The sequence below is a fragment of the Juglans microcarpa x Juglans regia genome, chromosome 2D (assembly GCF_004785595.1).
Source record: "Juglans microcarpa x Juglans regia isolate MS1-56 chromosome 2D, Jm3101_v1.0, whole genome shotgun sequence".
In the NCBI taxonomy this organism is placed as follows: Eukaryota; Viridiplantae; Streptophyta; class Magnoliopsida; order Fagales; family Juglandaceae; genus Juglans; species Juglans microcarpa x Juglans regia.
Window position 1 is genome coordinate 19993417 of NC_054596.1, and position 143688 is coordinate 20137104.

Here is a 143688-nt window from a genome sequence, read left to right on the forward strand (position 1 = left end):
AATGATGACCACCTGCACGTTTGGAGGATTATTGGTTTTGGCTAAGGGTGCGTAAGATTGGTGTATAGTAGTGGTGAGTGGTTATGGATTTCGGAGAGTATAGGTCCTAGTCTCATTTGGTTTGGAAGAAGTGGTTTTGGTTGGTGTGGAAGAGGAGTCAACACAATAGTAGTAATTCGAGAGACCTTGGCTTGGAGTTTTTGGTGAGTCGATCGAAGTGTGCAATTGAAGTGGGTTACTCAATGAATCATGGTTGGGAATAGTTATTGTGATTATCTTCAGGAATTAATTGTGACTTGAGATTACCTAGGAATTTAAATTTTTGAGGCTATACTTTCTTTTGGAGTTTGAGCATCTAGTTGGTTGAATGAAGGACATTGTTATTTAACTTGAAGTGATATTGATGGGATGTCACGTATGGTATATGAAAAGATATTTGAAGTTGAAGCTTAGGCATCAACAGTGGATAATATGATCAAGTATGTGGGGGTAATAAAGCATTAGGATCCTTGGGTGCTTTGCAATGGCTTTTGGTAGATTGAAGATTTGATCAGTATGGTTGCCCTGAGGTTTAATAGTGATGTGCTATTGAAGGAACTAGTTGAGTTAATACTAGCTTATTGGAGTAGAAATAGGTGAGCAAGTTACCAAGGAGGTTTTGTTAATGTTTTGGTGAAGTCAATGGTGGTTCGTTGTGAGTTTAGTCACCGTTAGATTAGATGATGTTCAGAATGTAGATGGTGAGCTTTCGGGTTTAGGTTGTTAGGTAGAAGTCTCTAGGCACTCTTTTTGATTCGCTAGGTTGGAATTGAGTCTTTTAAAGTATGTTTCTTATCTTAGAGGAGATGAGTGTATTTTGGGTTGAGGTTGTTTATTTTCAATTTGGGATGCTGAAGTTGTTTGATATTGGGTTCTGTCTTTGATCATGGTTGTATTTCATAGAATTTGATTTTGATCAAGGTAGCAGAAGTTAATTGAGGAATTTGAGTTATAACTCGTGGTTTTGGGAGAGAGAGTGTTTTTCTACCAAATTGTGATAAGGGTTTTGGTTAGTAGGAATGGAGCCACCTTGTACTCTTGGTGTTAGTTTCATGAGGACGTAAGTTTTATGCATGTGGCGAATATCAGAGTGCGCAGCAGAAGCGTGGTATTTTTGTTGTAGTCAGGAGTTCAAATTGTGCTGATTTGAAGAATTAATGGTGACTTGAATTTTGAGAAGATACTTGTAATTGGAGATTAATCATTTGGTTGTGCAATTTGTTATTGATGGTTAACATTGGAAGTGGCTATTAGGTTTCCAATAGTAGAATTCCATGAAGGTTTAGAAGTTGGAGCATAGGAATTGATTGAGGTTGGCACATATTATTGTATGGATCTATTGATCATTGGAATTTATTGGATGTTGTATTAAGGTTCTCGAGGAAATGAGATTTTTGGATAGCAGTCACTCTAGGAATATTGGTCGTGATGTGTCATTGGGGGACTAAAACGAGTATATTGGATATTGCCATGTTCATTGAGAAATGTACCACGTGCCGTCTAGTTAAGGTTGAGCATCAAGGTAGACTTCAACCTCTCCCTATTCCAGAGTGGAAGTGGGATGATATTTCTATGGATTTTGTGGTAGGGTTGCCGAGGACTCCTAGTGGGAAGAACTCAATTTGGGTGATTGTGGATCGGTTGACCCAGAGTGCCCATTTCTTGCCTGTTAATAATACTGACTCGTTGGGTAAGTTGACTCGGTTATATGTCAAGGAGATAGTTCAAGGAATGAAGGATCAAGTTCAGTTTATAAGGACTAAAATGGCGGAAGCGCAAAATCGCCAGAAGAGTTATGCAGATACAAGAAGAAGAGACTTATCCTTTGAAGTAGGTGATTGAGTTTATCTTAAAGTCTCTCCTATGAAAGGCGTTAAGCGCTTTAGTAAGAAAGGAAAGCTTAGTCCAAGATATGTTGGCCATTTTCAGATCGCAGAGAAGGTTGCGCTTGTTGCTTATAGAGTGGTCTTGCCGGACTATTTTGGCGGTATGTTCTTAGTCTGCTCTTAGTTGAATCTTATTCCTGTCTTAGTCTTAATGTTGACCTTGCCAATTTCGAGGACGAAATTTTATTTAAGGGGGGGAGGATGTAACACCCCGCATTTTAGTGTATTTTTACTAAAGGATTATTTTTATTTATTTAAATTTTATTCTCGTATTTTAAAATTGGTTGGATTTTTAATGAGTTTATTTCTATGATTTTAATTGGTGGAAATTAATTTTTATGTGCTTTCTTAATATTTATTTATTGTTGTGCATTTAAATTGTTTTTCATATTTAATTAATTACCGTGGGATTTAATTATTTCAATTTGACTTTACCATTACATTTAAATTATTTTATTTAACTTGTGGTTTTAAAATCGTTTCCATCGGATCATTTTCGTGACCCAAGTTATGAGGATTGGACCTCATTTCTTTTCCCTCTATTTTTCTTTTCCTTTTCTTTTTCTTTTCTTCTTTTCTTTTTTTTTTCTTTCTTTTTCTCCTGCTGGCTTTCCTTCTCGCGCGCGACTCTTCCTCTCCTTCTCTTTCTTTCTCCGTCCGTTCTTCCTCACCGCCCAGCCTGCCGCCGTCGCGCCGCCGTGCGCGACACCGCCCGTCCGACCAGCTCCCCTCCCTCCGGCGACCTCACTCCCCAAATTTCAGCCCCTACCTCGCCGTCGGTAGCCCACACGCACCCCACGAAGCCGCGGGCCACCTTCACGCCAGCGCCGCCGTGAGCCGGCGGTGGCCTTCACCGCCCAGCCCGCTAGCTTCCCTAGCCGCCGGCGACCTCACCCCACCAACCTCACCTCCATCAGTGCCGCCGTTAACCACCAGTAGCCCTTCGAAGCCGCGGCACTCTTTCCGTCGTTGCGCCGCCGTCGCACCGCCATTGGCCACCATTTTCCTACCACATCATCCTCGACCTCTTAGCAACTCATTGGACCCAACCCCAGCTCCGATCCGTCACCGGTGAAACCCCACCAAGCCCATTTCCGATTTGTGCATTTTGGCCAAAAACCACCCCTTGCGCCGCCACCCACGGCAAACCACCACCACCACTAGCTTCACCGACCTCCATAGGCCCCACCCTATCATTTTTGGGTCTTCGTTTGTCCTCGTTGAAAAGTGGGTATCTGTGACCCACGGCCACAGTGTATTTTACACTGTGGTGTTGCTCAGACATCACCACTTGCAGCTTCGTGATCCTCCGGAAATTATTATATTGCACTGTAAGTATTTCTCTAAAGAACTTTCGTAATTTAAATGTATTTTTGCACTAACCCATTTCATTGTATTTTTGGCATGCCGGACTGAGTCCGAGGAGTTCGGGGGTCGGATGGATTTGCGATTGGAGTTGTTTGGTTGATTTGGTTGAATTGGATATTGGTTGTTGATGGGTTGGTTGGATTTGTTGGTATTGTTCATTGATGGATGTTAGATATTGTGTTGGTACATGTGCATTTCATTATTTCATGCATGATCATGTTTGTAAAAGAAAACTGGATTTTCGTGTATTGCATTCATGTTCATGTGATTTGAAAAGCTATGATTTTATGTGATAATATTTTTGGTGCGTGTGTATCACGACCCCAAGCCGAGATGGGGCATTAACTCGGTGGAGCTCCTCTGGTTACTCGGGAGCGGAATATACTGAGTAACGTCCCCTGGATTGTCGCCGGGCGACAATGGGATCGGACGAGATGGTCTCGTGCCGACTCCGTGGTCCTTCTGCTGGCGGGGACTAGAGGATGTCTGGCCACGTACGCGCTGGGCGCGGAACTGGGCATCGCTCGTTGCGTAGTGTGAGTGCTTGGCCATGTACGCGCTGGGCGCGGAACTGAGCACCGCTGCGAAGCCAGGACGTGCGGATGGTCCGTAGGGGAGACCATGGTGCATATGGAAATAATGCATGGTGCATTTGGGATTAATGCACTATTTTCTGGGAAAATAGTGCGAGTTGATTTTTGGGTAAATCATTTTCTGGGAAAATATTTTACGGATAATTTGGACCAAAATGGGATTTTGGTGTGTGTTGGAAATTTATCATTTTCAGGGAAAATGATGTTTTGTGGAAAAATGCATGTTTTCATGTGCATGCATGTTAGTTGCATTTAATGCATTTTATATTACGTTGTTGTTTGGGTTATACTTACCTGCGAGACCATTTTGTGGTATCGCAGATTTTGATGCTGATGAGGAGGAGGAGGGCGAGCCTGAGGAGACGGCTCCGCCTGAGGAGTGATCTGGGATCACTCGTTTGTATATCTAAAACTATTGTAAATTATTTTATGGATGACTGTATAACTGCTATTTAAATCTTTACTGATGTTTTATTGTAAATAAATTCTGGTACTTAGTCGACTATCCGCTGCGTTATTTTATTTGAACACTGTTGCATGTACACACACTGGCACTTCGTTGGGATGTGTGACCGTGTTGTCACCATCCTGGGGTCTCGATCCCTGTGTATTTATATAAGGGGGATTGGGGGCGCCACAAAAATGATTTACACATAACATTTTTTACAATACTTTACACAATTATATTTTAAATAAGGGATATTTTGTAAAATATCTTATAAAAATAATATCATTTTATAAAAATATCTTCATTTTATAACATTATTGTACAATATGTTATAAAATGTGTTGTGTGTATATCATTACTCTTATCGGAATCCCAAACATTTCTCTTATTATCCTTTTGTTTTGTCCATTCCAACACTGACAACAAAGAAAATCTATACTTTCTACCGTCAAATAATATTTACGATATGTTAGAAAATTGAAAATTTTTCAAATTTATAAATTTATCATAATTTTATTTTTAAACAACACTTAAATATAAAATATTTTTTAATTTTTTAATTTTTTTTATTTAATCATTATCTAATCATTATTCAAACATAAAAATCAATATAATTTTTATAAACTTCAAAACAAAACACAAAACTCAATATAACTTTTACAAACTTCAAAATAAAAATAATATTCAAACAATTTTTAACTTTATAATATTTTTATTTAACTTTTTCTCCCATTTTCTAAAATTCAATAAAACATCTTCACTCACACTATTTTATTAATATTCACAAAATTATAACATACTCCAAATATCTAAACATATCCTTATACTATAAATTATCAGATTTTGATAATTTATAACACAAGTTTGGGGGTGGGATGAGGCACAAAATTTTCATTTCATTTCATCTCATCATTACACATTTTTCAAACCCTTATATAAAATATAATAAACAATTAAACTTTTTCAAATCCCAACACAATAATAATATTAAAACATAATATTTTAAACTTTCAAACAAAATACAAAATTCTCATCTCATCTCCCAAATCTGACTATTGCTTGTTTGGATACATAAATCATTTCATCTCATTTCATCATTATAATTTTTTCAAATTTCCACACAAAACACAATAAATAATTAAACTTTTTTAAATCTCAAAACAATAATAATATTAAAAAATAATATTCTAATAATATTTTATTCAACTTATCTAAAATAATCTCATCTCATCTCATCGTTCAAACTTTTAATAGTAAAAGAGCTTCATAGTGTAAAGTGAAATTTCTTAAAAATAAATAAAACAAAATCACATTAGATCTCACATATTGATAAAGTCACAAAATTATTTTTGTCAAATTCTTTGTACTAATATCCGGCGTAATTTTTGTCCAATGAAGTCTTACCATCTCATGAGTCATGATCGTGATTTTTTTTTCTTTTTTTTCTTTTTTTTTTTTTAATGTAAACGTCTGTATATCATATATGAACTCAACCAATACAATGTTTAAACGTCTGTATATCATATATGAACTCAACCAATACAATGTTTGTCTTTTTCCAGACTATTTAAAATGAAGTCCGAAACTTCTTCTATCAAAACCCTTTCTTCATCTATACACAATGCAACCTTAGCTAATGTATGAGCTACTGTATTTTTTATCTCTATAAGCAAATTGTATCCTCCACTCACTTTTATTTTTTAACACATTTTTAATATCTTCAATTAGATGACCATAATAAGTAATAACTTCATCTTCACTCTTCATTACCATTATGATAACTTTTGCATCCCCTTCCAGTATTACCTTTTGGAAATTAAGGTCCTTGCAGATCGCCATAGCTTTCCACAGTGCATAGCATTCTGCTACTTCAGGTTGCTAAACGTTGCTTCTTTGATCACATACAGCTACCTAGGCCTCTCCCTTCTCATCTCTAATTATTATCCTCATCCCCATCCTTTTCTTGTTAACATTTAGGGAAACATCCCAATTCACCTTCACAAAGTTCAAATCTAGTTTCTCTCACACCAGCTTGTTGGTTTCAGCTACTAGTGACAACATTTCATTCTTCTGAGTTTTTTGTGCTTGCTAGAATTCCTCCAGTCCTTCCCTTGCTATCTTTAACACTCTTTTTGGACAGTTAAGCCTTTTTTTTCAAAAACAAATTTGTTTCTTCTTAACCACACTCTCAACTAAACTGCACACTCCTCCAGCTGCGCCTTGTTCAATTTTTCCATCAGCTTCTCCCATAGATGTAGAAAATCATTTTCTGCACCATTCCACTTCTATACATAGCTTTGATCATCTGCCTATATATCATTGGCTGCTGAACATTCCTATAGAGCATGCATTATTGACTCTATTTCTCTTTGACAAATTGGGCAGCAAGGGTCTTCAACAATCTTCCTGTGAAACAAATTCTTTTTTTTTTTTTTTGTAATAGGTCATTTCTAGCACTCCATAAAAAAACCTTCACCAATCCTGGTACCTCTAAGTCCTAAATGCTCCTATATCTACTATCTATTAGCTTTTCCTTTGAAAATTATCCTTTAATCCTTCTTTTTCTTTCCAACTGTAGAAAGTAAGCACTCCTTACTGTGAATGCTCCTTTCTTAAAAAGGGACCCATATAATCTTATCCTCAGGACTGCCTCTGCTAAGTGATAGACTAAGGATTTGTTCCACCTCTTTACTTGCAAATATAGCTATGGCCATCTCATCATTCCGCTCACCTTTTTGCTTTAGAATAAGCTCTTTTACCTTTCAGTCTTTTCTTAGAATTGTAACTGGTGACTGGACAGAATAAGAGGATGGTGTAGGAAGCCATTTATGACCCCAAATCTGAATCTTGCTCCCATTTCCCACTCTCCATCTCAACCCCTCCTTTAACAAATCTCTTGTTGTCCATATGCTTCTCCATATCAAAGAAGGTTTTGTGCTTAGTTTTGCCTCCAATAGAGTCGAGTTCCTATAATACTTCTCTTTAAACACCACTGCAGCCAATGAGTTTGGGTTTTGAGTAAATCTCCACCCTTGTTTTGCTAATAGGGCTAAGTTGAAACTTTCCAGGTCCCTAAGACCCAATCCTCCCTTTCCTTTCCGTAGACCTGTCTTTTCCCATCTTCTTCATTGTATCCCACCCTTTTTTTGTTGCTTTCCCCCACCTAAACTTTGAGAACATAACATTTATGTCATTGCACAATTTTTTTGGACGCTTAAAGACACTCATGGTGTAAGTGGGAATAGCCTGTAGTATTGTTTTTATCAACACCTATTTCCCTGTCTGTGAGAGGAAATTGTTTTTCTAATTAGTAATCTTCTGACATACCCTCTCTTTGAGATTTCTATAAGTGTTATACTTAGATCTCCCTACCATAGCAAGAAGACCTAAATACCTCTCATAACTTCCACATACTATTGCATCTCCTGCTTCTAGAATTGTTCTTTTTTCCTTAGCTTGGGTATTGCTACTAGAAAAAGAAATGGAGGTCTTTTCTTTGTTGAGAAATTGTCCTGAGGCCTTTTCATACCTCTTCAGCACCCCGTACAAGCTGTTCCATTCTTCTAGCATTGTTCTTCCAAATAAAATGCAATCATCTGCAAATAGGAGATGGTTAATGCTAGTTCCCCCTCTTGCCACTTCTAATCCTCTTGTAATTATCTTCTTCTCAGAGTTGTTAAGTAAGGATCTAGCCCTTCAACACATAAGGAAAAGATAGGGTGACAAAGGATCACCCTGTCTTAGACCCCTCAAAGGTGTAAAATTTACCCCTTGCTTGCCATTTATCAAAATTGAGTAAGACACAGATGTTACACAGTTCATAATGAGAGTTACCCATTTATCACAGAAACCCAACATTTTCATCACAGCTTCCAAGTATACCCACTCAATTCGATCATATGCCTTTGACATATAAAGTTTAATGGCCATACTCCCAGTTTTGCCTCTCTTCCTAGTTTTTATAGAATGCAACACCTCATAGGCAATCATTACATTGTTGGTAATCAACCCCCCAGGTAAGAAGGCACTTTGTGTGGGGGAAATTATTAGTGATAGCACCTTTTTGAATATGTTAGTAATTGTTTTTTATATTATCTTATACAAGACATTACACAAGTTTATACGTCTGCAATCACTAACCAGCTTATGGTCTTTTATTTTTGGTATGAGAGCAAGATAAGTGTAATTGACAAAGGGGTACATAGAATTACCATTTAGAATTGCCAAGACAACATGACACACTTCATTTGCAATTATGCTCCAATGATTTTGATAAAAGTATGCTCCAAATCCATTTGGTTCAGGGAACTTTAGAGGAGTCATCTGCTTTATTGCATCTTCCACCTCCATTCTAGTGAAACACTTTGAGTTACTTTCATTCATCTCTGTTGTGACCCTTGGCTCTATGCACTTTAAGCATTCCTCTATGTCTTTACGGGTTGGGTAAGTTGTGGTGAATAAATTCTCAAAGTACCTACTGAAAGTCCTTTCAATCTCAGTACTTCCTTTATAATATTGCTCCTTCTTCTTTGATTGGCACAAGCATGAAAATACTTCGTGTTTCTATCTCCAAGCTTGTTCCAATTCCTTTAGTTCTTTGTCTCCACCTCATATCTTCTTTCTCAATCAACAATCTTAACTCTTCTTTCACCCCTTATCTCTTCTACATTGTGCCTACCTTCATCAGCTTGCAATTGCTGCATAATTGCTATTTTTCCTCTCTTTCTCCCCCACCCTACTTGTCAGTCGGCTCTACCTTTCAAAAGCCTCTTTACTTATGTTCAGTAGTGCTTCTACACTCAAACTATTTCACCACTATTCACAAACTATCTCACTATTATTCATAGATTTCTCATCTCATCATATCTCATCTTTGTAACCAAATGAAACCTTAATAATTAAGAATTGGAGAAATTGTAAAAAAGATTCTAAATTTAATAGATTTTTACAACTAACAAGTAGATCTTTTATTAAATTTGAAAATTGTAAAAATTTATAAATAATTAATACGTAACTAGTTTATATTCATCCATTATAACCATAAATTATATGTCTACATAAGTTATTAATATCTAGACATAATATAATAGTATGTATTAACATTCCATATATGGTTCCTACTACTTATATATGAAATTATTAAATCTTATTGACTAAGTATTGTATAAATTATAAAAGTTATGAAATAAATTCAATATATAAACAAAAGTGACTAAGCATAAGTAATTAGGTTATATACTATATATTTAATTATAAAAAGTGTGATGCTTATATTATTAACTAATACACACACACACACACTAATTGATATATGAATGAGTGTTAATCGAGTTGAGCATAAATGAGCGAGGTTTGATGAGCCTTACCCAGTTGAGTTTAGTTGAGTATGTGTTATTTACTAATCGAGCGAGTATCTGCTTTCACGGGTGATTTTTTTTTTTTCTCACAAGTTGATTTTGATTTCAATTAAATTGAGTGAGTATTAAGAGTGGGTTATCGAATCGTTCATTTAAAGCCCTACCATATTGCTTCATATTTCAACCATTTTTTCCTAACCCAACTCCTTTCCCTTTCCTTTATTACATGGACCAGTAGTGGTTTGTGATCATATGTTTTGGCAGCAAACACTTCCACCCACACCTCATTGTACACTTCAAACCATGCTGGTTGCCACAACCCTGTCTAATCTTTCATTTGTGAAAGTCTCATCCCCATGCATGTTACTCTATGTAAACTTATCACCCTTCCAACCTAGATCATGAAGGTTCCCCTCATTTAAAGCATCCTTGAACATTTCCATTTGACTATCAGGCCTTGGTCTTCCCCCATATTTCTCATCACTATTAAGATCTCATTAAAATCTCCCACAATACACCACCCCTTAGAATCCTAGGGTTTAAGAGAAGTTAGCAGGTTCCATGCTTCAATTCTTTTAATTATTTCATGCTGCCCATAAAACCCAATAAGCAACCATCGAGACTTCACTTCTTCATCAGTTACTCATGCACTTAGGTGTCTTTGGGAATAGTTCACAACCTCCACATCCACCACTGAATTCCAGAATAAGACCATACCACCCCCTTTACCTACTAAATCCACAGTAAAACACCCATCACATTTCAACCTTCTCTCCAACCTATCATACCTTCCATTTTTTTATTTTGGTCTCCATAATGAAGACGCTATTAGGTTTCTTATCCTCTGCCAAATTTCAAAGGTTTCGAATTGTCTGAGGGTTCTTAAGCCCTTGATAGTTCTAGTTTAAGATTTTCATGATGATTGGCGGGGCTGAAACTTAGCCTCCGCCATCTGACTAATACAACCTTTGTCTCCATGAACAATTCAACCTCAGGAGAAGCATATATGAGGCAGCTTCTCATAACTGAAGGGTATCCATAAGCTTTTCCCTTTCACCATCATCATTCTTCCTCTTGTCATGAGCTGTATTAAATCCAGGTTGATCTGGACTCGGAGAAAACTTCCTCAGCCACTTCCATCATCCTGTGTATCCACATCCTCCACCATTCCCACAGTTCCACCAATTTGCTCACCTCAATCTTTTGTCATACACGCTAGAGGTAGGTTGTGCATCCTCACCCAGAAGCTCTCCGAATCAAAATTCAGCCATTAAGGAGGGTGTGTATCCATAGAACATCTTGAGCACCAATAGTTAATTATCGAACAGCCAAGGCCTCCCTGCCCATACTTTCATTTTATAGGGCTTGAGTCTCGAAGGTGATTACAAATACGTTTGTACTGACTTCCAAAAACTATGCATCCTTGCTAATCCTCCATATTTTGGCCATTGTTGATCTCATGACTTCCTTGCTTATTGTTCTTGTCGAGCATACCTCCCCCACAAAACTTCTGTCTTCTTTATATTTCAATTCTTCAGTAGAATTGTCTTCTTTAACTATGTTTATGGTTTCCTCTTTCGAGAGTTTGAGTTTCTTCCAATTTCTTCCAGGTCATTCATCTCCTCCGTCTTGTTCCTCCATGGCCCGCCACCTTATGCTACTGCTACGTCGTTAGAATTATGTGTGGGTCCCACTGCAGAATCTTCTTTGCACTTGACGTTTGCCTTTCTATTATAACTAAAACCACGTGTCTAGTGCACACTTCCACTTCACCTCAACCTTTCCCAAAGAGAAAGAAAGAGAGAAGACACTATTTGTACCTTTCTGAGTCATGATCATGATAGTTTTGGGAAGTGGAGACTAAAATTCTTCAAAAGAAATCTTTTTCTTTTCAAAAATAAAAAACAATACCCTGAATTCAAATATCTTTTACATGCCAAAACACGTTTTTATTTCTCAAAAACAATTTTTATGTTAAAACAATACGATAATCATAATGATTTTAGAAAAAAAAAATATAAAAATTTTTCTCTTTAAACATCATTTTAATGAAACTCACCATTTTTTTAAAACCTCAATAAATATACATATATAAAAAAAAATTCAATTTTAATATATTTTTTGTAGACCCCATGCACTATTCTCGCAAAACTTCAAAAAAATATATCTTTAAAAGTTTTTACTAGGAATGGCATTTTGTGTTTGTGCATCGTGTTCTTGTCGTATCACCCATTTTGACCCGTTTAATAACTAATTAGAAATTAGTCAACACGATATGACTTATTTCAACTTGTTTAATGTAAATGGGTTGAACTAACTCATAAAACTCATTTGACCTAATTAACACATTTCCAAATAAAAGTTTAAATATATATTTATTAATAGCCACAATATCTAAAAATAAATAAAACCACATATTAACAAAAAATATCAATATTGTCCAGATTAGACCTATAAAACAACCAATATTACAAACCCAATAATAACAAATATGAGCATATGTCTAGAATTATAATATCAATAATAAAAACATAAGTATATTGAGAAATACCAATATTAAATTCCAACAATAATAAAATTCTAACTTTGAAATAAAATTTAAATAAGTTATTACGGGTTGGCCTGTTATTGACCCATTTATGAATTGTGTCTTAACGGGTCAACCCATTTTGACCCAAACCCATTTATATCAAATTCAAATTTGCTAATTTCGTATCGTATTCGTGTTGGGTTTACGAGTTGTGTCACATATTACCACTCCTAGGTTTTACAAAACTTTCAAGAAACTCTTTAACCTAAACAAATTCTAAGATTCCATTATTCCACATAAATTAGTTTGCTCATACAAATTAATAGTGCTACATGTACTTATATTTTTATGCACAACATTATACGTATTGAGTAAAAGACCCATTTTATCATTTTTTTTAATTTTTTAATTTGGATTTTAAATTTTAAATTTCATAATTTTCATCATATCAATCGCCAACACATTATAACGTATTTTTATGTGAGTAAAAATTGTAAATATAAATAATATTTTCCCAAATAAAGATAAGGATAGTGCTATATACACATACTCAAACACTTAAATATTGCACGGAAGGTGCAAATGAGGTTACTGTTCAATACTATTAATGTAAGCAATAACTTCATTTACACTATGACACTTCCTCAATCGACACCCCCATGGGAAATCGTCACCATGGGGAAGATGCATACTATTTTGTGTAGTCCCCCTATGCATCTACATCTCTCACTTGGACACACAACAACGATGACAAATATAGTTGAACATGTTTGCCTTGGTACCAATATTAAATTTCTCACAACTCAACTCTCATATGCAAATTTGGTAGATTAGCGTCAGATCATGACTAAGTCTTATGTGTGCACTCTTTTGTGATTACCTTATATGATTGCACCATTTACCATAGTTCTCCCACTGATCACATATTATGAGTTATTTCATTTCACTATATCTTTAGTGAATGGCTATGTAGATGCTACTACACCATTGAAGAAGTTTGTTGGGGACTGTGAGAATGCTTTAATCAGGATCGTCGAGAATGAAAAGATAGCTGATTTTGGTTCATTCCAACGAAAGATCCCTTGCATTACAGTCCATGCAATTTAGAAAAACTTTAAGAGGTACATACGAATGCTAAGTTCAAAAAGGATCAAATAGAATTTAGGTGGACTATGAATTGCTTGTCTTCCCTAAAAAAATTGAAGGCGCAATATCGACGTACAGAGTTTTTGACTACTTGAGCATTTATGATGATATTGTAAAGTTGTCAAATACTGTGTATACTTCAATAACGATGAATGTAAGGTGATGTGTACCTGTAGACTATTCGAGTTTAGGAGAACTTTATGTAGACATGCACTCATTGTTCTCACCATGTGGAAGAAAGTCATGCAGTTGCCATCGATGTATGTTCTTGATCGTTGGAGAAATGATTTGAAAAGTATACTATCATACAGAGTAGTTATGATGACCTCAGTGACAATCATGAAGCATAAAGGTTTAATGATTTGTGTAACAGTCATTGTGATATAGCTTTACTTGCTTCAAATGATCATGAGACCTACATAGAGGGGAAGAATCATATACACAAGTTTAAGGATGAATAGTTAAGTCAGAGCAGTACAAGGAGTGATTATGTTGTGTGTCATGATAGTCCAAGTGAAACAAAGCAACAAAATGATAAGTTGTGCAATCATGTTGGTGGTAAAAGTAAGGGTATGCCTCCATAAAAAAGGTGAGTCTTTACAATGGAGACAATGGTAAAAAGGATAAGAAAGAGTAAAAAGATAAGTAAGCTAGATGGGGTATCGTAAAATTATGCAGCTAGCTAATGTTTTATACATTGTCATGTTTTATGCTTCTAACACTCCACTAACTTTGTAATTTTTTTTGTGATCCACAAGTGATGGAAATACATTCTATAGTTGGGAGTCAAGATAGTATACATACCCAGCCATGATAACATTTGCTGAAACATACTTGACTATAATTTTAGGGTTTGAATGTAATTTTTGGAGTTGGTATTGGGTCTTCGATGTTAGTATGGATATACATGAGGCTACCATTCTTTTGAGATACAGAGTAGTGAATGTAATGTAATATTGTATTTAAATATTATTTTTATGTTGTTCACAAAACCAAGGAAATATATTTAGCAATAAGTAATTGAATGTGTACAACTTCCATAGTACAAAATTCCATTTCTATTTAAGCATTAAGAATTCTTGTGCAACTTGCACAACTACATTTATATGTCAACTACAAATCGACAACCTAATTGTAGAAAAGTTATAATGTCAACAACTTCATTAATTACAACTCAAAGTACAAGGTGTAAACTAATACACCAAAGAAATATCCACAGCAGAAAAATGTCTATCATATACTTCATAATCTCTAACTTCTGCCTAATTGCCTTGATTTCCATTTCAACTTTGTGTTTCATCAACTTTTGCTCAACTAGTATATCGATATGGTTGGCTGCAGAAGCTAACTGCTCATTCTTTTCTTAAAGGCACTTAATCAACATTCTTGCATTATCAGGCATCTCGAGATCAACCCCATCTGAAAAACTAGTAAGAAATATCGAACTAAAACATAATATCACAATAAATTTTCAAATTGCAAGAAATTTAATGAATTAAGGAAATACATGTCTCTTACTACAATATTCATGGTGGATACTTGCCAATTTTTACAGCCCAAGAAACGAGGACCATGGTTGTAATCCTTTCTCGACGTCTTTAACTGTACTTCAATCCCACAATGACAATAGTCTCTAGCCATGACCTTGCTTTGAAGGAGTTATGCTACTGCTTGACCCTGGCATTGTGCAGCAAGTTGTCTAGTTGGTGGGGTGGTTGGAGTTTACCTAAGAATCACCAAATAGCTAGGTTGGAGTTTGTCCAAGAATTACCAAACAACAAACAAATAATACAATAGCTGCAGTCCAATTAGTAAAAGATTGAAAGAAATGAAGAAAGGTTGAAGTTTGCCCAAGAATCACCAAACAACTAAGGGGTCATTGGAGTTTGCCCAAGAATCACCAAACAACAGACAAATAATACAATAGCTTTAGTCCAGTATACAAATATTACAATAGTTTCAGGGTATTGGAGAGCTTTATTCCAGTTAGTAACTTGAACTTCACAGCTCTACTGAAGCTACATTCTCCAATAGCACGGAAATAGCCTGTGATCGGATGTTGTGCAAGAGCCAACTAGCTTTGTTCATTTTGAGCATGATGATGAAGGGATAAAAGAAAGAAAAAAAGATAAGAGAAGAGGTTCTGCCCCAGTTTCTACACTATATGAAACCTCAAGTTTTGCACAAGCAGAGGTGAAATGAATCCAAGCACATAAACATTGAAAATAAATAACGCACCGTGAAGTAAGTAGAAAAAACTATGCTAATAAGGTGTCAAAGATGAACTTATACCGAGTTAAGTAAAAGGGAATTTAAGTGAAACTATGATGAAGAGTATTAACACAAGGTAATAGAATTTTGGGACAAACTAGCACCATAAAACTTTATTTTTTGAAAAGTAACTAGCACCATAAAACTATGAATAAAGACTCACATTTTCACAAGTGAAACTATGATGGACAACATTAGCACAATGGAATAGACCTTTAGGACATACTAGCACCATAAAACTATGAATAAAGACTAGCACAAGAGAATGAAGAGCATTAGCACAAGTGAAACTCTGAATAAAGACTCACCTCTTCATAAGTTGAGAGAATATAACTTTAGGACAAACTAGCACTGTTAACATCATATTTCACACACTTTTGGACAAAATTTTGACAACTCAGGTCTTCAAAAAGGGGCTTGCAAAAGGTAGAAAAGACTAGGGCTTTGAAAGGGCTGCCTAAAGGCCGGGTAACCTTCGATGCCAAAGTTAGTGAATATTCTCGGAGGGTAGCAAATAAATAAGAGAGTCTAGCGATCAGAGAACTTTTCGGTACCTGGAGCTGGCTATTTATACTGTGGTCTAGGGGAAGGTGCAAATAGTCTTTTTCTCCACAAAGTCTGTGCCTTCCTTTTTGTATCTACTGTCAGACCTCCTTTAATACGGCGTGGCTCTGAGTTGACTTCATAAATGTGGTGTGTAACTTAGCAGCAGTGCCATTAATGTGGCGTGGTTCTCTGACCCCTGATCTGGTTCATATGAGCCATAGATGACCTGATGCAGAAGAATTGATGGCCATCCGTGTTTCCCGTTGCGTTCTGTGCAGATCCTTGGGTTTTGAAGGTGGTTGCAGGATGTCAGGCTAATCTGTCTTGTCGACTATTTGTCACCCCTCCCTGGTAGACGTTCTGTCCCTTGCACGGATAGGGGAGCCTTTGGGTCGGGTTCTGGGCCGAAGCTCGATGGGCATTTCCTGGGAAAAAATCTCCTTATAATTACCCTGCCAATTCTTTTCGGATGGGTCCGGGAGGAATTCCTTTTATTTCTTTTGACCCTTTATCCCGTCAAATTCCCGGCCCGCCTTGCCTCACGCTGAGCGACCGCTTGCATTTCACATACGTGGCAACATGACGTTAGTTACACTTTGGCATAATAGTGCTCCTTTGATTTCTACGTCATGGCTCCGTGTTTCACAACCATTAATTTTGCACATCGTATTAGCAGATACGCTTTGCAGCGGTTGCCTTAATAAAAGGATTCTGGTACTTGAGAGGGATACGTGGAGATATGCAGAGTTAAGACACCTTGGAAGGGCGAACGTCAACCCCGCCTATATAAGGATTTCCTTTCACATTGAGAAGCCCATTATATTCATTATGTCTTTCTCCTGTTATTCCGTTATTTTTGTCTTCCTTTTCGAAATTTCTTACCATTTCTTCCTGTCCTTCATGGCTCCAAAGAAATATTCGCACTCTACTAATCGAGCGAGGCTTTCTGGCGTTGCTCATGTTGCCACAGGTCGTGGCGGCTTTCTCCCAGACGACTTTGCTGGATACTCATGGCAGTCGGTGGTTACCTCCGTCGAATTGGAGGAGTTGAGAGTGACTTACAGGAACCCCTCGAAAGTGGAGCTTGTAGTGCCTTGCCCCATTGACGGAGCGGTGGATTCTAAGGGCTATGATACTAAAGTGGCAGTGTACTCCGCCATGTTCTCATGTGGCCTTAGGTTGCCATTTTGTCGACCAGTGCTTGAAGTGCTGAGTTTCTTTGATCTGGAGCCCGCTTAGATCCCTCCTTTTGCACGGAGGATTCTGGTCTCATGCTGTGTCATCTGGCACCGTGCTCTAGGGAGGCCGGAGAGGATTTCCCTGACCTCACGGCCCGCAAGTTCTTCATTACTCATAACCTAGTGTGGAAGAGCCGACACATCTATAGTTTTCAGCCAGTTCAGGAACTAGCTCGGGTAGAGGAGCGACATATGGTGGTGAAGGTGTACACCCGCATATTTTTTTCTTGTGGGATGAAGATGGGAGTACCCGACCGGATAGACAATCACACGCATGTTTCATGTACGTGCCAACTGGGGTATGGTAGATGGCGATTCGATTAGCCGCCCTGAACCCCGCTCTGATGAGAAGTTGAGCCTTGAGATTGTTCGAGCCTGGGAGAGGGCGCATCCAGGTGATGTTTCTTCTAAGGCTCTGTCAACGGAGGGCAATCTTCGCCGATATTTGGCTCCCCCTGCTAACCTGCGCTTTGATAGGGGTATTCCAATGAACCCAGTTGTTCCATCAGCTTGTAGCTGTTCCCCGAGTCCGCCGGTCGAGGGAAGGGGGAAGAGACCCCGTAAGGCCTCTCCTGCTTCTGTCGACTCTGAGAATGTCCCCATTTCTCCTGGGGGGCCATCCGTCCTTGTGCTTGTGCCTCCAAGAGTGCCTAAAAAAGACGGTGCCGATAGCCAATCCTCCTCGTGCCATGTTGCTAGCTTAGAAGGTTGTAGTCACGTTGCCCCTGCGACCGAAGCTATTCTCCTGGGTAACGCCGAAGTGGAGGAGGCCAACGTTTCAGGCAAAGGGATCACGGCACCTGGTGTGCCTAACGATGGAATGGGTGCGGAGGCCATTGAAGAAGTTCTAGCAGACCTTCAGATGACCGCGTTGCTTGGTCGCACTGACCGTCTTCACAAGGAAGAGGGGAGAATTCGGAGGCTATTTGCAGGGGTAAAATTTGCTTGCCAATTCCTCAGACTTTCTCTCCTCTTTTTTCTTTCCTTCTTTTTTTTTTTTTTCCTCAACCTAGCTTTCTGCGGTAGGTGTTGGAGCGTTTGGCGGCCTTCATTGGGGACAGCCAAGTGAATTTGAGGAATGAGAACCAGGACCTTTGTTCTCTGATTTAAGTGGCCTTGGACCGTGTGCCCTCCAAGCTAAAGTAGAAGGAGGCAGCCAGAGAAACCCTAGCCGACCTAGTCAAGTCCCAAGGGGAGGTTGGCCAGCTCCGCATTAAGGCCTCTCTCACTTGCGAGGCTAGGGACACACTGCAGCAATCTCTTGACTAGTATCAATCGAAGTTAGAGCGGTCGCAAGCTGATATCCGGGAACTACACCGGCAGTGGGATACATATGGTCAGTCAATCAAATGGCTTGAGGCCCAAGTTCAAAATCTTAACGAGTTAGTGACGAGGAAGAGGAAGACCCTGGAGGAGGAGAGGCAGTGAAGAATAGATGCGGAGGCCGCCCTATAAGTGAATAAGCTGGTCCTCGAAGCTTGCAGGATGAGCTATCTTATGTCCGTGGGGTCTGCGACGATGCATGGAAATTTGACTATACGTGGGGGACTTTCCTCCTCACGAAAAGTCCCTGCGGCGGGGTGACATTCTCGGGAATGGTCTGATTCAGAGCGACCTTGGTGATGGTCCTATGGGGGGACGAACCCGCATGTTGAAGGTCGATTTTTAGGGCAAATCTCCTTTCCAGTCCTCTACTGTTGGGGTCCTGGACCCCTTGTTCTCGTTCTCTCCCTTTTGCTTATTGTGTCTCACTCGTTCTCACCCATTTGCTTACGGGGCTCGACTTCGAAGCCATTCTCAACAGCCGTCGGGCTATCTTGGGGGCTACTCGGATGATGCGATCACCGTACGACTCAATGAGTTGCCTCATTACATCCCTGTCGATGTTTTGAGGTAACCTTGGGCGTTATTGGCACGTCGTAATGGTGGAGACCTTTGCCCGCTGCTTCGCATGGAGGAGTGATTCGATCAGGCTTGGTTGCAATGGTGAACGGATTTCGTCTGGTAAGCGGTTCTCAATGTAGAAATCAACTCCGAGATGTTCTGATTCTTGACCGTATCTTCGACTTGCTAGAGAATTTTGGCTTATCTTGTTCTACGGTTGTCCGAGAACAATGGGGTCTTGTGGTCTTTCTAGTTTAGCCCTAGTAGTTTTACCGTCTAGGTCTACGATCGGGCATTGAGACTTATTTTGTTGCAGACATGATTTTACGATATAACTCGTTCCTTGTAATCCTACGAATTTATGCGGCTTTATGATCTAACTTGTTTCTTGTAATCCTTGGTAATCAATAAAATTATTTTTCGTTGATCGTATCTGGCTAGATGGTTTATGTGCTTTTCTTGCTGTTTCTGGCTAGATGGCAGGCCTGGGTAGAGCTTGGCCGTGGGGGTTTGCCTCACAGTATTTCTCACGACCCACCCCACCAGCACCAGGTCGCAATCGATGACCCTGCCTGTTGGTGGCCTTTCGGCTTGCCTTTTTTCTGTCGGCCTCGTTTGCGGCGCTATAGTTTTTCAAATTTTCCTTGTCAGATTTTTGTTCTTCACATTGTTGTTGGGAGCCCGTGAGGGCCTTATGCCTGCCTTCTCTTCATAAGTTAGTGTTAAAAACTTGAGCTTCCTGGTCTATGCTAGATGGTACTTCTTGATATTGTCCGTCATGTACTGCCATTGTTTGTGATGATGATGCCCTCATTTCTTTGCTCATCATTATTCGGGTGATTCGTAGAATCGGCCCGTTCTCCGTTAGGAAAAGGTTGGAATGTCTCATGCCAAACTACTTCTTTCTCCTCCGAGGAGGTAATTCGGACAGCAATATAGCTGGTTCACACTCCTTCACCACGGTGGGAGTCGGAATAAGTATTCAGGCAGCCTCAGGGCTAAACCCGCTCTCCACTGTGGGAGGGATAAGATAACATTTTATGCCTACCTTCTCCTATAATATCCCGCAGGGAGGTAAGCTGTTCAAGTGGTTTGCTACCGAACCCGCTCCCACCTGTTGACACATTGGGGAAGGGTAACTTTGGGTCAGGGTGGCACAGACCCCACACTTCGTCGTAGCGGGGGTCGGGGTAAGTTATTCTGGTAGTGGTGAGACTAATCTCGCTCTCCACTATTGGAAGGATAAGGCAACCTTGTAGGTCTACCTTTCCCAATGGTATCCTGCATGGAGGTAAATTGTTCAGGCAGTTTTGTTACTGTACCTACTCCCGCCTGTTAATGCTCAAGAGGAAGGTAAAAGCTTTTTCTTTTTGGTAGCTAAAGACTAGCCCACACTTCGCCGTGTGAAGGATAAGACAACCTTTAGGCCTACATTTTCCTTTATTATCCTATGAGGAGGTAGTTGGGACTGCGACGCGACTGATCCGCTCCTTCACCGTGATGGGGTCAAGGTAAGTTATTTAGGCAGGTAAGTTATTTGGGCTGCCTCAGGGCTGGTATTGCTCTCCTAGACGAGGAGGTCGAGCCGCCTGCTCGCCTATCATCCTTCGCAGGGAGGTAAATAATTAAGGCAGTTTGTTCTTGACCCGTTCCAGCCAGTTGACATCACAGGGAAGGGTAAATTTGGGCCAGGCTGGTGCTGGTCCCACACTTCGTCATAGTGGAGGTCGGGGTAATTCATTTGGGGAGCCATGGGGCTGATCTCACTCTCCACTACAGGATGGACAAGGTAACCTTTGGCCTTACCTTTCCCTATGGTGTCCCGCAGGGAGGTAAGTTGTTTGGACAATCTGTTATTGGACCTGCTTCCACCTGTTGACCCTTACAATGAAGGTAAATTTCTATCTTCGGGTGGTCGAGGACTGACCCGCACTCATCTGTGAGAGGGATAAGGCAACCCTTTAGGCCTACATTTCCCTTTTTATCTCGTAGAGAGGTAAGTTGTTGGCGTTTTCATTTAGCGAAGTCGACTTTGCTGAGGGGTAGACTGATTTGTTTGGGAGAGAGTTCACTTGACGCTTTACGTTATGATCCTAAAATTAATCATTGAAACAAGACAAGAGTATTTTTTATTAAGGCCGGTAACAAGTGCATGGACATATATAAAAGCTGACAAGAAAGTCAGCTTAACAACAATATTTTCGCAGATGCTCGACGTTCCACGAGTGTGGCAGTTTGTTTCCCTAAGAGTCTTTGAGGCAATAGGAGCCCGATTGATTTGTGGCAATGACTACGCAGGAGCCCTCCCACCGGGGGGCTAACTTTCCTTCGTCCCGCATTGTAGTTCCTGTTTCCTTGAGTACTAGTTCCCCAACTTTGAATGTCCTCGGCCGCACACGCTTGTAAAAGCACCTCTTAGCCTTTCTTTTGTTGGCTACGGCCTTTATCTCAGCTTCCAATCGGACTTCTTCCATTAGGTCTAGCTGTTCTTCCAGTCCTTCCCTATTGGATTCTTGCTCGAAGTGTTGAACTCTTTATGTGGGGAGTCCAATCTCTACTAGCGGCATTGCCTCATGACCATACGTGAGGGTGAATGGAGTTTTCCCAGTCGACATCTTCACCGTGACCCAGTACGCCTATAGCACGATGGGGAGCTCCCGGCCCATGCTCCTTTTATGTCGTCAAGTCACTTTTTGAACATTCCCATCAGTGTCTTATTGGTTGCTTCGACTTGCCCATTGGACTGAGGATGCCCCGAGGACGAGTACCCCTAGTTCTCGACACCAATTTCGGTAGTGGTTAGAATCGAACTATCTTCCATTGTCTGAGATGATAGTGTGTGGGACGTCGAACCTGCAAACCACTGACCTCTATAGTTGGGAATCGTGTGATATTGCTTGCAGTGATAGTAGCTAAGGCTTCAGCTTCGACCCACTTGGTGAAGTAATTCACGGCCACTACCACGAACTTGACTCCACCTTTGCCGGGGGGAAATGGGCCAAACAAATCGACTCCCCACTGGGCAAACGACCAAGGCGATGTGATTGACATCAACCTCTCTGCCAGGCAATGAGGGATTCGGGCGTATTCCTGGCACTTCCGACACTTTTGTGCATAATCTTTGGCTTCTCGCAGAGGTTGAGGCTAGTAATAACCCACTCTCATCACCTTTCTAGCTAGTGCTTGCCCTCCCGAAAGGTTCCCACAAATCCCCTCGTGTATTTCTGTTAACACGTATTGCGCCTTCTCCGAAGGGATGCACCTTAAGAGAGGCGCTGAGTGACCCCATTGGTATAGGATCCCCTCAATCATTGGGTAACGTGCCGCATTGTTCCTGATTTTTCTTGCCTCCTGTTGGTCCTCAGGTACTTTGTTGGTTTCCAAATACCTGATTATGTCTCCTGCCCAATCTGGGGTCCTGGGTCGTATTTCCATTACCTCGATTCCGATAGTGGGTATCTCCACTGTTCTAATCACCTTGTTTTCTGGCAGGGGGAGTTCTCCTATCCGGAAACTATGCGTGCCAATTTGTTTGCTTTCTAATTTTTCATCCTCTGTACTTGTTGAATTTGGAAGTATTTGAAGTGAGGGTGCTCAGCCTCTACCAATGCCAAATATCTCCCTAACTTTTCGCTTTTCATAACAAACTCTCATCGCACTTGAGTTACGACGACTTGTGAATCGGCCTAAACTTTGATTTCAGTGGCTCCTAGAGCTCTGGCTACTTGTAATCCTGAAAGCAGCGATTTGTACTCCGCTTCATTATTTGTTGTCTTGGACGCTAGTTTAATGGCGTAATTGTGCTTTTCTCCCTCGTGTGCCACGATGTGCACCCTCACTCCCCCTCTAGCTCGGCAAGACTAGCCATCAATGAATACTTGCCAGGGCTTTACAGGATGCGCACCATCGTCCTTTACCGGGGAACCTGGTGAACTCAGCGACAAAATCTGCTAACACCTGTCCTTTTATGGTGTTTCAAGGTGCGTAATCAATATCAAACTCGCTCAACTCCACCGCCCAATTCATGAGGCGTCCTGAGGCGTCTAGTCATTGTAATACCTTCTTTAGAGGAGTCGTTGTGAGGACTCATACCGGTTGAGCCTGAAAGTATGGGCACAACTTTCGCATGGTTACCACTAATACAAAAGCTAACTGCTCTATACGGGAATATTAGGCTTTAGCTTCTCGATATGCTCGGTTGACGTAGTAAACCAGCTTTTGGATTCTCTCTTCTTCGCGTACCAACGTTGAAGAAGCCGCCTAAGGGGAGACGACCAAGTACAAGGTGATTGTTTCCCCACACCGGGGTTGGCTAAGGAGCGAGGGGCTTGTGAGGTACTTTTTAAGGTACTTTTTAAGAGTTTCGAATGCTTGGTCGCACTCGTCGTCCCATATTTTCGCTTTCCACAGGACTTTGAAAAGCGGTAGACATTTGTCGGTCGATCTCGAGACGAATATGTTGTGGGCGGCTACTCGCCCAGCCATCTTTTACACTTTGTTTATATTTTGCAATGGGGCCATACTGAGGATGGCTTCCATCTTCTCAGGATTGACTTCATTTGGTACTGCCGCAGTATTGCAAAAGCTTCTATTAAGTCATTCAAATGTTGCTCCAAGGTCCTACTCTTGACCAAAAAGTCATCCACGTAGACTTCTACATTTCTTCCTATCTAATCTTTGAACATACTGTTGACCAACCATTAGTAGGTGGCCCCCGCATTCTTGAGACCGAAGGGCATCACATTGTAGCAATACAAACATCGGTCTGTAATGAACGAAGTTTTCTCCTTGTCTTCAGGCTTCATATGAATTTGGTTGTACCCCGAGGGCGAGTAGGCATCCATGAAACTGAGCATGCGATGACCCACCATTGAGTTGACAATGAGGTTGATGCGAGGAAGCAGGAAACTGTCCTTCGGATAAGCTTTGTTGAGGTCAGTGAAGTTGATGCACATTCTCCATTAGGCTTCGACACTTCTGTCATACCCCTTTGGCTTTTGAATCCACACTCAAACTGTGATGTATGATTTCAAGCACTATCCCGGGCATGTCCTCATGGCTCCATGTGAACACATCCAGATGTTCAGCGAGGAGCCGCTGCATGGCGTCTCGAGCTTCGGATGTCATTTTGCTACTAATCTTCACCACAGTTTCTAGTCGATCTGGGTGGAGGGTAACACGCTCCATTGGCCCGATTGGCTAGACCTTCCGAAGCTACTGCTTGTCTCGAACTTCACTTATAACTTCCACACGATCGGGGGCTAGAGGTAGAGCGTTGGTATCCTCTGATATGTGCTGCACTTCATCTGTGTGTGCATGGTCTTCTCCCATTGCGATCTTTCCATTTTTGCATGCCTGGTTCTCTGCCTGGCATGCTTCCATGTCTTGGATAGCTTCAACTAGCCTTTAAGTTGCCAGGAACAGGTTGTCTCGAGTATGAGAAGGACATGCAAGATCTATTACGATCACACATATGACACCATTGTTAATGCCGTGTTTCACACACCTTTGAGCCAAGTTTCGACAACTCAAGTCTTCAAAAATGGGTCTGCAAAAGGTAGAAAAGACTGCGGCTTTGAGAGGGCGGCCTAAGGGCCAGGTAACCTCCGATGCTAAAGTTAGTAAATATTCTTGGAGGGTAGCAAATAAGTAAGGGAGTCTACCGATCAGAGAGCTTTTCGGTACCTGGAGCTGGCTATTTATACTGTGGTCTGGGGGAAGTGCAAATAGTCTTTTTCTCCACAAAGTCTGTGCCTTCCTTTTTTTATCTACTGTTAGACCTCCTTTATTGCGGTGTGGCTCCGCGTCGACTTCATAAATGTGGCGTGTAACTTAGCAGCAATACCATTAATGCGGCGAGTTCCTTGACCCATGATCTGGTTCATACGAACCGTAGATGACCTGGTGTCGAAGAATCAATGGCCCTCTGCATTTCTTGTTACGTTCTGTGCAGATCCCTGGGTTCTGAAGACGGCTACAGGATGTCAGGCTGATCTATCTTGTCGACTATTCGATGCATTCCCTAGTAGACGTTCTGTCCCCTGCACGGATAGGGGAGCATTTGGGCCGGGTTCTTGGCCGAAACCAAGTGGGCCTTTCCTGGGGGAAAATCCCCTTACAAGCACTATAATACCAAGTTCAAGAATTTAACATTTTGCCTAATAGCCATTCAAGTAGGTTTCAAAAGTTTGGCTAATATTTTGGAACAATCACTGATGTTTACATTTAAAACCTTAGAGTAGGTTTGTAAAAGTTTACAAAGTACCCTTCATGAACCTCAATTGGTCCTTTCCATCAGCAGTATAAACAAAAATCACAGAAACAATCTACAGCAGTATAAACCTAAATAGTTCATTTCCTTCATGAACCTCAATAGGTCATTTCCTCAATAGTTTGGGACAATAATAAACTAGAAACAATTTACAGCAATATGAACAAAGAAATTATAGAAAATGCTAGCCATCAAAGAAATCACAGAAAATATGCCATCAATAAGACGAAAATATACTCGGCATCAAGAATCTATATCTCAAACTCAAAATAAATATACCTAGCATAAAAAATCTATATCTCAAACTCAAAATCCAAAATTTAGTCGCAAACTCCAGCTAGCAGAACCAAAATCCAATCACAAACTAATAAACTATGGTGTATATCCCAATTGGCAAAACCAAAATCCAGTCACAAAAGAGCCTAACTGACCAACTGAATAAGCCTAATTTTTTCTGTTAGGGTGTGATGAAAGTTAGGGCAACTCAAATGTGGAAAGAGAGAGATACTTGAAGTCGGTGAGGGCTATCAGGATGGGGGATGGGCTGTGTCTCCATCTACGTGGGGGTCTGGGAAGGGATAAGGGGGAGAGGGATGGGCAGCGGGGGTCTCGTTTCGAAAAAAATAATTGACGTGATACAGTGTTAGTTTGTGAAATTCCTTTGTATTTACTTCTCTTACATCTAATGTGCCACGTTTAAATTCGTTTATGATAACCTTTGTATTCCTTTCAATTCTCTTGTAACTGGTGAGCGGTAAGACAACATTTTAGAGCATTAGCATTGTATTCATCAAATTTATCTTTAAATTTTGATGAAAAATACATATTTTTGATATATCTAAAACCTCCTTATCCATAACTCCACATTTGATTAACCATTGGATTCATCAAAATAAATAATATAATATTTTTTTAATAATAATATTTTTAATTTTTTCTTTTATATTTTATAATTATACTAACTATATATTAATTAATAACTTAATTTGATACTTAAATTCTTTTTTTCCAATTAATTTTTTTCTTCAATCTAATTATTCAACAAACACGTGTTACCAACCTAATTTTTTTTCTCAACCTAATTATTCAACAAACACGTGTTACCAACCTAATTGGGGCCGCTAGTTTATGTACAAAGAAAAAAGCACATGAATTCAATAGAAAAAAACGCAAAGAAATTCTTCAACCACATTACACACCATGTTTAAAGAAATTCACGTTTGGGACCACCTTTAAAGAAATGATCCAGGCGAAATCTAATTTTACTAATAAAATAATATGGATAGTCATCAACAATAAATCTCCAAATTTAAAAATAAATAAAAATATATTGTAGCTCAAAATTTAAAATTTAGGTATATGGTGAATCAAATGTCAAGATTTTAAAATAAGAATCATCAAATTTTAGAAATTAGACTCATTTGATACTCCAATACCACTGCTCTTACACCCGGGTGTACGTTAGATCCGGGTCCTAGGTGATCCGAACTCTTCAAAACCCATAGGCTAGAAAATATTTTGCTCTATTTCTCTGATAAAGGCAAAAACCTCGGTAAACCCCAGCCACCACCATGTCCATGACTTTTCCCACTCTCTCATATCCAAATCCATCTCTCAAGATTTCTGCGTTTTCTCGACTCAGAGTCAATAGCCGTTATCAAACCGTTCCATTTTGCTCTTTACCCACTAAAACCCGTTCTTTTAACCCCAAACCAGGTCAAGATTTTCCTGGCTTTTCCTGGAAAACACTGGGTTTTGTGTTTGAGAGAAAGTTGGCGGTTTGTGCGAGTGCAGGGAATGCTGGTGTTGATGATGATGAAGCTGAGAGAGCGGCTCGGGGAGAGAGCACTATGCCTGAGCGTTTCAGGTACTTGACCAAAGAAGCTCCTGACCCACCAGTCAGATGGCCTTGGTTTGTTGGTAAATACTTTCTCTCTCTCACTTTCTTTCTATCTGTCTGTTGGTGAAAAAGTGTGGGGAAAAAGAAGAAATGTCCAATTGGATGCAAGTTATGGTCATTGGTTTTCCGCATCTGTGTCTAACTCAAGAATTGAGCTTGGTTTGAGTTGGGTTTTCCATCGCTTTTAAGATTGAGAAAAATAAAACTCAGTTTTTTCCATTTTTCTAAAAATGCTTTCCCCATCTTTCTTACTTGCCAATGAGGATTATTTCTTGGATTTTATTTTGCCATCATTTGGTTTCAGAGAAATGAATGAAAGGGAAAGAAATGAATTTGACTGTTGTTTTTCGGGTAGTGTGGTTTTCAGTGTATGATAATTGCCAATGGACTGGTTTTGGGGACGTAGCTGAAAATATACACTAATTGTTAAAATATATTTTTTTAATATATTTTGCCATCATTTGCCAATGGCTTAGTTTGTTTTCGCGAGATGAGTTGAGATAAAAGTTGAAAGTTAAATAAAATATTGTTAAGATATATTTTTTTAATATTATTTTTTGTTTTAAAATTTAAAAAAGTTGAATTGTTTATTTTATTTTATATGAAAATTTGGAAAAGGTTTAATGATTAGATGAGATGAGATGAAAATGGTTGTGAAAACGAGGCCTAAAACATCTTTTATAGTAACCTTTGGTTTTATACCATATGAATGTGCCTTATCTCATCGCTCCTCTGTACTAGTTATATGTACTCATATATGAGGTCTTTGAATATCTAGTCAAGTTTCTATACTGAAATAAAACACAGTTAGTATAAAGAGAATAATGGCAAGGCAGAATGTGTTGGAGGCTTGTAACAGAAGAAATGTAGGTTAACAAAAGTGTTTTCTTTTAGTGAGGTTCCAGATCCTAATTTACCATTTTGATGGTTCTATTTACAGCATATCCTTCCAGAATCATTTGACTTGATTGAATGCACTAGCACACTTGATGTCAATGGTTTGTTGAAAGCTTTATAGGTATGAATTTTTAGAGTCATGCACGGGCTACTACGGATAAGTTTTGTGGTTAATGTGTTGAACTGGTTTTCAAAGAATGTTTTCCCTTGTAAATGGACTAATGTAGTGGGAGAGGCTAGGGCTGAGCAAAAATCTGAAAATCCGACTCCAAATCCGGCTCCTCTTTGACTCTAACAAGTCGGAGTCGGAGTTTTTTTTTCTCCAAAAAGTTGGAGTTGGAGTTGGAGTTGGAGGTGGAGTCGGACCAACTCCGACTCCGGCTCTGACTCTGCCCTCCGGCTTTGACTTCGACTTCGACTTCGAATCCGACTTTGATATTGTACATATGTTATAAAAATATATGTATATTTCTATACATTCATCATATATATTTTATATAACTATAACTCAGAAAATTAGTTAAATTCAATAATAATATGAGCTAATTATTATAAACATACTCATACTATAATATAAAAAGACTAAATTGACATACAATAGTTTAGTATATATAAACATCATACTATTACTACCATATAACACTAATGTATAATAACATGTTATATTAATGTATAAACACTAATGTATAATAACACTAGTATAATAACATATAATATTAAGTCTAGTATATAACTAGGTTAGAAATAAGTTAGAAACTAATTTAATAACATGTAATTAAACACTATAGTACAAGTCTATAATAGGAATAAGTTAGACATTAGGATAAAATATTATAATGAGTTAATAACATGTAATTAGACACTAGAAATAATAAATAATACTATAGTATAATAAAATGTAATTAGACACTATAGTATAAGTCTAGTATAAAAATAAGTTAGATATTAGTATAGAAATAAGTGAAGAATAATAAGTTAATAACACGTAAATTGTAATACTATAGCATAATAACATTTAATTAGACACTAGTGAATTAGTATGTATTAGTAATCAATACTAACAATTAGATTTAGTGTACATTCTAAAGTAATAGGTAAGAGTTATATCATGATAGACTTATAATTATAATTTTTACAAAAAATATTTGTTTGTTAATATGCTTTCAGTAAGTATAGTTATTAATTTGATCATTTTCAGAATCTGTTAATCATATAGGTACAATTTACAAATCTAATTAACTAATAATCTATGAGTATATCCTATAAATATGCTTACTAATCTTAACATGGTAGCTATGGACCATACAGGTCTGTATGATGTAATTTAATTTTTGAATTATAACTCATGAGCATATTGATATGGCCCTAAAAGTCCAGAACATGTTATATACATATTAATTATAATATACTTACAACTTATTTCATGTATTGTTTATACTTTAAACCCTTATTTAGTTTGTTCTACAAGCCCAACCCCTTTATAGTTTGTTCTATAAGCCCAGCCCTTATATAGTAATAGACTATGTGGTGCCTACTGCCCTTATATACCCTACGGTGCCATTTTGCATCTTTTTTCTAAATAAACCCTAAAACATCGCACTTTCACTTTCTCAATTTCAAGCCGCCGTTCTTTTCTCTTTTATCTCTTGCTGCTGCCCTGCTTGCCATCGAAAGCTCCTAAAATTATCTAAAGCGTCCCATTGTCGTCGTTTCCACATTTGTTGAAGACGATAGTCTCTAGATTCCTCAAGCCCACTGTATCTCAATTTCTTTATGTTATTCTCAGCACTTCCTTCGGTTTTTCTTGGCACTTCATTCTCAGATGTACCTGAAAAGCAAGGATTGATTTCGAAGGAGCTTCAAGCTTGAGTATAAAGTTTAATGTAAACATTATATCTTCTATTTCGTTTATATTGTAGATTTGTTCTCTATTTGTGACGAAATGCAAGTGTTTCCCAATCGATTTGTTCTTGTAATTTTTCTTAATTTTGTTTGGATTCTGATTGGGTTCTGATCTTTTTTTTTTCATCATCAAAAGCGAGTTACGATGTGTAAATCCAACTCCACTCTGATAAATTGGAGTTCGAGTCGGATCGGAACCTATAGAAGTCGGAGTCGGATTTAGGGGATATCGACTCCAATTCAGTCGGTGCTCACCCCTAGGAGAGGCTGCCAAGCTAGAATATAATGGAGTTGAAGAAATGCTCACGTGTTGACACACTCCCGCATACAGTTGGAATAAGTTCTTGATTATGATCTGTGGATAATATTTACCTTAAAAGCTGTTGGGGAAGTGGGGTGGGAGCCTAGAAAGTGCTAACTTGCATCTTTTATATTGAATGAGATGGGAACTGATTGCTTTTCTTTACAACTTGATTTTCCTTGTAGGGAGAAAATCCCGGTGCTTATAAATTATACAATCTAATTAAGAAAGCACATGTATGGTAATTTTTGTACATTGCATCTGGGATGGTATTTGTTCCACTATGTATAAACTACACTTGCTGATGAAGAACTTAGTCTGTAGAACCTTGCCTTCTTTCATTAAAGTTTCTGTCCAATGCTTGCACAGGTTTTGTGATAAACTTTTTTTTTTATTGGCACCGGGTGTCGGGGAACGGCGTCCCCCGACTCCTGACTAATCCTGGGGGTGCACAGATTCTCAGCAAGAAGTTTTCCGTAAGTGCACCTTGAGTAATTCAATAGGAAAATCCCCCAGTTCGATAGCCCCTAGAGATTGTTTGCACCCATGGGATTCGAACCTTAGACCTTGGAGGGAGCATACCACCAAGACCTATGGATTGTTTTGTGATAGACATTTGATCTTGCCTGAATAATCAGCAATGTTTTCTCCTTTTTTTCTTTTATAACAAAATGTAATTCATATTCTGCTTAGTTTTTGCTATAATACTTAATGTTGTTTACTATGCAGCCCTGGCTTTCCTTGTCTATGCGTGGAGGGCAGTCTTGTTGGAACTTGCTAACTGGCGAAAGGCTGCACTTGGTATAATTTCTTTTGCGGGATACCTCTTGAAAGTTGCCTTGGCTATTGTATTCCACTTCATTGGCGATCCCATAACTTCTCTGATAAGATGTGTTGAGACTGCTCTGTACACCATCCGATCATTTTATTCTGGCATAGTGGCATACGCACCTGTTCGAGAGTTGACCATAATTATTTTACTTGCATCAGCCGTTCTTGCTATTGCAGAAGCTGTTGTTCCCAACTCTGTAAGTTGCCAACCTCATCTTCTTACAGTATCTGGCCTACTTGGCTATGCAGCTGTAAGTGGTTACATCTCTGAGCCACTCTTCTGGACCCTTCTGTTGCTGTTGTGTGGTTTCTCACGGTTTGTTAAAAAGAGAGATGATGTTTCATCTGCATTGCCTGCTGCAGCTGTGCTTGCTGCAGTTGGAGAACCATGGGTTAGGGTTTTGGTAATGGCTTCATATCTAGCTCTAGCTATATCTCATCATTCTAAAAAGATTTTAGAAGAAGAGAAGGAAGAAGTAGAAGTTGTACCAGTACATAGGAGGCTTCCACTGCCATTGCTGGGTGTAGCCTTAGCCATTGGAATCCGTCTTGCCGCTAACTGGGCTGGGTACCGGCACTTGACATGGAAGATAGTCTGAGCATGAAAGTTGATTTGTACCTATTTAGATACTGAGCAAATTGCCCTTGTATGTATATTTTGGAGATTTCATGTGAGGAGTTGTTGTGGCGGCAATCAATCTAATTTTCTTTCTTGTCATTACTTCCAGTAATCTTGTCATGTTGTAGAATCAAACGGTGACTATCATATCTGGCTTACATTGTTCCCCCGTTTTCCTTCTTCGTTCATGCTGATCAGCATTCAAAGAATATAATTCTGGAAACACAGGAGATATCTCGGATACCCTTCTGATCGATAGAGAAGTTTGTATATTGGCTGTTTAGGATATATGATTGGTTCAAAAGTATGACAAGTGTTCTCTTGGTTTCTCAAAGGAACCACTGTCACAGCAGAATTCTGAAATGAATAATGTTACTATGTAGATCTATTTTGTCCTTTCATTTTGATTGTTCATGTATTTAATTTTTTTACATTTTTTTTACTTACTAATTAAGAAAGTGATTATTAGTGTATTTATTTTTTATATATTTTTTAAAAATGTATAAAAATACTAAAACAATATTAATTTTTTGTTTTTTTACCTAGGAACATATCCCGCAGTCACTGCTGGGCGGTGGCCTCCTTAAAGCACTCTTCTCAAATTCTTATTTCTTCCGTCCTGGAAAATTCTATCTATCTCGACTAATTTTAGGAGCGTACAGACTCTTTGGCAAGTACTTTTGATTCAGTGTGCTAAACTGCCAATGACTTCACACATTCACTAAGCAATTAAGTTCTGGCCTTACTTTCACATTATTAGAATGAAGGTAAAGATGCCTTGGCAAAAGTCCATTGTATTTAACCTTAACCTTTTACAGAGAGACTACAGGCTTTATATAGACAGATGGTACAGCAAGTAGTACTATAAGAAAATAAAGTAGAATAAAATCTGTTACAACCGAAATGCTAGAGACAAAACATTTAGAATATTCTAGAGCTACTGGTGCCGTTGCTGAGTCTGTTGAGGTGGAGTCTGTTGCAATTTATTTTTGAGAGAGGCAGTGACTTGCTCATGGTTAATACGCCCCCTCGAGCCTAGCGGGGTGGTCTCGCACAGTTAGACTCGATCTTAGAATGAAGAAGCGGTCAGCTACCAATGGTTTTGTAAAAACATCAGCCAATTGATCTTTGCTACTGCAAAACTGAACTTGCAGTGTCTTGGCAGCCACTCTGTCACGCACAAAATGAAAGTCTATATCCATAAGTTTGGTGCGAGAGTGATACACTGGATTAGAGGTCAGATACGTCGCCCCTAGATTATCACACCACAAGATAGGAGGTTTTGAGAGGGAGAAACCAAGCTCTTTGATCAGTGTTTGCAACCATATAAGTTCAGCACTTGTGTTGGCTAAGGACTTGTACTCAGCCTCGGTGCTAGAACGAGCGACTGTATGTTGCTTCCTTGAACTCCATGAAATGAGATGATTTCCCAAAAAAATACAAAAACTACCCGTAGATCTTCTATCATCCGGGCACCCAGCCCAATCAGAATCAGAATATGCATGCAGTGTAAAGGCTGATGAATTTGAGAGAAAAAGACCATAATTGATGGTGGATTTGAGATAGCGAAGGATCCTTTTTACTGCTGTCCAGTGGGGAAGTTTGGGATCATGCATAAATTGACAGACTCTATTGACAGCAAATGACACATCAGGCCTAGTTAATGAAAGGTATTGCAAACTACCAACAGTACTTCTGAATAGAGTAGTATCATCAAATGAAGGAGAATCAAACTTGGAGAGTTTTGTGGACGCTGACATTGGGGAAGAAATGGGATTACAACCAGACATATTTGTTTTGTGCAATAAATCCGAGATGTATTTTTTTTGAGTAATCAGAACACCATCAACAAGATTTTCAACTTCCAAGCCTAGAAAATATGACAATGGACCCAAGTCTTTTACTGGAAACGCATTTCCAATAGCTGAAAGTAAATCATCAACAGCAATTGAAGATGAGGAAGTGATAATCATATCATCAACATACACAAGAATGAACATACAGAGAGTAGATGTATGCAATACAAATAGAGAGGGATCACCCTTAGATGCCGAGAAGCCATAACTGATCAGCCAAGAACTGAGTTCAGAGAACCAAGCGCGTGGAGCTTGCTTTAGGCCATAAATGGCCTTATTGAGTTTACAGACAAAGTTTGGTCTCAGAGGATCAATAAAACCTTGTGGTTGTTGCATGAATACAGTCTCAGAAAGCTTACCATGAAGAAAGGCATTCTGGATGTCAATTTGACGGAGGCACCATCCTCGAGCAACAGCAATTGACAGCACCAACCGAATAGTAGATGATTTAACCACTGGACTAAATGTTTCGGTATAGTCTATACCGATTTGTTGATGAAATCCCTTAGCCACAAGTTTGGCTTTTCTCCTTTCAATGGACCCGTCAGATCGCATCTTGGTGCGAAATACCCAACGACACCCAACGAGATTAGAAGCTGAGGAGGGTGGTACTAAGGTCCAGGTATTGGTATTCATGAGGGCTTGATATTCTTGGGTCATGGCAGATTTCCACTCAGAGAATTTCGAGGCTATGGTAAATGAGGATGGTTCATCCGGAACCACTACAGTAGAGAGAAGGCAAGTTGGAGTTGGATACGGAACAGTTCCATCGGTGAAGATCCTCGGTTTGGAGGAGTTAGTGTGTGAACGGGTTATAATAGGAGACCGAGGTGGAAGGAGTTGAGTGGAGAGTTGAGGTGATGAAGAAGATAACACAGGAGTTGAGGTCGAAATTGAGTTAGGGATTTTGGGAGATTGATTTTGAGAGGACGAGGATGACACAGAGACATGTGAGGGTGGGTTAGGCTGAGCGGATAACGGAGAGAGTGGGTTTGAATTAGAGGAATGTGAAGGTGGGCCGGAGCTTGAATTAGAAGGAGTGGAGTTAAGTTCAAATGGGGGTGGGCCGAGAATAGAATTTGGGAAAATGGGGAGAGTTACGGAGGGAGGCTGGGATTCGGTTTGGGCTTGGGCAATTTTTTTATAAGGAAAACTTGTTTCATGAAAAGTCACATCCCGGGAAATGTATAGACGATTTTTGGTATAATCAAGACACTTATATCCCTTGTGAGATGTGCTATATCCAAGAAAAAGACATGAGGTGGATCGAAAACTTAATTTGTGTCGATTATATGGTCGAAGATTTGGCCAACACTCACACCCAAAAATTTTTAGAAAAGAGTGATCGGGGTGTTTATGATAAACCATGAAGTGAGGTGATCGATTTTGCAAGACCGGGGTGGGGAGTAGATTTATGAGATATGTAGCAGTTTCAAAAGCATCAGCCCAAAAAGAGAAAGGAAGAGAGGCTTGGGCTAAGAGCGTAAGCCCAGTTTCTACAATATGACGATGTTTTCTCTCTACAAGACCATTTTGTTGATGTGTATGAGGACAAGAGAAACGATGATTGTTGCCAAGATTTTTGCAAAGTTTGTTGAGAGAAAGAAATTCACCTCCAGCATCAGTTTGTAATGAAATGATTTTGGTATTAAAGAACCGTTCAAAAAATTGAATAAAAGACGTGAAAACAATTAGAACATCCGATTTATTCTTAAGAGGAAAACACCACGTAAATCTTGTAAAATGATCAACAATAGAGAGATAGTATTTGAATCCATTTCTTGAGACAATTGGAGCAGGGCCCCATACATCGGCCCATAATAGATCCAAGGGCCTTATAGAAGAAACTGAACTTAAAGAAAAAGGTAGCTGATGGGCCTTGGCTAAAGGGCATTCGGGGCAGATAGATGAAGACTGACTGGGAAAATAAGGCAAGCGATGAGTGTGCAATATTCTTGAGACAATAGCAAGTGATGGATGACCGAATCTCTTGTGCTAAGAACTGATTGAGACTTTCTCACCAAGGTTTATTGAAGGAGAGGACTTCGATAGAGGAGAGGTGGGAAATTGATAAAGTCCATTAAGAGCCGGTCCGCTGATGAGGAGCCTCCCAGTCGTTTTGTCCTTTACCAAGAAATGAGTATCATGGAATTCAAAGAAACACGCATTATCAGTGCAGAATTGGAAAACAGAAACAAGATTCTTGGTGATAGTGGGAACATGAAGGAGATTAGAAAGTTTAAAAGGAGTAGAGTTAATAGAGAAAGAAGATTCACCAATATTATGGATCGAAAGACCTGTTCCATTGCCAACTCGAATTTGCTCCTGTCCATTGTAGGGTTCAGATGTGAGGTTGAGGTGGGAGAGATCATGGGTTATGTGATGGGTTGCAGCACTATCTGGGTACCAGGTTTAATCTGGGTTAGCTGATGGAGAGGTATAGTGGGCTGATGGAGTGGTATGGTTGGCTGAATATGATCGTGGAGGATCATATTGGTAGGCATGATCGAATCGAAAATGGCACTGTAAGGCAACATGACCAGGTTTGTTACAAACCTGACAGGTGGGTCTTGATTGACTGTTTGGGTAGGTATGAAGATATTGCTGTGAGGAGGAACGTCCTCGGTTAGAGGAAAAACGTCCACGGCCTCGTCCATTTCGAGTACCTCGATAGAAGCCTCTTCCTCTTTGATCTCTGGGGCTATTTGTACTGAGATGTGCATATGGTTCAAAGGGAGAAGAGATAAGGGAACGGGTGTTATGGGCCATTCTGCTCTCATGAATGAGAAGAAGGTGGTATAGCTCATAAGAGGAAATGGGTTCAGTGCGAGTTGTAATTGAAGTTATGAATGGTTCGTAGTCGGGACCAAGACCATTGAGGAGATATGTAACAAACTCCTTATCTGAGATGGAGCTTCCTGTTGCAGCAAGTGTATCAACAAGCATTTTAACTTTGCTGTAATAATCCGAAATGGATTGTTCACCCTTGGACAGATTGGTAAGCTGGAATCTAACTTGAAATTCTTTAGCTTGTGAGCGGGAGCTGTACATAGATTCAAGAGTGAGCCAGAGCTCGCGTGAGGTACCTGCAGAAATCACATGAGTAACCACAGATTCTGTTAGTGAAGAGAACAAGATACTCAAAATGAGTTGATATGTTCGTTGCCAAGCAAGAAACGCTGGATTTATTTTGGAACTGGTGTTGGTTTCGACAGTAAGCATTTTGGGAGGTGGTTTGTGAGTACCATCCACATATGAGAACAGATCCTGGCCTCGTAAGTAGGCAATTATCTGACCTTTCCATAGCGTGTAATTTTCTGAGCTAAGTTTAATAGAAACCAGATGAGAAAAAGATGAAGGAACAGACGTAGACGAGGAAGTGGCCATGGTAAAAAAAAAAAAAAAAAAATTGTAAGAGGACTGCTAGTCTGCTGGCTCTTGATACCATATTAGAATGAAGGTAAAGATGCCTTGGCAAAAGTCCATTGTATTTAACCTTAACCTTTTACAGAGAGACTACAGGCTTTATATAGACAGATGGTACAACATGTAGTACTATAAGAAAATAAAGTAGAATAAAATCTGTTACAACCGAAATGCTAGACGACAAAACATTTAGAATATTCTAGAGCTACTGGTGCCGTTGCTAAGTCTGCTGAGGTGGAGTCTGTTGCAATTTATTTTTGAGAGAGGCAGTGACTTGCTCATGGTTAATACACATTACTTCTGAAAGGAAAATAAAATAATATCGAAAATATTTTTAAACAAACTAATGAGAAAGAAAAATGCTTCTTATTACACTTTTGTTCATTTTTATCTTATCTTAAAAAATAGAGATTTGATATAATGATTAACGAGTATGCAACATTATAGTATATAAATAATAGGATTAAATAAAATAAAAAAGTCCCTGTAGTTTATTTTGAAATAAAATTAAGCCTTGAGTTTTTTATTAAACTTTTTAGTCCTTGTAAAGGATAAAATATAATAGACTCATGGTACTTCCTAGACCTAGCCCAACAGGGGAAACTCATCAGGAGAGAAGAAATAGAGAAGGAAGAGGAAACAAAAGACTAAGAAGGGTGTCAGGAAGAAAAGAAGGGAGTGGACATAAAGGAGTGATGTGACATAAACCAAATGTAAGTGACACAAAACAAATGGGGGCAGGAGATAAAAGGCAAAGACACATACAACTTCAAGGACTTTTCGACCAAGTTTTTCTGAGACTTAACCTTCTTCAACCGCACCACCAAAACTCCAGCTGGAGGGGAAAACCAAATGATAGGAACCACTGTCGGAGGGCTTCACAAAATACCGATCTATGTCCAGAACAACCTCAGCGAGGTCGGGAATGGATCTTTTTCTACTTCCAGACTGTTACACTATTTTTTTATACGTTAGTAGTTCTTATGATTTTAATAAGAGAAATCTTTTAGTCAAGAAATTTTATAAAAACAAATTTAGAAATTAACGTAACTTTATAATAAAATTATTTTTATTAAAAAATAAATTTAACAAATCATACAAAATCGCGTTAGATAACAAATTTACTTTTATAATTTTTTTTTTACAATGCAATTTCTCTTTTTATAAAAATAAAATTGGTTGCAGTAGGTCCGTAAGGAGAAATCCATTAATAAATAGTATTAGAGGTTTAAAACAAGGCTTGGCCCAATCAGATTCTCGAGCCGAGCAACGATTAGGCGACCCGCCCGGTCCGGTAAGTAGCCCACCACCGACCCGGATGTCACCGAGACGCTGGAGGAACTTGCTAGGGTTTCACAAGAACGCCTATAAATATGTAAATATGTAGACATAAGCAGCGATACACAGCTCGCAATCCCTCTTAGGTTATGGTTTCGTTTCGACTTCTCTTAGGTTATGGTTTCGTTTCGACTTCCTCTGTTAGTTCCTCTCGCTCTCCCTTTCTCTCTGTGTTTGTGACTCTGTACCTCTTTTTTTGTTTTTTTTCTTTTGAGATTCTTGGCTGCTTCAATCTGCACGATGCACTACCCCGGGCTTCTCTGAATGAGTAATCAATCGATGACGACGAAAGCCCCATTGCTCGTGCCAAAACGATCCGACGTCAAGTGTTGCAGTTCAGCCATTCTCTTTCTCCACGGCTGAGCTGTGTCAAATCGACGCCCACATCTCAATCTCTCTCTCTTTCTCTCTCGAGAATAAAGCTGTTACTTCTTTCCTTAATCTTTGCCTCGCTACACCTTTAGCTTGTTTTATTGTTATAGATAGCGATATGAAAACAAGGCTAGTCATTGAGGCAGATATTGATTGCTCTTTGGCGGTTTTCACGTGGGGGTTTATTTCTTTCAATGGTTTTGCCTCTAAAAATATCCGCTACAGGTTTTCTCCATCTTTCCTTGTCATATTCGTCTTCACAACTTCATTTACTAGCACGGATCTCATTGAATTGGTTGGAAAACGAAGGCATGATTTTTTAGTTTTTTTTATGAACTTTCTTGGCGATGATTACACTATCCGCGCTTCTGAGATGCATCGGTGAAGCATAAACGGAAAAATGGTTGAATTTCTTGATATGAGCCGACGCTAAATTATGCCTCGTTTTTTAAATGCGCGTTTGGTTTATTTCATTTTTTAATTATAGGAGTGAGTTCTAATCTACAAATCGGCAGTGATGATGAAATTTCAGCTTTAAATGCCAGTTCTGCTTCTGAAGATTCTTGATTGATAGAGCTGTTATGTGATCTGAGCCCATCAATACATCATATATGCCAATTAATGTTTTCTCAGCTTTTTGTGTTGAAACTGGTTTCATCTCTTCGTTACAAGTGTTGGTTTTATTCTATTATTTTGTTTGTGTGCTTTATTTCGTTCATCGGATTGGCGTATTTATTTAATTCAATGATGACTGTCCACATACATGAGATTAGTTAGCTTCAAGCCCCTGTTTACAGGGAGAACCTACTTGAGGCTGCTATATCATTACTTGAAATTACTGGACCATTCTGAGAATACTCTTGCCAAATCCAGACAAATTCTGTCATTTTCAAGTTCTCGTTCAATTGTATCTTATACTTTTGGTCTTGATGCCTTTAGGATGCCAATGATGACCCAACTCTTTTGAGGTGTTGTGGAGCCAATTCCTTGCCTTGCAAGGAGAACCTAGTTGGTGAAGCTACATTTGAAATGATAATTCAAGGGATTTAACTGAGGCTCTTACCTAAATTGAATTTTAATTATATTAATGTATGTTCGTCACTTTTTGGAATTTTAAAAGATTTAGGGAATTTTGTTCTTTTGAAATTCTGTTAATTCTTCTTTAAGCGAGCTTGTTTTTGGCTCTATTTCCTCTCTTTAGTCATGTTGATATGCTTTATGATTTGGTGTTTGATCGATGGCCAATGATGTTACTTACAATCCAACTTGTATTTGGTACGCAAGAGCCAAGTCCCCCCCATCTTATGGGGAGAACCTACTTGGTGAATCTGCGTTTCCAATGACTGAAAATACAGAAACTGAGGTTCCTGATTTCTATCTTCTTCTCTGTTGCCTTTGTCAGCTTAGAATGTAGAACTGCTTTTGCGGTAACTATAAGTGTACTACTACATATTTCTCTGCCAATTCTATTTTCATATCGAGTTTTAACTATACACTAGCCCCCTAATGGGTCTAGGGTCTGAAAAACTCGGAAATTCTGTGTGGTCATCAGCTTCTTCTCTTGTACATTACGAGACTGGAGTTAAATAACGGCACTATATTCCTGACTTGTAGTACTAATTCCTTGTGTAATTCTGGGTTTTGGTTGTTTTTTGTTTTTTATCTATTATATTTTTGTATTTAGGCATATATTAATTAATAATTATATTCTAAGTATAAACAATTATATTTTAAATGGTCCTAATATCATAAAATCTTAAATATTCGTTTCATTTGTCGTTCAACTAATTTCTTTTGCTACTCTTTCGTCTAGCAGTATGACCCCCAAATGAGTGATCCAAATGCAACCTCTTTTGTCTGCCTTGATTGTGATTGTTTTGTAGCGCTTTTTTACCTCATAGAAGCAAGTTCCAACTCGATATTAATCACATCGACCGCACCATCACCCCTGGCGACAGTACACATCTTGCCACTACTGGTCGTGTCAGACACATGCAGATTACAAGACGTGGCAAGGTTGAATTGGTCCATGCATTGATACTACGCCATGACTCCATTTCTTATTATGTATAAAATCGCTAGTAGATTCAAGCGACATATATTAGGTCTATTTATCTTTTATAATTGAATTTTAATATATAAATTTTTTGGTTAAATTCCATTTCCACCACAAAGTCACCTGCTTTCTGGGAAGTCCAATTCTTGACGACAACATGACAAACTGGTAACTATTGCCCAAGCATCTTATGCTCCTATCAAATCTTTAGGAAGCTACGGATCAAGGTTCTGATAGTTAAATTGAACTTCAAATCACAATTGAAATGTATCAAAAGTACAGGATTTGCAAGAAGATTACATTCTCACCATTTGGCATAGTATGAAAAGATGAAAAACTAGGCCCTGTTTCGCAACAGATAAAAAGAGTTGCATGCTAGATTTAGTTGTTTGAATTTAGAGATGGGTATAGATAGTTTGTGAATAGTAGAATAAAAGTTAAATTATTTATTATATTTTGTATTGAAATTTGAAAAAATTATAATGATAAGATAAGTTGAGGTGGATTTTAAATGAGACGCTTTTCAATCCTATTAAAAGTATGGAAAAAAATAATTTTAGTTAAAAATTTCTTTCAGGTCTTGACATCTTGGAAAGTGCAAAATCAACTACTAAGGATTAGGAAAGATCAGAGTAGACAGATACACAGAGAAATCAAGAATTTTTTAAGGTCGCCCTGTGGAGAAATCAGAGTATACAGATACTTAGTCAAAACCTCCAGTAATTAACTGCTGCATACACGCAGAAATTGGTGTTGACGGTTCAGATTTTGGGAAAGGTAGCAAAAACAACCATGAATCGGTCAACATGTGTGCAGATTAATGTCATCAAATAAGGAACCCCTAAAAACCTTAGCTGCATCCACAGTAACCATGGCTCCTATATCATCATTGACTCCAAGTGCAAGCATGAGTGGACATCAGAGAGAGAGAGAGAGAGAAGAGAAGAGAGAGAGACAGAGACAGAGGTTTACAAAATAAATACAAGTACCTTCCCACCAAGGTCCCCAAGGAAGAAATTGCACTCTGCTGCAGATCTAGTATAGAGTTAAGGTGACAGAGGTACTAGAAATGTCTCAAAACAGACAATTCAAGCAACATAAAAGAACAAAACATCGGGGAAAGAAGCAGCAAGTACAATAAGTTTTAAAAAAATGCAGATCTAGAAATTTGTTAACAAATCCAACTTCAAGTTACATAGATGGCACATGGTGAAGGTCTACTGAACAGTGAATACTTTAGATTTACCAGGATATACTTGAATGGCCAGCCCATGGTGTTTTATAAAGGTAATGCTGGTGGATGTCATTGATATGCCATGGAGATCATTTGATGAGCAGCTAAAGAAAAAGGATACTCCTAGTGGGCCACTGGTGTGCCTGCTAGTGTATTTAAAACGACCACTACTCACCTCGTTGTAGGACTCTCTAGTTGTCGATCCTTCAGACAGCCGAAGCAGAATATTGAACTGAGTAGCGTGTGCGTCACACATGCAGCTTAAACCTCACGTGAGATCCACGCGTCACCACGACCTCAAATCCGACCAACCTCTACTCTTCTAGAGTGACGCATGGCCTCCACACACCGTCACAATTCTTGACAATCGTCTGTAAGCGATTCGACACATCTATTGTTTGCTATCTTCCTATGTTTTCGCTTCTCCTAATCAATTTTCGTGAAAAATAGATAGTGCATGTTTCCTGCAGTCAGTCCAAACCAGTGAAATGCAACGCAAATTACTTCATTGTAACTTCAGTCGTATTATTACAATATGTTTTTCAGACTGTATCAAAATCGCTTCAAACAGCTTTCCCTTGTGGGAAATGGGTGACGGTCAAGTCATTACCCTGTATCCCTATTTTTTTATTTCTTGTATTGTATTTGCTAGTTCGGGATGAATGTTGGAGCTTCCCACTCAGTTGACTATTGCATCCATTAAATATATCTATAATATGCTTACTTGGAGGAAAAAAAAAAAAAAACACAAAACAATCATACATATGTTTTTTTTTTTTGAAAGGATACCGACCTGACTTGAAACATAATGATGAAATGGGTTCCTTTGCAACATCCATACAAGTTGCACATCTTTGCATCGCATATCAAACCAGCAAATGCAACCATCCTATTTCATTAAACACTCCGAATAAGAACATAAAATTTTAAGGATTCATCAACTTACTATTTATTTAATAAGAAATGAGATTTGCAGTCGTAAAATGTGTAATAGTCATGCAATCTTTTTGAAAAAAAATAAATAAATACGAGATCTACGTGATAACAAACTAATTTTTAATAGTAAATTTTATTCATTTTCAAAAAGACTATGACGCTTATACACTACGAGTGTACATAGTATTACTCTAATTCATCCAAAAAGTGAAAACCTCAGCTAAAAGTAAAGTCAAATAGTCACAAAAGTTTCTCCTGAGTGAGGAATTGGACATGCTCAACCCAAGTCCCAAGAATTGAAGAGGCCATGATTCCATATTTTCAATTCATCGTGTTTCCAACTCTCTCAGCACCCAAAAAAAGGAAGAAATTATGGAAGGAAAAGTTCCCAGAGGGAAACAGAGGGTGAGGGGGAGGGGTTAGAGTTTATGGTTTACCTCGCCGGAAGTGGCAACGAGCCATTTCTGAACGAGGCCAGGACGTTCGCGAGAGGCGATTCAGTTGTACTTGATAGAGCTGGACTTGGACTTGTTTGTTTAGACTTTCCGGTTTTAATAAAGCACTCCCTCCAACGCCCATAACCCCAGAATTTAACCAAAATGGGCTCATACACATCCAACTTCATGCGCCTCCTTTCCTTAACCAAGCTGCTGTCCTCGCACGTCAACCAAGGCCATCATGAGCGTGCTCTTGCTGATTTCCACCACATGCATGCCTCCCTGGCCCTTGCTCTCGATCCCCATGTCTTCTCTCTCGTCCTCAAGTCTTGCTCAGCTATCCATCGCCCGCAACTTGGTACCTCCATCCATGCCCATGTTGCCAAATCCTCATTCCTGTCAAATCCATTTGTCGCTTGCGCTCTCGTCGACATGTATGGTAAATGCGTCTCGATTTATTCATCGCGCCAGCTGTTTGATGAAATCCCTAACAGAAATGTTGTCGTGTGGAATGCTATGATATCGATTTATACTCGTTGTAATTGTGTTCCTGAAGCTTTGAGATTATTTGAAGTTATGGACGTTGCACCCAATGCGTCAACTTATAACTCCATTATAGCGGGTTCCGTAGGTTTGGCTGATGGGTCATTTAAGGCGATTCAGTTTTATTGGCGAATGAGAGAAATGGGGTTGAAGCCAGATCCGATTACGCTTCTTGCTCTGTTACCCGCTTGTGTTGCTTTAGCAGCATTGAATCTGATTAAGGAACTTCACAGCTATGCAATTAGGAATGATATTGACTCTCATACCCAGTTGAGTAGTGGCCTAGTGGAGGCCTACGGCAGATGTGGGTGTCTTGTACATGCTCAAAATGTGTTTAGAGGTATGAAGGAAAGAGATGTGGTTGCATGGAGCAGCTTGATATCAGCATACGCACTTCATGGGGAGGCCAGAATTGCGCTGGATATTTTTCAGCAGATGGAATTGGCTAGAGTACAGCCTGATGACATAACCTTTCTTGGTGTACTGAAAGCTTGTAGCCATGCGGGTTTAGCTGATGAAGCATTGAATTACTTTGCTCGAATGCGAACGGAATATGGCGTGGAAGCAAGTAGTGATCACTATTCATGCTTAGTGGATGTGTTGAGCAGAGCTGGGAGATTACACGAGGCATATCAGGTAATACTAGAAATGCCAGTTAAGGTGACTGCAAAAGCTTGGGGTGCTCTTCTGGGGGCATGTCGAACATATGGAGATTTTGAGCTAGCGGAGATTGCAGGAAAAGCTTTGTCTGAGATTGAACCTGAAAATCCTGCCAACTATGTACTGTTGGCTGGCATATATTCCAGTCTAGGGAGACACGAGGAAGCAGAAAGGATGAGAAGGGAAATGAAGAAAAGGGGAGTGAAGGCTGCCCCTGGTAGTAGTTGGGTAGTGTATCAGGATTGAGAAGAGTGACTTTTGAGCTTTTTTTTTTCCTCGACAAAGGAGGGATAAACGTCAGGCACACACATCACTCTGGACAGTCGGCTAAAGCTTCCATTTGATATGCACGTAGTGATAGAGAAACAGCTGCAATCAGAAATATGAAGATACAGCAGAAATTACAACCTGTTCCTCTGACAGCAAATATGCCTGAGATATTTTGAACCTGTTTGTAAATATGCAATTGTTTCTAGAAAAGATTTCCGTTTTGGTTGCAACTTGTCATCTCTCCTGAAATTATCAAATATAAGCAACTAACGTCATTTACTTCATTCTAAGGTAAGGTTAAGAAGCAGAGGCCCTGCATCTCTCCCTTTCACCCGCTTCAGAGATTGCTTACTCTTTTCTTGAGCTTACTATTGTGAGAGCGTTCGTGCTGATAGTATATGCACAACTTGTTAGCATTTGTTCTCGTAACTATTTAATTCGTTTTCTTTAACTTTTTTGAGGGGCACATCCCCCGGAACCCCGTTTCATGGGGATTCTCTCCCCGAATCCTTCCGAACTGATGACCAACTTACTAGGGAATAAGAGTATTAGCATTGAATTTATCAAAATTATTTTTAAAATTTTATAAAAAATACATATTTTCTATAAATTCAATACCTCTCCATGACTCTATATTGGATTAGTTAAAATAATAATATAATATTATTTTCTTAATAATAATATTTTTAATTTTTTTATATTTTACAATTACACTAACTATATATTAATTAATAATATATTTTTAATTAATGACAATGAAAGGGCCTTCAAGAAAATCATAGAAAATAAAAATTAAAAAGCAAAGCAATTGGGGTAATTTTTATAATAAAATATTACTTTTGAAGATGAACAATACATCTTCAAATTTGAAGATATACTCGAAATTACTTCAGCTCTTAGTTCAAACTTTTACTTTTTGAAGAGACCAATGTACATTTTTTCAAATTTTGAAGATCCATTGACTTTTGAAAAAGTCAATGCCAGTTCTCTAAAGCAGATATCACTATTCAAAAGCTAATGATTGAAAGTAAAGTGCTCAAGGGATTGTTCAACAATTTAACTCAGTTACCTTTTCTAATCAACTCGTTTAAGTGGGCATCTATTGTGTTTGAAGACATTGAATGCATGTCTTTACTTTATGGCAAGATGTCTCCAAGTTTGATGGCCAGGTCCTTAGGTGTGAAATTTTTCTTAGCCAATTTAATGATTCCCATGCTTTGTCTCTCCTGAAGCTCTTATTAAAACATACATCCTCAATTGCAAACAGCCAAAAAAAAGACATTGAGAAGGAAAATATGGATAGAAGAGATAGTTGTTCACTTTGGTGTCCTTTTCAGTAGTGTATGCTCTCTGTTATCAGAGTGTGAATTGGGTGTATTGAGGCTTAAGGTTTGAGTGATTTATTACCTCTTTTGTACTCCCATCTTTTGATTAATGAATTGCTTTGTGATCATCTCTGTCAATGGAGGTACATTTCTTCAAACCGAACTACTTAAATCTTAATGTCTTGTGTAATTTTTTAAATTTATTTTTGTCTTTTCTACTTGTTGGCCATCCAAAGATTTTGCTTGACATAACATGTGAACCCCATGCATTGCAGGCTACCAATTGAAAAACCCATTTACCTCCTTATTTCGACCAAGAGAACACCGTATTTGCAGGGGAAGAAAATTTAATTCCAAAGAAAACTGCAAACATCGAATCCTCTTCTGTTTGATTAAGATGCTTTACTAGGTCCGACAAAGTTGGCTATGAAAGGTTTATCACAGACATCAAATAAATGCAATCATTAGTATAATAGTTTGCATGCTTTAACGCCCTCAAATAGCTCTATCATCCTTTAGGATATTACAGGCGTCTTACCTTAACATCATGTAGGAAGCCTATTCTATGGGAAACACAAGACCCTTTTTGAGTTTTTTCCCGTCCATTAATCGAGCCATTTCCAGGTTAAATGCTTACATGAGTATTTTTTTGAAGTCCTAAAATGAGTAATATAATACTCAAATTCACAATATCCCAGTATCACTCCAAACAATTGCAAGACAGAGTGAAGAACACAGTAATCTTAAGCCTTAACTCTCTTACAATCATGTGTATACTCTCTATGATAAAGAAATACATGAACTCAACACACATTTCAACTTTACAAGTTCCAACGCCCTTTGGATTCGCTGCAGGTTGTAAAAGAGCTACAAGGGGCAGATCCAAGTCTATATAGGGTGGACAGTTAATTGAAGACACAAAAACACTATTTAAAACCTTTCATGAGTGTTCTGTTTGTCATGTGAATAGAGAAGTAAATCGTTCAGCTCATGTATTGGCAAAAAGTGCAGCAACATAAGACGGTGTTGCCTATATTACAACTCACAGTATCAAAGATTCAAATGTATATGCTATCCTCAACACTGTCTGATCAATCCAATTTTCTTTTACTAATCATTTCTCAAATAAATACCGTGTCTAATTATCATAGTTTCAAGACATTTATTTGCTGCAACATATCATGGTTCCAACAAAGAAACAACAACAGGAAATGAAAGAAAACAAATTCTAACATCCTTATTTTCTCTCTCTTTCCACCCCTTTCTTGTCGAACATATTGGGCTACACAATGGGCGAGGCCCTTCCCAAAACCCCATGTTACAGAACTTGATACCACTTACTAGAAAGGCCTCTGATATCCCCCTACTCTGAAAAGAGTGTGAATAAATGCACTATCACTGATCAATGGGAGTTTAACATACGTACCAGCAATAGCACACCTTACACACTCCAACATGACAAAAATATATATGAATCCAACAGCTGCCCAATAGTATAACCCAAACGTACCTTGGAAGTGTATAAGGGGCATTAGATTGCTTGAATTCACAACCACCATCAGCGCTGATTCTAATAAAAAGCCCATTGCTACATGGAATCTCAAATAATGAGGCCATTTATTATTCCTCACCACTCCTAAGTATGCAAGGTAGAAATGTGCAAACTGGAACCACCAAGGTAACCTCCTAACGGATCCTGGGATATAATAATACAAACTCTCGAGGACTTCGTAGCGTTCAAGGAAAGGTAGGACATAAAATGCTGTGTCGGACATTTGCAAAGCTAAAAGATATGGAACACATGCCAAAATTCTATACCACCATTCCGGCTTCTCATTCATTGTCGGAAGGCGATAACCGAATGGATTATTTTTGGATGCTCGCACGGGTATTAGAGCTTTTCTTTGTACTGGTAACCTAGGAATTGCACGTGACAGCCCAATTTGATCCCCACCTAAAAGCGTAGATGATGCGGCAGAGAGGTGTGGGAATGACATTCCTGCAGATCATAAGATTAGGAATTAGAAAGTATCAATAATCTTTTGGAGGTTCCACATTCAATGATCTATATCACCACCAACATAGTTCTTTGGTTATGATATTTAGATGTGCCTTATTATAACCATCACTTTTTTACCAGTCAGAAATGCCTTATTATTGGAAGACATGAAAAATGTGAGATTAATTAGCCAGGTAAGCAACCCTCCCTCTCTCAATGAAGCAGCATTTCTGAAGGCAGACGGCAAAAGAAAGAACCAAGGGATAGAGCAAGAGATTGACAGGGTAGTCTGAAGCCAATTCCCCTTGCAAAATCATACTATTTCTCTTAATGGTTCCAAGACTAGTTTTCTAATTTTCTGTACCCAATCAGCATTCCGTCAATCAGTTTTATCTTTAAGTCTCAAAACTTAGCTAAAAGAGGAGGAAAGGGGAGGGGGCTAGACAGAGGGAGAGTCTGTTTTATCAGCTACTGGCTTTTTGGACTTAAAGAGAAAGGATTCAATCCAGACTTGATAGATTCCTTTGGGTCTGGCCCTGCCTGATGCCTCATTAAGAACTCATTCATCATCAAAAGGAATTGGGGCCTCCCCTTGATAACTGATTGACTCAGTTCGTCACACAGAGAGCTAAGAAGGACATGAATATACCTTTAGATCTGCATGCAACAACTGTACGACTGGCCAAGGGCTCATGTACCGTGCCGATCTTGGAAAATCTTTCTGGAATTGTATCTTTATACCTGGTAAAAACACCAACATTAGCACGAGAACAAATAATTTGGAAATCCATTATCTAGAGCAAGAGATCCTCTTATATCTTATTAGACCATCCTGCCCTATCCTAGAATTAGTTGGATTTCTATTGAAATTTGTCTGAAACCACAAAATGGAGGGATTTATGCAGACTCAAAAGCAGTTATGTCCTTATCTCTGAACACAAATAAATAATTCAGCCACTCTGCATGTGTCCACATTTTCCCTGCCTTAAGTATGAATACTTTTATTAAACTGAGTAGAAATGAATAGACAACCAAACACACACACACACACACACACACACACACACAAACCATAAAAAAAACGTTTATAAAAAATGCCAGCATCCTATGCAAGAGTATGTAATGTACAAATCAATAGCCAAATAATGTGAATGACAATCCCAACGGAGTTCATCTTTTCTGAACATCAACCTATATGATAGATTTAACTCTTGAACAATACAAGTATAGGTTGGTCATTGGCAATTAACATTAGAAGGAATGAAAGCGTCGGTCATGTAAAATGCCCATGCATATTACAACCGAGAGTAGGTCTTCTGGATAATGAATGCAAACTTAATTATATGCTATCATGCTATAAAGAGTGAAAACCAGAAAAAATGTCAAAATTTATTCAAAAAAAGAAAATGAAATACTTTTGTTTCTAAATTAAAACAAGAAAAATTTAAACAAAAATCCATCAAACAACCTAAATTGCCTATATGTCTTCAAGATTTTTTTTGAATCTTTCCTCCACACGCTACTGTATCAATCTGTCCAAACTCACAATTCTACAATATGTTCGAGCTGCTTGATTTTAAAATATATATCAACATATTAGCATTCCGTTTTAGTTACAAATTAAAAATCCAGAAAAACGAAAACAGCATGATGATCTTCAAAGTAAAAGGGCAAAATTTAGACATTATGTATGTTCTATATTTCTCTTACATTGAAACTCGATTGCATCGTATTCTAACAGATATTATTTCCAGAAAGTCTCAACCCAATGAAACCAGTTCTTTCAACTATCTCAAATTTTTAATATGATAATAAGGAAGAGAGTTGTTAATTCAATGACAAAAACTCGGGAGAAAAATAAATTTCACGACACGATCTTCATTCATATGTTAGCAGTGATACCTGGTAAGATTAGATGATACAACGGCCACTTTAATAGAGCGGATTTTAATGCACGCTCGGGAAAAAAACTCAAATTTGTCGGGAATTTTTCATATTGTCCAATCAGCTTTCCGAACAAAAATCTGCCCTAAGTAAATACACTGTTTTATAAATTCAAGTATACTCCTTTATATGATCAACAAAAAAAGACTTTTTGTTATTAAGTTTTCCAAAACGTCCACGGGATGTTAGAATACGATGTTAAGTACACCAATTATACTTGTGCAAACATGAGAAATGATATAAAATAGAAGAAAGTAAAATTACGTGGGGGCAAACCAAACCATCTAGAACTATTCTTTGAATTCCCCATCATTCCTATATTTCTACCTACTAAACCTAACATATTTGTGAAAACACCGGTTCTGCACCCAAAAAGAAAAGGGAAAAAAGGAAATTGAAAGATAACAAAAGGGTAGAGAGTCTTAACGGATTCCATTTGTCTTTCTTCTGCGTTTGGTTTTTTCTAAAACTAAAGCGAAAGTTCAGAACGAAGCGCACCTAAAACGGAGGGAGGCAGCAAGACCGGCGGGAGGGAGGAGAGGCCGACGCGGAGGATTGAAGAGGAGACGGGAGCTGCTTGCAGGGGGAGCCGCGCCGGCAGCCATAGCAGACATGGCTGGTGGGTATCGAAAACTCTAGAGACACTGACCGACTCTTGGAGCTAGCACCGCTTGGCAGCTTGCTTCTCATGCAAGAATATAAAGATTACGAGATAGAGAATATATGTATATACTGGGGACTGAAAAGCTATTTGAAAATATTTCTTCTTTGCCCTTTGATTGTTTGAATTTGCCGGTACGTACCCCATAGAGGGCTGTAGAAGTTTAGAACTGTACAATACACGGACTCACGGACTCCGAGTCCTTATCACCGACTTACAAGGTCCGTATCTTTTTCCAATAAATAGTATATGGAAAACGAAAACACCACTTTCATCTATAAAATTTACCGACAAAACCTACTGATTGGATTTTTTTTTTAATTTTTTTACTTAATAATTAAAAAGTACAGAAACGCTATGGGATGATCAGGCTGTTATAGATAGAAGAGCAGCCCTCCATTAAGACAATGACACGTAGGAAAAAATACAATAGACTAATTAGACCTCACCACACGCAAAAGAGGCAAAAATCGTCATTTCGACAGCACCTTCCTCATTTCGTCTTCGTCTCCAAGCTCCCATCTGGGTCTCTTTGCATCGCCACCAAGCCTGCCGCCCAAAACGAAGCTCATTTCCACCACCACCATCTCAGTTCGAAGCCGACCATTCGTTGCCTAGCTTCGTTGTGTAGACCACCTGACCCACACAGATTGAGCACCATCTCACCCACACATATTTCACACCACCGTCGCACCATCCCAGTCTACAATTAACAGTTTTTCATGGCTGAGAAAGGTGACCTTGGTGTTGCTCAGGTAATTTTCACCATTCCCTTGTCTCAATCGTCATTCTAATATATTATCCTATATGCGTTTGATTTAATGTTTGGGAGAAGATGAATTGTAAAATGTCTATTAATCTACAATTAATGCTCCTTTCCAAACATGTATGTGACTGGATTAAAGAGAATTCCTATGATGAAGTTGCTATTATAAAGAGAATACCTATTAGCCTACTGCATCTGTAACTGAAGCAGCATCCGTAACTGAAGCAACTGAAGATCAAGCTGAAGATAAAAACTATAACCAAGTATCATGTGAAGCAACCGAAGATCAAGGAGAAAAACAGAGTATCTGAAACATGAGGAGGAGTTGCATAATCATGGGTTTTTGAATTTTGAGTTTGTATTTTAAATCTATACGATTACTCTCATTGTATTATTTAAAGGAAACTGTTGTACTCGTATATATCATTGAAATAAAAATTTAGACTTCAATCTTATTCTTCTTAGATTTCTACATAGTATCAGACTGATCGACCAACGTCCTTACCCTCTCCTTCTCCTTCTCCATCACGTCGGCCTCTCCTGATTCATCCACCTCTGATACACAGCCCAACCAACTTTCTCTCTTCAATCCAACCTCATCTCTCAATATCTCTAAACTTAGCCGTAACAATTATTCTACTTGGAAAGCTACTATGCTTCCATATTTGAAAGGCAAAAAAATATTTGGCTATCTCGATGGTACTCTCAAACAACCACCGAAGGAACTTACTGATGCAAATGGCATCAAAACTCCCAACCCCATTTCGACACTTGGGAAACTCAAGACAACTTAATTCTTAGCTGCCTTAATCCCTTTCTTATGGATGAAGTTCTTATGCAGGTTGCTCACTGCACTACGTCTCATGCAATTTGGATAGCTCTCACTTTAGCCTTTGCTTCCCAGTCCAGGGCTTAAGCAATCCAAGTAACAGCTTTCCATAGCTCGCAAAACCATTTAGACTGCAAGTGAGTATTTCATGCATATCAAACAGTTGGCAAATAATCTTGATATTGCTAGACAACCCTTGCACTGTGATGATATCATCACCTATCTACTGGTTGGCTTAGGGCTTGAATATGACTCCCTTGTAACCACGGTTTCTGCCCGTGACGAGTCACTCACATTGGAGGAAGTCTACTCTATGTTACTAACCTGTGAGGCCCGAATCCATCATCATTCCCACTCTATTCCTTTATCCCCTATCTCGGCTAATGTTGTTGCGTGGCAAAACTACTCTGGAACCTAGAGCCGTGGGAACTTCTCAAAATTTTCTCGTAGGGGCTATGACTCTGGAGGTGCATCTTGTGCATTTGGTAGAGGTAATTCTTCCTCTCGCAACTCTGATGTTTGGTGTCAATTATGTGAAAAAGCTGGCCATACTGCATCTAGATGCTATAAGCGCTATGATCCTCATTTCTTGCCACCACCTCCACGCCGAAATGCCTAAGCCAATCTCACCACCAAACCAAATTCGCAGAACACTAATCAGGAATGGCATGTTGACTCAGGAGCAACGCATCATCTGATGCACAATTTAAACAATCTCAACGTCCGTGGTGGTGAGTATGTTGGCACTGATCAAATTCAAGTTGGTGATGGTTCAGGTTTGCGTATAACTCACACTGGCACTGCTACCTTACCCACATCTTCCAAATCTTTTGTTCTTCATAAAATTCTTGTTGTTCCACAAATCACAAAAAATCTCATTTCTGTTCAAAAATTTGCTCAAGATAATAATGTTTATTTTGAGTTTCAAGGCACTTTTTTTCTTATTAAGGAATACTCGGGGAACATCCTATATAAAGGTCATAGTAAAGATGGGTTGTACTGCTTTTCATAGCCTCTCCAACAAATTGCTTCTTCCGCTTTCGTTGGTGTTCGAGTATCTCTCTCTGATTGGCATCATCGGCTAGGACATGCCTCTCTTCGTACTATTAAACATGAAATAAGTTCAAATAATCTTCCTGTTGATTTAAATAAATGACAATATGTTTGCCCTGATTGTGAGATGGCTAAAAGCCACAATTTGCCTTTCTCAAAATCTATTAATCGTGCCACTCGGCCTTTAGAGCTAATTTTTTCAGATGTATGGGGACCTTGTTCTGTTCTTTCAAGTTATAATTCTTGTTATTATGTTTGTTTTTTGGATGATTGTACAAAATTTATTTGGCTTTTTCCATTAAAGCAAAAATCTGAAATAGAAAATATTTTCCTATAATTTCAAAACTATGTTGAATGCCACTTTGATACCAAAATTAAATTTGTTCAAATTGATTGGGGTGGAGAATTTCGACGTCTCAATAATTATTTTAAATCTTGTGGCATTGATCATAGAATTGCATGTCTCTATACACATGAACAAATGGGCTCAGTCGAAAGGCGTCACTGTCAAATTGTTGAAATGGGTCTTGCTTTATTAGCTCACTCAAATGTTCGACAATTTTATTGGGAAGATGTTTTCCAAACTGCAACTTACATTATTAATCGTTTGCCTACAAAGATCCTGAACAATCAATCTCCCTTTGAAAAAGCCTACAACAAAAAATCAACTTATGATTTTATGCGTATTTTTGGATGTGCTTGTTGGCCAAACTTATGACCATATAATCGCCATAAAATAGACTTTCGCTCAAAGACTTGCATTTTTGTTGGTTATAGTCTTTCACATCAGGGTTACAAATATCTTAATTTATCAACAGGAAAAATATATATGCTTCGACATGTCGTCTTTGATAAAACTTCATTTCCATACAGACATTCTGAAACCTCCACGTACTGTCAAAATCAACCTGAAACAATTTCTCTACCTTTAAATTTGCACCCTACACGTACTCTAACTTTGCTTGCAGGAGATGATATTTGTCAAACCATTCCAACGCCACTTGCAATTGATCAATTGCCAACTAATTCTACCACGGCACGACAAGGCACACATCATGCAAATGCTCTAGACCCGCATGCTATTCTCAACTCAGTGCCTGTTGACGTCCCACATGTCCCTCACTCCATTGACACAGCATCAACCTCCCAGTGCATGACCACAAGATCTTAGACAAATAGCCTCAGGCCAAAACAACCATATGTTGGATATATTAAATATCCCATTCCACAGGTACTTTTATCTGAAGCTAATTCATTAACTACAGAGCCAACCTGCTTCACGGAAGCGTCAAAATTTCCTTATTGGCGTAACGCAATGGATGTTGAATTCAATGCACTTATTCAAAATGGCACTTAGGATTTGGTTCCATCACAACCGAACCAAAATCTTGTTGGAAATAAGTGGGTCTATCGGGTAAAAAGTAATGCAGATGGCAGCATTGAACAGTTCAAGGCACGCCTAGTTGCGAAAGGATTTCATCAACAAGAGGGTGTTGATTTCATTGAGACCTTCAGTCCAATGGTAAAACCTAGCACCATACGCCTTGTCATTTCTCTTGCAGTCTCTAACAATTTGTCACTTTGGCAATTGGATATTCAAAATGCATTTCTTCAAGAAAATGTCTATATGTATCAACCGCAAGGATTCATTCATCCCGATTATCCAAATCATGTATGCAAATTAAAAAAGAGTCTCTATGGTCTTTGACAAGCCCCACGAGCATGGTTTTCTCGGCTCACTGATCAATTACAGTAACTTGGATTTCAAGACTCTAAATCTGATACGTCTCTATATACCTTTCACCAAGATTGGCTTCATTTAATCATCCTAATTTACGTCAATGATATCATTGTGACTAGCTTGGATTCAAAGGCTATTGATAAATTAATAAGAAGCCTATCCACGGTTTTTCCCGTGAAAGACTTAGGCACACTTTCATTCTTTTTGGGGGTGGAAACTTTATATGATGGTAATGATTTATTTCTAACACAGAGGAGGTATATTGCTGAGCTGCTGCGCAAAGTCGATCTTGATAAAGTAAAGCTGTGTGCAACATCGATGTCAACTACTTGTCATCTTTCAAAATTTGAATGTGCAGATTTTATTGATCCACAGCTCTATAGAAGCACAATAGGAGCCTTGCATTATCTTGGGTTTACCCGACCAGACATTGCTTACTGTGTTTATCGTGTAAGCAAGTTTATGCATCAACCAAAGGATCCTCATTGGCAGGCGGTGTAGAGAATACTACGATATCTAAAAAATACAATTTCATTTGGCCTTCGATTTACGAAACAAATGGATCATTCTCTTCATGGGTTTAGTGATGCCGATTGGGCAGGTGATAGTGATGATCGCAGAAGTGTTGGCGCTTATTGTGTTTTTCATGGTAATAATCTAATTTCATGGAGTTGCAAACAGCAACAAATGGTAGCACGGAGTAGCATCGAGTCCGAGTATAAGTCCTTATCCAATATAGCAGTTGAAATTCAATGGATTCAATCCGCACTTCGTGATTTGCATTTTTGATTACCGACTTGTCCAAAACTATGGTGTGATAATATTGGTGCCACATATCTCTCTTCCAAGCCAGTGTTTCATGCTAGGGCTAAACACATTGAAATTGATTTCCACTATATGCATGATCAAGTACTTCAAAAGAAACTTGAGATTTCATTTTTGTCAACAAAAAAATAGCTGGCTAATCTGCTTACCAAACCATTGTATGCAGCTCGATTTACTCTATTGTGTAACAATCTTCAAGTTCAAGAATTGCCCTCTCGATTGCAGGGGCATATTGGAGCATCCGTAACTGAAGCAGCCGAAGATCAAGCTGAAGATAAAAACTATAACCAAGTATCCTGTGAAGCAACCGAAGATCAAGGAGAAAAATAGAGTATCTAAAACATGAGGAGGAGTTGTGTAATATTGGGTTTTTGAATTTTGAATTTGAATTTGTATTTTAAATCTATATGATTACTCTTATTGTATTATTTAAAGGAAATTATTGTACTCGTATAGATCATTGAAATCTAAATTTAGACTTCAATCTTATCATTCTTAGATTTCTATAGACATAACCATATTCTACTTACACCGAAAAGTACTAGTTTGCTTTGTGGACATAGGGGCGTTACTAAAGTCTAAAAACACTTATTATGACTTTGAATGAGTACGGTATTCCCAAAAAAAAATTATGTCGGTGTTGAGTAAGCAATCAGGTGGTGACTTTAATGTTGGTTGTATTGGCAAGAATGTTGAAAATTATTTGGGAACCAAAAGGAAAAAAATATTTATAGAGGGAAATGCACAAAGGTTATATTCCTACTTTATTGATCGGCAACTCAAAGAATTTGGATTTGTGTATTCCATGCAAGTTGATAAGGATGGGTGTATGAGAAGTTATTTTTGGACTGATGTGCGATCAAGAGCTGCATACCAATATTTTGGGATGTTATTACAATTGATGCCACTTACCTGACCAATATTTATAAGATATCATTTGTGCCATTTTTTTGAGTTAATCATCATCATCATCAGACCATAATGTTTAGTTGTGTTTTATTAGTTAATGAAACGGCCAAATCATATACATGGTTGTTGAGAACAAGGCAAGAGGCTATACTTGAGCGTGCCCCTTCAACTATAATTACCGATAATGACAAGGCGATGGTTAAAGTCATTGTAGAGGTATTCTCGAATATAACTCATAGGTTGTGCTTGTGGCACATCTTACAAAAGTTTTCTGAATACTTGCCCCATGTATATAACAAATTTTTGGACTTTCAAAAAGAATTTCGTCATTGCACATTTATGAGACAATTACAACTAATGAGTTCGAGTAAAAATGAGTTTTGATAGTAGTGAAGTATGAGCTAAGAGAAAATACTTGGTTGCAAAATCTTTATAGCCGACAGGATAAGTGGGCATCGGCTTACTTGCGTTCGACATTCTGTGCCAGTATGTAAATAACTCAAATGAGTGAAAGCATGAACAAGTTTTTCAAAGATTATGTTCGTTCAAACACTCTGGTTAGTGAGTTTGTATATTTGTATGAAAAAGCTATAGATGCATGTTACTTTAAAGAGAAAGAGAATGATGTCAGGACTAAATCTATGTGGGCAATATTGAAAACACCTCTTAAAATTGAAGAGGAGGCAACAACGGTTTATACAAGAAAGTCTTTCATGATCTTTCAAGACGAATTTTTTAATAGTCTACAGTACCAAGCAAAAAAATTATCCAAAGAGAGTGAGACCAAAACATATAGAGTGGTAGTTTATGGGAAAAAAACACGTCTTTACCATATGACATTGGAGAGTGATGAAGGACATAGAACATGTACATGCCATATATGAGAGTTTATGAGGATTCTTTGTAGACATATCTTGTGCGTTTTTGGTAAGAAAGCAAAATTATATAGATTGCCACAATATTATGTTTTAGAAAGATGGACTGTTAATGCTAAGAGTTTACCCATTCCCGACATACCATTTTTTGAATGGCAAGTTCGGCATAGACAAGATGAGTCTATGATGAGAAAAAGTAAGTCAATGATACAGCTTTATGACATTGTCGAACTTGCATTACAGTCAACAAAAAAATACAATCACTTCACACTTGCATTGGAGAAGGTTCATAAAGGGTTACTTGCAATGGAAGATCATGTAGAATATTCACAAAGGGGGGAGTCAACCAATGATAATCAGATGTTAAGAAGTCAAGTTGTATCAAAATTTTTACAAACGGTGCACGATCCTTCACCGGTGCCCATGAAAGGGCACCCAAAGTCTTTGAGAGCAAATAACCTAAAAAATAGTCAACCAACCAAGAAAAAGTGTTATGGCATTTGCAAAAATGAGGGATTTGTAACTGTCTTTTAATGAGGTATTATAAATTTGAATATTTTTTTATTCAAGTGTATTAATCAAAGTTTTAAGTTTTTAATTGTGTTTGTTGTTGCTTATGTAGGGATATTGGGTATACACCTGAGGTCGAGCACACTAACTTGGATTCTTAATGGAAATTTGCTTATGCATGTGATTGTGATTTTTCTCTTGTTTTTATATTATGGAGATATGGCTTAAATGTAAAATGATTTTTTGTTTTATATAACTAATGGTTTTGTGATTAATGTGATAGGAGGGTTATGAAGCTTTTGAAGGTTGTGAAACTTTCTTGTTTTGAAGTTGATGAGTTTTTGTGGATTGAAGCTTCATATTTTTGGGAGTTTTGATTGACGCTCGTGAATCTTTGATTTTGAACTTATGTATTTGGCACCAAGCAACATGTACTTGTGTAATTCTGAATATTTGATCTCCATTCTAAATATTTGAAAACTGTTTGTATAACATTCAATTAGTGTTATTGATGGAATCAGGTTAGTCAATTGACATATTAGTATCCTATTAAAAAAAAAAATCAAGTTACATCCAGGAAAGCAATGGTCGCATGGTATATAAGAAATTAGACTAAAATTTTTAACAAACAACACGGAAGCCAAACATGACTAATTACATAACAAGTTCATTACAAATCAGTTGTCCAAAGTAAGAGCTCAAAAAAATTACATGAGTTTAAGTATTGCCCGACATAAACTAATATTTTTGGGATACATAAAAATTATAGTAAAAATCGTGATAAAAAACAACCACGATGTCAACAACGCTTTCAAGGTTCCTTTATACTTCTTCTCCATCGCTTTATACTTGACTTGTTCGATCAACTGATGTTCATAAATTTACCTCTCATTCCTTCGTTGAGCTAACTCCAACTTCATATTACAGCATGAGTTTTGTTCACTTTCAAGATCAATCCATTAAAAAAAACAACATTGTTTATTGATCTTGTAGTTTGGATAGTTGTAAAATCTTCTGCCAAAACTATTATCCTTTCCAGAGATTCGGAGTTTCAATGGAATGTTACAGTAGCAAAGTAGCCTATCCAAAATGCTTTCTCTTTCCCTCTTAAAGTCCTTGCACTTCAACCAGAATGAGAATTCGAACTTGTCATTTGATGAAAAATATGGAAGAAAGTAAGCATAGCTGCATATATGGGACAAAACATGAAAGTGCATAATGTATGAAGGACATGAATTACTATGAAAGCATCAGCAAAAGGAAATTGATTTGATGTTGTGAATATTAGATGGGTGTGTTCAATGTTCTATTCTTCTCCAAGGATAACAAACAGGGGTCTCTGTGTTTATTTTCTTGTTGAAACTTCATGTACTCAAATTATGTGAAACTTTAGCACATGATGCACAATCCTTGTTGACATTTTCCCTCTGAAAAATTCTACAATATTTTCTTGATTTCCATTTGGGTCATCCCACTTGGGTATGAAATACCACCATTTGAAACTTCAAAATGATAGAACATATAAACCTGAAGGAACATTCTAGAGGGGAGAGACTTTTGATGGCTTCATATAAATACCCAACATTCATGCCTAAAACGAAGAAGGAGTCTCTTAATTTCAAGTAACATAGTCTGTATCTACTTAATGCAAAACATAATGTGGATGGAGTCATTTTAAGTGAAATAAAGATTATCCAATTCTCACAAGAATGTACATCTTGTACACACCTTTAATATTTAGAACTTTTTGTTTCCTAGGACAAAAAAGTTAGAAAGAAGTATCCATCCATAAAAAAAAAAATGTGAAAACTTTTTGTACTCCTTTATTTATCTTTGTTTTTCTAATTGTTACTATGTGTTGTATTGTCTACTAGTGGAGCACTCATCAAAGAGCACTCATCAATGGCAAGACCAAGCTCAGAGAACCCAACCAATTGTAAGCTAATATCGCAAGAAATAATTTTATAGAAACATGTTTTCAAGTCACAATGCAACACATGATTTCACTACAAAGCTACTCTCATAACAAGCATAGCCTTACTTGGTATCATACTCAATAGCCAGAAATCATCAACATTGTTGAAACCCTAATAGAAAAAATCTCTCAAACATAAAATTATATCTGAGAGAAAGCTTCCATTTTACAAGCTTATCAGTTGTAAAAGCTTTCATTTTATTTAAGAACTCATATTTTTAACTTTGTTTACATGAAAACCTAATAGAAAAATCTTTAAAACATAAATCGGTATCCGTCCACTGTCTGGGTCAACAACCAAAGTTCAAGTATCTCGAATCATCATATAGGAATAAGATAAAAAAAAAATTAAACAAAGCACCAAAAAGAAAAGGAATTTCAAAGACAGAGAGAGATTACCGAGAGAGAAATATCGAGAGATTACCGTCTGGGTTGAGCTCTGTCTTTGCCATCGTTTGGGTTGAGCGCCATCGGGGATGAGTGTGGGGTGGGATTTTGTTTGGGTTGGGATGGTTTGGAAGACGAAGGAATGAGGGAGAGGGTTGTATGGGTCTCTAATCAGGTGTATGCAAGTGCAGACTAAACACTATAAACTGCTTACGTGGCGCACAACTATTGGATGATTGCTTAATGAGGGGGAGCAACCGGACCGCTCCCCAGGTTTTCTCTAAAAAGTATTTTTGAATGAATTTATGATTTTTTTATATTTTTTAAAAATGTTTAAAGTGTTTAAAAAAATATTTGGAAAAAAAAAAATTTTAGCCGTTGGGTGAGGATTTATCGGTGAGAATCCTCTGTGGGTATACCATCACCCATAATATATTGAATAATTCTATTTAGCATCTCAACACATTTTTTTTTTTAATTTTTTTCCTTTTTTTTTTCATAACAAGTACATGACTAACTGATGATAAAGTAGAATAACTCAATTAGTTTAGAATAAATAAAATTAAAAAAATTAAAAAAAAAAGTTAAAATATGTATTCCCTTTTAAAATAGTTTAGCATTTGTAGTGTGGGATGATGAGTAGTATAACCCTAATATATGTAATGCCCCGGTCCTGGAGTACAGGGAGTTAACTCATGTTACCTAAATCATCTCTCGTAACAAAATTATATATATTTCAAAGACTCCATAAAATATTAATTTATTTTTTCAACGAAAATATATATGTTCTTTCACAGGGACACCGTATAAATACATTTACATAATAAACTAAAATCTTCATAAAGACTCAGAAATATCCATGTCTTAAAATAATAACAAAAAATAATAAATCTACTAAATAAGGCTATCCGATAAATACTTGTATCCTTTGATACTTATTCCTCTACGACTATCAAACATTTCTAATATTTTCTACTCTTGATTTCCAGCTAAACCATCAAAATTATTTAAAAAATATTGTGAAATTAAGGGGTGAGTTATCAACAACTTAGTAAGCAGAGAACATATACTAGTATGTAAATATGAGTATTTACAGAGTTTAGAATGCAGAAAAAAATATTTTTAGTTTCAGAATGCAAAATCATTACATGCTATCAAAAATATCAGAGCAAAAGTTCAGAAATATTTTTATTCAAAAGAATCCTTTGGCATAGCATAACTGAGCATCATATCATAACAGAATTCCATGTTTAACCCCCATATTAGGGTTGTGCAAACTCCGGCAGCCAATCGAGCAGAAACAGAATGTGAAATCTTCCCCTTATTCATTATTGGAGCCTCGAGTGTGCACATATCAAAGACCACGTAGAAAACCACTTTGCTTCCAAAGTGAGTGCACCAGAAACAGAAAAGTTGGTACCAACCCAAACTGAGGCCACTGTTTTACACAAGTGGTAAGGTTAGGGCAGAGCAGAAACAGAATCATATACAGAATCAAAACGTCATATCAAAAGTTTTCAGATGCCACATCTTATCAAAACATGGTATTGAACAGAATCATAGCATCTTCACAATCAAAACCAATTTAGAGTATCTTCATATAATCATGCACAGATTTTTATATTTGCTTTTTTTGCACAGTTCATAAATAGAATGCCAAAAATAGCTCATGTCTAACCAGTCATGATAGAAAAATATTTTTCTTTTCTAAGACCTAGGTTGCTTTCAAGTTTTCTTCTCATAACAAAACATGCATATTTTTCATGAAATCAACTCCATTCGATTCATTTTATGCAAAGTTTAGTATATGAACCTCACTTACCTGGACTTTTAACTTCCTGAATTATTCCACAATAGTGCCAAACGATTATCAATCATCTCATATAAAATAGACACGTAATTTATTTAAATATCTAATTAATCAAGCATTTTGATATTTAAGCCTGAAGTACCAAAATAACCTATTTTTCTTAAAAATCTAAAATTCTTGTAATCCTAAAGTATCGTTACCTCCCATATTCATAGATATCCACTTAATATTCACTTAACATAACTCCAATCGAATCACAACTCTTTTTAATATCAAGCTCAACTTAAAATACATGTCAAATTTTAAAAGTCAAACCCAGCTCCGATCAAGTATTCTGCCCTTACCTATTAAGGGCAGTAATGTAAAATTATTTCAAAAAAATTTTCAAGTGATTTACGAAAACTCACAAAAAGACTTGATGGAAATCTTCATAATTAATTACGAGATCATGTCCCATTGTCCATCAAGATTTAAGGCCTAAAAACTATTTTACAATGACATATATGTCCATTTCTGGAGGAAGGAGAGAAACAAAAGAAAAACAAACAAAAAACTGAGGGAGAATGAGGCTTGATGTTGGGAGGAAGAGCTTACCGAGAGGCAGATGTGGCAGAGACTTGCGTGGATCTAGGTGGCTGAGCACTGGGGGAGAGAGAGAGAGAGAGAGAGAGAGAGAGAGAGAGAGAGAGAGAGAAGGAGAGGAGACTTACGTACGATGTAGTGTGCTAACCTAGACGTTGGTGGCGTGGGGAGTAGCAAGACCAAGTTGTGGTCGTGTCGTGTGGCCATTTTTGGCGAGAAACGATGGTTGACATTGGAGGGATATGGGGTCTTGCTTCCTTTGGTCATGCTCTATTTTGAGGAGCAAAAACATAAGTGTATACGTTTGTTTCTATATGCAGGTGGTTGCAGTGCATGGAGCAGGACAATGGGCTATCACATGCTGGCTGGGCAGAGGGGTGTTACGGTGGGGGTGCACTGGTGTAGTGATGCTATGGGAGACAGAGGGCTAGGCTATGGCCGAGTTGTGGCGTTGGTTTTAAGTGGAAGGAGGGCTCACGATGTGGAGGTTGGTTTCACGATAGCTGGGACTTCCGACCACTTTGGGTGGTTCTTGAATCTGGTTCTCCTCTAACCGAGGTTATTGTGTGGTGAGCCTAGGCTAAGAAGGTGTTGCGGCTTGAAGTGGCGTTGCTGTGCTTGAAGGAATTCATGTGTAGTAGCTTGGGTGACATTATTCTATGGAGTTTGGATGGCTGAGGTCGTGAAGAGGGTAGTGGTGCTCAATTTGGTTTAGTGGTGGACAATGGGGAAGGTGTGACAACCCTAGTTGAGGAAAACCCTAGAGAATGAAAGGGTAGGGAGAAACGTGCATGACATGGAGACATGCATGGGCGTAGAGTCTGAAATTGGTTCTCACGGCTTGGGTTTTGGGCCTATGTGGTTTGGGCCTTTCCATGAGTTATGGGCCTCGATTGAACCTCTCAAAATAATACAACTTGTCCCATAAAATTTTCGGGCCGATTCCTACTGGGTCCATAAAAAATGTTAACCTAATAATCAAGCCTAATAAAATCTATACTCTACCAAAATAAATTTTGGGCCCGTAGCATGTTCTACAATTATTAATCCAAATAAAAAATTTTTAATGCAAGTTTTGTGCTGGGCTGAGTATTACAATAAATTTCATTAATTTTGCTGTCCGTCTGCTCTTTTTAATTTTAATTTTGAACTTTTTGTAATTTTAGCTGATTAAAACCATCATTTCCTTAGTTTTCCATCAATAATATTTTAAAATTACGCATGCCACATTTCATTTTAAAAAAAACTAAATATAAAAATAAGTCTTTAAAATTTTAAAGAATAATTTTTTTAAATAACTAAAAAAAGGCAATGCTTGAAGACATATGTACATGTTTCTAAGGGTATAAATAGATTGAATTTGAGTGAATAGTGTATGGTTAAGATTTGTTTATTTCACTCTTATTCAAGTTTAAGTTTATTATAAAATTATATTTTATGTTTATAAACAATTCATTTATTATTTGAGTGAGCTCAAATTTATTTACTAGCTATTTCACTTTAACAAAATAAGTTCTTTATATTATATAATATAACTTTTTCTATAAATTATAACAAATAAGATTTTAGTTTTTGTGAATATTTGAGCAGTTTGTCAAGTAGTCTTGTTATTTGCATCCTTTGATGCACTAAGACAAATGCAGGTAACATGTCTATTGAAAGGGATAATATCACAGGCTCAGAATAACCTTCCAAACTTAGCCCAAGGGTGAGGGAAGAGAGAAAGGAGGAGAGAATGAGACAAAAGGCTGAGGAAAGATATTATGTTAGGAGTAAGAAGAGAAGATGTGACATAAAGGAGTGAGAGATGTAACGTAAAGGGGGGAGGGGGTAGAAGAAATAGGGGACTTCCAGATGACTTCAGGTTCTACTTCTTGGGATTTTCCAACCTCACAATGAGAGGAAGATCTCGTCCAGAAAATATATCCCAGACTTCCATTGTATAGAGAGTATGAGAGACCATGAGAGACTATAAAATAATCATATTATAGTACCCTCCAAATGACCTGTGGATGTAGGCATTATGCCGAATCACATAAATCTGTGTGTCTCCATCTATTTATTTTCTCTGCATTTATCTCTTATTTACTGTCATGAATGTACGTACGGACGCCGTACAACTGCATCAGACTGTCGTCAGGGGCTCCAAATCACATCGAGCAAGGCCCGAATCGTTGCAGCGGGCCAGAAAACACTCTTTCTCCTCTTTCGGCCTGTTGTGCAATTTTTGGCCTTAACGGTTGGTGCCGTCTGTGAGATTCGATTTACTTCCTACACTGAAAGTGGGAGAATGATGATTTTCCAGCACACAAAATAATCTCTAAATGAGCATATGAAATTTTTCTAGATAAGTATTCTTAGCCTTTCGACTTGTATTTTTGTGAACAACACTATTACAAAAAGTGGGCGAGTGAACCTTTTCTCGCCCAAGTGTGCACTGTGCACTTAAGTACTTTTTATGCACCCAACGTGTAAATTCGGGAAGCCAAGTTCCTCGGGCACTTGAGCTGCAAGTGTTCAGTGCACATTGAGTGCATTGTGCAAAAAGAGGGAAGAACATGGATGAGTACTGTGTACTTAAAGGCACTGTGCACACGCACATACACGTCCCAAGTCACTAGCACTGTGCACCAGCACATATTAGGCATAGCACTGTGCACTTCCATGCACCTCCCAGGTCCCAATTGTGCATGGCACGCATAGTGCCATGCATAATGGGTGCACGATAAAGGGCACTCGAGGGGCTCACGGCAGCCCGGTGAAATTGTTGATAGTCACCACGTGGACCATCGGCAATTTTTGTCCGCGATCAACCAGCCTCTGACCATGGGGACTACACAAACGTTGGCTAGCGGGTGCACGTCACCATGCACCAGGGATACTCCTCCCCACCAGCCGTGGGATTGACTGACGCGTCGTTGGCCACCACTTGAATCGCCGGTGCCTTCTGTCCTCGTTGTGCTAGTCTCCGACCATGAAGGTCATGCACACGTCGGCCAGTGGGTGCACGTCACTATGCACCCGAGATGCTTCTCACCCACTGTCCATGGGCCTAACAGAGGAGATAGGCGGCCACCACGAGGGTTGACGTGGGTGTCCCTGACGACACAGGCCATGCATGGTGGGCAACGGGTGTAGGTTGCATCGTGCACCCAATGGAGCCCCTCCACGAGGACTGGCGGGCAGCGAACAATGCCAGCCACAATTAGGATTGTCGCCAGCGGGGTGCTCCATAGGTCAACCAGCTTCTCGGCCAGGAAGACAGGCACCCATTTCACCTTGCACCAACAACCACATAACCAGCAACCACCAGCCACCGCTTGGATCACTAGCGATTTCTGCTGCCTGAAAGGTGGTCCTTGGCCGGCGGGATACCTCTATCTCAAAGCTGCTCGCAGCCACCAACAAGACAAGCCACCAAGGGCTGCACAGCCAACAACATGCATCCAACGAGGCCTCCCTCACAACCACCGTGAGCTGGCGGGCAACGCCAGCCATCGCCATGACCGTTGGTGATCTCTATCGCTAGTGGAGTGCTCCACAGCTCAATCAGCCACCTCAGCCACCACACGCATCTCAGCCATGCCATCCCGGACATGCAAGTAGGCAATAGCCTGCAAAACAAGCAAGCCCAAACACTTGCTTGGCCTGAGCACTCACTCTTGGCCACCTGTGTCTCGATCACAAACATCTCAAGCAGACCCATCTCGGCCCCATGCACGCAGCTTAGGCACTCACCTCGACCATGCACACGCAGCTAGGCCACACATCTCGGCTATGCAAGTGGGAAACAACACACAAAATAGACAGGCAACTGCTTATACACTGCTCTGTCACATAGCTCCTTATGCACTGCTCGAACATGCAGCTCCTCAGCCACTACTTAGACACGTTGCTCCTCAGCCACGAACTTGCTTGGACACAAAGTTCCTTGGCCATAGTAGGCTACCTTGCCACTCAAAGTCCCTTGGCCACAGAGAAGAGCCTAACACATCGCAGGCACCCTCCATGACAGGCCAACAGTAAACATGCTAAAAGAAAGAAGAAAAAAGAAGAAGAAGAAGAAAAACTAGCAATGGTCAAACTCAGTCAAGTAGAAATCAGGAACAACGGCCTCATCGCCTTGATTCAATGGGAATTCCAATGTCAGCACACCCTGGGAACATACTTTGTCGAAACTGACCCTCACAATGCAGGATACTGGATACACAACCCTGCTCGGTATTACAGGCACCCCGGACAGTTATCCTTTCCAAAATATGGCTGCCCATAGGCCTCGTCAGTGTGCCTCAAACCTTCGCCATGCTCTAGCAAGACGATTCAGGTTTGCAAATCTCACACTTGTGATTGAGATTATACGCTAATCGGTTCGGCTTTTGTAACACAATCAATCATCTCCTTCAAATAAAAACTTTTTTCTCACCGAGAGTCAAAAGGCGAGACAAGTCCCTTGACTGTCAGACCTTCCTCGCGACGAACTCATGGGCAAGAAAGCTCAAGGACAATCTCTACACTGTACGATCTCTCTTGCCTTGATAGCAACACAGGCACAACACCTTCTCCAGCAAACACTGAGTGTTTACACTCGTGCCACAATCGCCTCCAGTGGGTTACCTCCGGGAACAAGGCTCCGAGCTCCACGACTGCCTCGTGCAGATTACCTTCGGGAATGAGTCGACGGGTTTGATAACTTCCTAAGATGGACCTAGTGGGTCGATGGACTCTTTGACCATTTAGTGTGGGTAACTACCAACAACAAAATGGAAACATCAATAGCGACTAACATTGAAAGAGAAAGATCCGCTAACGCTATCGAAAACAAAAACATCGGGAGGATAAACACTCTGCGCTAATGATGAACGTTCATACAAACTAACTCCAAGAGCGGGAAAGGTCAAGGACCGCCCGACCCTACCATTTCCTCACCGAGAGTCAACAAGAGGGACAGTCCCTCAACTGCCCTACCTCTCTCAGGCAGGAAAGGTTAAGGACCACCCGACCTTACTAATTTATCGCCGAGAGTCAACAGGCAGGCAAGTCACTTGACTACCCGACCCCTCTCTCACCAAAGCCGAGCTCCGTGCTTGCACTCAACGTGGTCGAGCTCACCTCCCGCTTATCTCGCCAAGTTGAGCTCCACATTTGCACCAACGCAGTCAAGCTCATCTCCCACCAAAGCCTAGCTTTGCGCTCGTACCTAACGCGGTCGAGCACATCTTCTCCTGAAACTAGCTCTGCGCTTGCACTCTACGCGATCGAGCACATCTCCTGCTAAAGTCAAGCTTTGCACTCACACCTAATACGGTTGAGTTAACCTCCCGCTTATCTTGCCAAACCAAGCTCCGTGCTTGCACCTAATGTGATCGAGCTCACTTCTTGCTTATCTCGCCAAGTTGAGCTCCGCGTTCGCACCTAACATGATCAAGTACGTCTCCCAGAATTTATTTTTCTACGGATTTCTACGAACTAATTTTATCTTATATTTTATCTTAAAGATTCTCGAGTCCTTATATTTTATTTTTTTTAATTTTTAATTTTTAATTTTTAATTTTTAAAATTAAAAATTAAAAAAAATTATTTTTGATATTTAAATATTAAGATAAAATAAAATAAAATAAAATGAGTTCCTAATGAGAACATCTTGAAATTTAAACCCATTTAAATACAGAAACAATTTTATTTTATCTCATTTTATTATTATAATTTTCTTAAATTTTTATATAATAAATAATAAATAATTTAATTTTTTTAAATTTTAAAATAATAATATTTTAAAAAATTTGTAAGTAACCTTTCGAGAAAAAAAGAACACGTCAGAGACGCTCAGCGTTTAACCTACGAAGCACACATGACACAACAATCTCTAGTACAACCCAACTCGACAGTCTGACAAAATCCCAACTGTTCTTGTTCGTCACAGAGGAATCTCTCTCTCTCTCTCTCTCTCTGCTTATTTCTTCCCTGATCGAGATTTCTTCCCTGAGAGGAGCTCTCATCCACAATTGCAAACTTCAATACGCAAAAGACCCCACTTAATTCTCAAGTTTCAACCCCAATAATCTCTTTACAGATGGAGAAAAAACCCAATTCTTCATATCCAATACCCACCTCTGTCACAGATCTCAATTCTTAGCTTGCGATCTATTACAGATGCCCCAGTACTCACCCCTCAAACCGTAACTCTTTTCCATTTTCTTTATTAAACTTCACCAGGAAGGCGAATTCACGGAAAATATTTTCTGGGGAAACACAAGGAGTGGCTGATTGAGAATGAGGCGGAGGCCGATTGATTTTCGGAGGCCTGTGAGGAGGTCAGTTTCAAATGTACTGTGGTGGGTATTGTGCGGAATAGCGGTTTTGCTTTTCATTTTTGTTCTGAGCAGAGGAAGCGAGATTAAGTCGAGACCAGCGATACTCAAGGTAAACAAAAGATCTGGGTTATGTTTGGTTTTACTCATTAGTTTGGACCTTGGAGTTTTATTCTGTTCGGTTGCTGGTAAAAATTCAGGAAAAATGAGGGAGTTCAAATGTTGAATGTGAGAATTGAGTCTACTTAATGTTTAATTGGGTTGAGGGTAACACTGCGTTTTACTCAAATTGAGCTGGATGTGACAAATCCAGGGCTATCCTTTAGACATCTGGAGATTCCGACCAATCTTTGCTCGCTAGTCTGTCTTATTGTTGTTTTAAACTATAAAAAATGATGCTGTCTTATAGTTGCAAATATTGAATTGTGTGGTAGAGATCCTTTGCAGTGCCAAAATTTCTTATTGTCAGTGAGCACCGGCTGTTTCAAGCACCTCTCAGCACCCAAAAGCTTTTACTCATAGGTTCTATTACAAATTTACAATTGATCTGAACTGATGCCCCACGCTGATGGATTTTTCATAGAAATAGGCAGGCACTGCCTATGGTTACTTATCATCCCGAAACAAACTGGAAGAACAAACGTTATAACATGAGGAATAGGTGTATAAACTGAATACCTCAATTGAATGTGGCATGATAGAGGTAAAACTACTGCATTCTTTTTTCTTTTATAATTAGAGCTAAAACTAATACCACTTTTGAGTTTTGATGGGTAGAGGTAAAACTAATACTTATCAGTCGGATGGACATAATAACCTACTTTCAAGTGCAAAATTGCTTTATTTAACCTATATGATGCATTTAAGATTCTCAACCTCTCTCCTGCCAAGTATGGAAAAGGCAGATGCTGAAGTCTTTATATAAACATGACTTTGCTAGCCATTAAGCACTTGGACTATAGGCATGAATGAAAGTCTTATGATCACATTCAGCTCTTTTTGTTCAGTGGCATCTACTCTTTTCTTAGATCTCAAATTATTAGGTTTCATTTCAGTAATCTTACAGTTTAACTTTATGAATAGAATAATATGTTAAATCTTTTATTTTTAGAGTGGAAATGTATTGCGATAAAATGTCTGGTCCAAATACTGTCGTTAGGATGCTGCTGTTTTTTGGTGGCACTATTATAGTGCAGAGATAGGAATTTATCTTTTTGTTTTTATTTGGGGGGGGGGGGGGGGGGGGCTATTCATAAATATAATGCAACCCCTTGAATTACCCGAGGTGCACTTGCGGGAAACTCCTTGCCGAGGGCCTGTGCACCCTTGGGATTAGTTGGGATGTTGATCCTGGACAACCGGTGCCAAATAATTATATATATATATATATAATGCAAAATGGAACAGAAAAAACATAATTGAGATGTAAAAAATATCAACATGTTCATCAATCTGAAAATGCTTAAGGCACATCATGGTTGTAACAGATAATGAATTACAAATTATGCCTTTCTCTCTTCAACAAAAAACACAATATTTCCATTCAAAATTATGACTGTGAAAAAGGGCAAGAAAATTGCTGGAGAATATTAGAGGAAAATCTTGCTTTGATTGGTGGTATTTGAAGAATGCCTTCTTTTTTTTTTTTTTTTTTTAATATTATTAGAAACTTTTTGTGGTCAAACTTTTGAGTTAGAAAGGTCAAGATTTCATTAAAGATTCAAGTAATGTTTTTTTGGTTTTATAAAGTTCTCAATTTATGTTTTGATTAGTTTTTCGTAGGGATTCATGAGTTTTTTTTTGGACTTTTTAGAGTTACGGAGTTATTGAAAAGTTTTTAGATTAAAGAAGTTTTGAGACCATTTTTGAGGAGTTGAGGATTATTTTAAATTATATAGAATAGTTGATTTAAATAAATTTTTAGGGGTAGGTTGAGGTTTTTTTTTAAAAAAAAAAAATTATTTGTATTTTAAGATTTTAGGGTATATTCCACCCCTGCTATTATCATGTTGCTTGGCTCTGAACACAAGGAATCTTGAGTCTTACACCCCCGCCCTTTTACTTATGACACAAAGTGAGAATTATATTACACTACAATTTTCCAATCTCTGTTGCAGAACTAAGAAAAATGTGTGCACGTTTCCTGTTCTGCAGAGACCATACAGGCATGACAGAATCATGGAAGGCCTTAACATTACTGAAGAATTGTTGAGTCCTGTTTCGGTCACCAGGCAACTCAGTGATCTAGTTTCTCTTGCTAAAGCTTTTGTTGTGATTGCAAAAGAAAGCAACAACCATCAATTTGCTTGGGAATTAAGTGCTCAGATTCGCGTTTCACAGATCCTCCTCTCAGATGCTGCAATAAGGCGAACACCTCTGACAATTAAAGAGTCAGAAACTGCAATTCGTGATATGACACTCTTACTCTACCAAGGTCAGCAACTCCATTATGACAGTGCAACCATGATCATGAGACTGAAAGCCAAAATCCAAACTCTTGACGAACAAAGGAGTTCTGTGAGTGAAAAGAGTTCAAAATATGGACAAATAGCTGCTGAAGAAGTCCCAAAAAGTTTATATTGCCTTGGTGTGCGCTTAACAACTGAATGGTTCAGAAACTCAAACTTACAGAGGAAGCTTATGGAAAGAAATCAAATAGACATGAAACTTAAGCATAACAATCTCTATCATTTTTGCGTCTTCTCTGACAACATCCTGGCAACCTCAGTCGTGGTCAATTCAACTGCCTTAAGTTCCAAAAATCCGGATATGGTCGTATTCCATCTTGTAACAGATCAAATAAATTATGCTGCTATGAAGGCTTGGTTTTCCATGAATGATTTTCGAGGAGTGACAGTTGAGGTTCAAAAGTTTGAAGACTTCGGCTGGCTAAATGCTTCTTATGTTCCTGTTCTTAAGCAACTCCAAGACTCTGAAACTCAGAGCTATTATTTCTCTGGCAATAGTGATGATGGCCGGACTCCGATCAAGTTTCGAAACCCAAAGTATTTATCCATGCTTAACCACCTCAGATTTTATATCCCTGAAGTCTTTCCTGCACTGAACAAGGTGTTATTTCTTGATGATGATGTCGTGGTTCAAAAGGATCTATCTGCTCTTTTTTCCATTGATTTGAATGGCAATGTCAATGGGGCTGTTGAGACATGCATGGAGACATTTCATAGATACCATAAGTACTTGAATTACTCTCACCCTCTCATTAGATCACACTTTGATCCTGATGCATGTGGATGGGCTTTTGGGATGAATGTTTTCGATCTGGTTGAGTGGAGGAAAAGGAACGTAACTGGTATCTACCACTACTGGCAGGAAATGAATGTTGACCGGACATTGTGGAAACTCGGTACACTTCCACCTGGACTGTTGACATTCTATGGATTAACAGAGCCTTTGGACCCCTCATGGCATGTTTTGGGGTTGGGCTACACAAATGTTGATCCCAAGGTGATATTGAAGGGTGCTGTGCTGCACTTCAATGGAAACTCAAAACCATGGTTGAAGATTGGGATCGAAAAATACAAGCCCCTTTGGGAGAAATATGTTGATTATTCGCATTATCTATTGCAACAGTGCAATTTCCATTGATTTTGCCTTCGGTCTTTCCCCAAGGCTATTTTCTTTTCAAAGGAGAATGAAGGCCTTCCTTGAAAGTTGTCACTAGATCGAAAGGATATAATACATATGAAACCTTAGATTCGCCAATTTCTTGAGGTATAATCTTCACCATGACATTAGTGGCTTAGGACTTGCTTGTACAATGTTTCTATATAAAGAGGGAAATGAACATCTTTCTTCTCCACGGTAAATTTGGTGCATAAGAAGATTTGTGCCCATGATTTCTAGTAAAATGACTATTTATTGATTCTCTATGTCCCTAGTACCGCAGTTCGCTGATTTTATAGCAATATTCAAGAATGTCAATGCTTAGTATTGTACCTTGAGCCATTTCAAGTGAACCTGTTCCAAGCCACTGTCGAATATATGCAATTTATCGAATCTCTTTAGTACGCAACTTTTTTTCTTCTATACCACCTCAAAAGTTTGAGGGTTACAAGAGGTTTCTTTGACTATATTATTGAAAAACGTGCTTATTGGTCCAATTGGTTTTGCGCCCCTTAACGTTGTTTAGGGGTTGGAAAATTGGGAATGAAAGCGAATGGCGGATCCTTCTTATTGGTATTGAATAATTATTTTTATCAGTTACTACTATTCATTATCACACACTCCATATTCTATGAAAAAAAAAAACCGTCAGATGTGGGATGTGATGGTGAATAGTGGCTGATTTATAGCAAATACTTTGATATTTGGGTGAAGAAAGACATGGTAGGAAAGAGGCCCCCGAACCTATTTTGATACGTACATGTACGTGTGAAGATAATATTCAAATACCTTAATGCTAAATCTCGTAGATTGACAATGAATTTTAATTTTAATCTGTAATCTATAGATATTAACTTTTGAGTTAAACAAGCAAGAAAGTCGTTGTAGTATAGTGGTGAGTATTCCCGCCTGTCACGCGGGTGACCCGGGTTCGATCCCCGGCAACGGCGCTCTTTTTGTCTTTTAACCGGAATGAAATTTATGTTCTTTCACCAAATAAAACAAGCATAAATCCCCCTGCATGCAACGTGGGGTATAGAATTCATGTCCATTTGGAACTCTTCTGACTCCGCCGGCACCAAATTTTAGAAAAGCAACTCCATCCCCATCCCTATGGCATAAACTGTAAAAAATAAATTATAGGAACCGGCCAACAACGACAGTGACGTTAATTACAATAGATTTGCCGTCCCGTCCCGTCCCGGCATAAACATCCTCAATATTTGCTTGCAGTTGCAGTTGCCGCACTCTCATGTCATATGTTTGTTTTTTATGTCATCACTTGTACAGAAGAACACAATACATATTATCTGTGTTTGTTTTTCATGTTATCCAGTTTTTTTTTTTTTAAAGAACACAATCCGAAAATCAACAGTGTTCCTTGTACTTCGTAACTATAACTCACTAGATCTTTCTCCGTTTCTGTCTCTATTTTCCTGGACCATCACTTATTTCGAGGAGCTTAAGATCAGAGAAGCTTCTAATTCTGAGAAATCTTTTGAGGAAAAAAGAACATGAAGACGGAGGATAATGCACAGGTGGTGCTTTCGGGTGATGATCAGTCATTCAAACTCCGAAGAGCCAGCAGGAGATCCCGCGAGGTGACTTCGCGCTTTCTCTCCCCATCTTCACTCACTTCCAATGAAACCGGAATTCCATCTCCCAATAATCAGTCTTTCTCCCCGACTCGACGCAAGCACATTACCTCCAGTCCTACTTCCAGTACCAATTCTCGCCGGCAACGGAGCCTTGACGATTCGGCCGGACTCATCCATCAACTTTGGCCTTCGTCGGCTACTTCTTCCTCCACTAAGTCAACCAAGAACTTGGGTACTCTGGCCGATCATCTTGGAAATGAGAGGCTCAAAGACCGCAAAAACGATAAGAAAACAGCCAACGACAACGACCCTTTCCTTGATAGTCGGTTTGAGAATGAGAAAGAGATCAGCACCAAAGAAAACCAAAGACCAAGTCTTGGACGGTCTATGAGGTATACCGGAAAATTAGCGTTTCCAGGAAAATCTTCTTCTTCTTCGTTATTGAATTCGTCTGCTAAAACTTCTTCCGGTTTTCTTTCTGGAAGATTATCCGTAGATGAAAATAAGATATTCCGGAAAACATATGGAAAATCCGATTCTTTTCCCAATACTTCAGAGTTGGAATCGGAGTTTAGCGATGTGGGCTCGGGCGCGGATCTTGGTTCTTCGGCAATCGGAAAAATTTTGGTGAGCTCGCGGAAGTCGGAAGCAGAAGTTTCTTTCAAGTATATGAGAGATGCATCTGCAATGCGGGTCTCAGACTCGAATATATCCCACCCGACATCATGTGATAATTTTCCTAGGACGAATAAGTTTACCATAAAAAATGTCATCAAGAGGGTGAATTCGCTTACGGACGCCAAGTCACAGTGGGCATTGTCGCCAGGGAGATCGAGCTCACCTCCGATGTCAGTGGAAAGTAAGGCGAAACCGATGTCGTTTTCGAGTTTGAAGCCTCCGAATAGCCCCTCAAGGGCAACGGGCATGGAGAAATTACTTAACATAGGATTGGATTTACTTAAGCGTAAGAAATCTTCTACATCTAGCTCGATGTCCATGGTGCCGGGTAGTTTAGAGAGCGTTCATCAACTGCGTCTGCTTCATAATCGGTTGTTGCAGTGGCGATATGCTAATGCCAGAGCTAAGGCTGTGAAAGTGAGCATAGCTATTCAGGCAGAGGTGAGCATGGTTCTTATTTTGTTGACCAGTGTCATGTTTTTGTTCGAGGTTCATATATATATGCTAATGGTAATTGGATGTTTTATGATATATATAGAGAAATGTCATTTAGGAAGAAAGAACTAAATGGCAAAAAAAGGAATGCCACGGATACAGATAGACGCATTATGCACTTCCTTGCAATGACTCATGAAAGTTAAATTAATTTGATACGCACCCTTCAAAGAATACTTCTCAATGGGTGTCTTCATAGAAGATATGTGAGAAGCACCAACTAGAGCAGAGTGTCAAGAGATGAAATTGCCATATGTGTTGACATGTTCACTGGTAGTACAAGAGGATACTTCAAAATCCTATATTAACAACAACAACTCAAATCTAATATTCACTGCGAAGAAATCAATCTTAGCTCAAGTGTAGACGTATATATGGTGGTGTTTGCCCTCCTAATTTGATCAACTAGTCAAACCATTGGAGATGAGATTGAGGTTTCTTCCTTTACTTGGAATGAGAAAGTTGTTACCAGGGTGGCGTCAGTCTTAACTGAAATGTATATGTTTATATTTACTTATTTACTTTGTGGGCAGAGAAATTTGTTGTGTGGCTGGGATGGTCTCACAAAGTTGCGGCAATCTGTGGTACAAAAAAAGTTACAGCTTGAGAAGGAAAAGCTTGACATAAAGCTTAACTATATACTTCATTCCCAAGTAAGCAGCAGCAGCAGCAAACCCTTCATAAAACAATTTTCTTACCTTCAAATGGATTATTAAACACTGGAACCATCAATCTAAGTAGTATTGGTTACGAGTCAATGAGTGATCCTAATTTTGTGTAGATTAAGCTATTGGAAGCCTGGGGAGGCATGGAAAGGCAGCACCTATCAGCAGTGTCCAAGACCAAGGAGTGTTTGCATACTGTTGTCTGCAAAGTCCCCCTAACTGATGGTGCAAAGGTAGGCTCTAAAATTTTGAGTTTCTAAAACCCTTTTAAAACCCTTTTGTCATCCTTTCGTGTGGCATCAAATGATTAGTTGATAATTAAAACGATGATAAATAGTATATATTTTTGTTGTCAAATATTGTTCAACTACACTAGTGTATTCATTTCAGGTGGATATACAATTAGCAACAAACACACTGGGAGATGCATTGGATCTCACAACTTCCATCAAGTCGATTTTTACAAGTCTTGAACCCTCGGTATATATGCATTAATCGTTAAGAATGTACTGTTCTCATGCTTCTTAATTGCATGCCCTTGTGCTTATGGTATTGAACTCCAAGTTGCTTATTCAACAGGCTGAGAACACTGTTACACTGATATCCGAATTAGCAGAGGTTGTTGCCCAAGAAAAGTTGCTTCTAGAGGAGGGCCTTGAACTTTTCAGAACCATATCTATCCTCGAGGTAAAATTCCATGGAACCATCACTTTAATGAGTTTTGTAAGTTTCATGAGTTATTTCTTTTAAAAATATGAAGAATTAAAAGATGAAGGGATATTAATTGCAATAATCTATGTTAGCCCTTTGTAAAATTTGCTTGTGATTATTTGTGAGCAGCTTCGGGAGAGAAGTCTGAAGTGTAGCATTATTCAGTTCGAATTATGGAAGCAGCAGCACCGAAAACAACAAGAGATCCCCTTGTATAGGAGTTTAGCCCGACACAAAGGGCACAAATCACAGGATATTAGCATGTAAATTCTTTGATAGAATATGAGATATTTTGACTTCCATAGTTGTGAGTATTCATTACAAACACCTTTCAAAAATCGAAGAGATTTCTAGAAACGTTTTTTATTTTTTTATTTTGTTAGAACATGCATAAATAATGAAAGTATATTGAGAAATCAACTTATACAAAGGATGGACTTAAGTCCCAAAATAAAATGTAGCTATCAAGAAATGCACACGTGCCCAATAGATTATAAGGGTTAATTACACTTTGTCTCCTCAAATTTTCACTCAACTCACAATTTGTCTTCGAAACTAATAATTATATCAAAAGGGAACCGCTTACTTTCAAAACTTATCAATCCCTCTCTTCCGTCTACCAACAACATCAAATGTAATGGAAAATACGTCCATGTGCTGCTCACATGCATAATATTCACTACAAAGATATAATTTTCATCTAATTTATTATCATTGACCATATAAAATATAAAATAATATATACTATCAATTAATAATAAATCATAAATCATGTGATAATTTATGTCATTATATGCAAATAGTTAATACATCATACATAATAACATATATAAAATTATTTGATACCTAAGTTGCAAGCAAGTATGAATAATCTATATACACAATGAAATTATATGATATTCATTAACCATATATAAAATGTATGATATTATTAATAATTATGCATACTAAATAGTAAAGTCTAAGTTAGTAATTAGTACCTATCCATCATTTTCTCCGAACCAATGTCGGTCCAATCCGGTCCGATTGGTCCGTTCTGGTCTAATTATTTTATTATTTTTTTCATCTTTTGTTTTCAAATAAATTAATAAAAAATTATTTAAATTACTAAATTAAAATTAAATGAATTATTAATGTGGATTATGTAATTAACTCATTAAAAAAATATTTTACTATAATTATATTTATGATGTTGATAGTTACTACTTACTAACTTAGACTTTACTATTTAGTATGCATAATTATTAATAATATCATACATTTTATATATGGTTAATAAATATCAAATAATTTCATTGTGTACATAGAATATTTATACTTGCTTGCAACTTAGGTATCACATGATTTATGATTTATTATTAATTGATAATAAATTAGATGGAAATTACATTTTCGTAGTGAATGTTATGCACGTGGAGGTACTTTCCATTACATTTGACATTGCTGGTAGACGGAATGGGGGATAATAAGTTTTGAAAGAAAGCGAGTCTACTTTGATGCAATTATTAGTTTCGGGGGCACAGTGTGAATTGAGTGAAAGTTCAAGAGAGCAAAGGGTAATTAACCCTAGATTATAAAGTTATTTCTTTTATAAAGTAGATCTAACTTATCATACGAAGTATTGTCAGTTTGTGAGTTTATTTTTGTAAAATCTCTTTATAGTTGTAGTACTTCCTCATATATTTTTAGTTGAAAGGTAATGAAATAATTGTGATGATTGCTTGGTTGCTATATATATATATATATATATATATATATATATATATGTATGTATATATGGTTTTAAGATTTTGATTTTTCTTTTTTGGATGATTTTTGCTATGTGGCCTTGCTCTCCAAAATTGACGTAAGAATTAAGGACCAATACCATTAGGATATGTTTGGATGTTAAGAGTATATCAGATTATCTGTGAATATTATTGAAATAGTTTATAAATAGTAGTAAATAATTTGTGAATAGTAGTGAATTGCTTGTGAATAGTAGTGAAGTAGTTTGAAATGGTCTAAGCTCCTAAATACAGGCTTAGATTGCAAGATCATTAGTTTTGTCATCCAACACCATAAGTGCAAAACAAAAATTCTTATTTCAGTCTTCAAATGAAGACTCCTTATGCACGCCCTACATGGCTATTATAAAATGCATAGTTTCATTCAAGTGGAGACTCGAAAAAGACAATGTTCCATTGAAACGTATAATTTCATTTAAGTGGATGGAAAATGGAGAAGTGTCAGCCAAATGAAACGCATCATTTAAGCCTCATCCTCATCTTCCAGAGCCTTAACCTCCTGAGCCCTAAGTTCTAACTAAAGAGACAGATCAGCCATTTCTCCATGATCTTCTCCCCACATCTCTCCTCATAAACAATTGTTGCGATCTCTCTTTTATTTTTGACAATAAGTTAGTCTTGCACTAGTGTAAATAGCATTTCCATAGGTTTTGTTCACAACTGTATACTTTTCATCTTTATTTCTTGTATAGTTGTAAACCTTTATTTTTTTCCTTTGTAAATGTATAAATGGAATATGAGCCATGCATACTACATGCTATTTTTCTCCTTCTTACATGGTATCAAGAGCCATGATCTTTATAAAAATGTCTTCCTCGTCCTCACCCTCTCATATTCCTCCTATGGACAAGCTGGTTTCCTTTGACCTGTTTTCTTCCAAAACAAATCTCCCAGACATTTCCATTAAATTAGCCTCCACAAATTACTTTCTATGGAAAGCCTAAGTTGTTCCCATTTTGTGTGGTAATGGGCTCCTCGACTATGCCACAAATGAATTCCCTTACCTGTCTACAACTATTGATATTGCTAATGGTAATCTAACTATCAACCCTATTGCTGCCAAGTGGCTACGCATTGATCAACTGATCCTTGGCTGGATCAACAACTCGTTGTCTTCTGCTCCTCTTTCTTAGGTGATCAACAGTGAGACCTCCCATGAAGCTTGGGACATGTTGGAGATGTTGTATGGTCAACATACTCGAGATCACGTCCAACAGATGAAAGGTGAGTTCTAATCCCTCACTAAATGTACTACTTCGATGGAAGATTACCTTCATAAAGCCAAATCTTTGGCTCTTGCTTTCCATGGTGCTGACAAACCGATAGACGATGATGATTTTATCATTTGTTTACTCAGAGGATTAGGCTCTAAATTTGATCCCATAGTGGGTGCTATCAATGCAAGAGATAGCTTTCCCTTCCTTGAAGTTGTCATCAACAAGTTAAGAGACTTTGATATTCGGATTTTAGCAATAAGAGACTCCTCTTCAGCCGTGGCTTTCTACACCAATAGAACTGCTCTTTATGCAAATCGTATTGCTGGAAACTCGTCTTCACGTGGACGTTCTCAGAATTATCAGTACAAATATAAATCAAACCGTGGGTGTGGCAAGTCCCAAGGTTGCACGATCTCTGGATGTTCTCAACAGAACTCCTCCCGTGGTGGTGGCAAGCCTCGTACGTGCTGGCCATATAACGTGCTTCTGTTGTGGTGAACGTAACCACAAAGTCAACAGTTGTTGTGCTACTGATGAAGAAGCCGAAAGCTATCAAGCTTTTCTTGCTATTCAAAGCAGTGATACTTTGGATGATGTTTGGTATCTGGATATTGGAGCTAACCATCACATGGCTCTTACCTCTACTGATGCTAAAGGTGTATATGTGAGATCTATAATTTTCATGTGTTTTTAATTCCTTATTATTTTATTTAATTGTGTTATTTTATTTATGTTATTTCATTTTATTTTAATTTGGTATATTTTCGGTTTGGACTTTTTAAATTGTTGTGTTGGGCTTGTGTTTGTGTGAGCCTGGTTGTGGGTCATGGGTGTGTAAGTTAGGAAAGCTGTGAGCCCAGCCCGTGCGTTTAATGAACCCAGCCCCTTAGAATGCTAAACGGTGCCGTTTTGGAGGCAAACCCCTTAGGGTTTCGTCTCTTCCTCATGCGTCGTGCCTATCTTTTCTTCTTCTTTCTTCTTTTTTTTTTTTTTTTTCCTTCTGGGTTCTTCTTCTTCCAGCAGCTGCCGACGCCATTTTCTTCCTCCATTCAGTGCACGGCAACGTAGAAAAATTACATACCCCCATCACTGGCCATCACCTCCTTACCGTCCACCACCTCCTTACCGTCCACCTCCTTCTTCCGTTAGCATCTTCGTGGCGTTGGGCATGGACTCCGTGTTGCGCTGTCAGCCGTCCGCGCCACACTCCTCCACGGCTTGCTCTGTCATTTTCGTCTTCTCTACCCGAGGGACACACGGCCACCTTCACTTCCACCTCAAGCTTCATTGGTTTCCCCTGTGTCGTTTTGCAACACCATCCCTCTATTGTTGTCAACCCACCACTTCACCACGCCATCATGCACCATCACACGTCTCTTCCACGGCTTGTGAACCGTGTTAGTCATCTGCTACTGGAACCGCCATACTTGGCCTAAAAATAGGCCATGGGTTCTTCAAATGAAGTCTTCCGAGTTCTTCATCTTCCCTCTCTCGTATAAGCTTGTTGCATCTCTAAGAGTTTAATGTTTTCTTCTGTGAATTTTGTTGGTGAATCCATGAGTTTGTGTAGTGTTTTGTCTATAGAAGTTGAGTTTCACTCGGTTTCTTGAAAAATTTTATGCTTGTCGTGATTTTTCTGTTTCTTTTTCACCTAGTCGAAAATTTCCTTGAGAGAAAACTCACCAAAATTGTTGCTGTTTTGCCCTTGAATCACTATTGCCGACACTGTGCCTCCACCTTTGGCAATAGTTCCTTTCGCGCGATCTTCTAGAAAATTTTCATCTTCTTGTATGTAATTTTCTAACGCAAATTCATGAGTTTAAAAATAGCGTTATTGGCTTTTATTGATAAACTGTTGGTTTGTTGGAATTGAGCCTTGAGCCATTGAAGTGTTGGGTTTTAATTGCAGTTGGTATTAATGTTGGGCCTTGAGCCGGATTTGGAGGATGGGATTACGCGTGTAGTTGTGAAATTGTATATCTGTAAATGATTGAGATTTTATGTAAATGAGATATTTAATATGTCATCCAATAATTTTTGTCATGCACATTTATCGTCTTAAATAAATTTTGCTATGAAGTCACATTGTCTGTTTTGGAAATTGGGACTAATGGTATTAATCATATAGGTGCGTGTGTATCACGACCTCAAGTCGAGATGGGGCATTATCTCGGTGGAGCTCCTCTGGTCACTCGGGAGCATAACAGACTGACTTGATATCCCCTGAGTTGTCGCAGGGCGACAACGAGAACGAACGAGACGGTAACGCTCTCGTACCGATTCCGTGACCTTTTGGCTGGCGAGGTTAGAGGATGCTTGGCCATGTACGCGCTGGGAGCGGAACTGGGCATCGCTCGTTACGAAGTCTCATGCACGGACGTTACCCATGGTGTGACGATGAGAGCCAGGATGTGCGGACGGTCCATAGGGGAGACCGTGGTGCATACATAATAAAATAATGGTTATGATTGGGCCAAAATGAGATTTTTAGCGTGAGTAATTAAAAGTGTATTTTTGAAAAAAAAATGTGGTTTTGTTTTCCGCATATTTGTCTATATGGGGACATGTGATTATATTAATGTGTTTTAAATCTCTTGGATGTTATTTTGGTTAATTACTTATTGAGATGTCATAATCTCATTCTGGTGTTTTACCCTACAGTTCCGTCTTATGGTGTCATAGAGTCTGATGTAGAGCCTGAGTATGAACCCTAGGCATCGGCTCCACCAGAGGCTTGAGTTCCTAATATGTTGATCAGCATTATGAGATTTGTTTCCCTTATGTTATTTCTTGTCTTTAATTTATCTGTCGGATGACTGTATAAATCTTGTAATAATATTTTACTATTTTTGAACAATTCTGGTACTTAATAAAGAAATACATTTTTATTTCTCCGCTACGAATATTATTTTGTACACTTATAGCATGTTGTACACACTCTGAGCACTGGTCGTTGGGGTGCGTAATCCGTGTGGTCATTATCCCAGTGTCACGAACTCTACAAAAATAATACATGGAGCTCGAGGGTGCCACAGGTGGTATCAGAGAGGTTTGGCTTTGGGTAAAACCGTAAAAATACCTAGGTGCAATACCAGAAAACAAATTTATCATATTTTAACTTGTTTTTTTTTTAAAATTAAATATCGGTTTTAAAAAGATGTATTTTAGCAGAGAGAAGGACCGACCAAGAATGCCACATCCTGAACCTGAGGACAACTTGTCTCGTATTGATGGGAATCTCGTTATGGCTAGAGCCTTAACTTGTATGAAAAAATTTCTTCAACATAATTTTCCTCCACAAAGGGAGCAGCAAAACAATTGTCCGTATGAACGCTTTTTAGCTCATAGAACCCTTGTTTTTTCTGGACAAGAGGATCCACTTCGTGCTGGGAGATGGATTAGTGATCTCGAGAAGACATTCGAGATCTATGGGTGTACTGAAACCCAGAAAGTGTTATACGCAAGTTACTTGCTGCAAGGTGATGCGACTGATTGGTGGGGGACCAAGCAGGGGCTTCTGGAAATGGAGTTAGGATCAATTGCAGCGGTATCTTGGCCGCGTTTTAAAAAGGAATTCAATGACCGTTTCTTCCCGAACACTATAAGGAAACAAAAGGCCCGAGAGTTTAACAATCTAGTGCAAGGGAAGATGACGGTAAGGCAGTATGCCTGGAAGTTTATAGAACTGGAGAAGTTTGCAACGCATTTAATTGCTAAAGAAGAAATGCGGATCAAGCGATTTCAAGAGGGTCTACGACGAGAGATCCGTAGACAGGTCGCTTGTTTGCAAATTCTGACCTTTCAGTAGCTAGTGGAGGTCGCTACGATTGCAGAGCGGGAGTTTATTGACCCTATTGCTGCTCCGATTGGCCAAAAGAGAAGAGGTTTTGGGGAAGGAAGTAGTTCCGGGTCTACACCTAAGTTTACTACCAGGACTGGACCCCGACCGCAGATGGCAACCGGAGTACGTATGGGATGACGAGCTCCAGTATGTGGCAAATGCAATAGGTCACATGAAGGCGAGTGCCTTCTGTCTGGGATTCAATGTTTCAAATGAGGACAAATGGGACATCTTGCTCGCAATTGCCCTACCATGATCCAGGCGAATCGAGGCGGTTATCGTGGTGGGAGGACTACCCCAAGACCAACTATTCAGGCTAGAGTGTACGCAGTGACCCCTGACGAGGTTGATGATGAAGCTCCGAAAACTCAAAATGGTGGATCATCATAGGTATAGATTTCTATCCAATCATTTGAAATTAATATACCGTGTGGTTTAATTTACAGATTTCATCAGTAGTTTTAATCTCTTTAGGTAGAGTTCAACTGTATGAATTTTATGCTTGCACTTTGTTTGATTCAGGAGTATCTCAGTCGTTCATATCTACCACTTTTGCACGGATGTGCAACCTGGTCTTTAAACCTTTATCGCAGTCTTTGGTAGTGAAATTACCAAATAGAGAGACTGTGTGGTGTTCAAAGGTTACCCTAGGTTGTCCTTTGATTATTAGTGGAATGACTCTCAAGGCAGATTTGATAATGTTTAAATTACTTGAGTTTGACATTATTTTATGAATAGATTGGTTATATCAGCATTTTACCAACATTAATTGTCGTAGTCGGATAGTTAGTTTTCAACTACCTGGAGGAGATTATTTAGAGTTTGCAGGAAGTAAGATAAAGGCGAAACCTACAGTTATATCTGCCATTCAAGCAAGCAGAGACTTAGCAAAAGGAGCGGATGCCTTTTTGGGGGTCTTTATGATGTATATTAAATGCTATCAAATCCATGTAAATCATAGAATATAACTGCGCCAGAAAAGGTGGCCATAGAGACCATCGGAGAAGGTGAGCAAATCTCGAAGAGGAGGAGGCATTGGAGGAAGAATGAGAGGAGGAAGGGTTTTCTTTTCATAAAGGGGATTTTTCACTGATTAGGATTCTTGTTATCACCTGTAGACAGGTATATAGAATTGAAAATGGAGGGGCTATGTGGCAAAATGTCATTGGAGGGCTATTATTTGAGCTTCAACAGATTAACCGGTGGGAAGATGTCCTCCTTAGAGAATAAATAAACAAAACCTAAGATTTGAGCAATAAAAGTTAGAAAATAAAATAATGACATGATTTTAGTGGAAAGATGCACATTGCAACTTTTTATTTGCTTATGATGTGTTATAAGTACTTTTCCTCGTCCTAGATTTAAATTACGAAAGTAAAATAAAAATTTCTTGAATTGTTTGAAAAGATTGAATGATCTAATTTTAAATATATATATATCATATAAATATTGAAATATGATATATCTATTTTAAAGTAATTTTAAAGTATTTGAATAGTGAGATGAGATAGATGAAAGTTGAATAAAATATTGTTAAAATATTATTTTTTAATATTATTATCGTTTGGAGATTTGAAAAAGTTGAATTATTTATTATATTTTATGTGAGAATTAAGAAAAGTTATAATAATGAGATGAGATGAAATACTTTCACTATCTAAACAGAACTTAATTAATTAATCGAACTTGCATGTATGAATTTAAACGTTCAAGGTAGTGTTTTTTCCCTTCTTCCTCCACCGGTTCGGTTTTGGTCAGATTCGCTGCTCTCCAGTCGCCATCTGCCTACTCGTGCCCCACCACCCCATCCTACAACCGCCGATCTACTGGGACAACACGAAATCGCGCCAAAATGGTCGACGTGTGGCTCTCACAGGCGGCTTGTTTCCATGCGTGTTCCCCTCGCGTTGCTACACAATGACACTTCCGACGGCTACACGCATCGTACCAACAGCTTCATCTTACCGAGATCTTCCAAATCTGGGCCACCTAGTCTGCATCCCACCTGCGTGACTACCACACACCATCACAGGAGTGCGGAAATGCAAATGATCAGCAATTTAGTCCACTCGATGCCGAATTTTCCACTATGTTATCGTTTTCCCTAAACCGTAATCTCGAAGAAAAATCTAAGGATCTCTCCAAATATCATCTCAAGACAACAAGCAACAGTGCACTTGACACTCTCACCACTTGCAGTGAAGATTCCACCGCTGGAAAGCGGTGGTTCCGTTATTCACAAATTTTTACGAACAGCTTATTTTCGTCTTTTAAGACGACGTCCTCTTTGTAGGACTTGGGTGACGACCAAGAAATTGGTCATAAAAACCATTTTTTTTTCTTTTTTATCCATCACTTTGCACTCTTGTTATTGTTCTGGGTGTTTGTTGGGAACCCCACTCCCACCTCTTGTATCATCTTTTCTAATGAAATATATTTACTTGTTTAAAAAAATAAATAAATAAAATTAAAATTAAATAATAATAAAAAGTTCAATATTCTTTGTGAATAAATCTTTACAACCTCCAAACACTCCACACTCCACATTTTTTTTAATTATTATTATTATTTTTCTTTTATTAAATATTTATTATATGAATAATGAATAGAAAATTTGAAATAATTTAAAAAGAATAAACTCAAAAAAAAATTTTAAAAATTTAAAAAAATATGGAGTATGGAGTGTAGAGGAGGTTGTGTAGCAAAACTCTATTTGTATTTGTCTTTGCACTGTTCAATTCGACCGACATCTGAATTTGCAAAAGTGATAATGGTTACGTTTTTTTTTTCTTTTTTTCTTTTTTGTAAGAAAAAAAATATTTTCGGTTTTGAAAAGCAAAATGAAAAAACAGAAAAGAGAAAAAGAGAGAGACAAAATAACAGAACCAGACGGCGTCGTTTGTAATTGATCCTATATATGGATCTGCTTCTCCCTTGGCCTCTCTCAGTTTCGTTGTACCCTCTCTCCGTCTCTCCAACGATCCACTGCGAACCTCGGAACCATGGCTACTTTAGCGGCGGCTGCTGCTCGTCAAGCTGCGACTCTAACCCGGCTCTCCTCTCCTAAGATTTCGGCTCAAGCCTCCAATCTAGTTCATCGGCGCGGCCTCGCCGGCGCTGCAGGTTTAACACATCCAGACATATAATTTCCCTATTCGTATATCTCGATGTTATATGTGTTCATTTCTCTTGATTTTCGATCTCATTTCATATAAGCCAGATTCTCCAACCTTTTCATTCCCCTATTTGGTTGCTGCGAAAATATGGAAAAGAAAGGAATGAAATTGCTGGTTAGTTTGTCATAAGTATTTTATGTCCTTAGAAATTTGACAAAATGAGCATAATCGAGCTTGATAATTGGAAGTTTGTAAGGATTTTTTTTTTACTTTTCTACTCTCTCCAGTTGGTTGCTGAGAGAATTTAGGGAAGAAAGGAAAAGAAAGATTTTGGTCTTTTCAGGGTTTTTCGTGCAGATTAGGTCCTTAATGAATTCACTAATTCAGCATAGTTCATCTTGAGATTCGAGATTTTGACGTTTCGGCTGTTTTGTTGGCTGGGAGATCGCGAAGATTTTTTTTTTTGTCTGAAATATTAAAGCCAATGCAATGGGTGGTTTCCTTCTTCCCACCCCGACCTCCAGGAAAAAATGTTAAGTCATACAGTTATATTTTTTTTGCTTTAGGTCGAGTGAAGGTCGTTGTGATTTCTCAGTTCCCAAAAAACTGAAATTATATGTTTTAAAAAGAATTTTTTAAGAAAATAAATTCTACTTTTTTCTTTTTAATGTAGTTCCACGTTCTGCGATTGGTGGATAAATTTTGGTATCCATTGGATGTGTGAATGGATAAATTTGGGATTCATCAACACCCTACATTTAACGATAGAAAAAAATGGAATTTTTGTTAAGAAAATTAACTCAAGAAATATAGAAAATGAACCTGAGTGATGGCAGGAATTTATCAAAGAAAATCATCAACGTACTGTTTAATTGCATACATATACTTGTTTTGATTTGTTTAATATTTGTAAGTTTCTTGAATGCTAATTTGTTTATTGAATGCTAAATTTGTGATGTACAAGTGTATTGGAATGGTATGTGAAATAATGAAAGAAGTATGATTTTCTCACTGAAGAGGCAGCTTTCCAGTCAGAGGAGGTGCTGTTAAGGACATCATTTGGCTTCTTTGATTGTTGTTTTGAATTATGAAAAAAATGTTTGATTACTTTTTTGTCTTTGTCTCACTGATAAATTACTTTCAAAATGTTAAAAAAAAAATGGAGAGAAGAACGCATGGGTCTTGAATCTTGATGCCATATGTAATATATGTGAAAGATAAGTGCCATCAGCACTTCTTTTCTAATCTTTATTTGATCCTTCGTTAGAACCAAAAGCTTTATCTCTACTTATTATCTGCAATATATTGTTGTCCCTACTTATTTTTTGTTTGATTATTTGCAGATCACCATGGCCCACCTAGGGTTAATGCTTGGCAAGACCCAATGAGCCCGTCTAAGTGGAAGGAAGAACATGTGAGTCCTATCTTGTGATTCAAAACTCAGATCCATCCCCATTTTTTCCCTCAAATCACTCACACTATTTTGTTTGGAGGGTTTTTTGGTGCTATTTATCTTCACTGAGATGAAATTCATGTCATGGTGTTAAACCTTTTATTTGTGGAAGTTCATTACGGCTGTGTCCTGAGTGACAGTGACAGAGAATTTGTGGGCATTTACACAGGAACTTTCTTGACTTAACATTATTATTTTGCAGTTTGTAATTGTCTCCCTGTCGGGCTGGGGTCTGCTCATCTTCGGGAGCTACAAATTCTTTACAAGAGGCAAAGGCAAGGAGGAAGAGGTAACTCTGTGTATTCTTCAACCTGATCACCATCTTTACTTTTTTGAGTATGATCCGCCCTAGTCATGAGAAATTTAGAGCTCTATTATTTTAGACATCAGAATAATCGGCCTGTGCAGCACTTTCTATTGTGCCGAAAGTAATAAAATTGCGCATTGCGTGCTGTTCATAATGTGTCCAATCAGTATGTGAGTTCCTTTGACTTTTGCCTTTCCCAGTCTTGTGAAAGTAACTTTGGTTTTTTAGCACATAATCATCTCATATGATATTCATTTATGCATGTTAAAAATAATTTTCATGAGAAAGTTTAGCTGGAGCACACAAAGGGAAAAATTTGAGTAAAAGAATTTATTCTTATTAGCTGTTCTAGTATACTACCTATGTACTAGAGGATTCTCCTGTTGTAATGAAATGTTTATAACTTATAAAAAAAAAAACAAAGAGTTGAAGGCAAGAAATTTGGTGTCTTTTCCTTTGTTTCACTTGTCCAATGTTCTCATTCGTCCCTTGGCATATGTGAACCGTGCCCTTCACCATTTAATAGAATAAAGAGCTTTGTTCTCATTTTCTGTGTAGTGAATCATCAATAAATAAATAAATTCTATGTGTAATGCTTATTTAAGAGGATATGCCACATCGATCAAAATAAAGAGGGAGGTCATATAGTTTTTTTATAATTAAGATATTAATTTTATTAAGATTAGAAAAAGGTTGTTTCCCCTGTCTACAGGAAGTATACAAGAAATTCGTCTAACTGGAAAAGGAGAAAGTGCTAGGAAGTCTAGAAAAGTTGAAGAGGGTGGTCATATAAATAGTGAAAGAAGGAACCGTCATTTTTGAGTTTTCCCCTTTATTGTTTTACATTGTTTTATCTGGTAGTTTTTTTTATTGTGGGATTCGGAATGTTTAGTGGAATTCATTCAACACTTCTGCTTGATATCTGGTGAGCTCTAACTATGTCATATGTGCTCTTTTAAATGTTCAAATTGGTTCTATATAGAATCTAAAATTATTACTTTCTGATCCATGTTACTCCTTGGTGATGTGCTACATGTTCTAAACTACCGTGGCCAGAGGAAATAAAAAAAAAAAGAACAGGTCTAGGTGGCTGTTAGAACACTTAGGACCACTGTTTCTGGAATTGATTTGCATCGAGTATTCAAAGATTCGGCACTTTATTTCCTGTGCTTCAATTTTGATGCTACTTGTTCAGTCTAGTGAAGGGTTTATTTAGGCTAACCTAGTACTCATGCACATTTTTTTGAGTTTCGATTTTGTTCTTACTAACTTATTCTTGTTTGTTTACAGAAACTAGTGGAAGCATCACACTAAGGTTTGGATTGTTTAATTGTCATGGAATTTTCCTGGTAATAAGCTGTGGGCTTGGACTTTTATTGGTTGGAAATAGTTCTGTTGGCTCGTTATGATCAATCTGTGGAGAATGACCCTGTGATAAATTTGGAGACTGATTTCTTTTGTTGGAAGACAATCAGCCCTTTATGTTTTGTTGCCTGTTTTCTAGTTATTTTTCATGATTTGATGCGTTGGCCTTATAGTTTGCTAATAATGCGAAGCCATCTTCGTGAAAGTCCAAATTCTGTTTGATGGTATTTGAAGTCACTTGAATATGGTTTTGCATGACTGCATGGAATTTACCTTTCTGATCCCAACTTCAATTTAATTTGAGTCCAACGTGAACTGATAAATAATAGAGACTGTTCGTCTGGGTACCCGGCTAACCCGGACCCCAGTGTGTGATGTGGCTGGGACCCGTCCGGGTTAACTTGGGCCGGAACCCAATTGAATCCGGGTTTTGAAAGTAAGAAATCTGGGTATCTAGGTTGCACTCGGGATGTTTTTACAGCTTTCTTCTCTTTTTTTCCTTTTTCTGTCCACTTTGTCGTACAAGAAAAATGAAGATGCATATGAAAGCCAATGCGGTCTGCAACTTGTTTAATTTAGTAGCACATTCTGCTGATAAAGCACGGTTCTTTTCAAGAATATGCATATATTCTTGAGAGAGAGAGAGAAAGAGAGATCAAAGGAGAAGGGAGTTAAAGCCAGATTGTAAAATCCCGTCAACTTAATTTTTTTTAAAAAATAAATCGGTTGGTACCTACTCCCGGATATGGGCAAGTGGGTACTTCAGTTATCGGCTCAGGTATCCGAAAATTGCCTCTGTAATTAGAGCAACTAGGTTCCGGACCGGAGTGAAAAGGACAAAAAAAAAAAGCTCGGATGAACAGTTCTAATAAATACCCAGTTACACCTGCTTGCTGTTTCATACTTTGCCTCCAAGGTTATACGTGATCGTATTGTTAAATCATGATTTTAGTACAGATGTGAATGGAAGGTGTCCCGTGGAGAGACAATGGGTAGGCATTGTCTAGGCACGTGTAAGCAATAACTGTTGATGTCGTGTTTCGTGAATTTAGGCAACTTCTCACTTCCAGTATCTAAGCACGATCCTGCACAGTCAAAACGGAGAGGGGATTTTGAGGTCCATTAATCCTCCGATACATAAGTCAGTATTTTGAGGGGAAAATTTTAAGAATGGAGGCAAGTACTGTAGACAAGGATGATAGTATTTTTTCTATTACATCATTAGTCGCTGGGTTGACCCTTATTTATAGTTACCGTTTAGGATTTCCTCATGGCGGGACATTGCGTAGTGTGGGGCGATTCACCTTGCGTATTGCATTACCGAGCAGCTTTCACGTCGTCACCTCACTGAGCAGCGATGGCCCCAGGCCTTCTCTGCGCACTGCTCTGGTTTTGGGCTGCATTCAATGCCGCACACCCTGCACCCTAGGAGGCATTTAATGCGACGTGGCCTTTGTTCCGCGTCCCCTCTATCTGGCGATGCATGTCACAGTCTTCTTTCCTTTTTCCCTAGTTTTCCTTTGGATCTCCTGCCCCAACCCAAACTCCCTGTACATGTTCTGGTCCAGGCTTTCACTTTTCTTGTCCGGGCTTAGATGACCGAGCTGGGCCCCATTGTCAACCCAACTCTCGCAACAAACCCTCCCTGCTATCCTGGGCCCAAGGTAATGATTTTTTTCTCCATCACAGTACCCCGCGAATTTTAAGCACACTTGTGGGCTAGAAATTCAAAAATCTTTTCTTTTAACCTGGCGTCGGTTCGTTCTTTGCACACGTGCTATGATAACACCACACCGTCTTTCCGCTATCGAGGCGCCTCTTCGAATTCAACGACGTCGCTTTAATTTGAAGGTCGTTTATTACGCCGCCCCCTTTTATATTTACGTTTCGTCTCTTACCTTTCTCCTTCTCTGATACCTTCGTCTTGCATTCCCGACCACCCTTTCGATTTCTCTTCTTCGCCATTCGCCATGACTAACCAGACTGTCGACAAATCTCGCTTCAACTACTTTGCTGGGCATCGATGGGTTTCGTCCATGACCAAGACCGAGCTTCGCACTTTCTGCAGGGAGTTCCCACTCCCCAACGGGACCTCGATCGAGGCTCCATCATCTCGCGTCACTATGGTGGACCGCCAAGGTCTGGCACCGGCATTAGCGCTTTACCCCCACATGTTCTCTATCGGGCTTCGTTTCCCGTTCTGCCACCCTGTTCGCGACGTCCTGGACTATCTGAAACTTGCCCCTGCACAGCTTAATCCCAACGCCTGGCGTTTACTCTTGGCCAGTTGCGTGGCCTTCTGACTTGTTCTATCCAGTTTGGAAGATTACCCTGACCTAACCGCTCTCGATTCCTGAGAGTGTACCGAATCAATCGACTTGACGGGAACTGCTGCAGTTTCCAGTCTTATACCGCCGCGAGGCGTTTTACATCCTTGGAGAGGCGCTATTCTTCAATAAAGGAGTGGCACCGGCATTTTTTCTTCGTAAGGGGCACCCGTTGGGAGTGCCCCTAGGGGAGAGGGACTATGGTGAATTCCCTGTTCGGTCAGTATGGGGCAAGGTCCCGACCACCAAATCTCTGGCCATCACTTTATCGGAGAGGGAGGAACTCCGAGTTGCTTCTGTCGTGTCCTGAGTTTTGGCCCATCCCGACCTGTCTGAGACGGACGCGCTTCTGAACGACGACTACGACAACTACATCCGTCGTTACCTCATCCTCCTACCCCGCAACCATGTATTGGGCCGAGATTTCCTGTCGGGTCCACTTTCCCCGACCAGGGAGAAAAGTCCCAGTCCTTCCTCTCCCGAAGGGGAATGCCCCAAACGGCAGTGCACTGAACCGAAGGAGCCCACTCTCCCCTCGGCCCATTCCTGCTAAAGAACCCCCCATTAATCTACCCCTTCCTTCTAAACCCGAAGCTGCCCAACGAAAGGGGAGAAGCTCTCGGCGAGTGGCACCCGAGGGAAAGTCTGGTCGAGCTGCTCGCAAAGGCAACTCGGTCAGAGTTGCGGAGAGTGCCCGCGGACCCGCCCAGGATGTCGGCCCTTCTATAGGTAGATCATCGTAAATTTTCCATCATATATATATATACATTTTTTTGTTTGAGTTGCGAATAATCACGTTTGCTCTTCCCGAACAGGCCCTACAGAAGAAAAAGACGCCGGAGCCACTGTTGCCTCTCTCTTTGCTTCCATTTTTTAGGGCCCCGAACCTTGTGGGTCAGCGCAGGTGCCGAGCGCCTTCACCTCCTTCGAGGAGGCTCTCCTCGAAGAGGAAGAACTCCTGCGCAAGCAGCCAACCTCTTTCGAGGAGATGCTTGCTGAGTTCGACGCGTCCTTCGAGAGGGGTTTCCCTCATTCTTCTACCCCTGCTCCCGGGCACATTGGCTCGGCCCATTCTGGAGGCTCCCCGATCCCCATCTCGACCACCCTTCTCTCTGAGAAAGGAGTTATGCCTGCCGAGGAGCCCGAATTCCCTGAAGTTACGAAACAAGACCCCGATGGGACCGTTCTCAGATCAGAGGTTGAGGAGCGATGCTGCTAGGGAATTGCGGCTCCCAGTCGATCTGAGGCCCCAGTGTCTATTCCGGTGTTGGCTCCACTTGCAGAGCCAGGCCCTTCGACGACTTTAGAACAAAATCTCCTTTCGGAGGAGATCACTAAGGTACTGGCTCTTCCTTCTCTGTTTTCATTGATGTTCGTTGATCGTTTGTTCCGCTTGTTTCCCTTTGTTGTCTTTCCTCACGCCGGGTCGTTTGTTCCACCCAGGAGTCCCAGGTTCCACAAGTTGTGCCCTCCGCTCCGCAACAAGATGTCGCCCAGGTGGAGGTGGAGGATGATCTTTCCCCGAGCAGCAGCCCCCTTCGCACGGGCGAGGTGCAGGGTGAGAGCTCGGCCCGAGTCGGAGGCTCTCTGAGCTCTCACTCCGCCCCTTCACAGGATCCTCCCATAGAGGTTTCCCTTCCGAGCAAGGGGGAAACAACTCCATCCCTGGCACACCAAGAGGTCATTTTGCCTCTGGTGCCCGTCGAGCCCCCTTCTTCTTCCGAGCCAGGGGCATCACGGGGCTCTAAGTCTGGCCATGTCAGGGCCCGGACAGCATTTTGTGAATCATACCTCCAAATATTTCAGCCACTTTTTGACAATGTGAGTATTCTTCCGCACGGCCGCTTTTCTTCTCGTTCTATTCCTTTCCTTCTTCTTCTTTCTTTTTTTTTTTAAACAAGATGGATTGATGTTGACTTCTCAGGCTGCCGAGGAGTTTGCCGACTTGGTCTCCAGAGAGCAAGAGGCTCTGGAAGAGGACCTCAAGACCCAGAGGGTGCTGAACAAACTGCTGAACCTCCACGAGGAGAAGCTGCTAAGTGAGAAGCAATCCCTAGAGGTGGAGAACGAGTCCATACGGGAGAGCAACGCGTTCGCCTTGAGAAGATCTGCGAGCAGAGGAAGCTGAACAAGGATATGGCCGAGCTGATGAAGATCATGAGTCTGGAGCTCGACCTCAAGCGTAAGGAACTCCAGCTGAAGGGCATCGAAACAAACAGCTCCAGGTTAGACTGACCTCCGCTGTTGCTGACTTGGAGTCTACATAGAAGGAGCTGGAAGTTCTTCATGCCCAATCCAACCTTCTCTCGACTGAGGGGGAGAGTGCCCATGCAAAGATCCAGAGGTTGGGGAACGAGTTGGAGTCCACACGGGTAGCTTTGGAGAGGAGCATCAATGCTGCTAACGCCTTGGAGGACGAGCAGAGACGTGTGGCTGAGCTGGAGCGTGAGCTAAAGTTTGCTCAAGTGGCACTTAATCAGAGCAAAGGGACAATTGGGACGCTGGAGGCTGAAAAGAAGCGGGCCACCTAGATTCGGGTTTGCATGTTCCACCCTTACATGGGACTGCTCAAATCTGTGGACGTGTCTATGTCTCCCACATGGAGGCCTCTCTGAATGTTGTCCAAGACCGCGCGGCCCAGCTGGAATCACAGCTTAGGAAAGCCCCCACCCTCTGCAATCAGGCCTGGATAAATAGGTTCCGAGATGGCCTTGAGGGCCTCCAGGGACTGCTCCTCCAGAACCCCGGAACCGACCTCCGCACTCTGAACCTCCGGGAGGTCACTCCGAATGTGAAAGCTTTCGAGAAGATGCTAACTTGGGGCATGAAGGAGATGCGTCTGGCTTTCAACAGTCCTCCTCCTTAGACATCTTTTTGCTGTATTTTTATATTTTTTTTTATTTCGTTGTACGCTCTTTTTTGTAAATACCAATATATAAACTTTCCTGGAATAATAGCTTTGATTCTTTTATTCTGTCCCGCACTCTCCCTTTAGTTTTTGTAGTGTACCCTGTAGTCCCTTGATGTTAAGTTCTACCGGACCGAGGAGTGCGTTAGGTTCCCCTGCTCGAGTAAGTACCCCGCAGGGCAATTACCGTGCCGCATTCCTTAGCAGAGGCCTTCAACGGGGCTCTGTCTACTGAGTGTAAAGTGAGGCACTCCAGAATTTTTTTTTTATTTTGGCCTGCCTTTCGCTGGGTGGCGCACCACTGGGGTACCAAGGTGTAATGACTTGCTTAGCGGGCATTTTCTCATTTCGACTTAATTTTCCATGGGGTTCTCGTGTGGGTTTAGATGGGTGGCACTGCTTCGCATCCGGCGGTTCTTTAATTTTGAACCCCCCGCCTGTGACTCTGTCGTGTAGCTATCACCTTCCTTCTAGTGTCCACCGAGCCACACGCCATAATCTTTGCGCACGTGGGCGGCTAAACCTACTATCGACCTCGTGACTGTCCTGGGGTTGTTCTTCAACGACACTTCTCTCTTCCCTGTTTGGCCCAAGTGTTGTCCTGCTTCGGTCAACCGCACCAGGTGCCTTTATCACATTCGTGACTCAAATTTCGTATTTAACTTCTTCATCAGTCACCCTTTTTATACCGTTTACGTGTCGGCTAAGATTTTTTCACGCTTAATTCTCCTTATCGACCACCCCTCAGGATTCGAGTTCCACAGGGGACTAGTGGGCAAACCTTGGAGTCCCTGTGGACACGTGGGAGCTGGGGGAGGCTCTTAGGTGTCGTGGGGCCCTGGGTGTACCCCAAGTCATTTCCAGCTATAAAAAGGGACGCTTTCATCTTCTGCTAAGGTGTAACCGGCCTGCTTTCTCTTTCCTCTATTAGCTTTGTCGATCTATTGTGACCCATTTCTCCCCCCCCCCCCCTTTCTGTAGTTTAAAGGAGGTGAACGCGTTCGGTTCTGGTGTTCAAGATGCTGTCGGTAGGGGTTCAGTTGTTGGGAACACAGCAAACTCCACACATCTCTTGTTCTTGCCCTCTTGCTTATGCCGCCTCACTTGTTCTTGCCCTCTTGCTTACGGGGGTCGACCTTCGTGAGCATTTGAACCAAAACCTGCATCCCACAAGTTCTGGACAGTGCTCGATCAAGGTAGTGGCGTAGCTGCCGTAGCTGAGGAGGGCGGGAACAGACGTCGAGGGAGGGGGCTACGCCTTAGTCGTTTCCTAGCCATCAATCTTCTGTTGCCCGCACTGCTGCCGCCTCCCGGTTCAACCTTGAATCCCAATTTGTCACCAGGAGACTCTTGGTTGGGTGCCACCCAGCTCCTTGCCCGCAGAAGAGGGGACGTACTTTGCTGAATCTACTGGGCGTCCATCTTGTTAGTGCTGCCGTGTTTATTTTTGTAGTAATTTTGCAGTTGGGCCCCTTTTTGTCTCCTCTTCCCTTTGTCTACCTCCTTTCCTACGGGCTTTCTATATCTTGTCTCGCTTTCGCTTTTGCCTTGGTGATCGCTGTCAAAAGGTCTTAGCTCATGGCTTGGTCCCCGTGCTTCATCCTTTGCAGGTTGGGAGTCGTAGGTCGGCAGTGCCCGATGACCTTGCTCCCTCATCGATGCGTTTCCTTTTTTCTTTTTGCACGAAGCTCGGCAAGTCATTTAGACTGCGTTGAGAATAGCTATTATCAGGTCAGAGCTCATGGCTCGGTTCCTGTGCTTTATGCTTCGTGGGTTGGCACTTATAGGTTGGCAGAGCCCAAGGGCCCTGCTCCCTCACCAACGTGTTTCCTCCTTTTTCTTTTTGCACGAAGCTCGGCAAGTCATTTAGACTGCGTTGAGAATAGCTGTTAGCAGGTCAGAGCTCATGGCTCGATTCCTGTGCTTTATACTTTATAAGTTGGCACTTATAGGTTGGCAGAGCCCGAGGGCCCTGCTCCCTCACCAACGTGTTTCCTCCTTTTTCTTTTTGCACGAAGCTCGACGAGTTATTTAGACTACGTTGAGAATAGCTGTAGCAGGTCAGAGCTCATGGCTCGGTTCTTGTGCTTTATACTTCATGGGTTGGCACTTATAGGTTGGTAGAGCCCGAGGGCCCTGCTCCCTCACCAACGCGTTTCCTCCTTTTTCTTTTTGCATGAAATTCAGCAAGTCATTTAGGCTGCGTTGAGAATAGTTGTTAGCAGGTCAGAGCTCATGGCTCGGTTCCTGTGCTTTATACTTCGTGGATTGGCACTTATAGGTTGGCAGAGCCCGAAGGCCCTGCTCCCTCACCAACGCATTTCCTCCTTTTTCTTTTTGCACGAAGTTCGGCAAGTCATTTAGACTGCGTTGAGAATAGCTGTTAGCAGGTCAGAGCTCATGGCTCGGTTCCTGTGCTTTATACTTCATGGGTTGGCACTTATAGGTTGGCAGAGCCCGAGGGCCCTGCTCCCTCACCAATGCGTTTCCTCCTTTTTTCTTTTTGCACGAAGCTCGGCAAATCATTTAGACTACGTTGAGAATAACTGTTAGCAGGTCAGAGCTCATGGCTCGGTTCCTGTGCTTTATACTTCATGGATTGGCACTTATAGGTTGGCAGAGCCCGAGGGCCCTGCTCCCTCACCAACGTGTTTCCTCCTTTTTCTTTTTGCACGAAGCTCGGCAAGTCATTTAGACTGCGTTGAAAATAGCTGTTAGCAAGTCAGAGCTCATGGCTCGATTTCTGTGCTTTATACTTCGTAGGTTGACACTTATAGGTTGGCAGAGCCCGAGGGCCCTGCTCCCTCACCAACGCGTTTCCTCCTTTTTCTTTTTGTACGAAGCTCGGCAAGTCATTTAGACTGCGATGAAAATAGCTGTTAGCAAGTCAGAGCTCAAGACTCTGTTCCTGTGCTTTATACTTCGTGGCCGGTCTCAAGATCGGGCTTAAATGACTCAGGCTATTTCGGGGAGACATAGTAACACAACACTTCAAAAAAATTAGTTCATTAAACCTATACCTAGTAATAGTTTTACATTCGTTTGAGCTTGGCTCGGATCATTTCTATACAAAATACTTCCTTAAGTGCTCCGCATTCCATGGGTGTGGCAGCTCGTTCCCTTCATGGTCCTTCAGCCAAGTCTTCCGGTCGCCACTACCAGGTACGGTCCTTCCCACTTGGGACCCAGTTTGCCCCCATCTTGGGTCGTAACTCCCATCTGCTTTAAGACCATATCACCTACTTTGAAGTTACGAGGTCAGACTCGTCTGTTAAAATACGACTCAACTCTTCGTTTGTTGGTTGTCGCTCGGCTTACAGCATCTTCCCTTCTTTCTTCCAGGAAATCTAAACTCTCCCACAGACGGCGCCATTGTTGATGTTGTGTTTCACAGGCTTGGGCAACTTCTCACTCCCGGTATCCAAGCACAATCCTGCACAGTCAAAATGGAGAGGGGACCTTGAAGTCCATTAATCCTCTTATGCTTAAGTCAGTGTTTTGAAAGGAAAAATTTAAGAATGGAGGCAAACCATAGACAAGGATGATAGTACTTTTTCTATTACCTCATTAGTCGCTGGGTTGACCCTTATTTATAGTTACCATTTAGGATTTCCTCATGGTGGGGCATTGCGTAGTGCAGGGCGATTCGCCTTGCGTATTGTATTACCCAGCAGCTTTCAAGTCGTCACCTCACCAAGCAGCGATGGCCCCAGGCCTTCTCTGCGCACTACTTTGGTCTTGGGCTGCATTCAATGCAGCACACCCTGCGCCCTAGGAGGCATTTAATGCGACGTGGCCTCTATTCCGCATCCCCTCCATCTGGCGATGCATGTCGCTGTCTTCTTTCTTTTTTCCCTAGTCTTCCTTCGGATCTCCTACCCTGACCCGAACTCCCTGTCCATGTTCTGGTCCGGGCTTTCACTTTCCTTGTCCGGGCTTAGATGTCCGGGCTGGACCCCAATGTTGGCCCAACTCCGGCAAAAAAGCCTCCCTGCTATCCTGGGCCCAAGGTAATGATTTTTTCCCCCTCACAATAACATTGATGAAACCTTGGTTTGCCTTTGGCCCTTTGGTATAATGTATCCCAGATCTTGCACGAGAGCAGGGTTTCCTTGGATTTGGATTTATACGGATTCCGGAATGAACCCCCAGGCCCCCACCTAGGGGTGGGCTCCGACTCCGACAGAGTCGGAGTTGTCATTTTCGACCTCCGACTCCGACAAAAGTCGGAGCCGAATTTCCCCTCCGACTACGACTCCGAACGTAGTCGGAGTCCGATTCCGATCGGAGGTAGGAGCTCCGAACTCCGATCGGAACTCCGAACGGAGGTCGAAGCTCCGACCTCCGATCGGAACTCCGACTGAAGTTTGGAGGGAGTTCCGAACAGAGGTCGGAGCTTCGACTCCGAACAAAATTTCCGAACTCAATTTCAGAAATTTTGTTCTTTTTTTTATTATTATTTAAATTTTATTGTTCAATTTCATTTCAGATAGAGAGCAACATATATATTTTTTTTAAAAGTGAACCATCTACAAATATTTGGTTTATTCAAGAGTTTTCAATAATTTAAATATTCGTTCTGATTTTGTTACTGAATTTTGATTATATCTTTAATTTATTTTATGTCTGCCTAAACTTTAGCATTAAAAGTGCTCATGACTCATGAGTTGAAAATTACACAAATTTAAAATTTTATAGAAAAGAATGATGGTACGAATTTCTATAATTAGATTAATTTCAGTTGGATAATAAATTCTAAACGTTTGAGAGATGATGGATAAGTACTAATAGAAATTATAGAATAAAGAGTACTTATCTCACGTCTTTGCTCGGGATATAACTATATAAATATAACTATATAAATAGTTTAAAAAGTAAATAACATGTATGATGTAGCCATAAGTTATAACAGTCTCATTTATAACGTAATAACAATATGACTCAGTCTTGAAATATAACTACATAAAAATTAAATACGGATTTCACTCAAATACTTTTTGTTCCATTGGTCATGCCTGAAATGAAGATAGAAAGTAGCAATCAATAGATGAAAAAAAATTGATAATAAAAAATTGAATACGGTAAAAGAATAATTTGATTCTTACCAAGAAATGAGGTTCTCTCAACTCCATCCCAACTCTCAAGTAGCGTCCGTTCCAGACTCTCAATCATCGGTAATTATATCAAGGTCACAATTAGATCTATAAAATCATAAAAAGTAGAAGTTAGAAACATTAAAAATAATTAAATCATCATTTAAAAGCATATAAACTTACCCGATTCAAGCCTATAGCTCTCGGCATCAACGCCAACGGTATCTAGTCCAATGGGCGTTTCACTTATCCAATTCTGTATGCAAACGAGGGCCTCCACGGTTGATGGTGACAATGAACTCCGATAAGCATCCAACACGCGACCTCCAGTGCTAAATGCCGACTCTGAGGCAACCGTAGTGACAGGAATGGCTAGCACATCTCGGGCCACACAGGAAAGGACTGGATACTTGGTGGAATTAACTTTCCACCAAGTTAATAACTGAAATACATCACTAGGTATTTCGACAGCTTCCATAAAATATCGTTCAACCTCAGATATACAATGCATAATATTCCTTGTTGACATGAGTTGATGATACTGCCGTATAATACGATTGCCTCTAACCCCTACAAATGGGTCAGTATCACCTGAGGAAACTATCAATCCTGTCGGCCTCGAATGTGAGGAGCTACCAACTGCGGATGAAGGCTGAGCACTAGTACTGTAGTGATGATATAAGTCATCAACATCACTTTTTAGCAATCTAATAAACTCTGCAGCCTTCACTGCCCAGAGGACGAAATTTACCCAAAATTCTAGAACGGCCAACTTAACTCGGGGGTCAAGGATCACAGCCACAAATAGCAATCTATTTATCTTCTCAATATTCCCTCAATATTTATCATATTTGATCTTCATCCTCGTAGCCATAGCAAATAACAATCCAGTAGAATCAGTACAACTATTTTCCAACTGGAAGTGAAGTTCTGAGAGCTCGCTGAAAAATGAGTTCGCAGTCGTATATTTGGATCCAGATAGCCGCATGGTTATCTCATAAAAAGTTCTTAAAAATTCAACAAAATAACTCACACTGGTCCAATCATGTGCGTCCGGCGCACCGAGCCCCTGTCCTGCTGGCTCCAACAAAGCATACCTCAGGCCCCCATCCTCGACCTCCATCCGCTCGAATGCTTTTTGGTACTTCTGTGCCACATCCAACATCATATATGTAGAATTCCATCGAGTCGGAACGTCCAAGCACAGCATACTAGAACATTCAATCTTCAGATCTTCTGCTATTGCCTTAAACTTGGCAAGCCTTTAAGGGGAATCCCTCACATATCGTACAATATTGCGAACTCGGGTTATGGAATCATGAACCTCTTTTAATCCCTCAACAACTATGAGGTTAATGATATGAGCACAACATCAAACGTGAATAAACTCGTGGGCCCGAATGACATCATCTCTCACCGTCGTGTTCCGCTTAAACCAATCAATTGCTGTTTCATTCGCACTGGCATTGTCAACTGTAATACACAGCACTTTTTGAATTCCCCAGTCCTTTAAACAATCATCCATCTTCGCCCCAATGGATGCACCTTTATGATCCACAATTTCTATAAAATCAATAATGTTTTTATGCAAGATCCATTCACTGTCAATGTAGTGTGCTGTGATACACATGTAGCAGACGTTCTGTATGGAAGTCCATGTGTCAGTCGTAAAAGACACTCTCTAGCCCGTGGTAATAAACATCTTCCTCATCTCCTACTTGTCCTTCGCATGCCTCTTCATATAATCTCGCATCATTGTATACCGTGATGGAATGGGAAATCGTGGCTCAACAAAATTTAAAAACTTTCGAAAGCCTCTTTTCTCGACTGTGGTAAATGGCATCTCATCAGTAATTATCATCTCTGCAAGCATGTCCCTCAATATCTTCTCACTGTATTGACGGATGACCAATTTCTTAGTCTGTGTACCATCAGTGGCTGTAGAAGTTTGGTAACTGAGGTTGGTCTGATCAGTGGCTTGCAATCCCTTCGCTATCTTATGTCGTTGGCAACCATTTAGATGTGCTATTAACACACTAGTACCTTGCTTCTTCGAATGGCATCCACAAAGTGATCCACAGTAATGGCATCTTGCTACTGGGTTCGCAATTTCACCAGGAATTTTGGTGAAATGCTCCCATGTCCACGACCTCTTTTTAGAAGGTCGTGGTGGTTGATCTTGCTCAATGGGCATCTCCTCCTCTTCGTTGAACATATCCTCATCCTCTATATCAACTGGGAGTGGGAGTCGACTACTCGCACAAGATGTAGCTGCTCTAGATGTAGTTGCCCTAGATGTGGCTCTAGGGGTGGAAGTATCCACCGGTGTAGGAGTTGTAGCATTGGCATCCACCACATCCCCTTGTGGACGATCATCTCCATTATGTCTAGGATCCATATCACAATCAATGAAGCTGAAAAAATTAAATTAGCAAAAAATTAGTTTAAAAATAAACTAGGCTATTGTATTATACAATAGGACATGTATTATTAATTATTGTATCATAATATATTATTGTATCAATGTATTATTACATCGAGGTTCGGTTGACGTGCGCTTGACTCAGCGGAACCCATCCAGAGAGGTTCGCTCGACTTGCGCTCGAAGTGGCGCTCGAGCAGAACCCATCTAGAGAGGTTCGTTCGACGTGCGCTCGAGCAGAAACCATCCAGAGAGGTTCCCTCGACGTGCGCTCGACGTGGCGCTCGAGCAGAATCCATCCAGAGAGGTTCGCTCGACGTGGCGCTCGAGTAGAATCCATTCAGAAAGGTTCGCTTGACGTGCGCTCAACGTGGCGCTCGAGCAGAATCCATCCAGAGAGGTTCACTCGACGTGCGCTCGACGTGGCGCTCGAGCAAAACTCTTCCAGAGAGGTTCGCTCGACTTCCGCTCGACATATCGCTCGAGCCAATGTTCAATACAACGTGCACTCGACTTGCGCTCGACACCTCGCTCGAGCGCAAGTCTGCAATACAATGTAAAATTCAGGGTTTTGAGCGCCGTGTTGGGACTATATTGAATATTCAATACAACCAATTCACAAGAATCACAACTGCTGGCTCCAATTCATAAGAGACATGCTTGAATTAAATTTAGGGCTTATAAATTTAGGGCTCACCATAGGTGGAAGCTGAACAGAGGAGCAACGAGGAACGGCGGCACGCTGGCAAGAAAGACACAAGACGTGAGGACTGCTTCACAGTTCACTGGTTCAGTCACTGGGACGGGAGACGCGAGAGAGAAGGGAGAAGGAAGAAGAACTAAAGAAGGAAGAAGAAGGGGGGACGTATGAAGAAGGAAGACATATGAAACGACGCCGTTCCATATTAAGTGGAACGGTGTCATTCAATAATTGTTTTTAAACCCAGCTGTAAAACGACGTCGTTTTACAGCTGGGTTTAAAAAAAAAATTCGGAGTCGGAGTCGGAGCTCCTTGTAGCTCCGACTCCGACTCCGACTCCAAATAACTATTCGGAGCTACTCCGAATTCCGACTCCGAATTCTAGCAACCCCGACTCCGTCGGAGTCGGCGTCGGAGCGGAGGTCGGACGGAGTCGAAATTCTCGAAATTTTGCACACCCCTACCCCCACCCCTCTCTCTAGGCAGCGTTTCAGTGAAATAGGTAGCATGCATGGTGGTGCTCAAGTTGCTATTCATTCATTACTTCATGCCATATTTCTGACTACCACATGAGGCAGTACATTGTTTTGTGGGGAGGGAAACGCTATGGCTGGGAGTAGAGAAACCCAATGAAAGATGAGCATCAGGCAGGAGGGAGGAGTGTTGGGGTATATGTGGAGACTGGTTTGGAGCTGAAAAAGTGTTTGCTGAAAGTTGGCTCGATAGTTGGATCGAGCCAAGTTCGCTCGACTTCGCTCGACAGACTGCTCGAGCGAAGGCAAGTCAGAGAGGTTCGCTCGACATCGCTCGACAGACCGCTCGAGCGAGGGCAAGTCATAGAGGTTCGCTCGAGTCTCGCTCGAGCGAGACACAAACCCTAGTGTTCGCTTGACACTCCGCTCGAGCCAATGTTCATTTGGCTGTTCGCTCGAGTCGCGCTCGACACTCCGCTCGAGCGAAGTACGCGGTTTTTGCCAAATTAGGGTTTCCAGCGCCACTCACTATATATATGTCATATTAGACTTGTGTTGTATGGTCAGAAGCATATTTTGAGAGAGAACAATTGTCTTGTGAGTGCATATTGTGTGAGAGAGCAAAAGCCCTAGAGAGTGTGAGTTGAGATTGAGTGATTGTAATCTCCTCTGATTAATAAGATTTCTGCAGCTCCTGTGGACGTAGGCAATTTGCCAAACCACGTAAATACTGTGTCGTGTTCTTGATTGTGTTGCTTTTACTTTATTTGTCATCGTTGGTGTGTGTACTTTGCATAGTATTTTCACAACAAGGAGTGCTACCCATGCATGCATCTCCCATGGACAACGGCGGGGTGGAAGCTTCTATGGAAGAAAGGTAAATGAACCTGGAATTTTTCTCTAGGATTGGAACAGAAAGGAGCTTTTGATGACACTTTCCTAGACGAAAAAGCTATACAGGAATTGGGGAAGCGCCGGGCTTGGAGGAGGGGGGCCTCCTCCCATTCCCCAAAGCAGCAACAATATCTGTTTTCTGGAAAGAAAAAGAGAGATATACGAGAGGGGGATGAGTGCTGCTTTGGAAGGCGGTCTCCTTTGGTGCTAAACAAACATGCTAAGCGCGCATAAAACATGTAGAAAACTCCTCATACATAACAAAAAGCATTAAGTTTTAACAGTTCAATATTAAAACTCAGACTCATCCGTTTCTTCTTTGTACTGATTTTCTCCTTCTGCATTGGATTTGGATTCCTTAAAGAAATCACCATCAGCTGCTACTATTTGGGATAGTTGTACCTTGGCATCCTCCAACTCTTCTGGCATTGTGTTTGTGTTGCCGACTCTAATTACTTGTTCAGCGTTATCGTCTACTTCACTAATATCACCGCTGCTTGTCTGTTGTTGAATACCACTGGCTTCGTGCTCTTCTGTCCGTCTTCCTTCCTCCAATTTCTGCATTCTAGCATCATCTGTATCGTTGCTGGTTTCACCGTTAGAACTTCTATTTTTCAGAACCTGGACTTCTTCATTTAAAGAATTTTGGGCATTTTCCAATGTCTCGCGTTGATGATTTGTATCAGGATTCTTAGGCTTCAGCAATTTGGCACCTGAAACATTAACAGTGTTGCTTTCTTCCATTGGATTATCAACACCCATTTCTCCTCCCTCTCTTTCTAACTCCTCATTTCTGCCCTTCAATCCATCTTGATCACCCCTAAAGAATATTCTATTTCTCATGTTCACTACTTCATTGTTTTCAAGATGCCCATTGTGCCTATTTTTCACAAGCATTCTCCATCGCTTTGCCTTCGTTTTACTCAGATGGCCATGTTTTCCTCTCATTCTAGTGATAATTCCAGAGTTGTCTGGCTCTTCTGACTTAATCCCACCCTTGTTAATCATCTCACGAGGTTCCTGAGAATTTTGAAGTTTTTCCGTCACCTCTATATCCTTATCTCTTCTACCCTCGAAATCGCTCCCACCATTTTGAGAATCTTCATTTTTACTTCCTTGGCCATCTTCAATAGGCTTATCAATAGCTTGGCCTCCATTATTAATATTCTCTTCTAGCAATTTCCCCTGCTTCTGCATCTGTTCTCCTATCATCTCCCTCCGGCCAGTATCACCAACTAAATTTCCAGTTCCATCTTCAACTCTTTCCTTGGTCTCGGACTCTCTGAAATTGTTCGATTCAAGTTTGCTTCTATCTTCACTTACCGTTAAATTATCACCACCTCTGTAATTTTTGGACTCATGCAGGTTCTTACCTTCTTCTGCGATATTGACAAGGTCAGTGTTAGCTTGTCCGCCAACACGACTTCCATTCATGGTAGAATTCACAGGCGGGCTTGAAGGGTCATCGGTGCTTAATGACCATACCTTAACTGGGTATTCAAGACGGTGCTTCAAATCCTCAATTTCAGCTTCCTTCTGCTTCAAGCTTTCCATTAGAGCTATCACATGAGGATTTTCTTTCCCTGGATCAATCTCTTTCACTCTTAGCATTTTGATTTCATTCTGCTTCTCCTCGAGTGCAGACTCCATGGCTTTCTGTTCGTCTTTTAGTGAGCCAATGGTAGACTGCTTCTCTAGAATCCTTCTGTCAAGCTCCATCTTTTGAGTTCTAAGGGAGTATATCTTGGCTTTCATCTCCTCGTTCTTCCTTTTCATTTCCTTGGAGTGATTTATCTCCTTCTGTGTTAGTGTGTACCCAAATAGAATATATAAAACGTCGGGTCGGTAAAATCACTTTTGTTCAGTAATGGGTGAAGAATTTGTGGATTTTCTCTCAATGCATGCTTCATCTTTATGTATATAATTTGATACAAAGTTTTCTTTTTGCATCCGTTTAGAAAATTCAATAAGAATTTAACTATTGAATCATAAAATGTATCACATTGAAATAGCTATATTCCAAATATAGCTACAGTAACTTCTAAAGTAATTTTCAAATTTGAAAGACACTGTTTATTCATCAAATTTATTTTATATCATTTGTTTATCTCTCCTAAGGTCTCCATCAATGTCTCTCTAGTTTCTATTTTTAACCCATAATTTAATTAGAATATGATTACTAATTAATATATAATATCATAAATAGTAAAATATGATAAAATAAATAATTTCATAATTAAAAAAAATAAAATATTTTTGAAATTATTAATTACTCATGAATAAATGGATAATCCAATGTAGAGATTTAATGAGAATAGCTAAAGCCAAATTCATCTTTTATTATTTTATTGTCATATAATGAAAAAATGGATATTCCAATGTAGAGACTTATGTGAATGGAATAGCTAAAAGCTAAATTCATCTTACATTCATTAAAAATGTATTTTAACTTAACTAATCCAATAAGAGTGCTCTAAACTAACTATCACCCAATTATTTTCAAATTGCACGCCAAATTATTAAAACCCTAAACTACCATTTCATGTTCTAATTTGCACCCCACCATCCAATTGACCTTCCCCGTTTGGACTCAGAGATGAGTTGAATAAAATATTACTAGAATATTAATTTTTAATATTATTATTTTTTTGAGATTTAAAAAATTTGAATTGTTTGTTATATTTTGTGTAAAAATTTGAAAAAGTTGTAATGATAAAATGAAATAAGTTGAGATGAATTTCCAATCCTAACTGGGGAATATAACGGAAGTGAGTAAATTGTCTAAAATATCATCATTATAAATTAAAATGATTTCGCTACCCTTCATTTACAAAATAAAATAATAATAATAATAATAATAATAATAATAATAATAATAATAATAAATAAAATCCAAAACAAAATAATAAACCCACATAAATTATTGAGTCATTCTTTTAAGTATTATCAAGCTGGTGTGTAGAGAACACTACTGGCGAATTCGTTTTTTTTTTTTTTTTTTTTTTCCTTTGTGTTCCTTGGTTCTTTTATTATTATTATTATTATTTGTTTCCTATTTATTAGATTTTAGCAAGTATAATGTTAGAGCATTGGCAAGTTCAAAATTTGACTAAAAGTTGAAGTTTTGGCTAAAGCCAAAATCATTAGAGAAGTTAATCCATATTTGACTATCCATCCAAAAGTCAAAATAATAATATAATATTAGATATTTTAATAATAATAAATTTTTTATATTTTACAAATACACTTCATATATTAATTAATAATTTAATTTTTACTTAAAATTATTGTTTTCCAACTTTTTTTTCATTAATCTAATTATCCAATAATAGTCATTGGGAATATTTTTAGAGTAAAATATTGTTTTGAAAATAAATAGTGGCTAGCCAAATTTAAAGAAATTGATAGATTTACAATTGCTCAAAAGTGGAGCCTTTAAGTTTTGACTACTCCAATCTAGATCACTTTTGAACTACTTAACCAAAATTTAGACATATAATTTTAGCGAGTATAGTGTTTCATTATTATATTGATCATCAGGTCAAGGGGATAAGAGGGTGCAAATTGAAGGAAAATGGTAATTTGGAATACTAAAATGTTAATTTTGGTAATTTATGTGAATCTTGAAAAATGAAATTACAAAACCAAAGTTCTGTTCAGTAGTTTCAATATCATGACATGCATTTTATTAGAGATCATTACTGCACTTTTCTTTGTATGAGATTAATGTTCTTGAAATATAATATTTCCATCTTCCCAAGATCATACATTCTAGAAAAGCAACAAAATTACCAGCATCATCTACCATCTATCTATATATATATATATATATATATATATATAATTACCGTAAACGTTACCGGTAAAACAAGAGCTAGCTGAAAGCGGGTTCGCAGACGGCGTTTAGGGCCAATTAATGGTACAGATAGATTATGTGATCGATTATGCATCGGTGTCTGAAACTCAGAAAATATCGTTGTATCGATGCCAAGGCATACATGCAGTTTAAGATGCCTAACCACCATATCCTAGCTACAACGTTTGGATTTACCATATAGTGTTTTTCTGTTTGATTTAGAAAGAATGCATGTTCTTCGTGTATGTGTATGTGTATGTGTATGTGTGTGTGTGTATATATATATATATGGCAAGCAAGGAGATGAACAAGTCAAAGCAAATTGCATGTGAGAGAGATAGAGAGAGAGAGAGAGAGAGGAATTTACCTGCAATAGCAGCTGAAGTGAAATGAGGTCACGGTCTTTCTCTTTGACAAGAAGGTTGAAGATGCGGCGCTCTCTGAGCTTGTGGAGGACCATGACCCCAAGCAATGCCGCACCGAATGCCAGCAGAAGCATTAACCCGTACGGCCTCCCTCTACGCCCACAACTACTCCCATTCCCCTTGTATGATCCCCCCATTGCCATCTCTCTCTCTCTGTTTCTTTTTCTCTCTCTCTCTCTAAAAATAAAGAACTGGGCTTCTTTTATCTTGGGAGGAAAAAGAAATACAAACGGACGAAACAAGTAAAGAAATGGATCTCGATCTCTCTCCCCTTTGAAGATTCAAAGTGGTTATTCATATCATAATGGCCATATTATTTTGGGTTGCTTGTCATGTAAAAAGGGCCATGCAACTACTCTACTCTACTCTACTCTCTCTCTCTTTTTCTCTCACTGTGTTTAAAGAGCGGAGTTATCAAGGTTAGAGGAGGAAGCATGGGAACTGTGTCTCAGGCGCTGATTCTGGAAACCATTGGCGTTTTTATTTGTGCTTTTCCCATATGTTGATCAGTTCTTTTACTAGAGTGCCCTTTTGTTTTTATAAAGCTTTATTATTATTATTATTATTATTATTATTATTATTTGAGTAATGTCAAATACAAGTCTCAAATAAATAAATTTCGAGTCATTTGTAAAAAAAAAATAGATCACACTAATAAAAAAATAGTTTTTTTTTATACTTTTTTAAGGTGGTCACTTTTTTACAAAGATTTGCATGGAGCTAGCTTGTAGTCTATTTGAGGCTTGTAGAAATATTTCTTTTATTATTTTTGCTGTTTGCCATTGATATAATACAACCATCGGGCATATGCATGCATGAAATTAACAAAGTTTTTCTGGGTGAAAATAATATTTTCATGAACAAAAATTAAATTTATTGCATTTGGATAAAGAAGCGGTCCATTTATAATAAGTTTCAACATGATTTAAAACTAGATATTTCCAATTCGAAGAAGTTTCACTTAACAAATTTATAAAAATAAAAGAACAGACCGGGGTGAGGGACTACTGATCAGCATGCATTTATAGAATCGCTCACATTATTATGTATCCATAATTCGATATATATATATGGTTTATCATACATGTTATGTTCTAAGGTAAAAGACAATTTCCTAAAATTCTTATTATTTTCTTTAAAATTCTTTTCGAAAGAAAGCAAAAGTACCCCGTAAAAATCTTTAAGCCCAATTAAGTAGTAGTAGCTCATGTGTAAGCTGCTAGGCATTTAATTAATATGGGTTTGCCGTTTTTCAAAGGCATACATGCATTCAATACAAACCTCAGCATTTAACATAAAGATAAACTATTAATGACAGAAAGGAACTTGTATCCAACGATATCTCACATGCCTATGAAAGCCTTCATATATGGTTATATCAAGTAGATCATTTGACTTCTTTCAAAAGAATAATGTTAGATACAGTTCAAAATGTGCAAGAGCTGAAAGTAAAATGAGTGCAAGTGTAAAGCGGCGCCCACGTACTGAAGATGAAAACCCACTATGATAGATCAAAGGAAGGGAGGGAGAGATGGTCTAACAATAGCAAGGCTTGATCGGACATAAAGCTGGAGACAAGCGAATAAAGTCAGGGCAAGGGACTTAAAGAGGGAAGAGAGACAACAAAAAGAGGATCTGCTACATTTGAGATCTAGAGGACCATTGGAGAGAGGGGGAGAACTAGAGATCAGCTTCAAGCCAAGTTTCCTAAGACGTGAGTGATTGTAGAGAGATGAGTGAGAATTGAGAGTTCGTTTTCAACCATGCTTTTAGTGGATGATTTTACTTGACATGTTCTGATCGAGTGATCACCTCAAAAAGGTAGATGTAAAGCCTAATATAGCTTATATAGAAACCGAGAAGAGTGTACAAGCCAGAGTCCATATTTTATGGGTAGTTCTTTGACGTGAGAAATTAGTTTCATAAATCACATCTAAATCGAAAATTATTTCTAAAGGATCTTGACTTTCGTGCTTTGGTGGGTCTCCTCGATGCTTTCAATATGTCGACGTTTTACATGATTTGTGAGTCCAAAATGAGAGGTATATCAAAATGAGTTAATATACAAAGAAAGCATAAAATCAAAATGCAAAATGACAATGCAGTTGGAGTAAGGCAAAGAGAACAAACAAGAATAAGAGACAAAGCAATGTATAACAAGAATAATCATCTATAAAAATCACACAAGGAGCTAGTAAGATTACAACTATGGATTTGTTGCAACACCTGACCGAGATTCCACAAGCTTTTTCTTTTTCCTTAGTAAGTGAGAAAGTTCATTAATAGAACTATCTTGATTACATACAAAAGTCTAATTTACAGGTAGATCATTTCCACTATAAAAATCAAGCATACATTGTGGAACTTTAATTAAGGGGATATTTCCGAATAGGTTGTTCGAAGCTGCCCATTGTACAATAGAATGCATGAATTGATTTTGAGATATATATTTTAAATTCCTCCCATCTTTCAAAACTTTGAAGTAGTATCCTTGTATCTCTGACTGTTCCATCTATTTTCAAAAATGTTATTTGTTGGGGTTGCACTATTGCTGTAATGACTACTTGAGAATCCCCTTCAATGATAATATTCCTAAATTGTTTTAGAGAAGCTTTTTGTATACCTATAAATGGTGCCATAGCTTCCCCTTGATTTGAGTTGCTGGTAATCATGAATTTTGTAATCACAAACTCTATAGAACCATCATGGACTTGACTGATTGCTACTGCAATACTAGCCAATGCAAAGAGATTGAGAGATAGTCTAGGGGAAGGGGGGACTAGGTGGGGGTGCTATTTAAAATTCTCCATTCCAAAACATTACAATGATCTCTATAGGATTTGATGACTTTAGAGACAAATTGATCAATGTTGAGATTGAGGGACTCACGAATGATTTGGTTTCAATAATACTAGATATTTTCCATTGCTATCATAACAAACAGTTGGAAGTGGTGAAGATCCTTGGCCATGATGTACAGATTATTAGCAGGGTTGAGAATTAATAGAATCAATTGTTAATATCTTGACCTACTAAGAAAGATATATCCAATGGACAAGGCGATTGTCTCCACAAGATTTGAGAGTAAAGACAATTTAAGAAAAGATGTGAAGTAATTTCCTCTTCCATTTAACAGATGGGGCAGAGAACTTGATCCTCATTAAGAGGAATATAACTTTAAAGAAGGGATGAGTAGATCTTTGTGCATTACACTATGCTGAGATTGCTGCATAAGTAGATTTGACCAAAATATTCCCAGATTAATGGTGAGACCATTTAATATGATCCCTAATATTGTGGAATTGAATTTGTGTTAAAGAGATTTTTTCAATTTCATTAACAGTGACTTGAGAGAACAAAGTTTGGAGGGGAAGTGTGTCCCATCTTCTCGATTCTCCAAGAGTTAATTCAAAGACTCTCAATTGGGGATCTTGGATGGTGGATGAAGAGAGAGGTAATGGGATAGAGGGAGTCAATGTGGGTATCCAGGGATCCACCCATAATTTGGTATCAATGCCATTATTGATCTGACAATAAAATCTAGAGGCAATTAAGCTTTTTATTTTAACAGTCCTTTCCAAAATCTAGGGTTAGATTGTTTCACAAAGACTTCTAACCAAGAAGGATTTTTTAAGTATTTATCAGATCGTATGCTTTTCCAGACACTTGTGTCTTCATTGAGGAGATGTCATCCTAATTTACTCAACAGAGCTCTATTAAAGAGAGAGATTGTCCTAAGCCCAAGACCTCCCATGGATTTTGATTTGCAGATTAAGCTCCAAGATTTTGGGTTGAAGTTGTGTGTCTTATTAGGATCAAACCCCCCACCAGAATTTCGTGAAGACTTTATCAATGTTCCTAGAAATGTTCTTAGGGATCCAAACGCTAGACATTATGTAAGAGGGGTTGGAACTTGCAACTGATCTAATAAGGGTTGTTCTGCCTACTTGAGAAAAGAGTTTGGGCTTCCATTCGGATAATTTAGCTTGAATTCTTTCCACTATTTCTTTAAAGGGGATGCTAATATGGGCATCAAAACCAAGGGGAAGACCTAGATACTTTATCCTAGTGGTAAGGATTCTGAATTTTAAAATCTCTTTAACATCTCTGATTATGGAATTGGAAGAGTTTTTACTAAATTGGATGAAGGGTTTACCCACATTAATCTTTTGACCTGACCAGGAGGAATACTCATTGAGGCAACCAAGAAAGGATTGACCATTTTGAATAGAAGTTGATCAAAAAAGGATTAGGTCATCAGCAAATAATAGGTGGGTGAGGGAATGACCATTTTTACTTATGCTAATGCCTCTAATATTTCCAATGTGCTCTTCCCTAGAGATTAATGTAGAAAGAACTTCACTACCAATTATGAACAAGAAAGAAGATAGTGGATCTCCTTGTCTTAGACCTCTTGAGGGGTTAAAATGACCACAAGGCTTCCCATTGATTATTATAGAGTAAGAAACAGTGGATATGCACTCCCTTATCCAATTTATCCAAGTTTGGTGAAAGCCTAAGCAAGCCAAGACAGTAAGCAAAAAGTTTCATTCCATAAAATCAAAATCCTTTTTCATTTCGGTTTTGGCAGCCATCAAACCTTTTTTTCCCTCTTTCCTTTTTTAAAAGGTGAAAAATTTCCTAGGCGACAAGTGTTGTCTTGGATGGCCTTACCAGGAATAAAGGTTGTTTGATAGGAGAAATGAATTTATGAAGGACAACTTTTAGCGTGTTCGCCAAAATCTTTGCAATGATTTTATAGCACACATTGGACAAACTAATGGGCCTGTATTGATGAACTGTGTTTGGAGACTCTGTTTTTGAAATTAGCACAATGTAAGTATGATTTAACTCCTTCAAGAGGTATCCATGGATGAAAAATAGTTTTGTAGCAGCAATAAGATCTGTCTTGACAATTTCCCAGTAATGCTTATATAAGAAACCAATAAAGCCATTAGAATCAGGGGAATTGGAATAAAGGGATTTGTTGGATGGTTGAAAGAATTTCTTCATCACTGGTGATGTTACAAAGAAGCTCATTATCCAGATTAGTAGGCTTGTTGGGGAAAAGATTATCCATGTCTTCTAAGAATGTAGGTCTAGAGGATTGGTAGATGTTCTGAAAATGATCAAGAAATGTATTCTGAATTCTGGAAGGGTCATTGACCCAGTGATTAGAGTGATCTTTTAGACAAGAGATGTCATTTTTCCTTCTCATGGTAGAGGACATGTGCAAGAATTTAGTATTTAGGTCAGTAGTGGTGAGTCATTGCAATCTAGATTTTTGGCGCCAAATGATCTCCTCTCCTAAGTTGTTCCTCTTGGCAAACCTTACTTTTTTTCTTCCATAATGCAGGAATTATCAATAGGATCTTGAGTTTGAAGCTAGGATAAATGGTTCTTCAAGTTCCTTATCTAAGTTTAGATATGACCAAAACAATCTTTGTTCCAGATTTTTAGGGCCTTTTTGATAGCTTTCAATTTTTGAGATAGAACATAGGCAAGAGAACCATTTATAATTCTATCCCATACTTTTTTACAACAATTAGGCTAGTGGGGTCTCTAGCCCAGAATTCTTAGAATTTAAAGGAACTTTTAGAATTACCAGTGCCTAAAGTGTTCAAGAGGAAAGGGGCATGGTCAGATGAGAGAATGAGTAAGTGATGGATTTTGGCATCAAAGAATAAAAGGGTCCATTGAGAGTCTGCAATACCTCTGTCTAACCTCTTGAGAATATTTGCTAGGCCATGCCTTTTATTAATCTAAGTGAATTTTGGTCCTAAGTACCCATTCCAATCTACTAATCTATTCTGATCCATGAAAAGTTATAGTTCGCTGGGATAAGAGGAAGAAGAAGCAAATGGTCTACCCCTTCCTTTTTTAGACTGGTTTAGAATTATGTTGAAATTACCTAATCCAAGCATGGGTCCAAAATAGGCCATTGTAATTGCATTTAAAAGATTCCAAAAGTGATTCTTTTGACTCCACTGGACTGGACAGTACGCAAGCATGAATAACCAAGGCATATGAACAGGGTCCGAGTACATCATAAATGCCATAACATTACTAGATATGTTTACGGGTTCAACATACATGCTAGGACGCCACAAAACGAACAGAACCCCCCCCCCCCCCCAAATTCCTCTGAGAGGGAACATGCATATACAATGAGAAACCTAAGCTATTCACAACACCTTGAGTTTTTACATCAGACAAAAGTGTTTCTGCTAAGAAAATAGTATCAGGCTGGTGAGACTGATTTGAGCCCTTAAGCTATTCTTTGTAAAGGATCGGGCTAGACCTCTGCAATTTCAATACATCAACCTCATTCCTGAGTTGGTGGCAGGTTATCCCATGCCACATTGACTACTTCAACCAAACATACTACATTCTAATAGGAGAGTTATGAGAATTGTGACCATCGTGGGATGATGCTTCTCGTTTCTTGGAGGGTCTTATGTAAGACACAAATCGACTACTCTTTTTCTCGATTTCTTCTTGGTCTTTCTTTTTTTTTTTTTTTTTTTTTTGCTGGATTTAAGGAACTTTGCCAAAGTTTGGTGTTCATCAGACTCGGCTTCTTCATTGTTTGGATGGTCTTAGATACCTTGATTGATTGTGAATGTTTGGTATTCCATAACCCTTTTCTTCGGTGGAACTTCCTCTTCCAAGTGGGTTATTTCTCTCTTTCTAGGGTTGGGGGGATTTTCTGGGATTTTGAGGGGATGGGTTTTGCGGGACAGAGAGTGTTGAGTTAGGGCAGGATTGTGAGTCTCAGAAAATTCAATTGATGTTGGGGTCTTGGGTGTGAAATTGTTGGTTGGTCTTGTGAAAGAGATTGGTTGGACGAGAATATGGGTGGATTGGGCATATCTGCAGGGGTAGATTTGTTACTAGGGCTGCTTATTTTGCTAGGGTTAAAAAGGGGCCTGAATCTTAGACTGGGCTAAGTTCTTGACATATTATTGAGCCTGAGAGGCTTTCAAATTAGGTAATGATTTGCTTGTAAATTGATGGGCTAGAGATGAAAGAGTTGGAACCAATTGAGCTTTTTTCAAAAAAAAATCGGCAGAGACAAGATTTGATTGTTTTAAGCTTGGATTTAATGAGAAAAACACTTGGTGTGATAGATTGGTAACCGAGCAATAGGTTTGTTTAATAGGATGGGCGTTTGGGAGCTAGTCAGAGAAAATAGGGCTTTGACTACTAGCATTAAAATGGACTACTAACTTGTCGCTGGCCCACTGTTCATTGCCACGTATTGGGTCCTGTTCATTAAGGGAACCGGCTGGGATGGAAGCTTGACTACCAGTACTTGAATTCCACTGGGCAGGGCATGAAACCCCTGTGAAAATTTGAAGAGATTTGCTCCAGTTTTCTTGACATATGGGTTGCTTCGAGTTCTCCGTGTACACTTTCTCTTTTCCTTTACTTGTTGATTGTTTGTCCGGATGTTTCGTTGTTGAGAATAGACCTTCTATTGGTTCCCTGAGGCAAACTGGGGTTTAAACTATATGTGGAGGAGGATTATGTATGCATGGTACTTGGAAGATATTATTAGGTTGTTGTTACATGCCAAATAAATTGCTCCTCCTGTTTAATGAGTTCTCCTGTTTAATGAGCATCCTTGGTCAGATGTGTTTCACTAGTAGACACATATATTGGGAGTGCAATGCGATGGCTGATGTTTTGGCAAAATATGGATCTAAGGGATGTAATTCTACTTATTCTTCTGTTTCAGAACTTTCTCGGTTGGCAAGAGGTTTCTTAAAACTTGATAAGGGGGTCCATGGTCCATCCTACAAGTTCTTTGGCATTGTTGAAAAATTTGGACAAGCTTGCATAATATGCCCCAATTGACAACTATTGAATAAGCAGAATGAAGAAGAGATGTTTGAGAATATGCTCAAAACAGAGATAGAAAGTATTTTCGAATTCTTCTTGTATTTCTTCCCTCACTTACAATGGTTACTACAGTAGCTATTTTATAATAGTTACAAACAACAACTTTTGATTCATTCACCATTTATGTAGTGACAGTTGTCCCTATGGAGAGTACAGTTTGTTACAATCATATTATTCCTCTGACATCTTGGCTGTGTTGTGCGCATAGGTCTGTTGTGTGAAACTGCAGTGAGTGAGGGGTACAACTTGGTTGTGAGCATAGGTCTGCTGCAGTGAGTGAGGGGCAATGCTTAGTGCGGCAACAGACAAAGAAAAAGGAGATGCCTTAATACCCTCCCGCGATTCAAGCGGCACATTAGCAAATGTGAGGCTTGATCGTAATTGTAGAAATCTGTTGGTAGAAAAAGGTTTAGTCAGTATATCAGCAAGTTGATCTTTGCTGGACAAAAATGAGACTTGAAGTGTCTTGGCTGCAACCCGTTCACGGACAAAGTGATAATCGAGCTCCACATGTTTGGTACGAGTGTGAAGTACAGGATTGACTGACAAGTAGGTTGCGCCTAAGTTATCACACCACAAAGTAGGAGAATCAGAAATAAAAATGCCAAGTTCTTTCAATAAAGACTGAATCCAAACAACCTCACATGATGTGTTGGCTACAGACTTATACTCAGCTTCAGTGGACGATCGCGCAATGGAAGCTTGCTTCTTGGACTCCCAAGAAACCAAATTAGCACCAAGGTATACTCAAAATCCCCCAGTGAATTTCCGATCATCTGGGCATCCGGCCCAATCAGCATCAGAGAAAGCAGAGATTTTAGATGAAGAAGATTGAGACAAAAATAATCCTAAGTGCTGAGTATTTTGAAGATAACGCAAGATTCTTTTCACGGCTTGCCAGTGGGAGTTTCTAGGGCAGTGCATGTACTGGCAAACCTTGTTTACAACATAAGACAGATCAGGACGAGTAAAGGCTAAGTATTGAAGGCTTCCTACAACACTTTATAAAGTTGGGGATCTTCAAAAGTAGATCCATCAACAGTCGATAATTTCACAGAGGCAGACATAGGAGTGGACACAGCTTTGCATTTGTGCATGTTTGTTCGAGACAATAGATCAGCTATATATTTGGATTGTGAAAGAAAAAGACCAGAAGGGACCCTAGTAACTTCGACACCCAAAATATAGTGCAACAAACCCAAGTCTTTAACAGGGAAACAAGTGCTCAGTGATACAATAAAATCTGAAATAAGCTTGGAATTAGACCCAGTAACAATTATGTCATCCACATAAATCAAAATGTAAATGCAATCAGAGTTAGTATGCAATACAAACAAGGAATTATCTGAACAAGACGCATGAAAACCTAAATGAAGTAATTTCTCAGTGAGTTCAGCAAACCAGGCCCGAGGTGCTTGTTTTAAACCATAAAGAGATTTTTTTAGCTTACAGACATGTGTAGGATGATCAGGATTGATGAAACTCGGTGGTTGTTGCATGAAGACAGCCTCCTCAAGATCCCCGTGTAAGAAGGGGTTCTGCACATCTAGTTGATGAAGGGGCCATTTGGAAGTGACTGCAACAGTAAGGCAGACACGGATGGTTACTGGTTTAACAACAGGGTAAAAAGTCTTGAAAAAATGGACCCCAGGCTGCTGATGAAAACCCTTGGCAACAAGCCGTGCTTTACGGTGTTCCAAGATTCCATCAGCATGCCTTTTGGTCTTCAAAACCCATTTGGAACCCAACACATTAAGATCGGAGGTAAAGGGAACCAAATCCCATGTTTTATTTTGAAGCAACGCATGAAACTCGATCTGCATAGTAGATCTCCACTCTGAATATTTTGAGGTTTCGGAAAATGAAGATGGTTCTTCAGGAGTTGGAGATGGTATGGTTGCCGTGAGAGACGCAGAGGACGGGGGAGGAGGCCAGGGAACGGTACCATCTGTACGTTGTTTGGGACAGTGTATGAGGACTTGAGATCGGGTAATCATGGGGTGAGGAGGAGGTGCTATGGTAGGCTGAAGAGAGGTAGAAGTCTATTGAGTATTTGGAGAAGAGGAAGGATCTGAGGGACGGCTATGGTTTGGGGGAGGCGAGTTAGCAGCTGGAGATAAGAGAAAGCTAGGGTTCGAAGTGGGGAGTGAAGTGTTTAAAGAGGATGATGGACTCTGGACCGAAGAGATAGGTGTTGGGGAAGAAAGGCTTACAGATTGAGATGAAGAAAGAATATCAAAATGAGGAGTTGGAGTCAAGTGAATGGGTATTAGAGGCTGAACGGATTGGCTTGAAGAGTGAGGGGCCGAAGTGTTTGGACTGGGCTGAGCAGCAAAAGGGAATAATGTTTCATTAAAAACAACATCCCGTGAAGTGTATGTGCAGCCAGAAGGAATATGAAGACAAAGGTAGCCCTTGTGATCTGGGCTATAGCCCATGAAGACACACATTTTGGATCTAAAGTCAAGTTTGTGATGGTTAAAGGGCCTTAAATTGGGCCAGCAAGAAGACTCAAAAACCCAAAGAAAAAGATAGTCCGGGGGATGGCCCATTAAAACTTCGTACAGAGATTTGTTATTTAGAAGAGGAGTGATCATTCGATTAATTAAAAAAGTAGCCGTTTGAAATGCTTCGGCCCAAAATTTTTGTGACATGGATGCATGAGAGAGCAAAGAGAGTCCTGTTTCTACAATGTGACGATGACGTCTCTCAATGCTTCCATTTTGTTGATGAGAATAGGGGCATGTAATGCGATGAATAATGCCCCGAGATTGAAAAATGGGTCTTAGAGGACGAAACTCTCCTTCCCAATCCGTTTGAATGGATATGACGTTTTTTGAAAAAGCATTACTCACATACTGTAGAAATGCAAGAATGATAGAAGACACATCAGACTTGGATTGCATTGGAAAAAATCAAAGATATTTAGAATGATCATCCAAAATAGACAAATAAAACCGACATGAGTTACTGGATAAAATCGGGGCAGGGCCCCATACATCTGCAAAAATTAAATTAAAAGGCTTAGGGGATCTGGTTGGAGAGATAGGATGAGGAAGCACATGGGCTTTTGCTATTGTGCAATCTGAACAAAAGGTTGATCCCCGAGTGGATGTGGTAGGAAGCTTGAAACGTTGAAGAGTAAGGTTGGTGACACGGATGGAAGGATGACCCAACCTCTCGTGCCACTTGTTTGCTGAAGCACGAGAACCCAGAAAAGCTTTCGGAGAAGAAGAAGATGGTGGTTGAGGTGCAGTGGGGGTGGAATGCAGAACATAAAGCCCCTCTTCAACGAGTCCCTTGAGTAGAACCGCCTGGGTAGCCGAATCCTTCACAAGAAAAAAATGATCATGAAATTCAAAATACACATGATTATCAACGCAAAACTGCCGAACTGAAAGTAAGTTCCTAGAAATTGAAGGGACGTGAAGAAGATTATGAAGAAGGAATTTGCCAGTGGAGGAATTTAGTTGAGCAGATCCAGTGTTCTGGATGGGTAAGGTGGAGCCGTCCCCAATGCTCACTTGGTTGGAGCCTTGGTATGATGTGGAATCCAGATTTAGAGATGCTAAATCTGCAGTGAAGTGGTGGGTTGCAGCAGAGTCAGGGAACCAGTTGGACGCCGAGACATGAGGAGGCAGTGCTGTGAAGTTTGCCGGGAGAGAAGAGGGTGCAGAGGCCTGATACGCATGGTCGAATCTATAATAGCATGTAAAGGATGTGTGCCCTGCTTTGTTGCAGACTTGGCAGTGAGGACGCGTACTAGGTCGATTTTGAAAATAATTAGAGGAAGTAGCAGAGTTGTGACCACCACGACCACGGCGACCACCATGAAACGAAGAGTTGCGACCTCGATTGAAAGATTGAGTACCTGGAGAAAATTTTGAAGTGGTAACATTAGCAAAAAATTGAGGACCCGAAAGCAAGGCCTGAGTTTGATGAGCCAGACGGGATTCATGCTTAAGCAAGAAACTGTAAATTTGGTGGGGTGAGAGAGGGTCTAGACGAGTGGTTAGGGAAGTGACCAGAGACTCATATTCTGTCCCAAGGCCAGCGAGTAAATAGACTGAGAATTCGTGATCAGTAAGAGCATGGCCAGCAGCACCTAGAGAGGAGAAAATAGATTTTGCTTTATTGTAGTAATCGGTAATGGTCTCAGATCCTTTACGCATAGTTGCAAGTTGGTATTGTGTGTGAAACATATGGGCATTAGATTTGGCTGAGAACAAGTTTTGAAGGGTAGTCCAGACTTCATGGGACGTGCTACATTCTAGAACCTGGGCAAGGACCGAGTCTGAAAAGGAAGAGTTGAGAATGGAGATGAGTAACTGGTCTTGTAAGACCCACTTGTCGTGTTCAGGATTTAGGTTTCCATCGATAAAAGCTGTGGGAGAGGGAATGGAACCATTAACATATCCATATAGTTGATGACCTTTCAAGAAGGGAACAATTTGTGCTTTCCAGAGCAAGAAGTTTTCAATGGTAAGTTTAATATTTACAAGCTGTGTGGCAGAGGAGATGAGTAAGGGTGGGTGGGAAATTTTTTCTGGTGTTGTCATGGATTCGTAGAAGACGCTAGTCACTGGCTCTCGATGCCATATTGAATAAGCAGAATGAAGAAGAGATGTTTGAGAATATGCTCAAAACAGAGACAGAAAGTATTTTCGAATTCTTCTTGTATTTCTTCCCTCACTTACAATGGTTACTGTAGTAGCTATTTTATAATAGTTATAAACAACAACTTTTGATTCCTTCACCATTTATGTAGTGACAGCTGTCCCTATGGAGAGTACAATTTGTTACAATCATATTATTCCTCTGACATCTTGGCTGTGTTGTGCGCATAGGTCTGCTGTGTAAAACTGCAGTGAGTGAGGGGCATAACTTGGTTGTGCACATAGGTCTACTTCAGTGAGTGAGGGGCAGTGCTTAGTGCGGCAACGGATAGAGAAGAAGGAGATGCCTTAATAACAACAACAGTAACAGAAATCCGATAAACTTTTGTATTTAATAAGAATTTTTTTCACTTCCCTGTTTGGCCAAGCTAGGTCAAATCCATCTGGTAAATGTTGTTCAATGTTAATCTCCACTTCGATCTTTAAATTATGCCTATTGCAACTCCGAATATAGAGGCTTTATCCACTTCAATAATGTTTCCTAGCAATTTCCCAATTTTTTCTGCATTCAGATTCGTGAGCATTACTAGTGGAAGGTCATAGATTTGAACCCAAAACGCAAAGTATTTGAGTTCCACCTCATGCACACTAAGACCTAGGGGCCAGTTGCTAAGTACCATATATGGAACCCTTTTAAGTTCTATCGTCGGTTGATCAGCACTCTTTCTTTGTCTAACTGAGTCGGGAATGTGAATAGGAACACATTGACATCAACATCTTCAACCATGAGACCAAGCACAAAGCTCAAAACTGCCTTAATAGTTGCATGGAATGTTTTTTTGTTTAAATGCTTTGAAGATAGCAACTTTCCAACCAGTGTTAGGCCAGAGAAATGGGTTCCTGGACCTGTTTCCGATTCAAGACTAAGCTCGCTCCATGACAATGTTGTTGCTTGTCTTAAAAGTTTTTCAATGTCAGTTTGATTTGAAGACATACCTGGGAATGTTTGGTGGGTAAAGGGTGAGTTGTGGAGTGGTTAGTGGATTGAGGATAAGGGATGAGCTATGGAGAGGTTTGTGGGTTGGGATAAAGGGAGAGTTGCAGGTTTTGAGGATGGGGCTTACTGAGAGGGAAAATAACTCATTCGAGAGGTGGAGAGAAACTCATCTTGAGAGAGAGAGTCTGGCTATGATTTTTTTGTTTCCACCTGAGATTCCATAAGCCTACTTAGAGAAAAGGATGTCCAAGAAGTCGACCAATTCCTCTACCTTGCTGTTAGGACGTCGACATAGATGATTCAATGGGATGGTGAAGAGTGTATATATATATATATATATACACACACACACACACACAAAGTTACAAGAGCATAGTTCAAATTACTCTCATTTTCTTCCCCCTTTATCTAATAATAAGGTAAGCTTTGAAGGTAGCTGCTCTGTCATACTATATTGTACTAGTACCTAAATCTCTAATGGTACATGAACTTGAAGACTAGATTACTTGGCAGCAAATTGGAGGATAAAGTTTTTGCAAATAATTTAATTGTCTATATTAAAAGGAAAATAATTGGATTTAGATTCAATGCTTGCTAATTTTGTTTCTTTCAAAAAGCATGCATAAGCTACAATTTTAGGCAATGTATTATTTATTTATTTTCTTTTATTACAAGTTATCTTAATTATATGTACATACTTGTGAATTTTTTCAAGGATATATTTTTTAATACATGTTTTAAAAGTCTTTTATCTCTATTTTGGGCGCTTTTGTTTAGCATTATTTTTTTATATAATAGATAAGAAGTATAGAAGATCAACGTTATCTCATTATAAAATATATATATATATATATATTTTTTTTTTATTTCCTTGGCTCCGCTTAGCTCCAAAACATAAATGATTGGCCTGCACTTGACAATTCCATGACCTCGTTATTAGAAGATAAAGCTTATGAAAAGTAGGTGAAAATGCCTGTTAGAATTGTTAGTTGAAGAAAGCTCAAGAGCTCTAAATCATTATAAATTAATTAATTAATTAATTAAAAAGGCCCCACAGCTTCGTCTCTAATCCACAAATATATTGAGAAACTAAATAACTCGGATTAAGTACTGAATCTGCAGTACCACATGTCACCTTTGCCTTTTCTTACTATGAAAAGGATGAGATTCAATTGTAAGTTTAGCAATTTTAAGTAGGTAACATAAGCTAGAATTTATTAATTAAATAAAATATATTGTTTTGGATATTTCAAATAAGAGTTTTGTTATGTATAAGTAAGTTTACGTACCAATCTACGTATTAATATTGTTGCCTTCATATTCTAAATTCAAATTAGTATTATTTTTAATAAAATCTACTTTCTGACCAATCATATTGAATAAGTGCACGTATTAATATGCAGAATCGTTTACAATTAGATTTTTCCTTCAAATAATAGTGAAATATACTTATATATATATATATATGTATATATATAGTATCTTATGCATTAATGGAGAGGATTAACTCACTGAAGTATATAGATAAAATATTAGTTCCACATTCGTCAAATAAAGTGTAGATAGACTTTAGATGAGATAAGTTGAGATAAAAATTAAAAATTAAATAAAATATTGTTAGAATATATTTTTTAATATTATTTTTATTTTGAGATTTAAAAAAGTTGAATTGTTTATTTTATTTTGTATGAAAATTTGATAAAATTGTAATAATTAGATGAGATGAAAAATTTTATAAAAGTGAACGAGACCTAATATGATGTTTTGTAGTTATCACTAACTACCAATCATTCTGCAGTGGTTACAGCCAGACAATTATTTCAAATTCCAAATTAGCTCCAATTATTTAATCACCATGTTTTGCACAAGTAATACTTAATTATTTATGCAGCATAGCCAACATAATTAAACTTATTATTGTCAGGGCAGTATGATATAAAAATAATTTCATATGCTTTTTGCAAATGGCCGGTTAATTAAAGCTTTCCAAATTAAAAATATGAACTTATTTATATATATGGCCACCACAGCATACATACACATTCAAGTAAAATCCTTTGACAACAAGTTAAAGATCATGCAAAAAGTCGTCAAATCCAGCTTCAAATGCTTTCCATTTATGTCCAACTCCAATATTATTCTTTAATTTCATTAATCTTATATTTTTTTTTAAAAATAAAGACATGAAAAATAAATAAAGCTGTTTGCTTCCTGGAGAATACAAATTATAAAGTATTTAATTAATTTAACTCTGTTGACTAACAATTTATGCAATACAAAAGGTGCAGATCATGAGATGGAAGGAGAAGCGCGGTCGGTGATGCTGAAGATCAGTTGCACCACGTGAGTCATGGTTCCAGCACGTGTCTCTCTCTCTCTCTCTCTCTCTCTCCGCCCTCCCTATTCATTATATGACCATTTTTACACGTCAATATGTAGGCCAGGACATTTGTTTCTACGGGTGGTGTGGATTCACATATACATAAATATTATCTCAAATGGCTTTTAATGCCATCTGTATTCTCCTACATCTACCCTGATCTTTAGTTCTCGTGAGAGGAGGAGGAGGAAGAAGGAAAAAAAAAAGTAGGAGCAGCAACAAGGCCAAGGGTCAAGCAGAGCAGAGGAAAGGAATGGATTTCGACCCAAGTTTCAAGGTAATTAGGGGCTCATCTTCTTTTTCTTCTTCTTCTTGTTTGGCTGCAATATCACTGCCATGGTCATTCAGTCTTCACATAAGCATGCCTAGTTTCTAAATATCCCGGTTATTTTCGTTGGAATATGACGTAATGAATCTGAGAAGTGATGTGATCATGATGATCGTAAAGAAAACGCCAACCCAGTAGTTTTTATTGCGAGATTTTTCCGCCTGCAGTACTCAATCGGCCTTAAAAATGATCAGGTTTAAGGAATGAAAATTGAGTTGCTAAAATTGAAGTCAATGGATGTAATTCTTTCTTATTGCTTGCTTGCTACCTCTAGTTCTTTACATCTGATCAGCTGGTTACTGAACATTTTGGAAGCTATTATTGAGGAAAGGCAAGAGAAAAGAGACAACTATCCCAAAAATAAAAATAAAACAGCTCTGATAATAACAATGACATTGACGGGAACGATCACAGCCGTAACCTTCACCAAAGACTATAGTGGCTGTGGAAGCAAAATGTGAACGTGTGTTCAGCTTGGCTTTGAAAACCAAGTGATTTTATGAGCTGAAGTTGAGAAAATGAAATGGATAGGCACTAAGAATGGGAGAAACGATCAAGAGAGTTTAGTGTGTTTGGATTGACTCACATCACATATACAACGTGGGCCTTTGAAGTGGCGTTTTATCCATCATGTCGAAGAAAGCACAATGTGGGTAAATTTTACGTAAAATTTAAAAAAGTGTAAAAAAAATTATTATTTATTAGTGGGACCCATTGTTTTATAAAAGACTTGTATAGAGCTTGTCTGTTTGAGACTTGTATCTAACATTACTCTTTTTCATATAAGGAACAGGAGAGTGATTTAATCCCTTGTCTCTTTCTTCTTCTTCTTCTTCTTCTCCTTCTTCTTCTTCTTCTTCTTCTTCTTCTTCTTCTTTTTTTTTGTTTTTTTTTCAATAACCAGAACCCAATAAAATCATAGTGACAAAAGTTATGCTTTGCATTTTGTGATTCTCTAACATCTAAATTATTCCCTATTCGTGAAACAAAGGACAAGAAGAAAACCATAGACCAATCCTCGCTACTATGCTGCAAGCTGTTTATCTCAGAATCACGAAACCATGCTGCCCTTGATGCCATCGAGCGAGCTGGGAGGCTTGACCCAGAAACTGTCATAGTGAACAAATTCCCTGATCGAGCTTATAATAGGGTCAGGTACACCTTGGTTTCATATGTGATGCATGACATCACTGGGAGTGCCATCTACAGCCCATTGCAGCAAACTATCCTAGCCATGGCCGAGGCTGCTTTTGGAGCCATTGACCTTGAGACCCATTCCGGGGCTCACCCTCGCCTCGGTGTCGTGGATGACATCCTTCTCCATCCATTGGCCAGGGCATCAATGGATGAAGCAGCTTGGCTTGCTAGGGCAGTGGCAGCAGACATTGGCAATAGATTCCAAGGTTGGTCTGTATGTAGTTTGAGATTCAATAGTAACATGATATGCTGCTGGAATCTTATCTTTAACTTCCTTTTCATGTTCTTGATATATGGCAGTCCCGGTATATTTGTATGCTGCAGCACACCCGACTGGTAAGGCTTTGGACACCATCAGACGAGAGCTTGGATTTTACCGACCCAACTTCATGGGAAACCAGTGGGCAGGATGGACCATGCCTGAAATACTTTCAGAGAATCCTGATGAAGGTCCAACCATGGTTTCTCAAGCAAGAGGCATCACAATGATTGGGGCACGCCCATGGGTGGCATTGTACAACATACCCATCATGTCCACAGATGTTTCGGCTGCTCGAAGGATCGCTCGCATGGTGAGTGCTCGAGGAGGCGGCCTCCCAACGGTGCAAACACTGGGCTTGGTTCACGGTGAGGACTCAACCGAGATAGCTTGCATGCTCTTAGAGCCAAATCAAATTGGGGCAGACCGGGTCCAGAACCAGGTTGAGATGTTAGCTGCTGAAGAAGGATTAGATGTTGAGAAGGGATATTTTACTGATTCTTCCCCGGAGATGATTGTTGACAAATACATGAATTTAATCTCTGCTGAAAGAGACCAATAAAAGACTGTTGATCTACTGGTCACATCTAAGAGTCTTTTAGTTTTTACAAAATGTCAATCGCATCATAAGGGAAGATATCGGCTTCAGAAATATACTATTCGGCTATCAAAAAAGGCAAAGATGGAGATAGTTCGATCGTCAGAACTTTGTAGCCATGCACGAGTCTTTTCCTGTAAAGTGGATCGTGTTTATAACTTAAATGTTCAACTAATATAATAAGGAAACAAAATTCTGCCACTTTACATCAGTCGTATACCCTGAATACACAAATTTACACTCGGGAGTTACCCGACTCTTACCATTGTCATGAACACTGCTTCTTCCGAGAATCTTTGGACAACAGAGCATCAAGCAGCTCCTTTAACCTCTCAGCACCAGGACCTGGTCTAAACACTGTACCATTCCCACGCAATGAGCATGGATCGGCTCCATCATCTTTGCTCCCAATACACCATGCCCCGGGTGCAAAACGGGTTGTACTTGTTCGACCTAGAAGCTCTTTATCAATCTTGTCTAGGACAGGATCATCCTTTGCAAATTTTCGAGCAAATGGGGCCTTGCTTTTGACCATTTTGTCAAAGTCCTTCATTGACAAAGAGATGGGATGCTGCTTTGGAGGGCTGTCCCAAGCAATGTAGTGGAGATCGTGGCTAATTGCAGTGTTGCGGAATTCTGGACTGTTGCACATAACAGTATGAAAATAACCTTCCGGAGAGGAGATGAAATTTGTGTAATACATAAGGATGGTTCGTGGGAAATTATCCCATCCCCATATACAGTACTCGAGAAAGGGTCGGGTTAGCATTACCCAAGCTGAACCTGCAAAATAGTTTTCGAAATAGGTTAATTTCACAGATCATCTCATTCAAATTTACCTTCAATTAAATAAACCAGATAATTAATATGCCAAATTTTAATCAGCAAACAGCCAGATTTCGTACAACAAATATAGAGTGAAATCGATGCGCAGGGGAACCAACTAATTAGGAGATTTCCTCGTAGTAAACAGAGAAGAACCTCCTCCTATTCTAACCAGTGCCCAAGCGCGGAGATCACAGCCATATGCCGAGATCACAGCCATACGCCATGCAACTAATAGTACATATACTTCCCAATAAACAAGTGCAATTTTCTCAAATTTTATAACTAAACTTGACAGGTTGACGTCTAGCACTTTATATAATGTTCATTCTGAAGCTAAATCCCATGAAATAGCCAAAATGTGGAGGCACATACAAGAGTAGTGACCTTCAGGCATTTTACCCTAGTCCAACTGTACATGTACCATTGCTATCTAATTGCGCACAACAAAATCTACGTGTAAGAGAGACATAAAAGTGTGAAGCTTGAGATCTTAAACAAAAAGGACAGAATGATCCTACCCCAACAAAAAAAAAAAAAGAAAGAAAATAAAAGAAAAGAAAAACCAAAACAAAACAAAAAAATTACTATAATAAAAAACAAAAACTTTATCAAACATATTGTAACAACTATTTTTTACTACTGTCGGAAATGCATTAAGTTTGCCAATGTGTTTATCCTAAACCAAGGAGATATATGATTGGCTTTGCAAAGAGTGAGGCAAAACCTCTAAAAGAAAGGACCATTGTTAGCTAATAACTTAAGCATAAGATGCATTTCAGAACTGTTACGCTTGATGCACTGATAATTTTGCATTGTACTTACCTGTAAACAACTTGAATGATGTAGGAAGCGATCGGCGTTGAGTGGTCCAAGCAATGTCAGATTTTTTCGATAAGTAGAGTCCCGGATCAATGATTATTGGTTTTGCCCTTTGGTTCCTACAAAGCAGGTAAATAAGGCATCCCCATCATCAATATTATAAAGGAGAGGAGAAAAATCTTCTTAGGATAGCATGCACACTGCTTGTACATTTTACTTACAATTTCCATCCGGTAATCTGCATATGCTCAATGAAATTGAAGTTTCTAGACAAGTTGGAGAACACGTAGAGCAGATCTGCAAACCAAAGAATAAATCACATTCTACTTCCACAAGCAGACAGAAAGAAAAGAAAGTAAGAAGGCCGTAAATGCATCTATGTAAAATACAAATACTTTTACAACATCAGAGTATACTGAATACAAAACCATCTAGGGCTGTATTAAATAACCGCCAAATCAATCAGACCCACCGGAACAGGCTGTAACTTCACTGGAACCATCCATGTCTTCACTCCTTTTTTCCTTAAAAATTAACTGGTTCAATTCAGTCCTTGATTCAAGGGACCGGTTCACCAAGATGAACCAGACCAGCTCATAGTTATATAATACAATACATATATATATCGCAACCGGGCAATACAGACACCTAGGCTTTGGAATTTAGGCTCGGTTTAGATTGAGAAGGTCTCTCAACCCATCTCATCTTATCTCATCTCATCATTACAACTTTCACAAATTCTCACATAAAATACAATAAACAATTCAACTTTTTCAAATCTCAAAACAATAATAATATTAAAAAATAATATTCTAACAATATTTTATTTAATATCTCATCTCAACTCACTATCCAAACCTAACCTTAATATCACAACTGATTGGTGCACTGACCCCAGTTTGGGACTACTGACCCCAGTTCTGAGCCCCAAACTGGGGTCAGTGCTAACATGAGTTGCATTAGAACTAACTAGTTTAGGATAGCATGTTTACTGATAGCGTACAATTATGAAACATGGCAAGACCTTTTATAAGAGAATGGAATGACAAAAGTTGACTAGTTCACTTTGTGGATTAAGAAAAAGAAATACATCCAAAAGCAAGATGAATGAATTTAAGATATACATAAAGTAAATTATAATACTTTTTCCAACCCAACTTTAGTCATTTATATATATGTTAGAATCTAAGAAACCTTAGATCAAGGAAGCAATAATCAAGCTTTTGTCAGTCTGTAATTTTTTAATTTCACATCAAGAAGAAACGAATTCAAGTGAAAGGGTAATAAACGATTACAGAAAGGAACAGGAGTGCAAGGACCAGATTTTTGTCTCCAAAATGAAGAAATAAGTAAATAAATGAATGTGTTAGTGTGTGGAGAGAGAGAGAGAGTTACTAAAATGAAATCTGATCCACTGTTGATGCCCCTTCTAGAGTCTAGATCAAAGAAGGTTCCCTCTGAATAAGCCCAGGGATCTAAATAAATGAATGACAAAACTCCCATCCAAGTTTAACAAGTCCCCAGTGAGAGAGCAAGTTAAAACCCAGTTAGCAAAATTCAAAGAGTCCCATACAAAGCTTTATGGCAGAATCAGTTTACCAAATCTGCCGAACCCAAACACACAAAAGCACTTTTTGCAGTTTTTGTACTGACAATGCCTTAATAGGGTGTTTAAACATGCTCTATCTAAAGGTACTTCTATCTTGTTCCATCGGTTTTCTTCACAGCTCTTACAACATGGCTTTCTCTGTAAGCGATTATGTCCTATGTATTGCACTATGAAGCAGGAATAAGGATCCCCAAGGATTCCCAAAACTGACACCAACAAGAAAGAGGCCATTTCCATCTATCCAATGTTTAAAAGCTGCCCTTCATAAAACTATTTCACACAAGAAAACCATAGCATATTAGAAAAACGAGAGATTCTAGAAGGTTTTTTTTTTTCTGAGTGGAAGAACTTGACACAAAAGAGAAACTGATTTTCTTGGAGAAACCTTCAATGAAATCAGCAACCAAACTCACTTTCACCCATCAGTAAAACTTGACTGATAATGAACCATTTACCATGTTCTGGAATGCTACAGTCAATATAAACCACATAACCCAAGGGAAATAGAACATCTTGCTACATTTTGGAGGCAAAAAACATCCTACGTGCTCAATATCTCACTTAAGAAAACGCCATGCAAAATATATTCATCACTTGCAACTGTTGCCAAGTATATTAACAAAAATGTCAAACTTTACAACCAATTCTCAGTCTTTTGAGAACATTTATGAGGATAGAAGCTCAAGCCCCAAGTGATGAATATGTTATTGTTCCCAAAGCAGGTAAACATGCATAAATGCCCTCTACAACCAAGAAAACAACATCTAACGTTAGCAATCAATGACTACTTACTGTACCAAACAAAGAGAGAATTTGGCACTAACCTTCTTGCGTCACAAGAGGATAATCTGAAGCACTGAGGTTTATGAACCAATCCCAGTGCAGGCTCTCCCTCAACAAGATTGCAATTGCTTGGAGGGTACAAGCAATCATCGTAGGACCCTTATAAGTCACCAAATTGGATTGAGACATAACCCGCACATTCTCCACTTCATGAAATGTCGGGTCAGACTTCACCAAATTCGTCAATTCCAACCTTTCGCGAGGCGGTGCCTCAAGATCCAAATGTAGAATATACTGGTTTCTTGGATGATATACTGCCCTTAGGGTCCTCATCATCCTATGACTATCACCCTTAGTCCCTGAAATAAGATATGCCAATCTAGGTGCTTGCATTTTCAATACCCCATTGGCCTCAACCAAATCCGATTCAATAAAGTACCCATTTGAGTCCTCTGATCTCGCAAACGAAACAATGTCAAGCGGCAATTGCTCTCCATGATAAGGAGAGGTAAATAGCCCAAAAATGGCTGTCAAAAACAACATAATTGATACAATCACACTCGCAAAAAATGGAAGAATCCACTTTCTATCGCTGAATACTCTTCCTGAGTGGGAATTAGCATTTTTCCTCATACTTATCTGCAGGTCGTTAGCCGAACACCAATTGCTCGTACTAATTCTTCGAATTAGCTGAGAATCTCATAAAACCTGAGTAACTAAGCAAAACCTACCAATATTCTAAATAGAAGAGTGCCGAAAAGAGGCAAGTAGGCCAGGTGACAGAACCAGAGCCACCTTAATGAGTACATGAATAATAACATTTAAGCCTGAGGCTTATAGCACAAATGAATGAATAAAATCCCAAATTCTGAAATCAAGAGCTGGAATAGCCAATCAAGCATGTGAAAAGAGTTCGGTTTTGCTCCCCAGTTCTCAAACAGACTCCGAAAACTTCTAAATCATTGAAAATGAATGAACCTGGAGGCAATTAAGGCAAAAAACTATTAAACAACTGGCATCTAAAATAGATGAAAGAAAAAAAAGCTAGCAATTAGATTTCATACACAATAAATAAAAACCGGCTCTTTCTGCCTCAGATCTAAATCTATCAAATTTAATAAACAGGGATGAAAGACATACACACACTTGGAGTGTAAGTTTCAGATACTTCAAAGCTAAGAGAGGTTTAGAACTTTAGAGTTAGACTTGTGTCAAATGTTATAAAATCAAATGACCCAAAAAATTCAAAAAAAAAAAAAAAACTACAAAGTAGAGAGATGCTTACTCAGGTGGAGAGGATTCAAAGAAGATTCAAGAACTAAATTGTGAAAGAGATTCAGAGGTAGAAGTATTTGCCTTTGCTAAAAAAGAATTTTCGAGCATTTGGGAAAGAGAAAAAAAGTAGGGCAGAGAGAGAGAAAGAGCTTGAGCAGCTTGAGGGAGATCGTGGACCGTACACATATGGAGGATTGGTTTTGCTTTAATTGGTGGCAATAAAAAAAAAAACAGGATTTAACAACTGATCATGCTTTAAACTATCCGAAACGCGATTACGAAATAATTGAATTTGTGTTCCCACGTTACTTCAAAGCGAGTGACGAACATTGCTCGTTAGGTTTGAAGACAAATAAATATTTTAGTGAAAAGTAAAATTAGGTACAAATCTCAAATAGATAAATTTTATACACGTTCTTTATAAAAGAGTGAGTCTCACTAATAGTAATAAATAATATATTTTTTATTTTTTTTTTACGTGAAATCCACTTTTTTACAATGAATTGCATGACGCTCGTCTATTTAAAACTTAAACAAATAATTTTTCTTTAAAGAAATGTTTGGCATACACAAATTTTACGCAATAAAATTTATACACTAATGTGATTTAATATGATGTATCAAATTAAAAATCTCTTTTTTAATTATATCTATTGATCTAATGTAATTTACTTTAATTTTTTATCATCCGGAAAGAGAAAAAAAAAAATCTTTCTTCATTAATAAACCATCTCCAAATTCTCCACAATGCATAATTCATTATAAAATGAACAAATTATCCTAATATAATACAAATCTTTCATGACTTTTATAAACCAATTAAGGTCCAGGCATGTCCGTGATGAGCAATAATCAAAATCATCAAGGAAGGATGTTACATTTAGGTTTAATTTTATAGGTTTTAAAGGTTGCTTGTTCTGAGTAGGATTAATAATCTTAGGTTGTTTTTTTTTTTTTTTTTTTTTTTTTTTTTTTTTTTTTCAGTGTCGAAGTTTTGAAGGTAAAAAGGCAATAAAAAGTTGATTGGGTTTCTCAAGTAATAATAAATAAAAAGAGTGTTAAGATACTAAATTTAATGGCAATTTTCTTCATCTTTATCGTTTCTACATGGTCAATAAAGACTAAAATTTGGAGAGGGTAACAGAGGGTAAAGGAGATTTATAGACTATAACTACTAAAATCTTTTTAACATTGTTTGAAAATCTTCTGCTTGACATGAATGTGACTCATATTAAAGGAACTAATAGAATCTCACAAATATGGAAGGAGGATTTGGACTTTGTTTGAAAAGTGAGTTAAGTTGAGATAACATAAGATGAAAGTTGAAAGTTGAATAAAATATTGTTAAAATATGATTTATTAATATTATTTTTGTTTTGAGATTTGAAAAAGTTGAATTGTTTATTATATTTTATTTAAAAGTTTAAAAAAATTGTAATAATTAGATGATGTGAGATAAAATGAATTGAGAGTATTTTGGATAGTGAGTATAGAGTTTCTCTCATAATAATAAAAAAAAAAAAAAACTAAATGCATGAAATAAGTCTCACAATATTTATTGTTGTTTACGTAAACCTTCCCGACAATATTAAGGATACGTTTGGATATTGAAATGATCTCAGGTGATCTGTGAATAATAGTGAAAAAATAATACTGAAATATTAAATAGTAGTAAAAAATAATGATAAAATATTGAATAATCACTAACTAAACACAACTATAAAGATCTATGTTTGGATATAAAAAGTGTTTCATTTCATCTCATCTCCTCTTATCATTATAACTTTCATAAATTTTCACACAAAATATAATAAATAATTCAAAATTTTCAAATGTCAAAACAATAATAATATTAAAAAATAATATTATAACAATTTTTTATTCAACTTTTAACTTTCATCTCATCTTAACTCAGTATCCAAACGACATCTTATAAGATGTCAATCTCTATTATATTTTAAGTAGGATGCATTTGGATGCTTAGATAATGTCAGATAATCTGAATTGATCTGTGAATAGTAATATTTTGTAGGTTCTATTAAGATGTATTTGAATATAAATAAGTTGCGATATGTGTGTAAATGTATGAATTAGATTAAGATATGTTTTACTTTTTTATAAAAAGTTGAAAAAATAGTAAGTTCAATCGATGATTAATTTGAGATGGATTTACATTACTCAGCTAACCAAACATAGCTAGAGTTGAAAAAAGAATTTTATGAGATCTTTGACTTGAAAGAATTTTATTGCAAAGAATTTCGGTTACATCTAACAAAACTCCCACGTGTGCCATATACGTAAAAATTGCTCTTTTAATTCCACCTCCCAATATTCTTTGCATCCAAAGATGGAAATTAAAATTCAATTCAAATGCATGTCAAAGTTTTCCAAAACTAAATTCACTCTCTCCGATACACTCAAAGAATGGGTTTTCACGCGCTTGCTTACGCGAGTGGGGATTGAACATCCCAAAATGGATTAACGTTAGAAAATGGAAAGCCTTCGTAGGGCACCACCAAATCAGGACACGCTTTTGACGTTTGAACCCTGAAACTCTCAGAACACTGCACTGTCGGTTTACGCTGTAGATTTCAAATAACGAAAATTTTATTTATAAATCCGCCGTGATAATACATATAGTAAATTATTTATATGATATAATTTAATTTAAAATATATTTTTTAAAATTTAAATCTTATAAATTACTTATTTACAAATAGAATAACTGTTCAAGAATGCAGTAGTACATCATCAATCTCATAGCAGAAGATAAGACCTTAAGAGGTATAATAATGTAGCAAATAAATAAAGAAAAAGATAAGAGGTTTAATATTGATAATTACGTATCCCTTTCCTTACCCTTACCCTTACCCATCTTGTTAAGATGCTATTTTAGCTCCTTTTCTTTTTCATTTTTTTTTCCCTCTCACTCCACTTGCATGGATTTAAATGATCCTAATCTAAGGTGAGTCTCAACGTAAAGTGACCTGGAAAAACTAAAATTAGTGAGAGAAATATCATTTATACATAAACTAATTTGTAGAATTCAACGTTTCAAAGTGTATCTCTTTATAGAGAGTATGGTGTAACTGGTCCAATTTGATTCTATTTTGGATAAATTTTGAAATCAAATTGGTCTATATCGAGTTTAAAAATTTAAAAACTGATATGGACTGATTAATTACTGAAACTTTTAATTTTTTAGATTTTGATTTGATCTAGTCTAATTTTTTCGATTTACCATTTGCATGCTAGAATTACATAAGTTTAGCATTATAATTTTTTCAACGCTAGATTTAATTGTTAAAATTTAATATTATTATTACCATTGCTAGTTAATTAATGTACGTCTAAATTATACTTGTAAAGAGATTTTCTCCACTTCACAAGCCCACTGGACCTCAGCCTGATACCCGGCTCCAAGGTCTAAGATTACCCATGAAAAAATGTGCCTACAGGGAAAAGCAAATAAATGGCTGATGGGACAGACAAGTCTGACATATCTCGACCACACTCTGAGTATGGAGACTTGTATAGGGCAGAGAGGGAAAAAGCGGAGAATTCTTGATCCTCTGACATGGGAGCACCGACAGATCACCAAAGATAAAGCAAATCAGGGAACTACACTACATTAATGGCACCACTACCCAAAATACACGCCACATTAATGACGTCGTCACAGAGCCACACCGCATTAAATGACTTTGACAAAATGACCAGTATGAAGGACACAGACTCCATAGGGCAGGCACGATCTGTCCTTTAAACTCATAGTATAAATAGTAACTCCCATGTAAGAGAAACACTCTCTGGTCCCTAGACTCTCTTATTTATTGACAAACTTCCAAGAAATTTTATTGACTTTGGCATCGGAGGCTCTCCGGCCCCAAGGTCATCCTCTCCTAGTTGTCTTTTTCTCTATTTTCGCAAGCCCAGTTATGAAGACCTGAGTTGATGGAACCTAACCCAAACGCGTACAAAACACGATGCTAACCATACTAGTATAGTATAAGTTGTTTAACTTATTAGTGAGATTAACTTATTAGTTATAAAATTAATAGACATAAATAATAATATTAAAATTTCATATTATATTAATTAATAATTTAGAATATAACAAATAAAAATATATATAGAATATAAAAATATATAAAAAAATGAAAATACATATATACGGATCCGGTCCTGTCCTGTTCATCTGCTATTCCTCAAACAACAGTCTGTCAATAAATTTGTGCCACCTAGCTCTTCCATTTCACATTTCATATGTCTGCCTACAGTTGATAACACTGTGAAAGCCTCCCTCCCTCTCGTGCAAAAAATCCCATTCCCCTCTCCCTCTTCCACTGAAGCCCACCCTTCACCTCTCCCGTTGACGATAGAGCCCCTCTCCCAGAACAAACGTCGACGTTTGTGAAGCATTTGTCGTGACCCCACTCTCCCATCAGCCTTTTTTTTTTTTGTTCGGATTCCTCTATTTGGTATATGCTTGATTTGAATAGAGGTCATGTTATTGTTTACAAATGCATGAATTTAAATCTGAATTGTTTTTGTCTTTTTTTTTTTTTTTTTTGGTATAAAAGGTTTAGTATTTGATATTTTTTGGTATTTTGGATTTCAATAGGGTTTCCAAAGCCCTTTTCAGAACGGTGGTAAGGATCAAAGAGGAGTGAGAAGACTCTCGGAGTCTTTTCTTGTTGAATTTAAAGAGCTCCTAGTTGGCCTTTTGTTTCTTTTTGGCCCTTGCTTCTTGTTGGTCATGGGGGATTGTGAGATTCCAAAATTTGAAGGAGAAGAACACTTATTTGCTGTAGTGAAACACTGGGGTAAAAAAAGAACCTTACAGATGATGTAAGAAAAATTTTGAAAGAAGCCTCTGAGTACTTGAATGCAGCGAGTGAAGCCCAAAAATTGATCGAAACAGCTTCGTGGGGACAACAGAAATTGATGGGTGCAACAGTTGTCCGGTTGTGGTGGCAACGAACCTAGTTTGGTACGGTGGCAGTGGTCTGGGTTTTGAATGTAAAGATGAAGGCACTCGTTTCTCTTCTCAAATTTAGACTCATAGTGTGGTTTAATCAGATGAAATCAGATTTATTGTGTCTAGTATAAAACTTCATACGGACATGTTGTGATTGGTTTCAATTTTTAAGAATCAGTACTAGATGGTACTAGGAATGGTATTTTCACTGTAAAGTCAGCATATTATTTTGCTCTAAACTTAAAACATGCTTGGGAGAATAGTTCTAGTAATCAAGAATTGTCTTTATCTTCTTTTTGGAGGACTTTGTGGAATTTGCAGCTTCCAAATAAGATAAAAAAAAAAAAAATTATATGAAGAGTTTGTAAGGACCGTTTGCCTACAAAAAAACTTTTATTTCAGAGGCATATTTTGGGTTCTAGTACGTGTGATTTTTGCCATGGTGCAGATGAAGATGTTTTCCACATTGTATGTAAATGCCTTTATTTTCTTAGAGTGTGGGAAATGTATTTTAAAATAGATTTTAGGTTGATATATGGATATTCTAGATTTGAAACTACTATAAAAGCAGTTATAACGCTTAATGACCCTCTTTTGATCCAGTTCTTGTTAATTGCCTGGGGGTTGGAAATTTCATAATATGAAATTATTCCAACAAACAAATCTTGATGTGGTTGTTGTGGTTGGAAATTGCTTTGATTATGTTGAGGATTACCAGTTAGTTCGAAAGCTTGTAAAAGTTCACAACCAACTTTCTACCTTGCGTTCCTTACATGTTTATGGTGCGGGTGTTGTGTTGCGGGATGACAATGGCTGTATAGTTATGACAATGTCTAGAAAGAAGTTGGATATTCATGAAGTAAAGGATATAAAAGTGCTTGCTGCTCTAAGGGGTTTGCAAATAATTTCTCACGTGGATATTTCTCACTTGATTATAGAGAGAGACTCACTTGTTGTTATGGAGGCTATTTGCTCAAAGAGGAGGATATGAATAGGTGCAGTGTCTTAATTCAGGAGGTGAAGAAAGTGTTGTCCAGTTTTACTTCTAGCTCGACAAGCACAGTTTGTGGATGACACTTTGTAGTAGTGGAATGAACATCCAGACTTTATTCGAAATAGTCTTGTTGTGAATGCAGCAGGTGTTTTCTGATAGATGCTGTTTATTAGTTGGTTGTTAATGTATCCATGAGGCCATGATGGTGTATTTTGTAATGAAGTCTATTTCTATGCATGAATGCAGAAGCTTTTATTTTTAAAATTAAATTTAAAAAAAAAAATGGAACCTACTTACGCCCGTAAGAGCGGCATAGATTTTATTACTTCAATCATTGTTGCTGCCATTATTGCTTTAATTTTATTTTTTGTTTTGTTTTCATGGTCCCAATGTCACTACTTATAATCCTTTACAGAAATGATAAGTCGAGAAGTTATATACAATTTTTTATACAACTTAATAATAAAAAAATCGATTTTAAGAATTTTATTTGACTTTTGATTTAATTTTGATATGTTTGAATTTTTTTTTTAAACAAAATCATTACTTTATTGTAAAGTGGTAAAATAATTCTCAAACTAATCTTAAAACCACAAAACTCTGACTCTCTCAAAATTTTTTTAGCATTTCTTATATTATTATTTATAATTGAAGAACTATCTCATGATATTGGAAATTTGGAACAAGTTAAATATAAATATTGGTGAGGATAATTTTTACTTACCAATAAGTTCAACTCTTACATGTTCTCGTTTTCTCTAACTGATAATCAAGACAAAGTAGTCGTAGAAGTCTTCTACAGCCAGTCCAGACAAACAAGATGCAGTACACATTGATTCACTGCGACTTTTAGTTGTAGGTAGGACGAAGCTCCAACTCCGACTAAGGTCGAAGGCTAAAATGTGCTCCGACTTCGACTCCGAAGGGAGTTGGAGTTTGACTCCAGTCGGTGGTCGAAGCTCGGACCCCCAACTCGGAGTAGCACACAAGATTCAGTGTTACTTTCAAATTCAAAAATCAAACAAAAACATGCAAAAAAAAATCTTAGGCATAAATAGAAAATGTATCGCATGTTATAAAAGGAAAAAAGAAAAAAGAAAATGTATGGATTAAAAGGGGGAGAGAGAGAGAGAGAGAGAGAGTGTGTGTGTGAGTGAGTGAGTGAGTGAGAGACAAAGAGAGGGAGAGAAGATCAAAATGTTAGAAAAAATAAAACCTTGCAAGGCCTAGCCTTGGACTCGAAGTGGTGCTCCTTGTCGGACTGTAACACACGACAGCACCAATTTGAAGAAGAAGTGAAGAACATTGAAGAAGAAGAAGTGAAGAACAACGTGAGCAGAGGAAGAAATGAGAAACAGAGAAAGAGGTCTCGTGGGGTCTGGGGAAACTGGGGATGAGTGAGTACGTTATCGTTTAATTAAAAGGCCTAAAAAGAATTGTGTTCTCATTGGGAGGGGGGTCTTACGATGCCGCGGGGAACTCCATTACTGGAGTTTAATAAAAAGGTCAATAACCATTAGGCCAACATTGCTACTTTTATTTATTTTGTAATATTAAATATATTAAATACATCTATAGGAGTTGGAGTCAGCAATCCGGAGTCTTGTTTAACTCTGAACTCCGACTCCGACTCCGACTATTTTTATCCTCTAATTCCAACTCCGAACTCTGACTTTTTCGACTTCGATGGAATCAGAGCGGATGTCAGCCGAAGTGGGAGTCGCCGGAATTTTTGTCCACCCTTAGTTGCAGGCTTAAAACTGCTTCAAGTAGCTTTCCTTTTGTGGGAAGTGGGTGGGAGCCAACTTTTGGCTCTGGATCCTTCTTTTTTAATTCTACTTGTGTTGCATTTATTTGTTTTAGAATGATTATTGAAGACTCACACCCAATTGAATTTACTAGTATCATGTAACCACTTAGTTTATCTATGAACTTACTTGCTTAGAAAAAAAAAAAAAAAAAAAAAATTCAGTTCTTACATGATAACACTAGTAAAAATGGAATTTTTTTCTTTTTCTTTTAAATATGTTTTAAACATCTTTATTGATTAAAAAATTTAAAAAAAGAATATAAATTTATTAATATTTACTTCTTTAACTATTAAAAAAAATTAAAATACACAAGCAAGGACATTTGGAAATCATATTAACATTTTCCAATAAAAAAAAAAAAGGTAAGTTTTACCTGCCGCTCATATGCCACTTACACTCACAAATTTGAAGAAATTTAGATTCTATTTCGAGATTTAAGGCTAGTTTGATCTTAAATTTATGTCAATTCATCATTATAATTTTTTTAAATTTTAATAAAAAATATAATAAATAATTTAACTTTTTTTAATCCTAAAATCATAATATTATTAAAAAATAATATTTTAATAATATTTTATCATCTAAACTCAACTTAACTTAATTCAACATCTCATAACCTTAGATTTCTTTATTATTTTGTAAGTAACAATTTTCTTTGTATAAATAAATGATTTTTTGGCTTAAAACTAATTTTATTTGGGCAACGATTGGTTGTGAGCACCAAAAGCGGTCGCTCATATTTCTTGGGAAGATTGTCGAAGACACAAGGAAGACAGTGCATCAATGGAGGTGATCAATCAATTTGATTCATTGCCTAAAGAGGCTAGAAACAATGCCCACCAACTGGGGAATGGCAACAATCTGCAAGGCTCAAGAAGGAACCATCCTTTGCTGTCTCCTTCCTCCACCTCCATTGAATACAAAAGATGAGAGTTTTTAGAATCCACATAAATTTTCATAAATTTTTTATTTTATTTCATCTAATTATTGTAATTTTTTTTTAATTTTTATATAAAATAAAATAAATAATTTAATTTTTTTAAATTTTAAAATAAAAATAATATTAAAAAATATATTTTAATAATATTTTATTTAATTTTTAATTTTTATCCCAATTTACTCAAACCACTCAGCAAAAAGAATAACAAGCAAATTTAATTGTAAGATTGAGCAGTTTAGGCAATTAATAACTCTGTCCTTGCAGAGACTGAATAGACAGCAGAGGAGTGGTTTTGGGGCTTTTGGCACGGGGATACAACCATAGAGAGATCAAAGGGTCTTTAAAATGGTGTATTTCGGATGAGTAATCGTAGCTGTTGACTGAAATGTTGCAGAGTGCAAAGGTAAACAATGCGCGCAGCAGAAAGAACAGTGCAATGAGTTTCTTCATTCTTGTATTATTTTAATGGTACCTTTTACTTTTTACAGTTGGTTATATATTTGTCTCAATATTGATTAGAGAAAGTTTATTTTATCTTTTTAATTTGATATTTCTATTTAATATTTAGTCAAAATTTATTTTTTTATTTTTTATTTTTATTTAATAGTTAAGAAAATGATTTTAAATGTATTGATGTATTTTTTTATTTTTTAAATATATTTAAATATATTAAAAAAATATGAAAAAAAAAAAAATTTACATTATACGGTATATCCGGCGGTCGAAATGGGACGGTATAGTAGCGCCTCTATTGAATATGGGAGACGCTATTTAATGTTTGCCCTTTTGATTAGATAAAAGCCGAGAAAGGGCGCCGTCGTTGCTGCGCATTTGAGCTGCCATGCGGGATATTGTACAGTGATAAAGGTTCCCTGTGACAGTGACAGTGACGTCCTGCCCTGGACAAGGTACAGCATACCATTCCCAGCACGTCACAGACACAGGAGGTTTTGCTAACCATTTTTTTTCGTTAACTATTATTTAGTACTTGAGGGATCAGATTCAGACAACCACGAAAATTAATTGCGTGATCAATTAATTTTATGGGGGCGATTGAATCCTTGCAGGATGGTTCCATGTTCGTGAAGATTGACTATAATGGCGAAAGAGAAACACTGCTACGCCGCTCCATTGTTGCCGCTCGACCGTTTGGTAAATTTTTTTTTTATTTTTTTATTTAATGGTTAAGAAAATAATTTTAAGTGTATTGATATTTTATTTTTATTTTTTAAAAATATTTAAATGTATGAAAAAATATAAAATAAAATTAAAAAAAAAAAACGCTTGTCGGTGGAATGCCCACGGCGAAATGAATGGGAGGAAAATAATCTCTCTATGCCTTGCTTAATGTCGGGTACTGGGCGACTGTGTGAATGTTTGCTTGGTCCAGCCCGAATTTGTGCTGCTATCTATGTTTTGTTTTTGTTTCTTTCCTCTAAACTTATACGGTACTAAGCGAAGGTGAAAATGGATCACACATGGTGTTTACATATGCTGGAAACCTGATCTCAGGTGTCTTGAATCAAGAATTATTATCATTACATAATCGGATGCAAACTCTGAATAAACAAGTTATGATTCAGATGTGGTGTTTCAGGCAGTTTGGAAAGAAAACTTGGTCCATTGGGCTGACACAAAACCCGCAAAGTGTTTTTCATCTAATGGTCCCCGACCAAAAGCCTCACGCAACATACCACCAAGTATAATTAGGGATGTAGCTCGTCTGGTTCGATTTAGTTTTGGATAAAATCTAGGACCG

General features: G+C 38.5%; 9 protein-coding genes, 1 long non-coding RNA gene and 7 other non-coding genes across 20 annotated transcripts; 14 read left to right on the forward strand and 3 right to left on the reverse strand.

Annotated features, from left to right (window-relative positions):
• The first annotated feature begins 27012 nt into the window (after positions 1–27012).
• On the forward strand, positions 27013–32126 carry LOC121250716. Its single transcript, XM_041149910.1, has 2 exons — positions 27013–27497; positions 31307–32126. Exons 1-2 carry the CDS (start codon positions 27149–27151, stop codon positions 32005–32007), a joined length of 1050 nt encoding a protein of 349 aa, XP_041005844.1. The 5' UTR covers positions 27013–27148; the 3' UTR covers positions 32008–32126.
• A 6498-nt stretch (positions 32127–38624) lies between these two features.
• Positions 38625–41175, forward strand: LOC121250097. Its single transcript, XR_005937702.1, has 2 exons — positions 38625–39244; positions 39507–41175. It is a non-coding gene; the product is annotated as an uncharacterized LOC121250097 (long non-coding RNA).
• On the forward strand, positions 38881–39036 carry LOC121251290. The gene has a single exon (XR_005937958.1). It is a non-coding gene; the product is annotated as a small nucleolar RNA snoR134 (small nucleolar RNA).
• LOC121251289 lies at positions 39362–39445 on the forward strand. Its single transcript, XR_005937957.1, has one exon. It is a non-coding gene; the product is annotated as a small nucleolar RNA U36a (small nucleolar RNA).
• On the forward strand, positions 39526–39618 carry LOC121251331. The gene has a single exon (XR_005937999.1). It is a non-coding gene; the product is annotated as a small nucleolar RNA Z223 (small nucleolar RNA).
• On the forward strand, positions 39760–39874 carry LOC121251332. Its single transcript, XR_005938000.1, has one exon. It is a non-coding gene; the product is annotated as a small nucleolar RNA Z278 (small nucleolar RNA).
• LOC121251333 lies at positions 39962–40076 on the forward strand. Its single transcript, XR_005938001.1, has one exon. It is a non-coding gene; the product is annotated as a small nucleolar RNA Z278 (small nucleolar RNA).
• On the forward strand, positions 40518–40622 carry LOC121251279. Its single transcript, XR_005937948.1, has one exon. It is a non-coding gene; the product is annotated as a small nucleolar RNA snoR97 (small nucleolar RNA).
• Positions 41176–43626: 2451 nt separating the features above from the next.
• Positions 43627–45439, forward strand: LOC121250096 (putative pentatricopeptide repeat-containing protein At1g03510). The gene has a single exon (XM_041149033.1). It carries the CDS (start codon positions 43845–43847, stop codon positions 45129–45131), a length of 1287 nt encoding a protein of 428 aa, XP_041004967.1. The 5' UTR covers positions 43627–43844; the 3' UTR covers positions 45132–45439.
• Positions 45440–47619: 2180 nt separating this feature from the next.
• LOC121250788 (protein TIC 20-IV, chloroplastic-like) lies at positions 47620–51130 on the reverse strand. The gene is made up of 3 exons (XM_041150005.1): positions 50922–51130; positions 49129–49220; positions 47620–48479 (listed from the first exon to the last, which is right to left on the reverse strand). The coding sequence occupies exons 1-3, from the start codon at positions 51035–51037 to the stop codon at positions 47821–47823; spliced, it is 867 nt and encodes a 288-aa protein (XP_041005939.1). The 5' UTR covers positions 51038–51130; the 3' UTR covers positions 47620–47820.
• Positions 51131–69183: 18053 nt separating this feature from the next.
• On the forward strand, positions 69184–73537 carry LOC121250204 (probable galacturonosyltransferase 10). The gene is made up of 2 exons (XM_041149226.1): positions 69184–69766; positions 71809–73537. The coding sequence occupies exons 1-2, from the start codon at positions 69617–69619 to the stop codon at positions 73258–73260; spliced, it is 1602 nt and encodes a 533-aa protein (XP_041005160.1). The 5' UTR covers positions 69184–69616; the 3' UTR covers positions 73261–73537.
• Positions 73538–74156: 619 nt separating this feature from the next.
• Positions 74157–74228, forward strand: TRNAD-GUC. Its single transcript has one exon. It is a non-coding gene; the product is annotated as a tRNA-Asp (tRNA).
• Positions 74229–74792: 564 nt separating this feature from the next.
• On the forward strand, positions 74793–77692 carry LOC121249351 (QWRF motif-containing protein 3). Its single transcript, XM_041148061.1, has 6 exons — positions 74793–75995; positions 76583–76702; positions 76831–76947; positions 77105–77194; positions 77294–77401; positions 77555–77692. Exons 1-6 carry the CDS (start codon positions 74793–74795, stop codon positions 77690–77692), a joined length of 1776 nt encoding a protein of 591 aa, XP_041003995.1.
• A 9510-nt stretch (positions 77693–87202) lies between these two features.
• Positions 87203–90723, forward strand: LOC121250781. 2 transcript variants are annotated; one of them, XM_041149994.1, is made up of 4 exons: positions 87203–87388; positions 88725–88800; positions 89042–89128; positions 90437–90723. In XM_041149994.1, the coding sequence occupies exons 1-4, from the start codon at positions 87273–87275 to the stop codon at positions 90458–90460; spliced, it is 303 nt and encodes a 100-aa protein (XP_041005928.1). In that variant the 5' UTR covers positions 87203–87272; the 3' UTR covers positions 90461–90723. The 2 variants fall into 2 exon arrangements, with proteins under 2 accessions (XP_041005928.1, XP_041005927.1); XM_041149993.1 differs by having other exon boundaries at positions 87206–87393; positions 88730–88800.
• A 14788-nt stretch (positions 90724–105511) lies between these two features.
• On the reverse strand, positions 105512–110081 carry LOC121251201. The gene is made up of 2 exons (XM_041150566.1): positions 109552–110081; positions 105512–107128 (listed from the first exon to the last, which is right to left on the reverse strand). Exons 1-2 carry the CDS (start codon positions 109750–109752, stop codon positions 105620–105622), a joined length of 1710 nt encoding a protein of 569 aa, XP_041006500.1. The 5' UTR covers positions 109753–110081; the 3' UTR covers positions 105512–105619.
• A 15541-nt stretch (positions 110082–125622) lies between these two features.
• On the forward strand, positions 125623–128095 carry LOC121249820 (glutamate formimidoyltransferase-like). Of its 2 annotated transcripts, none has more exons than XM_041148625.1 (3): positions 125623–125784; positions 126827–127238; positions 127333–128095. In XM_041148625.1, the coding sequence occupies exons 1-3, from the start codon at positions 125761–125763 to the stop codon at positions 127851–127853; spliced, it is 957 nt and encodes a 318-aa protein (XP_041004559.1). In that variant the 5' UTR covers positions 125623–125760; the 3' UTR covers positions 127854–128095. The 2 variants fall into 2 exon arrangements, with proteins under 2 accessions (XP_041004559.1, XP_041004560.1); XM_041148626.1 differs by having other exon boundaries at positions 127357–127875.
• Positions 127992–133409, reverse strand: LOC121249819 (beta-glucuronosyltransferase GlcAT14A). Of its 2 annotated transcripts, XM_041148624.1 has the most exons (6): positions 133214–133409; positions 131970–132906; positions 129758–129833; positions 129540–129655; positions 128153–128672; positions 127992–128023 (listed from the first exon to the last, which is right to left on the reverse strand). In XM_041148624.1, the coding sequence occupies exons 2-5, from the start codon at positions 132559–132561 to the stop codon at positions 128158–128160; spliced, it is 1299 nt and encodes a 432-aa protein (XP_041004558.1). In that variant the 5' UTR covers positions 132562–132906; positions 133214–133409; the 3' UTR covers positions 127992–128023; positions 128153–128157. The 2 variants fall into 2 exon arrangements, with proteins under 2 accessions (XP_041004558.1, XP_041004557.1); XM_041148623.1 differs by lacking the exon at positions 127992–128023 and having other exon boundaries at positions 128045–128672.
• Positions 133410–143688: the final 10279 nt, after the last annotated feature.

Coding starts and splice junctions, on each gene's coding strand:
- LOC121250716 (XM_041149910.1), top strand. CDS start 27,149: ATGTCCATGACTTTTCCCACTCTCTCATATCCAAATCCATCTCTCAAG. Junction 27,498..31,306: donor CAGATGGCCTTGGTTTGTTG/GTAAATACTTTC, acceptor TTTACTATGCAG/CCCTGGCTTTCCTTGTCTAT.
- LOC121250096 (XM_041149033.1), top strand. CDS start 43,845: ATGGGCTCATACACATCCAACTTCATGCGCCTCCTTTCCTTAACCAAG.
- LOC121250788 (XM_041150005.1), bottom strand. CDS start 51,037: ATGTCTGCTATGGCTGCCGGCGCGGCTCCCCCTGCAAGCAGCTCCCGT. Junction 49,221..50,921: donor GCTGCCTCCCTCCGTTTTAG/GTGCGCTTCGTT, acceptor TGTTTTTACCAG/GTATAAAGATACAATTCCAG. Junction 48,480..49,128: donor TGTTGCATGCAGATCTAAAG/GTATATTCATGT, acceptor TATGATCTGCAG/GAATGTCATTCCCACACCTC.
- LOC121250204 (XM_041149226.1), top strand. CDS start 69,617: ATGAGGCGGAGGCCGATTGATTTTCGGAGGCCTGTGAGGAGGTCAGTT. Junction 69,767..71,808: donor CGAGACCAGCGATACTCAAG/GTAAACAAAAGA, acceptor CCTGTTCTGCAG/AGACCATACAGGCATGACAG.
- LOC121249351 (XM_041148061.1), top strand. CDS start 74,793: ATGAAGACGGAGGATAATGCACAGGTGGTGCTTTCGGGTGATGATCAG. Junction 76,703..76,830: donor ACTATATACTTCATTCCCAA/GTAAGCAGCAGC, acceptor AATTTTGTGTAG/ATTAAGCTATTGGAAGCCTG. Junction 77,195..77,293: donor TTACAAGTCTTGAACCCTCG/GTATATATGCAT, acceptor CTTATTCAACAG/GCTGAGAACACTGTTACACT.
- LOC121250781 (XM_041149994.1), top strand. CDS start 87,273: ATGGCTACTTTAGCGGCGGCTGCTGCTCGTCAAGCTGCGACTCTAACC. Junction 87,389..88,724: donor CGGCGCGGCCTCGCCGGCGC/TGCAGGTTTAAC, acceptor TGTTTGATTATT/TGCAGATCACCATGGCCCAC. Junction 88,801..89,041: donor CTAAGTGGAAGGAAGAACAT/GTGAGTCCTATC, acceptor ATTATTTTGCAG/TTTGTAATTGTCTCCCTGTC.
- LOC121251201 (XM_041150566.1), bottom strand. CDS start 109,752: ATGGCAATGGGGGGATCATACAAGGGGAATGGGAGTAGTTGTGGGCGT. Junction 107,129..109,551: donor CACTTCAGCTGCTATTGCAG/GTAAATTCCTCT, acceptor ACACTAACACAG/AAGGAGATAAATCACTCCAA.
- LOC121249820 (XM_041148625.1), top strand. CDS start 125,761: ATGGATTTCGACCCAAGTTTCAAG. Junction 125,785..126,826: donor ATTTCGACCCAAGTTTCAAG/GTAATTAGGGGC, acceptor CGTGAAACAAAG/GACAAGAAGAAAACCATAGA. Junction 127,239..127,332: donor CATTGGCAATAGATTCCAAG/GTTGGTCTGTAT, acceptor GATATATGGCAG/TCCCGGTATATTTGTATGCT.
- LOC121249819 (XM_041148624.1), bottom strand. CDS start 132,561: ATGAGGAAAAATGCTAATTCCCACTCAGGAAGAGTATTCAGCGATAGA. Junction 129,834..131,969: donor TCCTCTTGTGACGCAAGAAG/GTTAGTGCCAAA, acceptor TTTGGTTTGCAG/ATCTGCTCTACGTGTTCTCC. Junction 128,673..129,539: donor ATCATTCAAGTTGTTTACAG/GTAAGTACAATG, acceptor ACTATTTTGCAG/GTTCAGCTTGGGTAATGCTA.